Raw genomic sequence first — 144,179 nt, 5'->3', positions numbered from 1 at the left:
CATCCTGCCTTGTATCAACGGTTCAGGCTGGTGGTGGTGGTGTCATGGTGTGGGGAATTTTTTCTGGGCACTCTTTGGGCCCCTTGGTACCAATTGAGCATCGTTGCAACGCCACAGCCTACCTGAGTATTGTTGCTGACCATGTCCATCCCTTTATGACCACAATGTACCCAACATCTGATGGCTACTTTCAGCAGGATAATGCGCCATGTCATAAAGCTCGAATCATCTCAGATTGGTTTCTTGAACATGACAATGAGTTTACTGTACTCAAATGGCCTCCTCAGTCACCAGATCTCAATCCAATAGAGCATCTTTGGGATGTGGTGGAACGGGAGATTCGCATCAGGGATGTGCAGCCGACAAATCTGCGCCAACTGTGTGATGCCATCATGTCAATATGGTCCAAAATCTCTGAGGAATGCTTCCAGCACCTTGTTGAATCTCTGCCACGAAGAATTGAGGCAGTTCTGAAGGCAAAAGGGGGTCCAACCCCTTACTAGCATGGTGTACCTAATAAAGTGGCCAGTGAGTGTATATCTGTATTATCCAGATGAATGCTGTCCCATCCTGTGCCCTCCCTGTATCTGCACCTCTGGCTGTAATCTCTGGATATTACTCTGTATTTATCTGTATTATCCAGCTGACTGCTGTCCCATCCTGTGCCCTCCCTCTATCTGCACCTCTGGCTGTAATCTCTGGATATTACTCTGTATATATCTGTATTATCCAGCTGACTGCTGCTCCATCCTGTGCCCTCCCTGTATCTGCACCTCTGGTTGTAACCTCTGTATATTACTCTGTATATATCTGTATTATCCAGCTGACTGCTGCCCCATCCTGTGCCCTCCCTGTATCTGCCCCTCTGGCTGTAATCTCTGTATATTACTCTGTATATATCTGTATTATCCAGCTGACTGCTGCCCCATCCTGTGCCCTCCCTGTATCTGCACCTCTGGCTGTAATCTCTGGATATTTCTCTGTATATATCTTATATCTGTATTATCCAGCTGACTGCTGTCCCATCCTGTGCCCTCCCTGTATCTGCACCTCTGGCTGTAATCTCTATATATTACTCTGTATATATCTGTATTATCCAGCTGACTGCTGTCCCATCCTGTGCCCTCCCTGTATCTGCACCTCTGGCTGTAATCTCTGGATATTACTCTGTATATATCTGTATTATCCAGCTGACTGCTGTCCCATCCTGTGCCCTCCCTGTACCTGCACCTCTGGCTGTAATCTCTGGATATTACTCTGTATATATCTGTATTATCCAGCTGACTGCTGTCCCATCCTGTGCCCTCCCTGTATCTGCACCTCTGGCTGTAATCTCTGTATATTACTCTGTATATATCTGTATTATCCAGCTGACTGCAGTCCCATCCTGTGCCCTCCGTGTATCTGCCCCTCTGGCTGTAATCTCTGTATATTACTCTGTATATATCTGTATAATCCAGCTGACTGCTGCCCCATCCTGTGTCCTCCCTGTATCTGCACCTCTGGCTGTAATCTCTGTGTATTACTCTGTATATATCTGTATTATCCAGCTGACTGCTGTCCCATCCTGTGCCCTCCCTGTATCTGCACCTCTGGCTGTAATCTCTGGATATTACTCTGTATATATCTGTATTATCCAGCTGACTGCTGCTCCATCCTGTGCCCTCCCTGTATCTGCCCCTCTGGCTGTAATCTCTGGATATTACTCTGTATATATCTGTATTATCCAGCTGACTGCTGCCCCATCCTGTGCCCTCCCTGTATCTGCACCTCTGGCTGTAATCTCTGTATATTACTCTGTATATATCTGTATTATCCAGCTGACTGCTGTTCCATCCTGTGCCCTCCCTGTATCTGCACCTCTGGCTGTAATCTCTGTATATATCTGTATTATCCAGCTGACTGCTGTCCTATCCTGTGCCCTCCCTGTATCTGCACCTCTGGCTGTAATCTCTGTATATTACTCTGTATATATCTGTATTATCCAGCTGACTGCTGCCCCATCCTGTGCCCTCCCTGTATCTGCCCCTCTGGCTATAATCTCCGTATATTACTCTGTATATATCTCTATTATCCAGCTGACTGCTGCCCCATCCTGTGCCCTCCCTGTATCTGCACCTCTGGCTGTAATCTCTGTATATTACTCTGTATATATCTGTATTATCCAGCTGACTGCTGCCCCATCCTGTGCCCTCCCTGTATCTGCACCTCTGGCTGTAATCTCTGTATATTACTCTGTATATATCTGTATTATCCAGCTGACTGCTGTCCCATCCTGTGCCCTCCCTGTATCTGCACCTCTGGCTGTAATCTCTGTATATTACTCTGTATATATCTGTATTATCCAGCTGACTGCTGTCCCATCCTGTGCCCTCCCTGTATCTGTACCTCTGGTTGTAATCTTTGTATATTACTCTGTATATATCTGTATTATCCAGCTGACTGCTGTCCCATCCTGTGCCCTCCCAGTATCTGCACCTCTGGCTGTAATCTCTGTATATTACTCTGTATATATCTGTATTATCCAGCTGACTGCTGTCCCATCCTGTGCCCTCCCAGTATCTGCACTTCTGGCTGTAATCTCTGTATATTACTCTGTATATATCTGTATTATCCAGCTGACTGCTGTCCCATCCTGTGCCCTCCCTGTATCTGTACCTCTGGTTGTAATCTCTGTATATTACTCTGTATATATCTGTATTATCCAGCTGACTGCTGTCACATCCTGTACCCTCCCTGTATTTGCACCTCTGGTTGTAATCTCTGTATATTACTCTGTATATATCTGTATTATCCAGCTGACTGCTGTCCCATCCTGTGCCCTCCCTATATTTGCACCTCTGGCTGTAATCTCTGGATATTACTCTGTATATATCTGTATTATCCAGCTGACTGCTGTCCCATCCTGTGCCCTCCCTTTATTTGCACCTCTGGCTGTAATCTCTGTATATTACTCTGTATATATCTGTATTATCCAGCTGACTGCTGTCCCATCCTGTGCCCTCCCAGTATCTGCACCTCTGGCTGTAATCTCTGGATATTACTCTGTATATATCTGTATTATCCAGCTGACTGCTGTCTCATCCTGTGCCCTCCCTGTATCAGCACCTCTGGCTGTAATCTCTGTATATATCTGTATTATCCAGCTGACTGCTGTGCCATCCTGTGCCCTCCCTGTATCTGCACCTCTGGCTGTAATCTCTGGATATTACTCTGTATATATCTGTATTATCCAGCTGACTGCTGCTCCATCCTGTGCCCTCCCTGTATCTGCACCTCTGGCTGTAACCTCTGTATATTACTCTGTATATATCTGTATTATCCAGCTGACTGCTGCCCCATCCTGTGCCCTCCCTGTATCTGCCCCTCTGGCTGTAATCTCTGTATATTACTCTGTATATATCTGTATTATCCAGCTGACTGCTGCCCCATCCTGTGCCCTCCCTGTATCTGCACCTCTGGCTGTAATCTCTGGATATTTCTCTGTATATATCTGTATTATCCAGCTGACTGCTGTCCCATCCTGTGCCCTCCCTGTATCTGCACCTCTGGCTGTAATCTCTATATATAACTCTGTATATATCTGCATTATCCAGCTGACTGCTGCCCCATCCTGTGCCCTCCCTGTATCTGCACCTCTGGCTGTAACCTCTGTATATTACTCTGTATATATCTGTATTATCCAGCTGACTGCTGCTCCATCCTGTGCCCTCCCTGTATCTGCACCTCTGGCTGTAATCTCTGTATATTACTCTGTATATATCTGTATTATCCAGCGACTGCTGTCCCATCCTGTGCCCTCCCTGTATCTGCCCCTCTGGCTGTAATCTCTGTATATTACTCTGAATATATCTGTATTATCTAGCTGACTGCTGTCCCATCCTCTGCCCTTCTTGTATCTGCACCTCTGGCTGTAATCTCTGTATATATCTGTATTATCCAGCTGACTGCTGTCCCATCCTGTGCCCTCCCTTTATCTGCACCTCTGGCTGTAATCTCTGTATATTACTCTGTATATATCTGTATTATCCAGCTGACTGCTGTCCTATCCTGTTCCCTCCCTGTATCTGCACCTCTGGCTGTAATCTCTGTATATTACTCTGTATATATCTGTATTATCCAGCTGACTGCTGTCCCATCCTGTGCCCTCCCTGTATCTGTACCTCTGGCTGTAATCTCTGTATATTACTCTGTATATATCTGTATTATCCAGCTGACTGCTGCCACATCCTGTGCCCTCCCAGTATCTGCACCTCTGGCTGTAATCTCTGTATATTACTCTGTATATATCTGTATTATCCAGCTGACTGCTGTCCCATCCTGTGCCCTCCCAGTATCTGCCCCTCTGGCTGTAATCTCTGTATATTACTCTGTATATATCTGTATTATCCAGCTGACTGCTGTCCCATCCTGTGCCCTCCCTGTATTTGCACCTCTGGCTGTAATCTCTGTATATTACTCTGTATATATCTGTATTATCCAGCTGACTGCTGTCCCATCCTGTGCCCTCCCTATATTTGCACCTCTGGCTGTAATCTCTGGATATTACTCTGTATATATCTGTATTATCCAGCTGACTGCTGTCCCATCCTGTGCCCTCCCTTTATCTGCACCTCTGGCTGTAATCTCTGTATATTACTCTGTATATATCTGTATTATCCAGCTGACTGCTGTCCCATTCTGTGCCCTCCCAGTATCTGCACCTCTGGCTGTAATCTCTGGATATTACTCTGTATATATCTGTATTATCCAGCTGACTGCTGTCTCATCCTGTGCCCTCCCTGTATCTGCACCTCTGGCTGTAATCTCTGTATATATCTGTATTATCCACCTGACTGCTGTCCAATCCTGTGCCCTCCCTGTATCTGCACCTCTGGCTGTAATCTCTGTATATTACTCTGTATATATCTGTATTATCCAGCTGACTGCTGTCCCATCCTGTGCCCTCCCTGTATCTGCACCTCTGGCTGTAATCTCTATATATATCTGCATTATCCAGCTGACTGCTGCCCCATCCTGTGCCCTCCCTGTATCTGCACCTCTGGCTGTAATCTCTGTATATTACTCTGTATATATCTGTATTATCCAGCTGAATGCTGTCCCATCCTGTGCCCTCCCTGTATCTGCACCTCTGGCTGTAATCTCTGGACATTACTCTGTATATATCTGAATTATCCAGCTGACTGCTGTCCCATCCTGTGCCCTCCCTGTATCTGCACCTCTGGCTGTAATCTCTGGATATTACTCTGTATATATCTGTATTATCCAGCTGACTGCTGCTCCATCCTGTGCCCTCCCTGTATCTGCACCTCTGGCTGTAACCTCTGTATATTACTCTGTATATATCTGTATTATCCAGCTGACTGCTGCCCCATCCTGTGCCCTCCCTGTATCTGCCCCTCTGACTGTAATCTCTGTATATTACTCTGTATATATCTGTATTATCCAGCTGACTGCTGCCCCATCCTGTGCCCTCCCTGTATCTGCACCTCTGGCTGTAATCTCCGGATATTTCTCTGTATATATCTTATATCTGTATTATCCAGCTGACTGCTGTCCCATCCTGTGCCCTCCCTGTATCTGCACCTCTGGCTGTAATCTCTATATATTACTCTGTATATATCTGCATTATCCAGCTGACTGCTGCACCATCCTGTGCCCTCCCTGTATCTGCACCTCTGGCTGTAATCTCTATATATTACTCTGTATATATCTGCATTATCCAGCTGACTGCTGCCCCATCCTGTGCCCTCCCTGTATCTGCACCTCTGGCTGTAATCTTTGTATATTACTCTGTATATATCTGTATTATCCAACTGACTGCTGCCCCATCCTGTGCCCTCCCTGTATCTGCACCTCTGGCTGTAATCTCCGGATATTTCTCTGTATATATCTTATATCTGTATTATCCAGCTGACTGCTGTCCCATCCTGTGCCCTCCCTGTATCTGCACCTCTGGCTGTAATCTCTGGATATTACTCTGTATATATCTGTATTATCCAGCTGACTGCTGTCCCATCCTGTGCCCTCCCTGTACCTGCACCTCTGGCTGTAATCTCTGGATATTACTCTGTATATATCTGTATTATCCAGCTGACTGCTGTCCCATCCTGTGCCCTCCCTGTATCTGCACCTCTGGCTGTAATCTCTGTATATTACTCTGTATATATCTGTATTATCCAGCTGACTGCAGTCCCATCCTGTGCCCTCCGTGTATCTGCCCCTCTGGCTGTAATCTCTGTATATTACTCTGTATATATCTGTATAATCCAGCTGACTGCTGCCCCATCCTGTGTCCTCCCTGTATCTGCACCTCTGGCTGTAATCTCTGTGTATTACTCTGTATATATCTGTATTATCCAGCTGACTGCTGTCCCATCCTGTGCCCTCCCTGTATCTGCACCTCTGGCTGTAATCTCTGGATATTACTCTGTATATATCTGTATTATCCAGCTGACTGCTGCTCCATCCTGTGCCCTCCCTGTATCTGCCCCTCTGGCTGTAATCTCTGTATATTACTCTGTATATATCTGTATTATCCAGCTGACTGCTGTCCTATCCTGTGCCCTCCCTGTATCTGCACCTCTGGCTGTAATCTCTGTATATTACTCTGTATATATCTGTATTATCCAGCTGACTGCTGCCCCATCCTGTGCCCTCCCTGTATCTGCCCCTCTGGCTATAATCTCCGTATATTACTCTGTATATATCTCTATTATCCAGCTGACTGCTGCCCCATCCTGTGCCCTCCCTGTATCTGCACCTCTGGCTGTAATCTCTGTATATTACTCTGTATATATCTGTATTATCCAGCTGACTGCTGCCCCATCCTGTGCCCTCCCTGTATCTGCACCTCTGGCTGTAATCTCTGTATATTACTCTGTATATATCTGTATTATCCAGCTGACTGCTGTCCCATCCTGTGCCCTCCCTGTATCTGCACCTCTGGCTGTAATCTCTGTATATTACTCTGTATATATCTGTATTATCCAGCTGACTGCTGTCCCATCCTGTGCCCTCCCTGTATCTGTACCTCTGGTTGTAATCTCTGTATATTACTCTGTATATATCTGTATTATCCAGCTGACTGCTGTCCCATCCTGTGCCCTCCCAGTATCTGCACCTCTGGCTGTAATCTCTGTATATTACTCTGTATATATCTGTATTATCCAGCTGACTGCTGTCCCATCCTGTGCCCTCCCAGTATCTGCACTTCTGGCTGTAATCTCTGTATATTACTCTGTATATATCTGTATTATCCAGCTGACTGCTGTCCCATCCTGTGCCCTCCCTGTATCTGTACCTCTGGTTGTAATCTCTGTATATTACTCTGTATATATCTGTATTATCCAGCTGACTGCTGTCACATCCTGTACCCTCCCTGTATTTGCACCTCTGGTTGTAATCTCTGTATATTACTCTGTATATATCTGTATTATCCAGCTGACTGCTGTCCCATCCTGTGCCCTCCCTATATTTGCACCTCTGGCTGTAATCTCTGGATATTACTCTGTATATATCTGTATTATCCAGCTGACTGCTGTCCCATCCTGTGCCCTCCCTTTATTTGCACCTCTGCCTGTAATCTCTGTATATTACTCTGTATATATCTGTATTATCCAGCTGACTGCTGTCCCATCCTGTGCCCTCCCAGTATCTGCACCTCTGGCTGTAATCTCTGGATATTACTCTGTATATATCTGTATTATCCAGCTGACTGCTGTCTCATCCTGTGCCCTCCCTGTATCAGCACCTCTGGCTGTAATCTCTGTATATATCTGTATTATCCAGCTGACTGCTGTGCCATCCTGTGCCCTCCCTGTATCTGCACCTCTGGCTGTAATCTCTGGATATTACTCTGTATATATCTGTATTATCCAGCTGACTGCTGCTCCATCCTGTGCCCTCCCTGTATCTGCACCTCTGGCTGTAACCTCTGTATATTACTCTGTATATATCTGTATTATCCAGCTGACTGCTGCCCCATCCTGTGCCCTCCCTGTATCTGCCCCTCTGGCTGTAATCTCTGTATATTACTCTGTATATATCTGTATTATCCAGCTGACTGCTGCCCCATCCTGTGCCCTCCCTGTATCTGCACCTCTGGCTGTAATCTCTGGATATTTCTCTGTATATATCTGTATTATCCAGCTGACTGCTGTCCCATCCTGTGCCCTCCCTGTATCTGCACCTCTGGCTGTAATCTCTATATATAACTCTGTATATATCTGCATTATCCAGCTGACTGCTGCCCCATCCTGTGCCCTCCCTGTATCTGCACCTCTGGCTGTAACCTCTGTATATTACTCTGTATATATCTGTATTATCCAGCTGACTGCTGCTCCATCCTGTGCCCTCCCTGTATCTGCACCTCTGGCTGTAATCTCTGTATATTACTCTGTATATATCTGTATTATCCAGCGACTGCTGTCCCATCCTGTGCCCTCCCTGTATCTGCCCCTCTGGCTGTAATCTCTGTATATATCTGTATTATCCAGCTGACTGCTGTCCCATCCTGTGCCCTCCCTTTATCTGCACCTCTGGCTGTAATCTCTGTATATTACTCTGTATATATCTGTATTATCCAGCTGACTGCTGTCCTATCCTGTTCCCTCCCTGTATCTGCACCTCTGGCTGTAATCTCTGTATATTACTCTGTATATATCTGTATTATCCAGCTGACTGCTGTCCCATCCTGTGCCCTCCCTGTATCTGTACCTCTGGCTGTAATCTCTGTATATTACTCTGTATATATCTGTATTATCCAGCTGACTGCTGCCACATCCTGTGCCCTCCCAGTATCTGCACCTCTGGCTGTAATCTCTGTATATTACTCTGTATATATCTGTATTATCCAGCTGACTGCTGTCCCATCCTGTGCCCTCCCAGTATCTGCCCCTCTGGCTGTAATCTCTGTATATTACTCTGTATATATCTGTATTATCCAGCTGACTGCTGTCCCATCCTGTGCCCTCCCTGTATTTGCACCTCTGGCTGTAATCTCTGTATATTACTCTGTATATATCTGTATTATCCAGCTGACTGCTGTCCCATCCTGTGCCCTCCCTATATTTGCACCTCTGGCTGTAATCTCTGGATATTACTCTGTATATATCTGTATTATCCAGCTGACTGCTGTCCCATCCTGTGCCCTCCCTTTATCTGCACCTCTGGCTGTAATCTCTGTATATTACTCTGTATATATCTGTATTATCCAGCTGACTGCTGTCCCATTCTGTGCCCTCCCAGTATCTGCACCTCTGGCTGTAATCTCTGGATATTACTCTGTATATATCTGTATTATCCAGCTGACTGCTGTCTCATCCTGTGCCCTCCCTGTATCTGCACCTCTGGCTGTAATCTCTGTATATATCTGTATTATCCACCTGACTGCTGTCCAATCCTGTGCCCTCCCTGTATCTGCACCTCTGGCTGTAATCTCTGTATATTACTCTGTATATATCTGTATTATCCAGCTGACTGCTGTCCCATCCTGTGCCCTCCCTGTATCTGCACCTCTGGCTGTAATCTCTATATATATCTGCATTATCCAGCTGACTGCTGCCCCATCCTGTGCCCTCCCTGTATCTGCACCTCTGGCTGTAATCTCTGTATATTACTCTGTATATATCTGTATTATCCAGCTGAATGCTGTCCCATCCTGTGCCCTCCCTGTATCTGCACCTCTGGCTGTAATCTCTGGATATTACTCTGTATATATCTGAATTATCCAGCTGACTGCTGTCCCATCCTGTGCCCTCCCTGTATCTGCACCTCTGGCTGTAATCTCTGGATATTACTCTGTATATATCTGTATTATCCAGCTGACTGCTGCTCCATCCTGTGCCCTCCCTGTATCTGCACCTCTGGCTGTAACCTCTGTATATTACTCTGTATATATCTGTATTATCCAGCTGACTGCTGCCCCATCCTGTGCCCTCCCTGTATCTGCCCCTCTGACTGTAATCTCTGTATATTACTCTGTATATATCTGTATTATCCAGCTGACTGCTGCCCCATCCTGTGCCCTCCCTGTATCTGCACCTCTGGCTGTAATCTCCGGATATTTCTCTGTATATATCTTATATCTGTATTATCCAGCTGACTGCTGTCCCATCCTGTGCCCTCCCTGTATCTGCACCTCTGGCTGTAATCTCTATATATTACTCTGTATATATCTGCATTATCCAGCTGACTGCTGCCCCATCCTGTGCCCTCCCTGTATCTGCACCTCTGGCTGTAATCTTTGTATATTACTCTGTATATATCTGTATTATCCAACTGACTGCTGCCCCATCCTGTGCCCTTCCTGTATCTGCACCTCTGGCTGTAATCTCCGGATATTTCTCTGTATATATCTTATATCTGTATTATCCAGCTGACTGCTGTCCCATCCTGTGCCCTCCCTGTATCTGCACCTCTGGCTGTAATCTCTATATATTACTCTGTATATATCTGCATTATCCAGCTGACTGCTGCCCCATCCTGTGCCCTCCCTGTATCTGCACCTCTGGCTGTAATCTTTGTATATTACTCTGTATATATCTGTATTATCCAACTGACTGCTGTCCCATCCTGTGCCCTCCCTGTATCTGCACCTCTGGCTGTAATCTCTGGATATTACTCTGTATATATCTGTATTATCCAGCTGACTGCTGTCCCATCCTGTGCCCTCCCTGTATCTGCACCTCTGGCTGTAATCTCTCTATATTACTCTGTATATATCTGTATTATCAATCTGACTGCAGTCCCATCCTGTGCCCTCCCTGTATCTGCCCCTCTGGCTGTAATCTCTGTATATTACTCTGTATATATCTGTATTATCCAGCTGACTGCTGTCCCATCCTGTGCCCTCCCAGTATCTGCACCTCTGGCTGTAATCTCTGGATATTACTCTGTATATATCTGTATTATCCAGCTGACTGCTGCCCCATCCTGTGCCCTCCCTGTATCTGCCCCTCTGACTGTAATCTCTGTATATTACTCTGTATATATCTGTATTATCCAGCTGACTGCTGCCCCATCCTGTGCCCTCCCTGTATCTGCACCTCTGGCTGTAATCTCCGGATATTTCTCTGTATATATCTTATATCTGTATTATCCAGCTGACTGCTGTCCCATCCTGTGCCCTCCCTGTATCTGCACCTCTGGCTGTAATCTCTATATATTACTCTGTATATATCTGCATTATCCAGCTGACTGCTGCCCCATCCTGTGCCCTCCCTGTATCTGCACCTCTGGCTGTAATCTCTATATATTACTCTGTATATATCTGCATTATCCAGCTGACTGCTGCCCCATCCTGTGCCCTCCCTGTATCTGCACCTCTGGCTGTAATCTTTGTATATTACTCTGTATATATCTGTATTATCCAACTGACTGCTGCCCCATCCTGTGCCCTCCCTGTATCTGCACCTCTGGCTGTAATCTCCGGATATTTCTCTGTATATATCTTATATCTGTATTATCCAGCTGACTGCTGTCCCATCCTGTGCCCTCCCTGTATCTGCACCTCTGGCTGTAATCTCTATATATTACTCTGTATATATCTGCATTATCCAGCTGACTGCTGCCCCATCCTGTGCCCTCCCTGTATCTGCACCTCTGGCTGTAATCTTTGTATATTACTCTGTATATATCTGTATTATCCAACTGACTGCTGTCCCATCCTGTGCCCTCCCTGTATCTGCACCTCTGGCTGTAATCTCTGGATATTACTCTGTATATATCTGTATTATCCAGCTGACTGCTGTCCCATCCTGTGCCCTCCCTGTATCTGCACCTCTGGCTGTAATCTCTCTATATTACTCTGTATATATCTGTATTATCAATCTGACTGCAGTCCCATCCTGTGCCCTCCCTGTATCTGCCCCTCTGGCTGTAATCTCTGTATATTACTCTGTATATATCTGTATTATCCAGCTGACTGCTGTCCCATCCTGTGCCCTCCCAGTATCTGCACCTCTGGCTGTAATCTCTGGATATTACTCTGTATATATCTGTATTATCCAGCTGACTGCTGTCTCATCCTGTGCCCTCCCTGTATCTGCACCTCTGGCTGTAATCTCTGTATATATCTGTATTATCCACCTGACTGCTGTCCCATCCTGTGCCCTCCCTGTATCTGCACCTCTGGCTGTAATCTCTGTATATTACTCTGTATATATCTGTATTATCCAGCTGACTGCTGTCCCATCCTGTGCCCTCCTTGTATCTCTACCTCTGGCTGTAATCTCTGGATATTACTCTGTATATATCTGTATTATCCAGCTGACTGCTGTCCCATCCTGTGCCCTCCCTGTATCTGCACCTCTGGCTGTAATCTCTATATATTACTCTATATATATCTGCATTATCCAGCTGACTGCTGCCCCATCCTGTGCCCTCCCTGTATCTGCACCTCTGGCTGTAATCTCTGTATATTACTCTGTATATATCTGTATTATCCAGCTGAATGCTGTCCCATCCTGTGCCCTCCCAGTATCTGCACCTCTGGCTGTAATCTCTGGATATTACTCTGTATATATCTGTATTATCCAGCTGACTGCTGTCCCATCCTGTGCCCTCCCTGTATCTGCACCTCTGGCTGTAATCTCTGGATATTACTCTGTATATATCTGTATTATCCAGCTGACTGCTGCTCCATCCTGTGCCCTCCCTGTATCTGCACCTCTGGCTGTAACCTCTGTATATTACTCTGTATATATCTGTATTATCCAGCTGACTGCTGCCCCATCCTGTGCCCTCCCTGTATCTGCCCCTCTGGCTGTAATCTCTGTATATTACTCTGTATATATCTGTATTATCCAGCTGACTGCTGCCCCATCCTGTGCCCTCCCTGTATCTGCACCTCTGGCTGTAATCTCCGGATATTTCTCTGTATATATCTTATATCTGTATTATCCAGCTGACTGCTGTCCCATCCTGTGCCCTCCCTGTATCTGCACCTCTGGCTGTAATCTCTATATATTACTCTGTATATATCTGCATTATCCAGCTGACTGCTGCCCCATCCTGTGCCCTCCCTGTATCTGCACCTCTGGCTGTAATCTCTATATATTACTCTGTATATATCTGCATTATCCAGCTGACTGCTGCCCCATCCTGTGCCCTCCCTGTATCTGCACCTCTGGCTGTAATCTTTGTATATTACTCTGTATATATCTGTATTATCCAACTGACTGCTGTCCCATCCTGTGCCCTCCCTGTATCTGCACCTCTGGCTGTAATCTCTCTATATTACTCTGTATATATCTGTATTATCCAGCTGACTGCTGTCCCATCCTGTGCCCTCCCTGTATCTGCACCTCTGGCTGTAATCTCTGGATATTACTCTGTATATATCTGTATTATCCAGCTGACTGCTGTCCCATCCTGTGCCCTCCCTGTATCTGCACCTCTGGCTGTAATCTCTCTATATTACTCTGTATATATCTGTATTATCAATCTGACTGCAGTCCCATCCTGTGCCCTCCCTGTATCTGCCCCTCTGGCTGTAATCTCTGTATATTACTCTGTATATATCTGTATTATCCAGCTGACTGCTGCCCCATCCTGTGTCCTCCCTGTATCTGCACCTCTGGCTGTAATCTCTGGATATTACTCTATATATATCTGTATTATCCAACTGACTGCTGCTCCATCCTGTGCCCTCCCTGTATCTGCCCCTCTGGCTGTAATCTCTGGATATTACTCTGTATATATCTGTATTATCTAGCTGACTGCTGTCCCATCCTGTGCCCTCCCTGTATCTGCACCTCTGGCTGTAATCTCTGTATATATCTGTATTATCCAGCTGACTGCTGTCCCATCCTGTGCCCTCCCTTTATCTGCACCTCTGGCTGTAATCTCTGTATATTACTCTGTATATATCTGTATTATCCATCTGACTGCTGTCCTATCCTGTGCCCTCCCTGTATCTGCTGTATCTGCACCTCTGGCTGTAATCTCTGTATATTACTCTGTATATATCTGTATTATCCAGCTGACTGCTGCCTCATTCTGTGCCCTCCCTGTATCTGCCCCTCTGGCTGTAATCTCCGTATATTACTCTGTATATATCTCTATTATCCAGCTGACTGCTGCCCCATCCTGTGCCCTCCCTGTATCTGCACCTCTGGCTGTAATCTCTGTATATTACTCTGTATATATCTGTATTATCCAGCTGACTGCTGCCCCATCCTGTGCCCTCCCTGCATCAGCACCTCTGGCTGTAATCTCTGTATATTACTCTGTATATATCTGTATTATCCAGCTGACTGCTGTCCCATCCTGTGCCCTCCCTGTATCTGCACCTCTGGCTGTAATCTCTGTATATTACTCTGTATATATCTGTATTATCCAGCTGACTGCTGTCCCATCCTGTGCCCTCCCTGTATCTGTACCTCTGGCTGTAATCTCTGTATATTACTCTGTATATACAGTGGGGCAAAAAAGTATTTAGTCAGTCAGCAATAGTGCAAGTTCCACCACTTAAAAAGATGAGAGGCGTCTGTAATTTACATCATAGGTAGACCTCAACTATGGGAGACAAACTGAGAAAAAAAAATCCAGAAAATCACATTGTCTGTTTTTTTTTTCATTTTATTTGCATATTATGGTGGAAAATAAGTATTTGGTCAGAAACAAGCAATCAAGATTTCTGGCTCTCACAGACCTGTAACTTCTTCTTTAAGAGGCTCCTCTGTCTTCCACTCATTACCTGTAGTAATGGCACCTGTTTAAACTTGTTATCAGTATAAAAAGACACCTGTGCACACCCTCAAACAGTCTGACTCCAAACTCCACTATGGTGAAGACCAAAGAGCTGTCAAAGGACACCAGAAACAAAATTGTAGCCCTGCACCAAGCTGGGAAGACTGAATCTGCAATAGCCAACCAGCTTGGAGTGAAGAAATCAACTGTGGGAGCAATAATTAGAAAATGGAAGACATACAAGACCACTGATAATCTCCCTCAATCTGGTGCTCCACGCAAAATCCCACCCCGTGGGGTCAGAATGATCACAAGAACGGTGAGCAAAAATCCCAGAACCACGCGGGGGGACCTAGTGAATGAACTGCAGAGAGCTGGGACCAATGTAACAAGGCCTACCATAAGTAACACACTACGCCACCATGGACTCAGATCCTGCAGTGCCAGACGTGTCCCAGTGCTTAAGCCTGTACATGTCCGGGCCAGTCTGAAGTTTGCTAGAGAGCATTTGGATGATCCAGAGGAGTTTTGGGAGAATGTCCTATGGTCTGATGAAACCAAACTGGAACTGTTTGATAGAAACACAACTTGTCGTGTTTGGAGGAAAAAGAATACTGAGTTGCATCCATCAAACACCATACCTACTGTAAAGCATGGTGGTGGAAACATCATGCTTTGGGGCTGTTTCTCTGCAAAGGGGCCAGGACGACTGATCCGGGTACATGAAAGAATGAATGGGGCCATGTATCGTGAGATTTTGAGTGCAAACCTCCTTCCATCAGCAAGGGCATTGATGATGAAACGTGGCTGGGTCTTTCAACATGACAATGATCTAAAGCACACCGCCAGGGCAACGAAGGAGTGGCTTCGTAAGAAGCATTTCAAGGTCCTGGAGTGGCCTAGCCAATCTCCAGATCTCAACCCTATAGAAAACCTTTGGAGGGAGTTGAAAGTCCGTGTTGCCAAGCGAAAAGCCAAAAACATCACTGCTCTAGAGGAGATCTGCATGGAGGAATGGGCCAACATACCAACAACAGTGTGTGGCAACCTTGTGAAGACTTACAGAAAACGTTTGACCTCTGTCATTGCCAACAAAGGATATATCACAAAGTATTGAGATGAAATTTTGTTTCTGACCAAATACTTATTTTCCACCATAATATGCAAATAAAATGAAAAAAAAACAGACAATGTGATTTTCTGGATTTTTTTTTCTCAGTTTGTCTCCCATAGTTGAGGTCTACCTATGATGTAAATTACAGACGCCTCTCATCTTTTTAAGTGGTGGAACTTGCACTATTGCTGACTGACTAAATACTTTTTTGCTCCACTGTATCTGTATTATCCAGCTGACTGCTGTCCCATCCTGTGCCCTCCCTGTATCTGCACCTCTGGCTGTAATCTCTGTATATTACTCTGTATATATCTGTATTATCCAGCTGACTGCTGCCCCATCCTGTGCCCTCCCTGTATCTGCACCTCTGGCTGTAATCTCTGTATATTACTCTGTATATATCTGTATTATCCAGCAGACTGCTGCCCCATCCTGTGCCCTCCCTGTATCTGCACCTCTGGCTGTAATCTCTGTATATTACTCTGGATATATCTGTATTATCCAGCTGACTGCTGTCCCATCCTGTGCCCTCCCTGTATCTGCACCTCTGGCTGTAATCTCTGTATATTACTCTGGATATATCTGTATTATCCAGCAGACTGCTGTCCCATCCTGTGCCCTCCCTGTATCTGCACCTCTGGCTGTAATCTCTGTATATTACTCTGGATATATCTGTATTATCCAGCTGACTGCTGTCCCATCCTGTGCCCTCCCTGTATCTGCACCTCTGGCTGTAATATCTGTATATTACTCTGTATATATCTGTATTATCCAGCTGATTGCTGTCCCATCCTGTGCCCTCCCTGTATTTGCACCTCTGGCTGTAATCTCTGTATATTACTCTGTATATATCTGTATTATCCAGCTGACTGCTGTCCCATCCTGTGCCCTCCCTGTATCTGCACCTCTGGCTGTAATCTCTGTATATTACTCTGTATATATCTGTATTATCCAGCTGACTGCTGTCCCATCCTGTGCCCTCCCTGTATCTGCCCCTCTGGCTGTAATCTCTGTATATTACTCTGTATATATCTGTATTATCTAGCTGACTGCTGCCCCATCCTGTCCCCTCCCTGTATCTGCACCTCTGGCTGTAACCTCTGTATATTACTCTGTATATATCTGTATTATCCAGCTGACTGCTGCCCCATCCTGTGCCCTCCCTGTATCTGCACCTCTGGCTGTAACCTCTGTATATTACTCTGTATATATCTGTATTATCCAGCTGACTGCTGTCCCATCCTGTGCCCTCCCTGTATCTGCACCTCTGGCTGTAATCTCTGGATATTACTCTGTATATATCTGTATTATCCAGCTGACTGCTGTCCCATCCTGTGCCCTCCCAGTATCTGCACCTCTGGCTGTAATCTCTGTATATTACTCTGTATATATCTGTATTATCCAGCTGACTGCTGTCTCATCCTGTGCCCTCCCTGTATCTGCACCTCTGGCTGTAATCTCTGTATATATCTGTATTATCCAAGTGACTGCTGTCCCATCCTGTGCCCTCCCTGTATCTGCACCTCTGGCTGTAATCTCTGTATATTACTCTGTATATATCTGTATTATCCAGCTGAATGCTGTCCCATCCTGTGCCCTCCCTGTATCTGCACCTCTGGCTGTAATCTCTGGATATTACTCCGTATATATCTGTATTATCCAGCTGACTGCTGTCCCATCCTGTGCCTTCCCTGTATCTGCATCTCTGGCTGTAATCTCTGGATATTACTCTGTATATATCTGTATTATCCAGCTGACTGCTGTCTCATCCTGTGCCCTCCCTGTATCTGCACCTCTGGCTGTAATCTCTGTATATTACTCTGTATATATCTGTATTATCCAGCTGACTGCTGCCTCATTCTGTGCCCTCCCTGTATCTGCTGTATCTGCACCTCTGGCTGTAATCTCTGTATATTACTCTGTATATATCTGTATTATCCAGCTGACTGCTGCCTCATTCTGTGCCCTCCCTGTATCTGCCCCTTTGGCTGTAATCTCCGTATATTACTCTGTATATATCTGTATTATCCAGCTGACTGCTGCCCCATCCTGTGCCCTCCCTGTATCTGCACCTCTGGCTGTAATCTCTGTATATTACTCTGTATATATCTGTATTATCCAGCTGACTGCTGCCCCATCCTGTGCCCTCCCTGCATCTGCACCTCTGGCTGTAATCTCTGTATATTACTCTGTATATATCTGTATTATCCAGCTGACTGCTGTCTCATCCTGTGCCCTCCCTGTATCTGCACCTCTGGCTGTAATCTCTGTATATATCTGTATTATCCAAGTGACTGCTGTCCCATCCTGTGCCCTCCCTGTATCTGCACCTCTGGCTGTAATCTCTGTATATTACTCTGTATATATCTGTATTATACAGCTGAATGCTGTCCCATCCTGTGCCCTCCCTGTATCTGCACCTCTGGCTGTAATCTCTGGATATTACTCCGTATATATCTGTATTATCCAGCTGACTGCTGTCCCATCCTGTGCCTTCCCTGTATCTGCATCTCTGGCTGTAATCTCTGGATATTACTCTGTATATATCTGTATTATCCAGCTGACTGCTGTCTCATCCTGTGCCCTCCCTGTATCTGCACCTCTGGCTGTAATCTCTGTATATTACTGTGTATATATCTGTATTATCCAGCTGACTGCTGCCCCATCCTGTGCCCTCCCTGTATCTGCACCTCTGGCTGTAATCTCCGGATATTTCTCTGTATATATCTTATATCTGTATTTTCCAGCTGACTGCTGTCCCATCCTGTGCCCTCCCTGTATCTGCACCTCTGGCTGTAATCTCTATATATTACTCTGTATATATCTGCATTATCCAGCTGACTGCTGCCCCATCCTGTGCCCTCCCTGTATCTGCACCTCTGGCTGTAATCTCTATATATTACTCTGTATATATCTGCATTATCCAGCTGACTGCTGCCCCATCCTGTGCCCTCCCTGTATCTGCACCTCTGGCTGTAATCTTTGTATATTACTCTGTATATATCTGTATTATCCAACTGACTGCTGTCCCATCCTGTGCCCTCCCTGTATCTGCACCTCTGGCTGTAATCTCTGGATATTACTCTGTATATATCTGTATTATCCAGCTGACTGCTGTCCCATCCTGTGCCCTCCCTGTATCTGCACCTCTGGCTGTAATCTCTCTATATTACTCTGTATATATCTGTATTATCAATCTGACTGCAGTCCCATCCTGTGCCCTCCCTGTATCTGCCCCTCTGGCTGTAATCTCTGTATATTACTCTGTATATATCTGTATTATCCAGCTGACTGCTGTCCCATCCTGTGCCCTCCCAGTATCTGCACCTCTGGCTGTAATCTCTGGATATTACTCTGTATATATCTGTATTGTCCAGCTGACTGCTGTCTCATCCTGTGCCCTCCCTGTATCTGCACCTCTGGCTGTAATCTCTGTATATATCTGTATTATCCACCTGACTGCTGTCCCATCCTGTGCCCTCCCTGTATCTGCACCTCTGGCTGTAATCTCTGTATATTACTCTGTATATATCTGTATTATCCAGCTGACTGCTGTCCCATCCTGTGCCCTCCCTGTATCTGCACCTCTGGCTGTAATCTCTGGATATTACTCTGTATATATCTGTATTATCCAGCTGACTGCTGTCCCATCCTGTGCCCTCCCTGTATCTGCACCTCTGGCTGTAATCTCTATATATTACTCTATATATATCTGCATTATCCAGCTGACTGCTGCCCCATCCTGTGCCCTCCCTGTATCTGCACCTCTGGCTGTAATCTCTGTATATTACTCTGTATATATCTGTATTATCCAGCTGAATGCTGTCCCATCCTGTGCCCTCCCTGTATCTGCACCTCTGGCTGTAATCTCTGGATATTACTCTGTATATATCTGTATTATCCAGCTGACTGCTGTCCCATCCTGTGCCCTCCCTGTATCTGCACCTCTGGCTGTAATCTCTGGATATTACTCTGTATATATCTGTATTATCCAGCTGACTGCTGCTCCATCCTGTGCCCTCCCTGTATCTGCACCTCTGGCTGTAACCTCTGTATATTACTCTGTATATATCTGTATTATCCAGCTGACTGCTGCCCCATCCTGTGCCCTCCCTGTATCTGCCCCTCTGGCTGTAATCTCTGTATATTACTCTGTATATATCTGTATTATCCAGCTGACTGCTGCCCCATCCTGTGCCCTCCCTGTATCTGCACCTCTGGCTGTAATCTCTGGATATTTCTCTGTATATATCTTATATCTGTATTATCCAGCTGACTGCTGTCCCATCCTGTGCCCTCCCTGTATCTGCACCTCTGGCTGTAATCTCTATATATTACTCTGTATATATCTGTATTATCCAGCTGACTGCTGCCCCATCCTGTGCCCTCCCTGTATCTGCACCTCTGGCTGTAATCTCTATATATTACTCTGTATATATCTGTATTATCCAGCTGACTGCTGCCCCATCCTGTGCCCTCCCTGTATCTGCACCTCTGGCTGTAATCTTTGTATATTACTCTGTATATATCTGTATTATCCAACTGACTGCTGTCCCATCCTGTGCCCTCCCTGTATCTGCACCTCTGGCTGTAATCTCTGGATATTACTCTGTATATATCTGTATTATCCAGCTGACTGCTGTCCCATCCTGTGCCCTCCCTGTATCTGCACCTCTGGCTGTAATCTCTCTATATTACTCTGTATATATCTGTATTATCAATCTGACTGCAGTCCCATCCTGTGCCCTCCCTGTATCTGCCCCTCTGGCTGTAATCTCTGTATATTACTCTGTATATATATGTATTATCCAGCTGACTGCTGCCCCATCCTGTGTCCTCCCTGTATCTGCACCTCTGGCTGTAATCTCTGGATATTACTCTATATATATCTGTATTATCCAGCTGACTGCTGCTCCATCCTGTGCCCTCCCTGTATCTGCCCCTCTGGCTGTAATCTCTGGATATTACTCTGTATATATCTGTATTATCTAGCTGACTGCTGTCCCATCCTGTGCCCTCCCTGTATCTGCACCTCTGGCTGTAATCTCTGTATATTACTCTGTATATATCTGTATTATCCATCTGACTGCTGTCCTATCCTGTGCCCTCCCTGTATCTGCTGTATCTGCACCTCTGGCTGTAATCTCTGTATATTACTCTGTATATATCTGTATTATCCAGCTGACTGCTGCCTCATTCTGTGCCCTCCCTGTATCTGCCCCTCTGGCTGTAATCTCCGTATATTACTCTGTATATATCTCTATTATCCAGCTGACTGCTGCCCCATCCTGTGCCCTCCCTGTATCTGCACCTCTGGCTGTAATCTCTGTATATTACTCTGTATATATCTGTATTATCCAGCTGACTGCTGCCCCATCCTGTGCCCTCCCTGTATCTGCACCTCTGGCTGTAATCTCTGTATATTACTCTGTATATATCTGTATTATCCAGCTGACTGCTGTCCCATCCTGTGCCCTCCCTGTATCTGCACCTCTGGCTGTAATCTCTGTATATTACTCTGTATATATCTGTATTATCCAGCTGACTGCTGTCCCATCCTGTGCCCTCCCTGTATTTGCACCTCTGGCTGTAATCTCTGTATATTACTCTGTATATATCTGTATTATCCAGCTGACTGCTGTCCCATCCTGTGCCCTCCCAGTATCTGCACCTCTGGCTGTAATCTCTGGATATTACTCTGTATATATCTGTATTATCCAGCTGACTGCTGTCCCATCCTGTGCCCTCCCTGTATCTGCACCTCTGGCTGTAATCTCTGGATATTACTCTGTATATATCTGTATTATCCAGCTGACTGCTGTCCCATCCTGTGCCCTCCCTGTATCTGCACCTCTGGCTGTAATCTCTGTATATTACTCTGTATATATCTGTATTATCCAGCTGACTGCTGCCCCATCCTGTGCCCTCCCTGTATCTGCACCTCTGGCTGTAATCTCTGGATATTACTCTGTATATATCTGTATTATCCAGCTGACTGCTGTCCCATCCTGTGCCTTCCCTGTATCTGCATCTCTGGCTGTAATCTCTGGATATTACTCTGTATATATCTGTATTATCCAGCTGACTGCTGTCTCATCCTGTGCCCTCCCTGTATCTGCACCTCTGGCTGTAATCTCTGTATATTACTCTGTATATATCTGTATTATCCAGCTGACTGCTGTCCCATCCTGTGCCCTCCCTGTATCTGCACCTCTGGCTGTAATCTTTGTATATTACTCTGTATATATCTGTATTATCCAGCTGACTGCTGTCCCATCCTGTGCCTTCCCTGTATCTGCATCTCTGGCTGTAATCTCTGGATATTACTCTGTATATATCTGTATTATCCAGCTGACTGCTGTCTCATCCTGTGCCCTCCCTGTATCTGCACCTCTGGCTGTAATCTCTGTATATTACTCTGTATATATCTGTATTATCCAGCTGACTGCTGTCCCATCCTGTGCCCTCCCAGTATCTGCACCTCTGGCTGTAATCTCTGGATATTACTCTGTATATATCTGTATTATCCAGCTGACTGCTGTCTCATCCTGTGCCCTCCCTGTATCTGCACCTCTGGCTGTAATCTCTGTATATATCTGTATTATCCACCTGACTGCTGTCCCATCCTGTGCCCTCCCTGTATCTGCACCTCTGGCTGTAATCTCTGTATATATTTTTTTTTTAATCAGATAGTTTTTATTAAAAGTTTTGGAAATGACAGGCATGTACAACTTACAACATGTTATCAAACATTCCCTTCCCCCATAACACCCGTAATCTCTGTATATTACTCTGTATATATCTGTATTATCCAGCTGAATGCTGTCCCATCCTGTGCCCTCCCTGTATCTGCACCTCTGGCTGTAATCTCTGGATATTACTCTGTATATATCTGTATTATCCAGCTGACTGCTGTCCCATCCTGTGCCTTCCCTGTATCTGCATCTCTGGCTGTAATCTCTGGATATTACTCTGTATATATCTGTATTATCCAGCTGACTGCTGTCTCATCCTGTGCCCTCCCTGTATCTGCACCTCTGGCTGTAATCTCTGTATATTACTCTGTATATATCTGTATTATCCAGCTGACTGCTGTCCCATCCTGTGCCCTCCCTGTATCTGCACCTCTGGCTGTAATCTTTGTATATTACTCTGTATATATCTGTATTATCCAGCTGACTGCTGCCCCATCCTGCGCCCTCCCTGTATCTGCACCTCTGGCTGTAATCTCTGTATATTACTCTGTATATATCTGTATTATCCAGCTGACTGCTGCCCTATCCTGTGCCCTCCCAGTATCTGCACCTCTGGCTGTAATCTCTGTATATTACTCTGTATATATCTGTATTATCCAGCTGACTGCTGTCTCATCCTGTGCCCTCATTGTATCTGCACCTCTGGCTGTAATCTCGGTATATTAATCTGTATATATCTGTATTATCCAGCTGACTGCTGTCCCATCCTGTGCCCTCCCTGTATCTGCACCTCTGGCTGTAATCTCTCTATATTACTCTGTATATATCTATATTATCCAGCTGACTGCTGTTCCATCCTGTGCCCTCCCTGTATCTGCACCTCTGGCTGTAATCTCAGTATATTACTCTGTATATATCTGTATTATCCAGCTGACTGCTGCTCCATCCTGTGCCCTCCCTGTATCTGCACCTCTGGCTGTAATCTCTGGATATTTCTCTGTATATATCTGTATTATCCAGCTGACTGCTGTCCCATCCTGTGCCCTCCCAGTATCTGCACCTCTGGCTGTAATCTCTGGATATTACTCTGTATATATCTGTATTATCCAGCTGACTGCTGTCCCATCCTGTGCCCTCCCTGTATCTGCACCTCTGGCTGTAATCTCTGTATATTACTCTGTATATATCTGTATTATCCAGCTGACTGCTGTCCCATCCTGTGCCCCCGTATCTGCACCTCTGGCTGTAATCTCTGTATATTACTCTGTATATATCTGTATTATCCAGCTGACTGCTGTCCCATCCTATGCCCTCCCTGTATCTGCACCTCTGGCTGTAATCTCTGTATATTACTCTGTATATATCTGTATTATCCAGCTGACTGCTGCCCCATCCTGTGCCTTCCCTGTATCTGCACCTCTGGCTGTAATCTCTGTATATTACACTGTATATATCTGTATTATCCAGCTGACTGCTGTCCCATCCTGTGCCCTCCCTGTATCTGCACCTCTGGCTGTAATCTCTGTATATTACTCTGTATATATCTGTATTATCCAGCTGACTGCTGTCCCATCCTGTGCCCTCCCTGTATCTGCACCTCTGGCTGTAATCTTTGTATATTACTCTGTATATATCTGTATTATCCAGCTGACTGCTGCCCCATCCTGCGCCCTCCCTGTATCTGCACCTCTGGCTGTAATCTCTGTATATTACTCTGTATATATCTGTATTATCCAGCTGACTGCTGTCCCATCCTGTGCCCTCCCTGTATCTGCACCTCTGGCTGTAATCTCTGTATATTAATCTTTATATACAGTATCTATTACCTACTGTGCCTTTCACCAATTAAAATATCAATTAATTTTGTTCTCTTTTATCTTGAATCCCGATTTCCCACGTCCGTGTGTCTGGATAGTACTTATGCGCTACCTGGGGTTGGTTTCTGGCCTGATACAAGCTTGATAATGGATCGGGCTTATATCTAACGAGGAACTGGTGACAGCATACGGTCACGATATGTGACTGGCCCTGCGTGGCGTGACCCGACGATCGGTCACCAAACAACTGGACAAACAAGGGGACACCGGGGAAACAATTACAACGGTGGGCCCTGCTATAAGGGAACGGGGAAATGGACACCTCCTTCACTCTGCTGCGGCTGAGTCCTGGACTAACCTCATGTCCCTATATGGCTTCTTTCAAACCGTCGCCAAGTAGGATACCTTGTCCCTCACTTACCCTGCACCTATCCCTCACTAGGGAATTGGCAAGTACGGACACTGGTCCCACCGCTGCACTAATACAACACCAAGGGGAGAAACAACAGACAAGGGAAAACAAAATACACTTTCCGTATATACTCATGCATAAGCCGACCCCCCTAATTTTGCCACAAAAAAACTGGGAAAACTTATTAACTCGAGTATAAGCCTAGGGTGGAAAATGCAGCAGCTACTGGTAAATTTCAAAAATAAAAATAGATACCAATATAAGTAAAATTAATTGAGACATCAGTAGGTTAAATATTTTTGAATATCCATATTGAATCAGGAGCCCCATATAATGCTCCATACAACATACACCCCATATAATGCTGCACAAAGGTTAATAATGGCCCCATAAGATGCTCCATAGAATATGCCCAATATAATGCTCCATAAAGGTTAATGCCCCATAAGATGCTCCATAGAGTATGCCCCCATAAAATGCCCCATAGAACATGCCCCCATATGCTGCTCCATAGAATGTCCCCGTATGCTTCTCCATAGACTATGCCCCCATATGCTGCCCCATAGACTATGCCCCCATATGCTGCCCCATAGACTATGCCCCATATGCTGCCCCATGGAATATGCCCCCATATGCTGCCCCATGGAATATGCCCCATATATTATGCCCCCATATGCTGCTGCTGCAAAAAAAAAAGCCATACTAACCTCTCCTGCTCAGGACCTGGCACCTGTGATATTCACCTGTCCGGGGTCCATCGCTGCTCACCACTGTCTGCGCATCCTCTGTCAGTGACTGTTCAGCCAGCAGAGGGCGCGGCGCGCACTAACTACGTCACAGCGCCCCCTGCTGGCTAAATATCACGGACACAGGAAGCAGCAGACGGCGGCGAGCAGCGTGAATATCGCTATACTCACCCGTCCTGAAATGTCTCTGCAGCCTCGCTTCTCCACTGTCTCCCTTCCTGCCTTCAGCGGTCACCACTCATGAATATGAGCATATTCATGAGTTTAATGAGCGGTATCACGTGACCGCTGAAGGCAGGAAGGGAGACGGTGGAGAAGCGAGGGGGCTGCAGAGAGTGCCAGGACGGGTATGATCTGTGACACCCCCTCCCCCGCTGACCCCCAGGTATATGACTCGTGTATAAGCCGAGAGGGAGACTTCCAGCCCAAAAAAATGGGCTGAAAATCTCGGTTTATACACAAGTATATACGGTAGCTTTCTCTGCTGCCATGCACCACACAGCAGAGTAAGATATCCGAGCACTGCTTTCAGCAGTAACACCACTGCTCCCGATAAGCTGAACCACCACTGCACCAGGTAGCTCCAGTCTTCACCACGGTTGGTATCCAAAAAGGACCTGTCATAACCAGCAGTCAGCCGATGCACCAGGTGGCCTTATATAGGAAGGTGGGAGTGGTCACCACCAGCAGACTAAACATGTAGTAACACCAGCGGCCACCAGGGGGAAAAACTGACATTAAGCCCCGATGGCCAGAAAGGAAAAAAGTTTATATCTGAGAAGCCCAAATTGACACAGATCCAAAAATGGATTGTGACACATACCGTCCTGGTGTTACTGCCTGGCAGTGATGGACCTGAGGTTTATATATATTCCCGGCCTGGTGATATATATCCCGCCTCACTGCAGAGTGCCCCGATAACCAGTACATGACAGGGCAGCCACTCCGGCGACTACTTATCCTAGGTGGAGTTCCCTGAATTGACCTGAGGGTAAGGGGGGCACCAGAGTGCTGCGACTGTAAGCTCCGTCACAGAATGGTGATGGCAGGGAAATATCTGTATCCCCGGGCTCTTGTTTCCTGAGGGTATGTGCACACGTTGCGGATTACCCTGCAGATTTTTCCACGCGGATTTGTCTAAATCTGCAAATCAAATGACCTGCGTTTTACCTGTGGATTTAGTGCGGATTCCTATAACGGAGCAGGTGCCAAAACGCTGCGGATCCGCACAAAGAATTGACATGCTGCGGCTTTAAATCCGCAGCATATGCACAGCGTTTTTCAGACTTTAATGGTACTGTACAACGCAGCAGAATCCACAACGTGTGCACAGACCCTTACAACGACTATAAATAATGGAAGGGAGATCAGCTTAGAAAACCTGGAGAGAGCAAGGAGCGACGTTAATGGAAGGGAATGGCAGCAAGATGCAGCAGCTGAGATTAGAGCCATGTGGAATCCCAGCAGGATCAAAAAGGAGATCACTCTGCTCAAGTTAAACGCCCAGTGGACTCCAGAGGCCCTGCGATCTGCCAATCACAGCCACCTGATCCCAGATACCCAAAGATCTTTGCAGGATGCAGCACACTCGTTGCTGTAACGCCGATGTGTTTGTACTTCACTTCCCCGGCGTTACTCTGCATTAACCCTTTGCTCCTTTCCCCCTAATAAGCTGGAATGCGGTTGTCAGTGATCTGTGTGGAGCTGCTCAGTTCCCGGCTCCGCTGCGTAGCCGTACATGCGTGTATGGTTCCGCTGCGCTGCATGACCACCCGTTTGTGCGGTCCCTGGCTGACGCTGTGGAAAGCTATCCACGGGTTATAAGGTCCTCTGCACTCTGCATGACTTAGGCTACTTTCACACTTGCATTTTTTGCGCTGAGTACGCAGCGCAAACGCGCATAAAAACGCATCATGCGGTTTTTAATGCATTTTCTTGCACATGGTTTTTGCAAAACATGCGTTTTTTTGCGCTGACGTGTGCATGACCATGCGCACATCAGCGCTCCCATAGACTTTAATGGGTTTTGGGTGAATTGCGTGCACATGCGTTTTTTTGAGACAGGTCGGATGCACAAAAAATGCAACCGAATGCATTTTGTGCACCCGGGCGCACACTACAAAAAACGCATGCGCATACAAACGCATGACTATGCACACCCATGTTAAGAAAAAAAACATGCGCAAAAACGCAAGTGTGAAACCAGCCTTACCACGTGTTCAGGCTTGCAGCTCTCGCCAGGTGTCCTTTGCATTGCTGATTAGTGTCTGGCTGTGCTTAGGGGCGCGCGGCCAAACCTCCCCTGCTTTTATGAGGAATGGGTGTGCGCTAGAATTGCTGCTCCAGCCTATCACTGTGAGGCAGCTCCTATATAAAGTTTCCCTGCCCTGTGGGTCGTTGCCAGAGCTTCGCATTGAGTTCCTAAACCTAGCCATGTGAGTTTTTGTTCAGCTCCTGCTCTGATTCTGATCAGTTCTGGGGGAGCTGATGCTCTTTGTCCCTGTCTGAACTATGTCTTGTATCTCCGCCTGCTCTAGGGGCATAATACCCAGACTGCCTTTCCTGGAGGCTTCATATCCAGGCCCGTCCATGTTGTCTTGTTTCCTGAATCTTGGATCTGCTTCTGTACCTGACCCTGTCTGAACTGTGTCCTCTGTGTGATGTTCCTGAGGTCCTTCCATGTCTTGAACCCTGTACCCAGTGACTGTGACTCTTTGCTATCTGACTTGCTGTGATTTAGCCTGGGTTCATCTTGGAAGTAGGAGTCCTGGGTATCCGCTGAGTTTCTGCTACTCTGTGCTCAGCTGGTTATTCAGTGCAATTCCCTGCCGGTTCCAGTCCAACCCGGCAGGGTTTGCACCAGACTGCTTGGATTCCTTTCTAGATCGCTGCCAGATGTACGGAGCCTGATGACCGTGGCCTCTCGTCCGTAGCCTAATGTCCGGTGCCTGACGACCTCTTCCAGATGTGCTGTGACTGATGTCTTCCGCCAGATGTCCGGATCCTATGCTTTCCTGCCCGATGTCCGGAGCCTGCCGATCGTTGCCAGTGGTCCGGAGCCCGATGACTGCGGCCTGATGTCCGGAGCTGATGTCCGCAGCCTGATGTTCGGAGCCTGTCAATCATGGTCAGATGTCCTGAGTCCGATGCCAGTGTGCTGATGCTCCATCTGAGATCCGAGTCCTGATGTCCTGCCTGAGACCCGATGTCCAGTCCGTGTTCCTGATGTTCCGCCAGTTCCCTGAGGTCCACCCGGTGACGACGTCCTTCTGAGATCGGTGTCTGATGTTCTCCTGCTGAGCCTGTGCTACGCCTGAGAGAGAGGCTGTCCTAGTAAGCCCGTGCCAGATGACCCTGGACTGCATCAACCCCGTGATGACTCTTGCCATCATCTGACGTCAGTCCTGGGTGTGTCTGATGTTCTTTGTGCTGAGGCAGTGCTATGCCTGCGAGAGAAGCCGTCCTGATATGCCCGCGCCAGATGACCCTGGACTGCATCAACCAGTGATGACCCCTGTCATCGTCTGAAGTGTTTGAGGTCGGTGTCTGATGTTCTCCTGCTGAGCCTGTGCTACGCCTGAGAGAGGCCGCCTCAGTGTGCCCCTGCCAGACAACCCTGGACTGCATCAACCCGTGATGTCCTCCTGCCTTCGTCTGTTATCCTGAGACATGTACCCTTCCCTGATGTACGTGATCGGGAGCCTGGCATATTTATTTTGTTCTTGTACTGTGTCTTTAAGTAAACTTTATGCCTTCAAGAACTGAAGTAGTGCGGTGTCATGTAGTTGTGCCACCTCGTCCACAAGCACAGCTGCCACAGACCCCGGTCGCTACCCTTCCCTAGTCCGGGTAGGCCCGGGTCCCCCCTGTGGCCCAGTGGGTCCACATTCTGTCCCCATCTGGGACACTCGCCCCACGTCGTCGTGGTCGGTCAACATGGAGGCGCTGGCTCGGCCGAGTCCGCGGTCACAGCTGTGGCAGTCAGAGTTTTCATGGTGCTCCAAGTCAGTACGATGCCCATCAGATCAGCAGGGTCATCACATCATCTTGTATTCATGTCTCATCTCAGTCCCCAACATCGGCCTCATCATCACTTCCTGTACTGGAGGACTTTGGGATTTGGGAGTTCCCATATGTAAATTGGCTCCGCACATCCCTCAGCGTTTTGGTCACCACACGTTACATTATTCATGAAGGAGTTTATTTTTATATACAGTGAAAAATATAAAAATAGATTATAAATATATATGGCACCATGCACAGCCACCCAGGGGCATGGGACAAGCCCTCCGCTCTCTAAGGTCATCATACAGTCAGCGCACCATTCATTAGAGGCGGCTGTTTATAGTAGGAAGATTAAGGAAGGCTATTATTTCACAAACTAGCGTATAGTCCATTATAGAGCCAGTATATACCCGCTGGTCAGCTATAGTCAATTATAGAGCCAGTATATACCCGCTGGTCAGCTATAGTCCATTATAGAGCCAGTATATACAAACTGGTCAGCTATAGTCCATTATAGAGCCAGTATATACCCGCTGGTCATCTATAGTCCATTATAGAGCCAGTATATACAAACTGGTCAGCTATAGTCCATTATAGAGCCAGTATATACCCGCTGGTCAGCTATAGTCCATTATAGAGCCAGTATAGACCCGCTGGTCAGCTATAGTCCATTATAGAGCCAGTATAGACCCGCTGGTCAGCTATAGTCCATTATAGAGCCAGTATAGACCCGCTGGTCAGCTATAGTCCATTATGGATCTAGTACATACCCGCTGGTCAGCTATAGTCCATTATAGAGCCAGTACATACCCGCTGGTCAGCTATAGTCCATTATGGATATAGTATATACCCGCTGGTCAGCTATAGTCCATTATGGATCTAGTACATACCCGCTGATCAGCTATAGTCCATTATAGAGCCAGTATATACCCGCTGGTCAGCTATAGTCCATTATAGAGCCAGTATATACCCGCTGGTCAGCTATAGTCCATTATGGATATAGTATATACCCGCTGGTCAGCTATAGTCCATTATAGAGCCAGTATATACCCGCTGGTCAGCTATAGTCCATTATGGATATAGTATATACCCACTGGTCAGCTATAGTCCATTACAGAGCCAGTATATACCCGCTGGTCAGCTATAGTCCATTACAGAGCCAGTATATACCCGCTGGTCAGCTATAGTCCATTATAGAGCCAGTATATACCCGCTAGTTAGTTACAATCCAATATGGATCTAGTATATACCCACTGGTCAGCTAGTGTCCATTATGGATCTAGTATATACCAGCTGGTCAGCTAGTGTCCATTATAAAGCCAGTATATACCCGCTAGTTCGTTACAGTCCAATATGGATCTAGTATATACCCGCTGGTCAGCTAGTGTCCATTATGGATCTAGTATATACCCACTGGTCAGCTATAGTCCATTATAGAGCCAGTATATACCCGCTGGTCACCTATAGTCCATTATAGAGCCAGTATATACCCGCTGGTCAGCTAGTGTCCATTATGGATCTAGTATATACCAGCTAGTGTCCATTATAGAGCCAGTATATACCCGCTAGTTAGTTACAGTCCAATATGGATCTAGTATACACCCGCTGGTCACCTATAGCCCATTATAGAGCCAGTATATACCCGCTGGTCAGCTATAGCCCATTATAGAGCCAGTATATACCTGCTGGTCATCTATAGTCCATTATAGAGCCAGTATATACCCACTGGTGGGCTACAATCCATTATAGAGCCAGTATATACCCGCTGGTGGGCTACAGTCCATTACAGAGCCAGTATATACCCGCTGGTGGGCTACAGTCCATTATAGAGCCAGTATATACCCGCTGGTGGGCTACAGTCCATTATAGAGCCAGTATATACCCGCTGGTGGGCTACAGTCCGTTATAGAGCCAGTATATACCCGCTGGTGGGCTACAGTCCATTATAGAGCCAGTATATACCCGCTGGTGGGCTACAGTCCATTATAGATCCAGTATATACCCGCTGGTGGGCTACAGTCCATTACAGAGCCAGTATATACCCGCTGGTCAGCTATAGTCCATTATAGATCCAGTATATACCCGCTGGTGGGCTACAGTACATTATAGAGCCAGTATATACCCGCTGATGGGCTACAGTCCATTACAGAGCCAGTATATACCCGCTGGTGGGCTACAGTCCATTATAGAGCCAGTACATACCCGCTGGTGGGCTACAGTCCATTATAGAGCCAGTATATACCCGCTGGTCAGCTATAGTCCATTATAGAGCCAGTATATACCCGCTGGTGGGCTACAGTCCATTATAGAGCCAGTATATACCCGCTGGTCAGCTATAGTCCATTATAGAGCCAGTACATACCCTCTGGTGGGCTACAGTCCATTATAGAGCCAATACATACCCGCTGGTCACCTATAGTCCATCATAGAGCCAGTATATACCCGCTGGTGGGCTAGAGTCCATTATAGAGCCAGTATATACCCGCTGGTGGGCTACAGTCCATTATAGAGCCAGTACATACCCGCTGGTGGGCTACAGTCCATTATAGAGCCAGTATATACCCGCTGGTCACCTATAGTTCATCATAGAGCCAGTATATACCCGCTGGTGGGCTACAGTCCATTATAGAGCCAGTATATACCCGCTGGTGGGCTACAGTCCATTATAGAGCCAGTACATACCCGCTGGTGGGCTACAGTCCATCATAGAGCCAGTACATACCCGCTGGTGGGCTACAGTCCATTATAGAGCCAGTATATAATGTAGATACTATACCTTATATTCACTTGTTGGCAGTAGTGGAGTGTCGTATACCCGTCAGGGGTCTAGTCATTACCGGTTTGTGTATTTCTGTGTGTATAGTCCAATGTATAGCGGTCACAAGGTCGGTTCCAGCCGGCTGGATTTATAATAAGGTGGATATGAAGGGATCTTGGTGAATCACTGCAGTGAAGAGCCAGGTCCGGCTACTGATGGCGCTGCAGGTGTGCTGCGTACCGGCAGCTACGGACATCTGTGTAGACAGTGGTCATTTTGAGCCTGGGGTGCAGGACCGGGGATGGAAAGCTTGGAGGCAGCCCAAAACTCTGATTTACATCGTGCATCATAGGAAGGCAATGAATTGGGGGATGATAGGAGCACACTCCAACTGCAGGCCACCCCCTTATCACAGACACTAAAGAAGGTGCAGGTGGAGGACACTGCGGTGAAACACTGACAGCACAGCTGCTCTTCAGCCTCTATGAACACGTCTATGGATTGGACCTCAATCCTCAGACCCGGGACAGCCAATGCTACGGCACTTGGATCTGAAGATCATCCTCATCAGGATCACTTCCTGTCTCCCCGGGGTCATCACTGCCAAACCGAGAGGTGCGTAGCTTCCCAAACAACGGAGGGTTCTGCTGGCGCCGCAACCTGTGGATGAGAGGTATTAAGTAGCCCCAGGACCACTGCTGAAAAACAGGACAATGACCATACAGAATATGACCCCTCATCGAGGCATCACCCCAGTCAAGAGCTCAATGGCAGCATGTGATGATTGGATGGATGTAGTCTATATTTATGGGGATATAGGGTGGGTCTATATACAGTCTATGAGGATACAGGAGCGGTCTATATACAGTCTATCAGGATACAGGAGGGGGTCTACATACAGTCTATATGAGGATACAGGAGGGGTCTACATACAGTCTATATATGAGAATACAGGAGGGGTCTAAATATAGTTTATATATGAGGATATATCTTCCTACTCCTACTGATTTCAGGTGACATCTCCCCCAACCCTGGTCCACCATCCCCCAACCTCAACCCCTACCGTACCTCATATCGAAACCATAATAATCTTATTAACATTACTTGCACTCCCTCATCTCCATCTTTTAATTGTGCCCTCTGGAATCCACGGTCTGCTTGTAACAAGCTTCCTTTCCTACACAACTACTTTCTGAACAACTCTCTTAATCTGTTGGCCCTCACTGAAACCTGGATTCAGGATTCTGACACTATCTCTCCTGCTGCCATTTCCCATGGTGGCTTACAATTCTCCCATTCCCAAGACCCACAAACAGACTTGGTGGTGGAGTTGGCATACTCCTGTCCCCACAATGCATTTTCCAGGTCATCCCCCCAGTTCCATCACTCTTATTCCCTTCTTTTGAGCTCCACACCATCAGGCTCTTCCGTCCCCTCCCCCTCAGGGTAGCGGTCATATACCGGCCCCCAGGCTCACCCACCCACTTCCTTGACCACTTTTCAGCCTGGCTGCCGCAATTCATGTCCTCAGAACTACCAACTCTTATCCGGGGAGACTTTCAACATCCCCATTAACAGCCCTACTTCCACATCTGCATCCCAGCTTCTATCACTAACCACCTCTCTAGGCCTCTCGCAGCTTTCAACCTCTGAGACACACAAGGACGGTAACACCCTTGATCTGGTCTTTGTCCGGCTCTGTTCAATCTCCCACCTAAATAACTCACCGCTTCCACTCTCTGACCACAACATTCTCTCCTTCATGCTCACAAATCTTCGCCCACTCAAGCACACTCCTACCTTCCACACAGTCAGAAATCTTCAAGCCATTAACCCTCAGACACTTTCAGATTCCCTACACTCATCACTGTCCTCAGTCTCCTCTTTTTCCTGTCCTAATCTGGCTGTTCATCATTACAACGACACTCTTAGCAGCACCCTTGACCAAGTAGCGCCCCTCACCCTCAGAACCTCCAAGCACAGAGTAAAACAGCCCTGGCTCACATCGCAAACTCAACTTCTCCAGTGATGCTCTAGGAGTGCTGAACGCCGACGGAGAAAATCCAGCACACCAGAAGACTTCATCCACTTCAAATTTATGTTAAGAACCTATAACGCTGCCCTTCACCGTGCCAAACAGACCTACTTCACCACCCTCATCTCCTCACTAGCCAACAACCCCAAGAAACTTTTTGACACTTTTCACTCCCTCCTCAGGCCGAAAGCACAAGCCCCTATCACAGACATTTGTGCTGATGACCTGGCCTCCCACTTTACAGAAAAAATAGATAATATCCATCAGGAAATCTGCTCCCAACCACCAGGTGCTGTGACTCCCATCCCTTCCAGCATCTCCCCTAGCTCACTTGCCACATTTGATCCCATCACAGAAGTCTCCAGACTCCTCTCTTCCTCTTGTCCGACTACATGCACTACCAACCCCATTCCCTCACATCTCCTCCAGTCTCTCCAGTCGTCACAACTCACTTAACTGCAATCTTTAATCTCTCCCTCTCCTCGGGCATTTTCCCATCCTCTTTCAAACACGCCATCGTTACTCCATTACTAAAGAAACCCGCTCTCGACCCATCCTGCACAAACAACTACAGACCAGTCTCCAATCTCCCCTTCATCTCTAAACTTTTGGAGCGCCTAGTTTACTCCCGCCTTACTCGTTACCTCTCCACTCACTCCCTCCTAGACCCTTCACAGTCCGGCTTCCGCCCCCCCTACATTTGACTGAAACTGCACTCAAAGTGACCAATGACCTTCTGACAGCAAAATGTAACGTTGACCACCATCTCCTACTCTCTAGGCTCCAGTCACTAGGCATTAAGGACACTGCTCTCTCCTGGTTCTCTTCCTATCTCTCTGACCGCTCCTTCAGCGTTTTGTTCGCTGGCTCTACGTCATCTCCTCTTCCTCTCGCTGTCGGGGTACCTCAGGGCTCAGTCCTTGGCCCCCTTCTTTTCTCTCTCTACAGGGCCCCAATTGGACAGACCATCAGCAGATTTGGCTTTCAGTACCATCTTTATGCTGATGACACAACGATACACATCATCCCCTGACCTTACCCCCGCTGTACTACAGAACGCCAGTGACTGTCTGCCCGCAGTCTCCAACATCATAACCTCTATCTGAAACGCCACCTCTCCAAAACTGAACTTCTTCTGCTCCCACCGTCTACTAACCTCCCTAAATCTGACATTTCCCTCTCTGTGGGTGGCACCATAATAACACCCCGGCAACAGGGGCGCTGTCTGGGTGTTGTTTGACACCAATCTCATCCTTCACATCCCATATACAATCTCTTGCCCTCTCTTGCCGCTTACACCTAAAGAACATCTCTAGAATCCGCCCTTTTCTCACCATGGAAACAACAAAAACCCTCAGTCGCATTGATCCACTCCCGCCTGGACTACTGCAACGCTGTATTAATTGGCCTCCCCGTTACTTGACTATCCCCTCTCCAGTCCATACTTAACCCTGCTGTTATGTTCGGATCATAGTGACCCGTAAGAGAATTTGTGTGGCCCTGTAGATATTTTTCTATAAGTTTCTAAAACTTGAGGTTGGGTCTATTTATTGCATCTACTATTGTATAGCAATTTATTTATTTCCTAAATTATTTCAATGGGGTCGTACACGCGCTCTGCCGGGTGTATGCATTGAGATCTGTGCACCATAAAAATGGCTTTATATTCATTATTTTTGGTGCATGTGTATACATGTGTATAAAGAACGCGCTGTGTAAGAGGGCCTTATTTTGTAAAGCTGAGCTGAGCTCTAAAGGCCTCCAAATGATTTTTTTTTGCTAAGTAAAGCCCCCGTTACACACTGCGATATCGCTAGCAATATCGCTGTAAAGTCACCAATTTTATGACGTTGCAGCGATATTGCTAGCGATATCGCTGCATGTGATACTTACCTCCGACCCGCTCCCCCGCTGCTCATCGTTGGTCGCGCGAGAAGGTCCTGGATCATTTCTCGTCGGCCACTTCCTGCTGCGCTTCCTGCGGCACCGACGAGCGAGGCATGGACGCGGGCGGGAGGACGCCAGGATCGCCGCGTCTGACAGGTAAGTAGCGACCCCCGACCCCAGCGATGTCGCTGGTGAGATCTGCCTGTGTGGCAGCTCACTAGCGACCACTTAGCGATGCACCAGCGATCTATATCGTTGTCGGGACTGCTGGTGCATCGTTATGTGTAACGGTACCCTTAAGGGCCAGTCACACTAAGAGATATCGCTAGCAATATCGCTATAACTAGTGACGTTATAGCGATATTGCTAGCGATATCTCTGTGTGTGATACTTACCTACGACCCGCTCCCCCGCTGGTTATCGCTGATCGCGTGAGAACGTTCAGGACTGTTTCTCGTCGTCAGCTTCCTGCGGCGCTTCCTGCTTTGAAGACGAGAGACGCGTGGAGCCGGGCGGGAGATCTGCCTGTGTGGCAGCTCACTAGCGACCACTTAGCGATGTACCAGCGATCCTGACTGCGTCATATCGCTGGTCGGGATCGCTGGTACATCGCTAAAGGCCCCGTCTCCCTAAGCGATCTCGGTAGCGAGATCGCTGCTGAGTCACAACTTTTGTGACGTAACAGCGATCTCACCAGCGAGATCGCTGTGTGTGACAGCGATCGGCGAGCAGCCCCCCTGCCGGTATCGCTGATCACTGCAAGAAATCTCTGGACATTTCTTTTGTCGCTGGTCTCCCGCTGGCCAGCACGCATCGCTGCGTGTGACAGGCGGGAGACCAGCGATCAGGTGTAAAAAATAATAAAAAAAATAAAAAATATTATTATTCTCACCTTCCGACGTCGCGTTCAGCCATCCTGCCTCTCTCCACGCTCCGGTCCCAGTGATCCTTTGCACGAATGACCGCGAGATGTCACGGTCTCGCGGGATAACAAAGTCTCGTGGTCATTCATGCAAAGGATCACTGGGACCGGAGCGTGGAGAGAGGCCGGATGGCTGAACGGGGCGTCGGAAGGTGAGAATAACTATATTTTTTATTTTTATTCTATTTTTTACAGCGATGCCGAGCGCTCGGCATCGCTGTGCTGATCGCTGGTGAAGCTGTCTGTGTGACAGCTCACCAGCGATTACATAGTGACTTATCAGCGATCCTGACACCTTGATATCGGTGTCGGGATCGCTGGTAAGTCGCTTAATGTGACGGGGCCTTAAGTGTGACAGTACCTTAAGTCTGTCTACCTGGCTTATCTCCTTGTTTTCAGAAGGGTTCCTATCTTCTCTGATCTTATCAGTACACATATGCTAGCACACTTAGCCATTTGACCTTTCAGTGTCTTTGGACAGCAGCTCTGTACACATCTGTGTTCCAGGCTGTATCTTGGCTTTTTACAGGTATCTAGCTTGTTATGCTTTTCTTATTCAATTCTGTAAGTAGATTGTATATTGTAAAGGAATACTTTTATTTTATTTTTTTTTACATGTACTTAGTGTTATTACTGTGTGATTCTGTAAGCTATAGGTCACTGCATACTGTCTGCAAAGCTGACAAACTTTTTGCAGCTAAGAGCTGTTTTTTTTCCTTGGCTCCTCGCTTTTTTTTTTGAAGCAGGGGGTTATTTACATTTGAAAGACTCAATGTTTTTACAAGTTGTGTTATATTCTCACTGCTCTGACTGAAGGATTAGCATGTTAGATGGCTGGACATTGAGCACTGGTATGTTTTGATGTAGTATAGAAGCTCTTATTGTTTTTGAAGCTGTTTGTTTTGGTTTGTTTTTTTTACCACATATGTGTAGTTTGCTATTTTTCGTTTTGCTTATTACTAAGTTTTTTCTGAATAAAAGAAAAATAAAGATTTCAGTTTCATTTTTCTTTTTTTTAATTTTCAAACATGTTCCCATACAGTCTAGTAAGCTAAAGTTATAAAAATAATTGAGTTAGAGTATCTAAAATCAAGATTTAATAAACCGGGTCATAGTGACCCGGGAGCAATACAAGTGTATACATGGGAACAGAACAGCAGGGTTAATGCAGCAGCCAGGGTCATCCCTCTGGCTAATCGGTACTCGGACACATCCGCTCTTCGGCAGTCATTACACTGGCTGCCCATTCAGTATAGGATCCAATTCAAAGTACTTATTCTCACCCACAAAGCTCTCCACAGTGCGGCACCCCCCTACATCTCCTCCCTCATTTCTGTCTATCGGCCTAACCGACCGCTGAGCTCTGCAAACAACTTTCGACTAACCTCCGCACTAATCCGTACCTCCCACTCCCGACTCCAAGACTTCTCCAGCGCTGCGCCAATCCTCTGGAATGCTCTACCACAAGAAATTAGGACTAACCACAATTTGCATAGTTTCAGGCGCTCCCTCAAAACACATTTCTTCAGAGCGGCCTATCACGTTCACTAATCACAGTCATTCTATGTGTAAGGGCCTCGTCACACATAGCGATCTCACCAGCGAGATTGCTGTGTGTGACAGCGATCAGTGACCGGCCCCCCTGCCGGTATTGCTGATCGCTGCAAGAAACCTCTGGACACTTTTTTCGTCACTGGTCTCCCGCTGGCCAGCACGCATCGCTGCGTGTGACAGGCGGGAGACCAGCGATCAGCTGGTAACTAACGTACACATCGGGTATCCAAGGGAGGCGCATCCCTTGGATACCCGATGTGAACGTTAGTTACCAGCAAGTTACAGGTGCCGCCGCCGCCTCACGCTGGGGACCAGGAGCCCGCGGAGTGTGTACCTGCCGCCGCCGCACGCTGGGGACCAGGAGCCCGCGGAGTGTGTACCTGCCGCCACCTCACGCTGGGGACCAGGAGCCCGCGGAGTGTGTACCTGCCGCCGCCGCACGCTGGGGACCAGGAGCCCGCGGAGTGTGTACCTGCCGCCGCCACCTCACGCTGGGGACCAGGAGCCCGCGGAGTGTGTACCTGCCGCCGCCGCCTCACGCTGGGGACCAGGAGCCCGCGGAGTGTGTACCTGCCGCCACTGCACGCTGGGGACCAGGAGGCAGCAGGACGCCGCCAGGAGAGGCCGGGGATGCAGGCGCGCCCTCTGCTGGTGGAGGACTGGAACCAGCAGGCACACTTGTCCGCTGCTCCCGGGCTCGCTCCTCACCTCGGCGTGCTGATCGCTGGTGAAGCTGTCTGTGTGACTCACAGCGATCCTGACACGCTGATATCGTTGTCGGGATCGCTGGTAAGTCGCTATGTGTGACTCCAGCTTAAGTGTGCGTGTGTAGCCCATTCAGTATCTCCATCCATCCCTCACCCCCTCAGGATGGCCAGACCTTCATTGTAAATACACCATTGTATATATACACCCCTGTCCTCTGTATCTCCCCCACCTCACTGTAGAGTGTAATCTCTCACCAGCAGGGGCGGCTGATTGGGCTTTATTGTACTGCTAACGTTCTTACTTATGACTTGTGTCTGGAACTGTAAAGCGCTGTGGAATATGTTGGCGCTATATAAAGATTATTATTATTATAAAGGAGGGGTCTATATACAGTCTATATAGGAGGATACAGGAGGGGTCTATATACAGTCTATATAGGAGGAGGGTATAGATTCAAGATTCAAAGAAGCTTTATTGGCAGGACTAAATACACATTAGTTTTGCCAAAGCAAGTGTACAGAAAGGAAAAGGGATAGGGACTGTAGGGATGTTGGGAAGGGGCTGTAGGAAAGGTGGATGGGGCAGATCCAGGATGGGGCTATAGAAGTCCATGGCATAGGGAAGGTGGATGGGGGATGGGGCAGATCCAGGGTGGGGGCCATAGAAGTCCATGGCATAGGGAAGGTGGATGGGGGCAGATCCAGGATGGGGCTATAGAAGTCCATGGCATAGGGAAGGTGGATGGGGGCATGGGGAAGATCCAGGGTGGGGCTATAGAAGTCCATGGCATAGGGAAGGTGGATGGGGGCATGGGGCAGATTCAGGGTGGGGGCTAGAGAAGTCCATGGCATAGGGAAGGTGGATGGGGGGATGGGGCAGATCCAGGGTGGGGCTATAGAAGTCCATGGCATAGGGAAGGTGGATGGGGCAGATCCAGGATGGGGCTATAGAAGTCCATGGCATAGGGAGTGGATGGGGGGATGGGGGCAGATCCAGGATGGGGCTATAGAAGTCCATGGCATAGGGAAGGTGGATGGGGGCATGGGGCAGATCCAGGGTGGGGGCTAGAGAAGTCCATGGCATAGGGAAGGTGGATGGGGGGATGGGGCAGATCCAGGGTGGGGCTATAGAAGTCCATGGCATAGGGAAGGTGGATGGGGCAGATCCAGGATGGGGCTATAGAAGTCCATGGCATAGGGAGTGGATGGGGGGATGGGGGCAGATCCAGGATGGGGCTATAGAAGTCCATGGCATAGGGGAGTTGGATGGGGCAGATCCAGGATGGGGCTATAGAAGTCCATGGCATAGGGAGTGGATGGGGGCATGGGGCAGATCCAGGGTGGGGCTATAGATGTCCATGGCATAGGGAAGGTGGATGGGGCAGATCCAGGATGGGGCTATAGAAGTCCATGGCATAGGGAGTGGATGGGGGCAGATCCAGGATGGGGCTATAGAAGTCCATGGCATAGGGAAGGTGGATGGGGGCAGATCCAGGATGGGGCTATAGAAGTCCATGGCATAGGGAAGGTGGATGGGGGCATGGGGGCAGATCCAGGATGGGGCTATAGAAGTCCATGGCATAGGGAAGGTGGATGGGGGGATGGGGGCAGATCAAGGATGGGGCTATAGAAGTCCATGGCATAGGGAAGGTGGATGGAGGGGATGGGGCAGATCCAGGATGGGGCTATAGAAGTCCATGGCATAGGGAAGGTGGATGGGGGGATGGGGGCAGATCCAGGATGGGGCTATAGAAGTCCATGGCATAGGGAAGGTGGATGGGGGGGATGGGGCAGATCCAGGATGGGGCTATAGAAGTCTATGGCATAGGGAAGGTGGATGGGGGGGATGGGGCAGATCCAGGATGGGGCTATAGAGGTCCATGGCATAGGGAAGGTGGATGGGGGGATTGGGGCAGATCCAGGATGGGGCTATAGAAGTCCATGGCATAAGGAAGGTGGATGGGGGGATGGGGCAGATCCAGGGTGGGGGCTATAGAAGTCCATGGCATAGGGAAGGTGGATGGGGGGATGGGGCAGATCCAGGGTGGGGCTATAGAAGTCCATGGCATAGGGAAGGTGGATGGGGGGATGGGGCAGATCCAGGATGGAGCTATAGAAGTCCATGGTGTGATGTACAATGGCTGCAAGATATGTTTTCTGTTGCAATGTGCTAAAAAATCCTCCATTTTGTAAGAAGCTGCCTGCCAGTGTCTCAGTTACATTGCACCCTGCTGCAGCTTCCCTTCCCCCCAGGTGTTATAAATCAACTTCCTGCTGTTACAACCATTTGGCTCCTCTTCTCTCAGCTGAAAGAGAAAAAAGTGCGGGGGGGAAAAAACTCTTTGTTTGAAATCAGGAGTTTGAAGTAAACCTTTAAGAGCCTGCCCTGCGAAAGCCCTATAACATAGAGATATAATAACCATATCTCTGTGATCCGAGCGGTCCCAGCTCCGCTACAGTGTCACTTCCGAAGCTCTAACATGTCGAGAACCTGAGATATGATTTGCTCCCAAATGGACGGTCATATCGCATAGATGTTTGATGTTTTCTTGATGGGCTCATTACGCTGGGAAACAAGATACCACTGATGAGCCCATACCAGCTTCTCCCATAAAGTTATAGCTAATCTAAGTTTTGTAGCCAAATTATAACTGGGATGAAAGAGGTATGATTAACCCAGAATGCACCTCTCCGTGATGTCACATAGAAAAGTCTATAAGGCATTCCCTGGGCAAAACCAGCTCAGAAGAGCTCCAATCCTCGTGCTGACCAGAACTCCAGATGAGTAGAGATGTGTGGCTCTGCCTTCTTTCTCCGCCGCTAATTGCCGGTTCACAACAGGCAGCCCGTCCGGCGACTAATTATCCTAGGTGCAGTTCCCTGACTGACCTGAGGGTAAGGGGGCGCCGGAGAGCTGCGAGTTCCAATGTGGAACTGAGAAAGTGGGATATACATAAATCCCCGCAGTACTTGGAAGATTGATAGCAGTGGTGGGGCATCCAAATTAAACTCCCCCTGCGGCAAATTGTAGAGCAAGATTAGCTTGCTGGATATTCTTGTCACATGGTGCCAGTGGTGGGATAACTAAGATAAGCCCCCACTGCGCCTGTGATAGCCGTGTGCCGGCATTGTGTCTCGTCCCTCCGTCCGCTGATACACCCGTGTCAGTGGTGGGACTGTGACATAGTGGTGACACAGGGTCCGCTGTCCGTCATGTTTTGGTGGCAGCGGGACCCCCGTCGCTCGCCTCCGTATTTGGGAAGAACAGCGGTGGGCTGTTCGTCACATATTGGTGGCAGAGCGGTGGGATAATCCTAGAGCATTAGTGATTTGGTTTGAGCAGTCATTCCTCTCACTAAAAACCTGCACGGTTCCTGCGAGAATCCTGCATCATAGGTTTTGGAGAAGACTCAGTGGTTACTAGTCCTGAGACATTAGTGTGTACTTGCAAGTATCCCCCTCCCGTTTCTTCGTTTTTCTTTTTCTATCTTTTATTTGGCAACCATGGCAGCGATGTGAGTGGAGTGGTATCAGCAGCAGAAAAAGGACACCCTTGCTGGGTTATGCACGTACCGAGGCATAGACGCCGCAGGCGGAACCAAAGATCAAATGATCGCGGCTCTAGTGCAGCTGGACAACGACCAGAATCCAGCGGGCGCAGACGTTGGCCCAAGTAACAATGGGGCTGCAGCAGAGGCTCCACTCATGAGCGCTGGCCCCACATTCAATCAGAGCACGCTGGACCCCTACCTGCAAGCGGCCTTGGACGCACTCCCTGCCGAAGACCGTGACGGACGTCTGCAGCTGATCCAGCAAGCTCGAGAGAGAGCAGAGCAGCGAGCCGAGCGGGAGGCGGAGAGACGCGAGCGCCAAGCTGAGGCTGAGAGAGCAGAGCAGCGAGCCGAGCGGGAGGCGCAGAGGGCCCATGAACTGGAGGTACTCCAGCGGGGTGGGAATGCCCCCACATCCCGAAGCGGTGAGCCCAGCAGCGTCCAGACTCCTAAACCCCGGCTAGAGCATTTTCCCATGATGGAAAAGGACGGGGACTTGGACAAGTTTCTGCGAGCCTTTGAGAAAGCCTGCAGACAGTACCGTCTGCCCGAAGACCAATGGGCCAGGTACTTGACCCCAGGGCTAAAAGGCAAAGCTCTGGAGGCATTTGCTTCTCTTCCACAAGCGCATGATGATGACTATCGCGCCATAAAGGAGGCGCTGATCGCCAAATATCGGCTGACACCTGAGGTATACCGAAAGAAGTTCCGACACCTCCAACGTGGCCCATACGATAGCTACAGTGATGTGGTGCAAGGACTCAGGACCCACTTTGACCAGTGGATCCATGGACTGTCCGTTGAATCCTTTGAGCAGCTACGGGACCTGATGATCAAAGACCAGTTCCTGCATCTCTGCCCAGCTGAGGTCCGACAGTTCATCCTGGACCGCGACCCAACGAATGCGGACAAAGCGGCGCAGATCGCTGACAACTACGAGGCCAACCGGAAGCCCGAGACGCGGAGGCCAGTTGCCACCAGCTGGAAAGGGGGTAAGCCTGCAACCAACCCCAGTGCCCCAGCTAGCCGTCCCTCCGGAGGCCCTGTCCCTGTTGCCAACAACAGGCCGGCAACTGACAGTCGCCTGTGTCACCTCTGCAAGCGGCCTGGTCACTTCTCGTACACCTGTTCGGAAAAGCCGAAGAACCCCCCAGCCAAGGCCCCCGGGCCCAACGCCTCTGTTCTTTTGGTGGGAGGTGTGGTTGGGAGGGCTGACGACAACGTTCAACCTGTTCAGGTGGGGGCCCGTCTTGCTACAGGCCTCAAGGACACCGGGGCTGAACGAACCCTCATCCGCCCTGGACTGGCGGCCCCTGAAGAGTTTGTTGAGGGGAAAACCCTGACTGTTACCGGGATTGGAGGCACCCGTTGTCCCTTGCCAGTGGCCCGGGTATTTCTTGATTGGGGTGCTGGGAGCGGGTTGAGGGAGCTGGGAGTGTCTGAAAATTTGCCCACTGATGTTTTATTGGGGACTGACTTGGGGAGGATGGTTACATACTATGTCCCTGACACCCTTCCCCAAACTGATAATAAGGGTAACGTTAACCCTGATGATGATGATGATGAGAAACTGAATGTGTTACCTACTAACAACCATTCTTTCCCCAGGTATGATGCTGATGCTGATGTGAATGTACCAAAGCAAACTGATAACCATTCTTTTCCTAGGAAGGATGATGATGATGTTGATGTATCTGTGCCGACTGAACCCGTTAACCCTTTCTTTGAAACGGTAGATGTGTCCACAGGTACCGAAGTGCTCAGCTCCGTCACTCTGCAGAGTGAGACGGCTGAGGAACCCCTGGCAGGAGCAAGCAATGGTGCTCAAGGAAATGGGGAGGTGCATGGGGACCATGAGGAAGGTAATGCCATGCAGCTGACCAGTGCCACCGAGGAAGGTAATTGGCCCATAAGTAGCACTGCTCCTTAAGTGTTGGGGGTGGATGGGGAGGTAGAGCCCAGGGCAGCACCGGCTGGTGGGTCTGTACAAATCCCCAGGGAGACAGCATACATAGCAGCTGTCACACGCAGTCAGAGTGCCCAGATCGCAGGTAACGCACTGTCTTCTGGACCCTCTACTGCTACAGGAGAGACTGAACCAGAGGTGAACCCAGAGCCGGTTCCAGAGGGACCCAGTGAAGAGGGGACCCTGAAGTCACTTCTGGCAGCCTCCAGCATGGAGTTCCAGGCTGCTCTGCACTCAGATGCCAGCCTGGAGAAATTGAGAGGTCTCGCCAAGACGCCCACCTCCGAGTCTGATAAGGAGAAGGTGTTCTGGGAACGAAGAAGGTTGTACCGGGAGACAGTACCCGGAGATCCTAAAAAGGAGTGGTTGAGGGAAAGACAGCTGGTCGTCCCCTATCAGTTCAGAACTGAGTTGTTGCGGATTGCCCATGAGATTCCACTCGCTGGACACTTGGGGATCAGCAAAACAAAGGCACGGCTGTCTCAACACTTCTATTGGCCCAAGATGGGGACAGATGTAACACACTACTGCCGCTCCTGTGCCACCTGTCAAAAAGTGGGTAAGGCGGGGCCTGCTCTTAAGGCTCCCCTTATTCCTTTGCCGGTGATAGAGGAGCCTTTCCAGAGAATCGCGGTGGACATTGTAGGACCGCTGTCCGTCCCCAGCAGCTCCGGAAAGCGATACATTATCACCGTGGTAGACTACGCTACCCGGTACCCAGAGGCAGTAGCTCTGTCTTCAACCAGGGCAGATAAGGTGGCTGACGCACTGGTGACCATCTTTTCAAGAGTAGGATTTCCCAGGGAGATGCTTACCGATCAAGGGCCCCAATTCATGTCTCGCCTAATGGAGGCTCTCTGTGAGAAAATGCAGGTGACGCACCTGGTATCGAGTCCGTATCACCCACAGACTAATGGTTTGTGTGAACGCTTCAACAGTACCCTCAAACAAATGCTCAGCATGCTGGTTGAGACCCAAGGGCGCGACTGGGAGCGGTACCTCCCACACCTGCTGTTCGCTTACAGAGAAGTTCCGCAGGCCTCGACCGGGTTCTCCCCCTTCGAGCTCCTGTATGGCAGGCGAGTCCGGGGACCCCTTGGGTTGATAAGAGAATCCTGGGAAGATGAGCCAAACCCCACAGAAGTGTCCATCGTGGATTATGTCATGCGCTTCCGTGACAAGATGCAGACCTTGACGCAGTTGGTGCATGACAACATGACGCAGGCTCAGGCTGACCAGAAGCGCTGGTACGACCAGAACGCCCGGGAGCGGACCTACCAGGTGGGTCAAAAGGTGTGGGTGCTGGTCCCTGTACCAACGGATAAGCTTCAGGCAGCCTGGGAAGGCCCGTACGACGTCCACCAACAGCTCAACCCGGTCACCTACGTGGTCACGCTTGACCATGCTCGGGGTAGGCGCAAGGCCTTTCACGTCAACATGCTGAAGGCGCACTACGAACGTGAAGCTTGCGTCCTACCGGTCTGCAATCTGCCAGAGGATGGGGAGGAAGATCCCCTCCTGGACATGCTGGCCCAGGCCAAGGCCAATGGGTCCATTGAGGACATGGAGATAAGTGGTTCGCTCACCGTGTCCCAGCGGTTGCAGTTGATGGCCACCCTGGAACTCTTCCGGCCCGTGTTCACCAACCAACCGGGGAGGACGGAGTTAGCGGTTCATGAGGTGGACACCGGGAATCACGCCCCATTACGGCGAACACCTTATCGGATCTCTGAAACAGTGCAACAAGTCATGCGCCAAGAGATCGATGAGATGTTAAGGCTGGGGGTGATTCGACGGTCAAAAAGCGCGTGGGCTTCACCTGTAGTCCTCGTGCCTAAAAAGGATCGAACCACCCGGTTCTGCGTGGACTACAGGGGGCTCAACGCCATCACAACCTCTGATGCCCACCCGATGCCGCGCATCGAGGAGCTGCTCGAGCGGTTGGCAGACGCCAACTACATATCCATCATGGATTTGAGTCGGGGATACTGGCAGATTCCCCTGAGCTCTGAGGCGCAGGAGAAATCCGCCTTTATCACCCCCTTTGGACTGTACGAGTCCACGGACATGCCCTTCGGCATGAAGAATGCCCCTGCCACTTTCCAGCGGATGGTCAACCACCTGCTTCGGGGACTGGAGGAGTACACGGTGGCGTACTTAGACGATATTGCCGTCTTCAGTTCCACCTGGGAGGAACACCTTCAGCACCTCCAGGAGGTGCTCAAGCGTCTTCACCAGGCAGGCCTGACCATCAAGCCGGGGAAGTGCCAGATAGGCATGCACGAGGTCCACTACCTGGGGCACCGGGTAGGCGGGGGTTTCATGAGTCCGGAGCCAGAAAAAGTGGACGCAATCGTGTCCTGGCCCACCCCCAGGACCAAGAAACAGGTGAAGTCCTTCTTGGGCACTGCAGGGTACTATAGGCGGTTCGTACAGGACTATAGCGCCCTTGCGAAACCCTTGACTGACCTCACCAAGCAGAGGCTACCCCAAACAGTCAGTGAGGCGGCTTTCCAAGCTTTGAAAGCAGCCCTGTGCAACTCTCCAGTGTTGAGAGCAGTCGACAGCAGTCACCCGTTTCTGGTACAGACCGACGCCAGCGAGTTTGGCCTCGGTGCTGTGCTTAGCCAGGTCGACTCGGGAGACCAAGAGCACCCCGTGTTGTACCTGAGCCGGAAACTTTTGCCGAGGGAAGTGGCATACTCGACCATCGAGGAGTGTCTGGCCATGGTGTGGGCACTGCAACGTTTGCAGCCCTACCTGTACAGGCGCGCCTTCACGGTGGTAACCGACCACAACCCTCTGAGCTGGTTGCACACAGTGTCGGGAACCAATGGAAGATTGCTCCGCTGGAGCCTTGCCCTTCAGCAGTACGACTTTACTGTAAAACACAGGAAGGGCAGTGAAAACGGCAATGCCGATGGTTTGTAATGCCGGGGCGAACCCGCTGAGGTGCGCATGGCCGATTACCGAGAGGTAATGCCTCCTTAGCGCCCTCTTAAGGGGGGAGGTGTGATGTACAATGGCAGCAAGATATGTTTTCTGTTGCAATGTGCTAAAAAATCCTTCATTTTGTAAGAAGCTGCCTGCCAGTGTCTCAGTTACATTGCACCCTGCAGCAGCTTACCTTCCCCCCAGGTGTTATAAATCAACTTCCTGCTGTTACAACCATTTGGCTCCTGTTCTCTCAGCTGAAAGAGAAAAAAGTGCGGAAAAAAACTCTTTGTTTGAAATCAGGAGTTTGAAGTAAACCTTTAAGAGCCTGCCCTGCGAAAGCCCTATAACATAGAGATATAATAACCATATCTCTGTGATCCGAGCGGTCCCAGCTCCGCTACAGTGTCACTTCCGAAGCTCTAACATGTCGAGAACCTGAGATATGATTTGCTCCCAAATGGACAGTCATATCGCATAGATGTTTGATGTTTTCTTGATGGGCTCATTACGCTGGGAAACATGATACCACTGATGAGCCCATACCAGCTTCTCCCATAAAGTTATAGCTAATCTAAGTTTTGTAGCCAAATTATAACTGGGATGAAAGAGGTGGGATTAACCCAGAATGCACCTCTCCGTGATGTCACATAGAAAAGTCTATAAGGCATTCCCTGGGCAAAACCAGCTCAGAAGAGCTCCAATCCTCGTGCTGACCAGAACTCCAGATGAGTGGAGATGTGTGGCTCCGCCTTCTTTCTCCGCCGCATGGGTTTGCCTAAAGAGTCATGAACAACCGTGAGTGTACCTGTTTTTAATCCCTTTATTTTATATCTGTACTGTACATATTTTATGTCTCAATTTTATAGCAACTTTTATCTGTAATCACTGTCCTCTTTCGGAAAATAAATGATTTAATATTTAGCCTGTCTCCATGCTCTAAGAATCGAACTATACGCCTTTGATAGATAATCGCTACTAATTCAAGGGGTTTGCCACGGACCCTCTTAATTTAACACTGTGAATTAAGTAACCGTGACTGGTGGCAGCGCGTTGTGTACGGCTATTGCGGCTTGCTGGCAGTACAGAAGGGTCTTATATTGCTGAATGAGGGGCTGCAGCCACAGCATTGATAACTCCCTTACTGCAGAAGCCTAATTGCCGGTTCACAACAGGCAGCCCGTCCGGCGACTAATTATCCTAGGTGCAGTTCCCTGACTGACCTGAGGGTAAGGGGGGCGCCGGAGAGCTGCGAGTTCCAAAGTGGAACTGAGAAAGTGGGATATACATAAATCCCCGCAGTACTTGGAAGATTGATAGCAGTGGTGGGGCATCCAAATTAAACTCCCCCTGCGGCAAATTGTAGAGCGAGATTAGCTTGCTGGATATTTTTGGTCACATGGTGCCAGTGGTGGGATAACTAAGATAAGCCCCAACTGTGCCTGTGATAGCCGTGTGCCGGCAGTGTGTGTCGTCCCTCCGTCCGCTGATACACCCGTGTCAGTGGTGGGACTGTGACATAGTGGTGACACAGGGTCCGCTGTCCGTCGCGTTTTGGTGGCAGCGGGACCCCCGTCGGTCGCCTCCGTATTTGGGACGAACAGCGGTGGGCTGTTCGTCACACATGGCATAGGGAAGGTGGATGGGGGGGATGGGGACAGATCCAGGGTGGGGGCTATAGAAGTCCATGGCATAGGGAAGGTGGATGGGGGCAGATCCAGGGTGGGGCTATAGAATTCCATGGCATAGGGAAGGTGGATGGGGGGATGGGGGCAGATCCAGGATGGGGGCTATAGAAGTCCATGGCATAGGGAAGGTGGATGGGGGGATGGGGCAGATCCAGGATGGGGCTATAGAAGTCCATGGCATAGGGAAGGGGGATGGGGCAGATCCAGGATGGGGCTATAGAAGTCCATGGCATAGGGAAGGTGGATGGGGGGATGGGGGCAGATCCAGGATGGGGCTATAGAAGTCCATGGCATAGGGAAGGTGGATGGGGGCAGATCCAGGATGGGGCTATAGAAGTCCATGGCATAGGGAAGGTGGATGGGGGATAGGGGAAGATCCAGGGTGGGGGCTATAGAAGTCAATGGCATAGGGAAGGTGGATGGGGGCAGATCCAGGATGGGGCTATAGAAGTCCATGGCATAGGGAATGTGGATGGGGGCAGATCCAGGGTGGGGGCTATAGAAGTCCATGGCATAGGGAAGGTGGATGAGGGGTGGGGCAGATCCAGGATGGGGCTATAGAAGTCCATGGCATAGGGAAGGGGGATGGGGGCAGATCTAGGATGGGGCTATAGAAGTCCATGGCATAGGGAAGGTGGATGGGGGGATGGGGGCAGATCTAGGATGGGGCTATAGAAGTCCATGGCATAGGGAAGGTGGATGGGGGCAGATCCAGGATGGGGATATAAAAGTCCATGGCATAAGGAAGGTGGATGGGGGCAGATCCAGGATGGAGCTATAGAAGTCCATGGCATAGGGAGTGGAGGGGGGGATGGGGCAGATCCAGGGTGGGGGCTATAGAAGTCCATGGCATAGGGAAGGGGGATGGGGCAGATCCAGGATGGAGCTATAGAAGTCCATGGCATAGGGAATGTGGATGGGGGCAGATCCAGGATGGAGCTATAGAAGTCCATGGCATAGGGAAGGTGGATGGGGGGATTGGGGCAGATCCAGGGTGGGGCTATAGAAGTCCATGGCATAGGGAAGGTGGATGGGGGGTTGGGGCATATCCAGGGTGGGGCTATAGAAGTCCATGGCATAGGGAAGGTGGATGGGGGCAGATCCAGGATGGAGCTATAGAAGTCCATGGCATAGGGAAGGTGGATGGGGGGATGGGGCAGATCCAGGATGGGGCTATAGAAGTCCATGGCATAGGGAAGGTGGATGGGGGCAGATCCAGGATGGGGCTATAGAAGTCCATGGCATAGGGAAGGTGGATGGGGGCAGATCCAGGATGGGGCTATAGAAGTCCATGGCATAAGGAAGGTGGATGGGTGGGATGGGGGCAGATCCAGGATGGGGCTATAGAAGTCCATGGCATAGGGAAGGTGGATGGGGGCAGATCCAGGATGGGGCTATAGAAGTCCATGGCATAGGGAAGGTGGATGGGGGGATGGGGGCAGATCCAGGGTGGGGGCTATAGAAGTCCATGGCATAGGGAAGGTGGATGGGGGGGATGGGGGCAGATCCAGGGTGGGGGCTATAGAAGTCCATGGCATAGGGAAGGTGGATGGGGGGATGGGGGCAGATCTAGGATGGGGCTATAGAAGTCCATGGCATAGGGAAGGTGGATGGGGGCAGATCCAGGATGGGTCTATAGAAGTCCATGGCATAGGGAAGGTGGATGGGGGATTGGGGCATATCCAGGGTGGAGGCCATAGAAGTCCATGGCATATCATAGTTCTCTTTCTCGCAGTCTATGGCATTCGCTCACATATTGCGCTGCTATCTCCACTGCTCTCTCTTCTTCCCCCAGCAGGATATAGGTTTTCTCTTCCTCCTTCATGGTGGTGAAATCCGGGAAGAGATGTGAGAGTCTCCTGAAGTGAGTGTCCCTCACTGCTGAGTATTTGGAGCAGTGTAGCAGGAAGTGGGTCTCATCCTCCAGGGCCTCCTGGTCACAGTGTTGGCACAGTCATATATATATATATATATAATCTAATATATAAAGCTCAATGTGTGTGTGTGTGTGTGTGTGTATGTGTGTATGCCACTTCCCTCGGCAAAAGTTTCCGGCTCAGGTACAACACGGGGTGCTCTTGGTCCCCCGAGTCGACCTGGCTAAGCACAGCACCGAGGCCAAACTCGCTGGCGTCGGTCTGTACCAGAAACGGGCGACTGCTGTCGACTGCTCTCAACACTGGAGAGTTGCACAGGGCTGCTTTCAAAGCTTGGAAAGCCGCCTCACAGTCATCTGTCCAGTTGACTGTTTGGGGTAGCCTCTGCTTGGTGAGGTCAGTCAAGGGTTTGGCAAGGGCGCTATAGTCCTGTACGAACCGCCTATAGTACCCTGCAGTGCCCAAGAAGGACTTCACCTGTTTCGTGGTCCTGGGGGTGGGCCAGGACACGATTGCGTCCACTTTTTCTGGCTCCGGACTCATGGAACCCCAGCCTACCCGGTGCCCCAGGTAGTGGACCTTGCGCATGCCTATCTGGCACTTCCCCGGCTTGATGGTCAGGCCTGCCTGGTGAAGACGCTTGAGCACCTCCTGGAGGTGCTGAAGGTGTTCCTCCCAGGTGGAACTGAAGACGGCAATATCGTCTAAGTACGCCACTGCGTACTCCTCCAGTCCCCGAAGCAGGTGGTTGACCATCCGCTGGAAAGTGGCAGGGGCATTCTTCATGCCGAAGGGCATGACCGTGGACTCGTACAGTCCAAAGGGGGTGATAAAGGCGGATTTCTCCTGCGCCTCAGGGCTCAGGGGAATCTGCCAGTATCCCCGACTCAAATCCATGATGGATATGTAGTTGGCGTTTGTCAACCGCTCGAGCAGATCCTCGATGCGCGGCATTGGGTGGGCATCAGAGGTTGTGATGGCGTTGAGCCCTCTGTAGTCCACGCAGAACCGGGTGGTTCGATCCTTTTTAGGCACGAGGACTACAGGTGAAGCCCACGCACTTTTTGACCGTCGAATCACCCCCAGCCTTAACATCTCATCGGTCTCTTGGCGCATGACTTGTTGCACCGTTTCAGAGATCCGATAAGGTGTTCGCCGTAACGGGGCGTGATTCCCGGTGTCCACCTCATGAACCGCTAACTCCGTCCTCCCCGGTTGGTTGGTGAACACGGGCCGGAAGAGTTTCAGGGTGGCCATCAACTGCAACCGCTGGGACACGGTGAGCGAACCACTTATCTCCATGTCCTCAATGGACCCATTGGCCTTGGCCAGCATGTCCAGGAGGGAATCTTCCTCCCCATCCTCTGGCAGATTGCAGACCGGTAGGACGCAAGCTTCACGTTCGTAGTGCGCCTTCAGGATGTTGACGTGAAAGGCCTTGCGCCTACCCCGAGCATGGTCAAGCGTGACCACGTAGGTGACCGGGTTGAGCTGTTGGTGGACGACGTATGGACCTTCCCAGGCTGCCTGAAGCTTATCCGTCGGTACAGGGACCAGCGCCCACACCTTTTGACCCACCTGGTAGGTCCGCTCCCGGGCGTTCTGGTCGTACCAGCGCTTCTGGTCAGCCTGAGCCTGCGTCATGTTGTCATGCACCAACTGCGTCAAGGTCTGCATCTTGTCACGGAAGCACATGACATAATCCACGATGGACACTTCTGTGGGGTTTGGCTCATCTTCCCAGGATTCTCTTATCAACCCAAGGGGTCCCCGGACTCGCCTGCCATACAGGAGCTCGAAGGGGGAGAACCCGGTCGAGGCCTGCGGAACTCCTCTGTAAGCGAACAGCAGGTGTGGGAGGTACCGCTCCCAGTCGCGCCCTTGGGTCTCAACCAGTATGCGGAGCATCTGTTTGAGGGTACCGTTGAAACGTTCACACAAACCATTAGTCTGTGGGTGATACGGACTCGATACCAGCTGCGTCACCTGCATTTTCTCACAGAGAGCCTCCATTAGGCGAGACATGAATTGGGGCCCTTGATCGGTAAGCATCTCCCTGGGAAATCCTACTCTTGCAAAGATGGTCACCAGTGCGTCAGCCACCTTATCTGCCCTGGTTGAAGACAGAGCTACTGCCTCTGGGTACCGGGTAGCGTAGTCTACCACGGTGAGAATGTATCGCTTTCCGGAGCTGCTGGGGACGGACAGCGGTCCTACAATGTCCACCGCGATTCTCTGGAAAGGCTCCTCTATCACCGGCAAAGGAATAAGGGGAGCCTTAAGAGCAGGCCCCGCCTTACCCACTTTTTGACAGGTGGCGCAGGAGCGGCAGTAGTGTGTTACATCTGTCCCCATCTTGGGCCAATAGAAGTGTTGAGACAGCCGTGCCTTTGTTTTGCTGATCCCCAAGTGTCCAGCGAGTGGAATCTCATGGGCAATCCGCAACAACTCGGTTCTGAACTGATAGGGGACGACCAGCTGTCTTTCCCTCAACCACTCCTTTTTAGGATCTCCGGGTACTGTCTCCCGGTACAACCTTCCTCGTTCCCAGAACACCCTCTCCTTATCAGACTTGGAGGTGGGCGTCTCGGCGAGACCTCTCAATTTCTCCAGGCTGGCATCTGAGTGCAGAGCAGCCTGGAACTCTATGCTGGAGGCTGCCAGAAGTGACGTCAGGGTCCCCTCTTTACTGGGACCCTCTGGAACCGGCTCTGGGTTCACCTCTGGTTCAGTCTCTCCTGTAGCAGCAGAGGGTCCAGAAGACAGTGCGTTACCTGCGATCTGGGCACTCTGACTGCGTGTGACAGCTGCAATGTATGCTGTCTCCCTGGGGATTTCTACAGACCCACCAGCCAGTGCTGCCCTGGGCTCTACCTCCCCATCCACCCCCAACAATTCAGGAGCAGTGCTACTTATGGGCCAGTTACCTTCCTCGGTGGCACTGGTCAGCTGCATGGCATTACCTTCCTCATGGTCCCCATGCACCTCCCCATTTCCTTGAGCACCGTTGCTTACTCCTGCCAGGGGTTCCTCAGCCGTCTCACTCCGCAGAGTGACGGGGCTGAGCACTTCGGTACCTGTGGACACATCTACCGCTTCAAAGAAAGGGTTAACGGGTTCAGTCGGCACAGATACATCAACATCATCATCATCCTTCCTAGGAGAAGAATGGTTATCAGTTTGCTTTGGTACATTCACATCAGCATCATACCTGGGGAAGGAATGGTTGTTAGTTGCATCATTACTCATCAAGGCATTAGCAGGTAACACATTCAGTTTCCCCTCAACAAACTCTTCATCATCAGGGTTAACGTTACCCTTATTATCAGTTTGGGGAAGGGTGTCAGGGACGTAGTATGCAACCATCCGCCCCAAGTCAGTCCCCAATAAAACATCAGTGGGCAGGTTTTCAGACACTCCCACCTCCCTCAACCCGCTCCCGGCACCCCAGTCAAGAAAAACTCGTGCCACTGGCAAGGGACAACGGGTGCCTCCAATCCCGGTGACAGTCAGGGTTTTCCCCTCAACAAACTCTTCAGGGGCCGCCAGTCCAGGACGGATGAGGGTTCGTTCAGCCCCGGTGTCCTTGAGGCCTGTAGCAAGACGGGCCCCCACCTGAACAGGTTGAACGTTGTCGTCAGCCCTCCCAACCACACCTCCCACCAAAAGAACAGAGGCGTTGGGCCCGGGGGCCTTGGCTGGGGGGTTCTTCGGCCTATTCGGACAGGCGTAAAAGAAGTGACCAGGCCGCTGGCAGTGGTGACACAGGCGACTGTCAGTAGCCGGCCTGTGGTTGGCAACAGGGACAGGGCCTCCGGAGGGACGGCTAGCTGGGGCACTGGGGTTGGTTGCTGGCTTACCCCCCCTTTCCAGCTGGTGGCGACTGGCCTCCGCGTCTCGGGCTTCCGGTTGGCCTCGTAGTTGTCGGCAATCTGCGCCGCTTTGTCCGCGTTCGTTGGTTCGCGGTCCAGGATGAACTGTCGGACCTCAGCTGGGCAGAGATGCAGGAACTGGTCTTTGATCATCAGGTCCCGTAGCTGCTCAAAGGATTCAACGGACAGTCCATGGATCCACTGGTCAAAGTGGGTCCTGAGTCCTTGCACCACATCACTGTAGCTATCATGTGGGCCACGTTGGAGGTGTCGGAACTTCTTTCGGTATACCTCAGGTGTCAGCCGATATTTGGCGATCAGCGCCTCTTTTATGGCGCGATAGTCATCATCATGCGCTTGCGGAAGAGAAGCAAACGCCTCCAGAGCTTTGCCTTTTAGCCCTGGGGTCAAGTACCTGGCCCATTGGTCTTCGGGCAGTCGGTACTGTCTGCAGGCTTTCTCAAAGGCTCGCAGAAACGTGTCCAAGTCCCCATCCTTTTCCATCACGGGAAAGTGCTCTGGCCGGGGTTTAGGAGTCTGGACGCTGCTGGGCTCACTGCTTCGGGCTGTGGGGGCATTCCCACCCCGCTGGAGTACCTCCAGTTCATGGGCCCTCTGCGCCTCCCGCTCGGCTCGCTGCTCTGCTCTCTCAGCCTCAGCTTGGCGCTCGCGTCTCTCTGCCTCCCGCTCGGCTCGCTGCTCTGCTCTCTCTTGAGCTTGCTGGATCAGCTGCAGACGTCCGTCACGGTCTTCGGCAGGGAGTGCGTCCAAGGCCGCTTGCAGGTAGGGGTCCAGCGTGCTCTGGTTGAATGTGGGGCCCGCGCTCATGAGTGGAGCCTCTGCTGCAGCCCCATTGTCACTTGGGCCAACTTCTGCGCTCGCTGGATTCTGGTCGTTGTCCAGCTGCACTAGAGCTGCGATCATTTGAGCTCTGTTTTTGTTCGTGGCGTCAAGGCCTTGGTACGTGCATAACCCAGCAAGAACTTCCTTTGTCTGCCGGTTGTACCAAGGTTCTCCTTTTGCCGCCATGGTTGCCAAATAAAAGATAGAAAAAGAAAAACGAAGAAATGGGAGGGAATACTTGTACGTACACACAAATGTCTCAGAACTAGTAACCACTGAGTCTGTTCTCCAAAACCTATGATGCAGGATTCCCGCAGGAACCGTGCAGGTTTTTAGTGAGAGGAATGATTGCTCAAACCAAATCACTAATGCTCTAGGATTATCCCACCGCTCTGCCACCAATATGTGACGAACAGCCCACCGCCGTTCGTCCACTTACGGGCGACACTAGCGGGGGTCCCGCTGCCACCAAAACGCGACGGACAGCGGACCCTGTGTCACCACTATGTCACAATCCCACCACTGACACCGGTGTATCAGCGGACGGAGGGGCGTGACACAATGCCGGCACACGGCTATCACAGGCGCAGTGGGGCTTATCTTAGTTATCCCAACACTGGCACCATGTGACCAAAAATATCCAGCAAGCTAATCTCGCTCTACAATTTGCCGCAGGGGGAGTTTAATTTGGATGCCCCACCACTGCTATCAATCTTCCAAGTACTGCGGGGATTTATGTATATCCCACTTTCTCAGTTCCACTTTGGAACTTGCAGCTCTCCGGCTTACCCTTACCCTCAGGTCAGTCAGGGAGCTGCACCTAGGATAATTGGTCGCCGGACGGGCTGCCTGTTGTGAATCGGCAATTAGGCTTCTGCAGTAAGGGAATTATGAATGCTGGTGCCGCAGACCCTTATTCAGCTATATAAGACCCTTCTAGACTGCCAGCAAGCCGCGATAGCGGTGCACAACGTGCTGCCACCAGTCACGGTTACTTAATTCACAGTGTTAAATTAAGAGGGTCCGTGGCAAACCCCTTGAATTAGTAGCGATTATCTATCAAAGGCGTATAGTTCGATTCTTAGAGCATAGAGACAGATCTAAATAATTATTTCATTTATTTTCCGAAAGAGGACAGTGATTACAGATAAAAGTTGCTATAAAATTGAGACATAAAATATGTACAGTACAGGTATAAAATAAAAGTGGAGAAAACAAAGAGATTACACTCACAGTTCCATATTGTTCCTTAGGCAGACCATGCGGCTAAGGTGGGTGGAGGCGGAGCTGCACTTCTCCGCTCATCTGGGTCTTTCTAGCACGACGACTTGAGCTGTTCTGCTCTGGTTTTGTCCAGGAAATGCTTTATAGACTTGCTATGTGACATCACGGAGAGATGCATGCTGGGTTAATCCCACCTCTCTCTTTTGGATGTAGAATTACACTAGAAAACTTATACTAATCATAACTCCGTTGGGGCAGCCCGCACAGACACATATAGGGCATCATTGGTTGTGATTTGTTGAGTACAATAATTCAAGACCAAATATGCAGTAGTTCTGATACACCGTTTAGCTGGAACACATATCTCAGGTTCTGAAAGGATTAGGCTTCGCCAGAACCACGGCAGCGACGCTGTGACCGCCCAGATTACAAAAATGTGATTTTCATATCTCTAGGGTATTTGGTTCTTATGGTATAGTCTCTCATAGTTTTATTCGTTTCAAACAAAGAAGTTTTTCCCGCTCTGAAGAGGAGAGAAGGAAACAAATGGTTGTAACAGCAGGGGGGTCTCCTATTACTAGTGCGAACACAGGCTGTAGAGGAGGGGGGGTGGCACTGCTCTGTGTGTCTGTGAAGGGAGGAGGGATGAAGCTGCAGAGCTAGCAGCCTGGATTGTCATATCTGCCGGATCTTTCTGGAAAGTTACAACAGAAAACATCATATTTTGTGGACAAAACCCCATACCTCACAGACATTGTACATCACAACCACTATGTCACAGTCCCACCACTGACACGGGTGTATCAGCGGACGGAGGGATGAGACACACTGCCGGCACACGGCTATCACAGGCACCGTTGGGGCTTATCTTAGTTATCCCACCACTGGCACCATGTGACCAAAAATATCCAGCAAGCTAATCTCGCTCTACAATTTGCCGCAGGGGGAGTTTAATTTGGATGCCCCACCACTGCTATCAATCTTCCAAGTACTGCGGGGATTTATGTATATCCCACTTTCTCAGTTCCACTTTGGAACTCGCAGCTCTCCGGCGCCCCCCTTACCCTCAGGTCGATCAGGGAACTGCACCTAGGATAATTGGTCGCCGGACGGGCTGCCTGTTGTGAACCGGCAATTAGGCTTCTGCAGTAAGGGAATTATCAATGCTGTGGCCGCAGACCCTTATTCAGCAATATAAGACCCTTCTGGACTGCCAGCAAGCCGCAATAGCCGTGCACAACACGCTGCCACCAGTCACGGTTACTTAATTCACAGTGTTAAATTAAGAGGGTCCATGGCAAACCCCTTGAATTAGTAGCGATTATCTATCAAAGGCGTATAGTTCGATTCTTAGAGCATGGAGACAGATCTAAATAATTATTTCATTTATTTTCCGAAAGAGGACAGTGATTACAGATAAAAGTTGCTATAAAATTGAGACCTAAAATATGTACAGTACAGGTATAAAATAAAAGTGGAGAAAACAAAGAGAATACACTCACAGTTCCATATTGTTGTTAGGCATCCCATGTGGTTTTAAGGGGGGGTGGAGGCGGAGCTGCACGTCTCCACTCATCTGAGTTCTTGTCAGCACGGACTCTGCAGCTGTTCTGAGCTGGTTCTGCCAGGGAATGCCTTATAGACTTTCCTATGTGACATCACAGAGAGGTGCATTCTGGGTTGATCCCACCTCTCTTATCCAAGTTATGTTTTGGCTACAAAACTTAGATTAGCTATAACTTTATGGGAGAAGCTGGTATGGACTCATCAGTGGTATCATGTTTCCCAGCGTAATGAGCCCATCAAGAAAACATCAAACATCTATGCGATATGACCGTCCATTTGGGCGGAAATCCTATCTCATGTTCTGGACAGGGTAGAACTTCGAAAGATACGCGGTATCGAAGCTGGGACCGCTCAGGTTACAAAAATATGATTTCCATATCTCTACTTGGTACGGTTTTCGCAGGGCAGGCTCTTAAAGGGTTACCTCTAACCTTTATTTCAAACAAAGAGTTTTCCTTTCCCGCACTTTTTTTTTCCTCTTTCAGCTGAGGCTGAGAGAAGCCAAATGGGGTGACAGGAAATTGGTTTATGGCACTCGGGGGAAGGGAAGCTGCTGTAGTGTGCAATGTAACTGAGACACTGGCAGGCAGCTTCTCAAAGAAAATGGAGGGTTTGTTAGCACATTGCAACAGAAAACATATCTTGCAGACATTGTACATCACACCTCCCCCCTTAAGAGGGCGCTAAGGAGGCATTACCTCTCGGTAATCGGCCATGCGCACCTCAGCGGGTTCGCCCCGGCGGGACAACCCATCGGCATTGCAGTTTTCACTGCCCTTCCTGTGTTTTACAGTAAAATCGTACTGTTGAAGGGCAAGGCTCCAGCGGAGCAATCTTCCATTGGTTCCGGACAGTGTGTGCAACCAGCTCAGAGGGTTGTGGTCAGTTACCACCGTGAAGGCACGCCCGTACAGGTAGGGCTGCAAACGCTGCAGTGCCCACACCATGGCCAGACACTCCTTCTCGATGGTCGAGTATGCCACTTCCCTCGGCAAAATTTTCCGGCTCAGATACAACACGGGGTGCTCTTGGTCCCCCGAATCGACCTGGCTAAGCACAGCACCGAGGCCAAACTCGCTGGCGTCGGTCTGTACCAGAAACGGGCGACTGCTGTCGACTGCTCTCAACACTGGAGAGTTGCACAGGGCTGCTTTCAAAGCTTGGAAAGCCGCCTCACAGTCATCTGTCCAGTTGACTGTTTGGGGTAGCCTCTGCTTGGTGAGGTCAGTCAAGGGTTTGGCAAGGGCGCTATAGTCCTGTACGAACCGCCTATAGTACCCTGCAGTGCCCAAGAAAGACTTCACCTGCTTCTTGGTCCTGGGGGTGGGCCAGGACACGATTGCGTCCACTTTTTCTGGCTCCGGACTCATGGAACCCCCGCCTACCCGGTGCCCCAGGTAGTGGACCTTGTGCATGCCTATCTGGCACTTCCCCGGCTTGATGGTCAGGCCTGCCTGGTGAAGACGCTTGAGCACCTCCTGGAGGTGCTGAAGGTGTTCCTCCCAGGTGGAACTGAAGACGGCCATATCGTCTAAGTACGACACCGCGTACTCCTCCAGTCCCCGAAGCAGGTGGTTGACCATCCGCTGGAAAGTGGCAGGGGCAGTCTTCATGCCGAAGGGCATGACCGTGGACTCGTACAGTCCAAAGGGGGTGATAAAGGCGGATTTCTCCTGCGCCTCAGGGCTCAGGGGAATCCGCCAGTATCCCCGACTCAAATCCATGATGGATATGTAGTTGGCGTTTGTCAACCGCTCGAGCAGATCCTCGATGCGCGGCATTGGGTGGGCATCAGAGGTTGTGATGGCGTTGAGCCCCCTGTAGTCCACGCAGAACCGGGTGGTTCGATCCTTTTTAGGCACGAGGACTACAGGTGAAGCCCACGCGCTTTTTGACCATCGAATCACCCCCAGCCTTAACATCTCATCGATCTCTTGGCGCATGACTTGTTGCACCGTTTCAGAGATCCGATAAGGTGTTTGCCGTAATGGGGCGTGATTCCCGGTGTCCACGTCATGAACCGCTAACTCCGTCCTCCCAGGACGGTTGGTGAACACGGGCCGGAAGAGTTCCAGGGTGGCCATCAACAGCAACCGCTGGGATATGGTTAGCGAACCACTTATCTCCATGTCCTCAATGGACCCATCGGCCTTGGCCTGGGCCAGCATGTCCAGGAGGGGGATCTTCCTCCCCATCCTCTGGCAGATTGCAGACCGGTAGGACGCAAGCTTCACGTTCGTAGTGCGCCTTCAGCATGTTGACGTGAAAGGCCTTGCGCCTACCCCGAGCATGGTCAAGCGTGACTACGTAGGTGACCGGGTTGAGCTGTTGGTGGACGACGTACGGGCCTTCCCAGGCTGCCTGAAGCTTATCCGTTGGTACAGGGACCAGCGCCCACACCTTTTGACCCACCTGGTAGGTCCGCTCCCGGGCGTTCTGGTCGTACCAGCGCTTCTGGTCAGCCTGAGCCTGCGTCATGTTGTCATGCACCAACTGCGTCAAGGTCTGCATCTTGTCACGGAAGCGCATGACATAATCCACGATGGACACTTCTGTGGGGTTTGGCTCATCTTCCCAGGATTCTCTTATCAACCCAAGGGGTCCCCGGACTCGCCTGCCATACAGGAGCTCGAAGGGGGAGAACCCGGTCGAGGCCTGCGGAACTTCTCTGTAAGCGAACAGCAGGTGTGGGAGGTACCGCTCCCAGTCGCGCCCTTGGTTCTCAACCAGTATGCGGAGCATCTGTTTGAGGGTACCGTTGAAACGTTCACACAAACCATTAGTCTGTGGGTGATACGGACTCGATACCAGCTGCGTCACCTGCATTTTCTCACAGAGAGCCTCCATTAGGCGAGACATGAATTGGGGCCCTTGATCGGTAAGCATCTCCCTGGGAAATCCTACTCTTGAAAAGATGGTCACCAGTGCGTCAGCCACCTTATCTGCCCTGGTTGAAGACAGAGCTACTGCCTCTGGGTACCGGGTAGCGTAGTCTACCACGGTGAGAATGTATCGCTTTCCGGAGCTGCTGGGGACGGACAGCGGTCCTACAATGTCCACCGCGATTCTCTGGAAAGGCTCCTCTATCACCGGCAAAGGAATAAGGGGAGCCTTAAGAGCAGGCCCCGCCTTACCCACTTTTTGACAGGTGGCGCAGGAGCGGCAGTAGTGTGTTACATCTGCCCCCATCTTGGGCCAATAGAAGTGTTGAGACAGCCGTGCCTTTGTTTTGCTGATCCCCAAGTGTCCAGCGAGTGGAATCTCATGGGCAATGCGCAACAACTCGGTTCTGAACTGATAGGAGACGACCAGCTGTCTTTCCCTCAACCACTCCTTTTTAGGATCTCCGGGTACTGTCTCCCGGTACAACCTTCCTCGTTCCCAGAACACCCTCCCTTATCAGACTTGGAGGTGGGCGTCTCGGCGAGACCTCTCAATTTCTCCAGGCTGGCATCTGAGTGCAGAGCAGCCTGCAACTCCATGCTGGAGGCTGCCAGAAGTGACGTCAGGGTCCCCTCTTTACTGGGACCCTCTGGAACCGGCTCTGGGTTCACCTCTGGTTCAGTCTCTCCTGTAGCAGCAGAGGGTCCAGAAGACAGTGCGTTACCTGCGATCTGGGCACTCTGACTGCGTGTGACAGCTGCAATGTATGCTGTCTCCCTGGGGATTTCTACAGACCCACCAGCCGGTGCTGGCTTGGGCTCTACCTCCCCATCCACCCCCAACACTTCAGGAGCAGTGCTACTTATGGGCCAGTTACCTTCCTCGGTGGCACTGGTCAGCTGCATGGCATTACCTTCCTCATGGTCCCCATGCACCTCCCCATTTCCTTGAGCACCGTTGCTTACTCCTGCCAGGGGTTCCTCAGCCGTCTCACTCCGCAGAGTGACGGGGCTGAGCACTTCGGTACCTGTGGACAAATCTACCGCTTCAAAGAAAGGGTTAACGGGTTCAGTCGGCACAGATACATCAACATCATCATCATCCTTCCTAGGAGAAGAATGGTTATCAGTTTGCTTTGGTACATTCACATCAGCATCATACCTGGGGAAGGAATGGTTGTTAGTTGCATAATTACTCATCAAGGCATTAGCAGGTAACACATTCAGTTTCCCCTCAACAAACTCTTCATCATCAGGGTTAACGTTACCCTTATTATCAGTTTGGGGAAGGGTGTCAGGGACGTAGTATGCAACCATCCGCCCCAAGTCAGTCCCCAATAAAACATCAGTGGGCAGGTTTTCAGACACTCCCACCTCCCTCAACCCGCTCCCGGCACCCCAGTCAAGAAAAACTCGTGCCACTGGCAAGGTACAACGGGTGCCTCCAATCCCGGTGACAGTCAGGGTTTTCCCCTCAACAAACTCTTCAGGGGCCGCCAGTCCAGGACGGATGAGGGTTCGTTCAGCCCCGGTGTCCTTGAGGCCTGTAGCAAGACGGGCCCCCACCTGAACAGGTTGAACGTTGTCGTCAGCCCTCCCAACCACACCTCCCACCAAAAGAACAGAGGCGTTGGGCCCGGGGGCCTTGGCTGGGGGGTTCTTCGGCCTATTCGGACAGGCGTAAAAGAAGTGACCAGGCCGCTGGCAGTGGTGACACAGGCAACAGGGACAGGGCCTCCGGAGGGACGGCTAGCTGGGGCATTGGGGTTGGTTGCTGGCTTACCCCCTTTCCAGCTGGTGGCGACTGGCCTCCGCGTCTCGGGCTTCCGGTTGGCCTCGTAGTTGTCGGCGATCTGCGCCGCTTTGTCCGCGTTCGTTGGTTCGCGGTCCAGGATGAACTGTCGTACCTCAGCTGGGCAGAGATGCAGGAACTGGTCTTTGATCATCAGGTCCCGTAGCTGCTCAAAGGTTTCAACGGACAGTCCATGGATCCACTGGTCAAAGTGGGTCCTGAGTCCTTGCACCACATCACTGTAGCTATCGTGTGGGCCACGTTGGAGGTGCCGGAACTTCTTTCGGTATACCTCAGGTGTCAGCCGGTATTTGGCGATCAGCGCCTGCTTGATGGCGTCATAGTCGTCATCGGCTTCTGGCGGAAGAGAAGCAAATGCCTCCAGGGGTTTGCCTTTTAGCCCTGGGGTCAAGTACCTTGCCCATTGGTCTCTAGGCAGCTGGTACTGTCTGCAGGCTTTCTCAAAGGCTCGCAGAAACGTGTCCAAGTCCCCGTCTTTTTCCATCATGGGAAAATGCTCTAGCCGGGGTTTAGGAGTCTGGACGCTGCTGGGCTCACCGCTTCGGGCTGTGGGGGCATTCCCACCCCGCTGGAGTACCTCCAGCTCATGTGCCCTCTGAGCTTCTGCTTGGCGCTCAGCTCTCTCAGCCTGGGCTTGACGCTCACGTTCGGCTCTCTCAGCCTCCCGCTCGGCTCGCTGCTCTGCTCTCTCTCGAGCTTGCTGGATCAGCGCCAGACGTCCATCACGGTCTTCGGCAGGGAGTGCGTCCAAGGCCACTTGCAGGTAGGGGTCCAGCGTGCTGTGGTTGAATGTGGGGCCCGCGCTCATGAGTGGAGCCTCTGCTGCAGCCCCATTGCCACTTGGGCCAACTTCTGCGCTCGCTGGATTCTGGTCGTTGTCCAGCTGCACCAGAGCCGCGATCATTTGAGCTCTGTTTTTGTTTGTGGCGTCAAGGCCTTGGTACGTGCATAACCCTGCAAGAACTTCCTTTGTCTGCCGTTTGTACCAAGGTTCTCCTTTTGCCGCCATGGTTGCCAAATAAAAGATAGAAAAAGAAAAACGAAGAAACGGGAGGGAATACTTGTACGTACACACTAATGTCTCAGGACTAGTAACCACTGAGTCTGTTCTCCAAAACCTATGATGCAGGATTCCCGCAGGAACCGTGCAGGTTTTTAGTGAGAGGAATGATTGCTCAAACCAAATCACTAATGCTCTAGGATGATCCCACCGCTCTGCCACCAATATGTGACGAACAGCCCACGGCCGTTCGTCCACTTACGGAGGCGACTAACGGGGGTCCCGCTGCCACCAAAACGCGACAGACAGCGGACCCTGTGTAACCACTATGTCACAGTCCCACCACTGACACGGGTGTATCAGCGGACGGAGGGACGAGACAATGCCGACACACGGCTATCACAGGCACCGTTGGGGCTTCTCTTAGTTATCCCACCACTGGCACCATGTGACAAAAATATCCAGCAAGCTAATCTCGCTCTACAATTTGCCGCAGAGGGGGCACTCGGGGGAAGGGAAGCTGCTGTAGTCTGCAATGTAACTGAGACACTGGCAGGCAGCTTCTCAAAGAAAATGGAGGGTTTGTTAGCACATTGCAACAGAAAACATATCTTGCAGACATTGTACATCACATCTATATACGGTCTATATATCAGTACATACGAGGGGTCTATATACAGTCTATATATCAGTACATACGAGGGGTCTATATACGGTCTATATATCAGTACATACGAGGGGTCCATATACAGTCTATATATCAGTACATACGAGGGGTCTATATACAGTCTATATATCAGTACATACGAGGGGTCTATATACGGTCTATATATCAGTACATACGAGGGGTCTATATACGGTCTATATATCAGTACATACGAGGGGTCTATATACGGTCTATATATCAGTACATACGAGGGGTCTATATACAGTCTATATATCAGTACATACGAGGGGTCTACACTCACTGGCCACTTTATTAGGTACACCTGTCCAACTGTGTGTTAAGACTTAATTTCTAATCAGCCAATCACATGGCGGCAACTCAGTGCATTTAGGCATGTAGACATGGTCAAGACAATCTCCTGCAGTTCAAACCGAGCATCAGTATGGGGAAGAAAGGTGATATATCTGTATTATCCAGCTGACTGCTGTCCCATCCTGTGCCCTCCCTGTATCTGCACCTCTGGCTGTAATCTCTGTATATTACTCTGTATACACTCACTGGCCACTTTATTAGGTACACCTGTCCAACTGTGTGTTAAGACTTAATTTCTAATCAGCCAATCACATGGCGGCAACTCAGTGCATTTAGGCATGTAGACATGGTCAAGACAATCTCCTGCAGTTCAAACCGAGCATCAGTATGGGGAAGAAAGGTGATTTGAGTGCCTTTGAACGTGGCATGATTGTTGGTGCCAGAAGGGCTGGTCTGAGAATTTCAGAAACTGCTGATCTACTGGGATTTTCACGCACAACCATCTCTAGGGTTTACAGAGAATGGTCCGAAAAAGAAAAAAAATCCAGTGAGCGGCAGTTCTGTGGCCGGAAATGCCATGTTGATGCCAGAGGTCAGAGGAGAATGGGCAGACTGGTTCGAGCTGATAGAAAGGCAACAGTGACTCAAATTGCCACCCGTTACAACCAAGGTAGGCAGAAGAGCATCTCTGAACGCACAGTGCGTCGAACTTTGAGGCAGATGGGCTACAGCAGCAGAAGACCACACTGGGTACCACTCCTCTCAGCTAAGAACAGGAAACTGAGGCTACAATTTGCACAAGCTCATCGAAATTGGACAGTAGAAGATTGGAAAAACGTTGCCTGGTCTGATGAGTCTCGATTTCTGCTGCGACATTCGGATGGTAGGGTCAGAATTTGGCGTAAACAACATGAAAGCATGGATCCATCCTGCCTTGTATCAACGGTTCAGGCTGGTGGTGGTGGTGTCATGGTGTGGGGAATTTTTTCTGGGCACTCTTTGGGCCCCTTGGTACCAATTGAGCATCGTTGCAACGCCACAGCCTACCTGAGTATTGTTGCTGACCATGTCCATCCCTTTATGACCACAATGTACCCAACATCTGATGGCTACTTTCAGCAGGATAATGCGCCATGTCATAAAGCTCGAATCATCTCAGATTGGTTTCTTGAACATGACAATGAGTTTACTGTACTCAAATGGCCTCCTCAGTCACCAGATCTCAATCCAATAGAGCATCTTTGGGATGTGGTGGAACGGGAGATTCGCATCAGGGATGTGCAGCCGACAAATCTGCGCCAACTGTGTGATGCCATCATGTCAATATGGTCCAAAATCTCTGAGGAATGCTTCCAGCACCTTGTTGAATCTCTGCCACGAAGAATTGAGGCAGTTCTGAAGGCAAAGGGGGGTCCAACCCCTTACTAGCATGGTGTACCTAATAAAGTGGCCAGTGAGTGTATATACGGTCTATATATCAGTACATACGAGGGGTCTATATACAGTCTATATATCAGTACATACGAGGGGTCTATATACGGTCTATATATCAGTACATACGAGGGGTCTATATACGGTCTATATATCAGTACATACGAGGGGTCTATATACAGTCTATATATCAGTACATACGAGGGGTCTATATACAGTCTATATATCAGTACATACGAGGGGTCTATATACGGTCTATATATCAGTACATACGAGGGGTCTATATACAGTCTATATATCAGTACGTACGAGGGGTCTATATATCAGTACATACGAGGGGTCTATATACAGTCTATATATCAATAATACGAGGGGTCTATATACAGTCTATATATCAGTACATACGAGGGGACTATATACAGTCTATATATCAGTACATACGAGGGGACTATATACGGTCTATATATCAGTACATACGAGGGGTCTATATACAGTCTATATATCAGTACGTACGAGGGGTCTATATATCAGTACATACGAGGGGTCTATATACAGTCTATATATCAATAATACGAGGGGTCTATATACAGTCTATATATCAGTACATACGAGGGGTCTATATACAGTCTATATATCAGTACATACGAGGGGACTATATACGGTCTATATATCAGTACATATGAGGGGTCTATATATCAGTACATACGAGGGGTCTATATACAGTCTATATATCAGTACATACGAGGGGTCTATATACAGTCTATATATCAGTACATACGAGGGGTCTATATACAGTCTATATATCAGTACATACGAGGGGTCTATATACAGTCTATATATCAGTACATACGAGGGGTCTATATACAGTCTATATATCAGTACATACGAGGGGTCTATATACAGTCTATATATCAGTACATACGAGGGGGTCTATATACAGTCTATATATCAGTACATACGAGGGGTCTATATACGGTCTATATATCATTACATACGAGGGGTCTATATACGGTCTATATATCAGTACATACGAGGGGTCTATATACAGTCTATATATCAATAATACGAGGGGTCTATATACGGTCTATATATCAGTACATACGAGGGGACTATATACAGTCTATATATCAGTACATACGAGGGGTCTATATACAGTCTATATATCAGTACATACAAGGGGACTATATACGGTCTATATATCAGTACATACGAGGGGTCTATATACAGTCTATATATCAGTACATACGAGGGGTCTATATACAGTCTATATATCAGTACATACGAGGGGACTATATACAGTCTATATATCAATAATACGAGGGGTCTATATACAGTCTATATATCAGTACATACGAGGGGTCTATATACAGTCTATATATCAGTACATACGAGGGGACTATATACAGTCTATATATCAGTACATACGAGGGGTCTATATACAGTCTATATATCAGTACATACGAGGGGTCTATATATCAGTACATACGAGGGGTCTATATACAGTCTATATATCAGTACATACGAGGGGTCTATATACAGTCTATATATCAGTACATACGAGGGGTCTATATATCAGTACATACGAGGGGTCTATATACAGTCTATATATCAGTACATACGAGGGGTCTATATACGGTCTATATATCAGTACATACGAGGGGACTATATACGGTCTATATATCAGTACATACGAGGGGTCTATATACAGTCTATATATCAGTACATACGAGGGGACTATATACAGTCTATATATCAGTACATACGAGGGGTCTATATACAGTCTATATATCAGTACATACGAGGGGTCTATATATCAGTACATACGAGGGGTCTATATACAGTCTATATATCAGTACATACGAGGGGTCTATATACGGTCTATATATCAGTACATACGAGGGGACTATATACGGTCTATATATCAGTACATACGAGGGGTCTATATACGGTCTATATATCAGTACATACGAGGGGACTATATACGGTCTATATATCAGTACATACGAGGGGTCTATATACAGTCTATATATCAGTACATACGAGGGGACTATATACAGTCTATATATCAGTACATACGAGGGGTCTATATACAGTCTATGTATCAGTACATACGAGGGGTCTATATACAGTCTATATATCAGTACATACGAGGGGTCTATATACAGTCTATATATCAGTACATACGAGGGGTCTATATATCAGTACATACGAGGGGTCTATATATCAGTACATACGAGGGGTCTATATACAGTCTATATATCAGTACATACGAGGGGACTATATACGGTCTATATATCAGTACATACGAGGGGTCTATATACAGTCTATATATCAGTACATACGAGGGGTCTATATACAGTCTATATATCAGTACATACGAGGGGTCTATATACAGTCTATATATCAGTACATACGAGGGGTCTATATACAGTCTATATATCAGTACATACGAGGGGTCTATATACAGTCTATATATCAGTACATACGAGGGGTCTATATACAGTCTATATATCAGTACATACGAGGGGGTCTATATACAGTCTATATATCAGTACATACGAGGGGTCTATATACGGTCTATATATCAGTACATACGAGGGGTCTATATACAGTCTATATATCAGTACATACGAGGGGTCTATATACAGTCTATATATCAATAATACGAGGGGTCTATATACAGTCTATATATCAGTACATACGAGGGGTCTATATACAGTCTATATATCAGTACATACGAGGGGACTATATACGGTCTATATATCAGTACATACGAGGGGTCTATATACAGTCTATATATCAGTACATACGAGGGGTCTATATACAGTCTATATATCAGTACATACGAGGGGTCTATATACAGTCTATATATCAATAATACGAGGGGTCTATATACAGTCTATATATCAGTACATACGAGGGGTCTATATACAGTCTATATATCAGTACATACGAGGGGACTATATACAGTCTATATATCAGTACATACGAGGGGTCTATATACAGTCTATATATCAGTACATACGAGGGGACTATATACAGTCTATATATCAGTACATACGAGGGGTCTATATACAGTCTATATATCAGTACATACGAGGGGTCTATATATCAGTACATACGAGGGGTCTATATACAGTCTATATATCAGTACATACGAGGGGACTATATACGGTCTATATATCAGTACATACGAGGGGTCTATATACAGTCTATATATCAGTACATACGAGGGGACTATATACAGTCTATATATCAATAATACGAGGGGTCTATATACAGTCTATATATCAATAATACGAGGGGTCTATATACAGTCTATATATCAGTACATACGAGGGGTCTATATACAGTCTATATATCAGTACATACGAGGGGTCTATATACAGTCTATATATCAATAATACGAGGGGTCTATATACAGTCTATATATCAGTACATACGAGGGGTCTATATACAGTCTATATATCAGTACATACGAGGGGACTATATACAGTCTATATATCAGTACATACGAGGGGTCTATATACAGTCTATATATCAGTACATACGAGGGGTCTATATATCAGTACATACGAGGGGTCTATATACAGTCTATATATCAGTACATACGAGGGGACTATATACGGTCTATATATCAGTACATACGAGGGGTCTATATACAGTCTATATATCAGTACATACGAGGGGACTATATACAGTCTATATATCAATAATACGAGGGGTCTATATACAGTCTATATATCAATAATACGAGGGGACTATATACAGTCTATATATCAATAATACGAGGGGTCTATATACAGTCTATATATCAGTACATACGAGGGGTCTATATACAGTCTATATATCAGTACATACGAGGGGACTATATACAGTCTATATATCAGTACATACGAGGGGTCTATATACAGTCTATATATCAGTACATACGAGGGGTCTATATACAGTCTATATATCAGTACATACGAGGGGACTATATACAGTCTATATATCAGTACATACGAGGGGACTATATACAGTCTATATATCAGTACATACGAGGGGTCTATATACAGTCTATATATCAGTACATACGAGGGGTCTATATATCAGTACATACGAGGGGTCTATATACAGTCTATATATCAGTACATACGAGGGGACTATATACGGTCTATATATCAGTACATACGAGGGGTCTATATACGGTCTATATATCAGTACATACGAGGGGTCTATATACAGTCTATATATCAGTATATACGAGGGGACTATATACAGTCTATATATCAGTACATACGAGGGGACTATATACGGTCTATATATCAGTACATACGAGGGGTCTATATACAGTCTATATATCAGTACATACGAGGGGACTATATACAGTCTATATATCAGTACATACGAGGGGTCTATATACAGTCTATATATCAGTACATACGAGGGGTCTATATACAGTCTATATATCAATAATACGAGGGGTCTATATACAGTCTATATATCAGTACATACGAGGGGTCTATATACAGTCTATATATCAGTACATACGAGGGGTCTATATACAGTCTATATATCAGTACATACGAGGGGTCTATATACAGTCTATATATCAGTACATACGAGGGGTCTATATACGGTCTATATATCAGTACATACGAGGGGTCTATATACAGTCTATTTATCAGTACATACGAGGGGACTATATACAGTCTATATATCAGTACATACGAGGGGTCTATATACAGTCTATATATCAGTACATACGAGGGGTCTATATACAGTCTATATATCAGTACATACGAGGGGTCTATATACGGTCTATATATCAGTACATACGAGGGGACTATATACAGTCTATATATCAGTACATACGAGGGGTCTATATACAGTCTATATATCAGTACATACGAGGGGTCTATATATCAGTACATACGAGGGGTCTATATACAGTCTATATATCAGTACATACGAGGGGTCTATATACGGTCTATATATCAGTACATACGAGGGTGTGATGTACAATGTCTGTGAGGTATGGGGTTTTGTCTACAAAATATGATGTTTTCTGTTGTAACTTTCCAGAAAGATCCGGCACATATGACAATCCAGGCTGCTAGCTCTGCAGCTTCACCCCTCCTCCCTTCACACACACACAGAGCAGTGCCACCCCCCTCCTCTACAGCCTGTGTTCGCACTAGTAATAGGAGACCCCCTGCTGTTACAACCATTTGTTTCCTCTCCACAGCTGAGAGAAAAAAGTGCGGGATGGTTCTTTGTTTGAAACAAAGAGGTTTGAATAAAACTATAAGAGCCTGCCCTGCGAAAACCGTACCAAGCAGAGATATAAAAATCATATTTCTGCGATCCGAGCAGACCCAGCTTCGCTGTGGTGCCTGTTGCAAAACTCTCGGATGTCCAGAACCTGAGATATGATTTGCGCCCAAATGGACGGTCATATCGCATAGATGTTTGATGTTTTCTTGATGGGCTCATTACGCTGGGAAACATGATACCACTGATGAGTCCATACCAGCTTCTCCCATAAAGTTATAGCTAATCTAAGTTTTGTAGCCAAAACATAACTTGGATAAGAGAGGTGGGATCAACCCAGAATGCACCTCTCTGTGATGTCACATAGGAAAGTCTATAAGGCATTTCCTGGGCAAACCAGCTCAGAACAGCTGCAGAATCCGTGCTGACAAGAACTCCAGATGAGTGGAGACGTGTGGCTCCTCCCCCCTTAAAGCCGCATGGTCTGCCTAAGGAACAATATGGAACTGTGAGTGTAATCTCTTTGTTTTCTCCACTTTTATTTTATACCTGTACTGTACATATTTTATGTCTCAATTTTATAGCAACTTTTATCTGTAATCACTGTCCTCTTTCGGAAAATAAATGAAATAATTATTTAGATCTGTCTCCATGCTCTAAGAATCGAACTATACGCCTTTGATAGATAATCGCTACTAATTCAAGGGGTTTGCCACGGACCCTCTTAATTTAACACTGTGAATTAAGTAACCGTGACTGGTGGCAGCGCGTTGTGTACGGCTATTACGGCTTGCTGGCAGTACAGAAGGGTCTTATATTGCTGAATAAGGGTCTGCAGCCACAGCATTGATAATTCCCTTACTGCAGAAGCCTAATTGCCGGTTCACAACAGGCAGCCCGTCCGGCGACCAATTATCCTAGGTGCAGTTCCCTGACTGACCTGAGGGTAAGGGGGGCGCCGGAGAGCTGTGAGTTCCAAAGTGGAACTGGGAAAGTGGGATATACATAAATCCCCGCAGTACTTGGAAGATTGATAGCAGTGGTGGGGCATCCAAATTAAACTCCCCCTGCGGCAAATTGTAGAGCGAGATTAGCTTGCTGGATATTTTTGGTCACATGGTGCCAGTGTTGGGATAACTAAGATAAGCCCCACTGCGCCTGTGATAGCCGTGTGCCGGCATTGTGTCACGCCCCTCCGTCCGCTGATACACCCGTGTCAGTGGTGGGACTGTGACATAGTGGTGACACAGGGTCCGCTGTCCGTCGCGTTTTGGTGGCAGCGGGACTCCCGTTAGTGTCGCCCGTAAGTGGACGAACGGCGGTGGGCTGTTCGTCACATATTGGTGGCAGAGCGGTGGGATAATCCTAGAGCATTAGTGATTTGGTTTGAGCAATCATTCCTCTCACTAAAAACCTGCACGGTTCCTGCGGGAATCCTGCATCATAGGTTTTGGAGAACAGACTCAGTGGTTACTAGTTCTGAGACATTTGTGTGTACATACAAGTATTCCCTCCCATTTCTTCGTTTTTCTTTTTCTATCTTTTATTTGGCAACCATGGCGGCAAAAGGAGAACCTTGGTACAACCGGCAGACAAAGGAAGTTCTTGCTGGGTTATGCACGTACCAAGGCCTTGACGCCACGAACAAAAACAGAGCTCAAATGATCGCGGCTCTAGTGCAGCTGGACAACGACCAGAATCCAGCGAGCGCAGAAGTTGGCCCAAGTGGCAATGGGGCTGCAGCAGAGGCTCCACTCCTGAGCGCTGGCCCCACATTCAACCAGAACGGGGTGGACCCCTATCTGCAAATGGCCTTGGACGCACTCCCCGCCGAAGACAGTGATGGGCGGGTGAGGCTGATCCAGCAATATCGGCAGGAGGCCCAAGCCGAGCGTCAAGCCCAGGCTGAGAGAGCTGAGCGCCGAGCGGAGGCTGAGAGAGCAGAGCAGCGAGCCGAGAGGGAGGCGCAGAGGGCCCATGAACTGGAGGTACTCCAGCGGGGTGGGAATGCCCCCACAGCCCGAAGCAGTGAGCCCAGCAGCGTCCAGACTCCTAAACCCCGGCCAGAGCATTTTCCCGTGATGGAAAAGGATGGGGACTTGGACACATTTCTGCGAGCCTTTGAGAAAGCCTGCAGACAGTACCAGCTGCCTAGAGACCAATGGGCAAGGTACTTGACCCCAGGGCTAAAAGGCAAAGCCCTGGAGGCATTTGCTTCTCTTCCGCCAGAAGCCGATGACGACTATGACGCCATAAAGCAGGCGCTGATCGCCAAATACCGGCTGACACCTGAGGTATACCGAAAGAAGTTCCGACACCTCCAACGTGGCCCACACGATAGCTACAGTGATGTGGTGCAAGGACTCAGGACCCACTTTGACCAGTGGATCCATGGACTGTCCGTTGAAACCTTTGAGCAGCTACGGGACCTGATGATCAAAGACCAGTTCCTGCATCTCTGCCCAGCTGAGGTCCGACAGTTCATCCTGGACCGCGAACCAACGAACGCGGACAAAGCGGCGCAGATCGCCGACAACCACGAGGCCAACCGGAAGCCCGAGACGCGGAGGCCAGTCGCCACCAGCTGGAAAGGGGGTAAGCCAGCAACCAACCCCAATGCCCCAGCTAGCCGTCCCTCCGGAGGCCCTGTCCCTGTTGCCAACAACAGGCCGGCTACTGACAGTCGCCTGTGTCACCACTGCAAGCGGCCTGGTCACTTCTCTTACACCTGTCCGGATAGGCCGAAGAACCCCCCAGCCAAGGCCCCCGGGCCCAACGCCTCTGTTCTTTTGGTGGGAGGTGTGGTTGGGAGGGCTGACGACAACGTTCAACCTGTTCAGGTGGGGGCCCGTCTTGCTACAGGCCTCAAGGACACCGGGGCTGAACGAACCCTCATCCGTCCTGGACTGGCGGCCCCTGAAGAGTTTGTTGAGGGGAAAACCCTGACTGTCACCGGGATTGGAGGCACCCGTTGTCCCTTGCCAGTGGCACGAGTTTTTCTTGATTGGGGTGCCGGGAGCGGGTTGAGGGAGGTGGGAGTGTCTGAAAATTTGCCCACTGATGTTTTATTGGGGACTGACTTGGGGAGGATGGTTGCATACTATGTCCCTGACACCCTTCCCCAAACTGATAATAAGGGTAACGTTAACCCTGATGATGTTGATGATGGGAAACTGAATGTGTTACCTGCTAATGCCTTGATGAGTAATGATGCAACTAACAACCATTCTTTCCCCAGGTACGATGCTGATGCTGATGTGAATGTACCAAAGCAAACTGATAACCATTCTTCTCCTAGGAAGGATGATGATGATGTTGATGTATCTGTGCCGACTGAACCCGTTAACCCTTTCTTTGAAGCGGTAGATGTGTCCACAGGTACCGAAGTGCTCAGCCCCGTCACTCTGCGGAGTGAGACGGCTGAGGAACCCCTGGCAGGAGTAAGCAACGGTGCTCAAGGAAATGGGGAGGTGCATGGGGACCATGAGGAAGGTAATGCCATGCAGCTGACCAGTGCCACCGAGGAAGGTAACTGGCCCATAAGTAGCACTGCTCCTGAAGTGTTGGGGGTGGATGGGGAGGTAGAGCCCAGGGCAGCACCAGCTGGTGGGTCTGCAGAAATCCCCAGGGAGACAGCATACATAGCAGCTGTCACACGCAGTCAGAGTGCCCAGATCGCAGGTAACGCACTGTCTTCTGGACCCTCTGCTGCTACAGGAGAGACTGAACCAGAGGTGAACCCAGAGCCGGTTCCAGAGGGTCCCAGTGAAGAGGGGACCCTGACGTCACTTCTGGCAGCCTCCAGCATGGAGTTCCAGGCTGCTCTGCACTCAGATGCCAGCCTGGAGAAATTGAGAGGTCTCGCCGAGACGCCCACCTCCAAGTCTGATAAGGAGAGGGTGTTCTGGGAACGAGGAAGGTTGTACCGGGAGACAGTACCCGGAGATCCTAAAAAGGAGTGGTTGAGGGAAAGACAGCTGGTCGTCCCCTATCAGTTCAGAACTGAGTTGTTGCGGATTGCCCATGAGATTCCACTCGCTGGACACTTGGGGATCAGCAAAACAAAGGCACGGCTGTCTCAACACTTCTATTGGCCCAAGATGGGGACAGATGTAACACACTACTGCCGCTCCTGTGCCACCTGTCAAAAAGTGGGTAAGGCGGGGCCTGCTCTTAAGGCTCCCCTTATTCCTTTGCCGGTGATAGAGGAGCCTTTCCAGAGAATCGCGGTGGACATTGTAGGACCGCTGTCCGTCCCCAGCAGCTCCGGAAAGCGATACATTCTCACCGTGGTAGACTACGCTACCCGGTACCCAGAGGCAGTAGCTCTGTCTTCAACCAGGGCAGATAAGGTGGCTGACGCACTGGTGACCATCTTTTCAAGAGTAGGATTTCCCAGGGAGATGCTTACCGATCAAGGGCCCCAATTCATGTCTCGCCTAATGGAGGCTCTCTGTGAGAAAATGCAGGTGACGCAGCTGGTATCGAGTCCGTATCACCCACAGACTAATGGTTTGTGTGAACGTTTCAACGGTACCCTCAAACAGATGCTCCGCATACTGGTTGAGACCCAAGGGCGCGACTGGGAGCGGTACCTCCCACACCTGCTGTTCGCTTACAGAGAAGTTCCGCAGGCCTCGACCGGGTTCTCCCCCTTCGAGCTCCTGTATGGCAGGCGAGTCCGGGGACCCCTTGGGTTGATAAGAGAATCCTGGGAAGATGAGCCAAACCCCACAGAAGTGTCCATCGTGGATTATGTCATGCGCTTCCGTGACAAGATGCAGACCTTGACGCAGTTGGTGCATGACAACATGACGCAGGCTCAGGCTGACCAGAAGCGCTGGTACGACCAGAACGCCCGGGAGCGGACCTACCAGGTGGGTCAAAAGGTGTGGGCGCTGGTCCCTGTACCAACGGATAAGCTTCAGGCAGCCTGGGAAGGCCCGTACGTCGTCCACCAACAGCTCAACCCGGTCACCTACGTGGTCACGCTTGACCATGCTCGGGGTAGGCGCAAGGCCTTTCACGTCAACATGCTGAAGGCGCACTACGAACGTGAAGCTTGCATCCTACCGGTCTGCAATCTGCCAGAGGATGGGGAGGAAGATTCCCTCCTGGACATGCTGGCCCAGGCCAAGGCCAATGGGTCCATTGAGGACATGGAGATAAGTGGTTCGCTCACCGTGTCCCAGCGGTTGCAGTTGATGGCCACCCTGGAACTCTTCCGGCCCGTGTTCACCAACCGTCCTGGGAGGACGGAGTTAGCGGTTCATGAGGTGGACACCGGGAATCATGCCCCATTACGGCGAACACCTTATCGGATCTCTGAAACGGTGCAACAAGTCATGCGCCAAGAGGTCGATGAGATGTTAAGGCTGGGAGTGATTCGACGGTCAAAAGGTGCGTGGGCTTCACCTGTAGTCCTCGTGCCTAAAAAGGATCGAACCACCCGGTTCTGCGTGGACTACAGGGGGCTCAACGCCATCACAACCTCTGATGCCCACCCGATGCCGCGCATCGAGGATCTGCTCGAGCGGTTGACAAACGCCAACTACATATCCATCATGGATTTGAGTCGGGGATACTGGCAGATTCCCCTGAGCCCTGAGGCGCAGGAGAAATCCGCCTTTATCACCCCCTTTGGACTGTACGAGTCCACGGTCATGCCCTTCGGCATGAAGAATGCCCCTGCCACTTTCCAGCGGATGGTCAACCACCTGCTTCGGGGACTGGAGGAGTACGCCGTGGCGTACTTAGACGATATTGCCGTCTTCAGTTCCACCTGGGAGGAACACCTTCAGCACCTCCAGGAGGTGCTCAAGCGTCTTCACCAGGCAGGCCTGACCATCAAGCCGGGGAAGTGCCAGATAGGCATGCGCAAGGTCCACTACCTGGGGCACCGGGTAGGCGGGGGTTCCATGAGTCCGGAGCCAGGAAAAGTGGACGCAATCGTGTCCTGGCCCACCCCCAGGACCAAGAAACAGGTGAAGTCCTTCTTGGGCACTGCAGGGTACTATAGGCGGTTCGTACAGGACTATAGCGCCCTTGCCAAACCCTTGACTGACCTCACCAAGCAGAGGCTACCCCAAACAGTCAACTGGACAGATGACTGTGAGGCGGCTTTCCAAGCTTTGAAAGCAGCCCTGTGCAACTCTCCAGTGTTGAGAGCAGTCGACAGCAGTCGCCCGTTTCTGGTACAGACCGACGCCAGCGAGTTTGGCCTCGGTGCTGTGCTTAGCCAGGTCGACTCGGGGGACCAAGAGCACCCCGTGTTGTACCTGAGCCGGAAACTTTTGCCGAGGGAAGTGGCATACTCGACCATCGAGAAGGAGTGTCTGGCCATGGTGTGGGCACTGCAGCGTTTGCAGCCCTACCTGTATGGGCGCGCCTTCACGGTGGTAACCGACCACAACCCACTGAGCTGGTTGCACACCGTGTCGGGAACCAATGGAAGATTGCTCCGCTGGAGCCTTGCCCTTCAACAGTACGATTTTACTGTAAAACACAGGAAGGGCAGTGAAAACGGCAATGCCGATGGGTTGTCCCGCCGGGGCGAACCCGCTGAGGTGCGCATGGCCGATTACCGAGAGGTAATGCCTCCTTAGCGCCCTCTTAAGGGGGGAGGTGTGATGTACAATGTCTGTGAGGTATGGGGTTTTGTCTACAAAATATGATGTTTTCTGTTGTAACTTTCCAGAAAGATCCGGCACATATGACAATCCAGGCTGCTAGCTCTGCAGCTTCACCCCTCCTCCCTTCACACACACACAGAGCAGTGCCACCCCCCTCCTCTACAGCCTGTGTTCGCACTAGTAATAGGAGACCCCCTGCTGTTACAACCATTTGTTTCCTCTCCACAGCTGAGAGAAAAAAGTGCGGGATGGTTCTTTGTTTGAAACAAAGAGGTTTGAATAAAACTATAAGAGCCTGCCCTGCGAAAACCGTACCAAGCAGAGATATAAAAATCATATTTCTGCGATCCGAGCAGACCCAGCTTCGCTGTGGTGCCTGTTGCAAAACTCTCGGATGTCCAGAACCTGAGATATGATTTGCGCCCAAATGGACGGTCATATCGCATAGATGTTTGATGTTTTCTTGATGGGCTCATTACGCTGGGAAACATGATACCACTGATGAGTCCATACCAGCTTCTCCCATAAAGTTATAGCTAATCTAAGTTTTGTAGCCAAAACATAACTTGGATAAGAGAGGTGGGATCAACCCAGAATGCACCTCTCTGTGATGTCACATAGGAAAGTCTATAAGGCATTTCCTGGGCAAACCAGCTCAGAACAGCTGCAGAATCCGTGCTGACAAGAACTCCAGATGAGTGGAGACGTGTGGCTCCTCCCCCCTTAAAGCCGCATGGTCTGCCTAAGGAACAATATGGAACTGTGAGTGTAATCTCTTTGTTTTCTCCACTTTTATTTTATACCTGTACTGTACATATTTTATGTCTCAATTTTATAGCAACTTTTATCTGTAATCACTGTCCTCTTTCGGAAAATAAATGAAATAATTATTTAGATCTGTCTCCATGCTCTAAGAATCGAACTATACGCCTTTGATAGATAATCGCTACTAATTCAAGGGGTTTGCCACGGACCCTCTTAATTTAACACTGTGAATTAAGTAACCGTGACTGGTGGCAGCGCGTTGTGTACGGCTATTACGGCTTGCTGGCAGTACAGAAGGGTCTTATATTGCTGAATAAGGGTCTGCAGCCACAGCATTGATAATTCCCTTACTGCAGAAGCCTAATTGCCGGTTCACAACAGGCAGCCCGTCCGGCGACCAATTATCCTAGGTGCAGTTCCCTGACTGACCTGAGGGTAAGGGGGGCGCCGGAGAGCTGTGAGTTCCAAAGTGGAACTGGGAAAGTGGGATATACATAAATCCCCGCAGTACTTGGAAGATTGATAGCAGTGGTGGGGCATCCAAATTAAACTCCCCCTGCGGCAAATTGTAGAGCGAGATTAGCTTGCTGGATATTTTTGGTCACATGGTGCCAGTGTTGGGATAACTAAGATAAGCCCCACTGCGCCTGTGATAGCCGTGTGCCGGCATTGTGTCACGCCCCTCCGTCCGCTGATACACCCGTGTCAGTGGTGGGACTGTGACATAGTGGTGACACAGGGTCCGCTGTCCGTCGCGTTTTGGTGGCAGCGGGACTCCCGTTAGTGTCGCCCGTAAGTGGACGAACGGCGGTGGGCTGTTCGTCACAGAGGGGACTATATACAGTCTATATATCAGTACATACGAGGGGTCTATATACAGTCTATATATTTCAGTACATACGAGGGGTCTATATACAGTCTATATATCAATAATACGAGGGGTCTATATACAGTCTATATATCAGTACATATGAGGGGTCTATATACAGTCTATATATCAGTACATACGAGGGGTCTATATACAGTCTATATATCAGTACATACGAGGGGTCTATATACAGTCTATATATCAGAACATACGAGGGGTCTATATACAGTCTATATATCAATAATACGAGGGGTCTATATACAGTCTATATATCAGTACATACGAGGGGTCTATATACAGTCTATATATCAGTACATACGAGGGGTCTATATACAGTCTATATATCAGTACATACGAGGGGTCTATATACGGTCTATATATCAGTACATACGAGGGGTCTATATACAGTCTATATATCAGTACATACGAGGGGTCTATATACAGTCTATATATCAGTACATACGAGGGGACTATATACGGTCTATATATCAGTACATACGAGGGGTCTATATACGGTCTATATATCAGTACATATGAGGGGACTATATACAGTCTATATATCAGTACATACGAGGGGACTATATACAGTCTATATATCAGTACATACGAGGGGTCTATATACAGTCTATATATCAGTACATACGAGGGGTCTATATACGGTCTATATATCAGTACATACGAGGGGTCTATATACAGTCTATATATCAGTACATACGAGGGGACTATATACAGTCTATATATCAGTACATACGAGGGGTCTATATACAGTCTATATATCAATACATACGAGGGGTCTATATATCAGTACATACGAGGGGTCTATATACAGTCTATATATCAGTACATACGAGGGGTCTATATACAGTCTATGTATCAGTACATACGAGGGGTCTATATACAGTCTATATATCAGTACATACGAGGGGTCTATATACAGTCTATATATCAGTACATACGAGGGGTCTATATACGTTCTATATATCAGTACATACGAGGGGTCTATATACAGTCTATATATCAGTACATATGAGGTGTCTATATACAGTCTATATATCAGTACATACGAGGGGTCTATATACGGTCTATATATCAGTACATACGAGGGGTCTATATACAGTCTATATATCAGTACATACGAGGGGTCTATATACGGTCTATATATCAGTACATACGAGGGGTCTATATACAGTCTATATATCAGTACATACGAGGGGTCTATATACGGTCTATATATCAGTACATAGGAGGGGTCTATATACGGTCTATGTATCAGTACATACGAGGGGTCTATATACAGTCTATATATCAGTACATACAAGGGGTCTATATACGGTCTATATATCAGTACATACGAGGGGTCTATATACAGTCTATATATCAGTACATACGAGGGGTCTATATACGGTCTATATATCAGTACATACGAGGGGTCTATATACAGTCTATATATCAGTACATATGAGGGGTCTATATACAGTCTATATATCAGTACATACGAGGGGTCTATATACAGTCTATATATCAGTACATACGAGGGGTCTATATACAGTCTATATATCAGTACACACGAGGGGTCTATATACAGTCTATATATCAGTACATACGAGGGGTCTATATACAGTCTATATATCAGTACATACGAGGGGTCTATATACAGTCTATATATCAGTACATACGAGGGGTCTATATACAGTCTATATATCAGTACATACGAGGGGTCTATATACGGTCTATATATCAGTACATACGAGGGGTCTATATACAGTCTATATATCAGTACACACGAGGGGTCTATATACAGTCTATATATCAGTACATACGAGGGGTCTATATACAGTCTATATATCAGTACACACGAGGGGTCTATATACAGTCTATATATCAGTACATACGAGGGGTCTATATACGGTCTATATATCAGTACATACGAGGGGTCTATATACGGTCTATATATCAGTACATACGAGGGGTCTATATACGGTCTATATATCAGTACATACGAGGGGTCTATATACAGTCTATATATCAGTACATACGAGGGGTCTATATACAGTCTATATATCAATAATACGAGGGGTCTATATACAGTCTATATATCAGTATATACGAGGGGTCTATATACAGTCTATATATCAGTACATACGAGGGGACTATATACAGTCTATATACAGTACATACGAGGGGACTATATACAGTCTATATATCAGTACATACGAGGGGTCTATATACAGTCTATATATCAGTACATACGAGGGGTCTATATATCAGTACATACGAGGGGTCTATATATCAGTACATACGAGGGGTCTATATACGGTCTATATATCAGTACATACGAGGGGTCTATATACGGTCTATATATCAGTACATACGAGGGGTCTATATACAGTCTATATATCAGTACATACGAGGGGTCTATATACAGTCTATATATCAGTACATACGAGGGGTCTATATACAGTCTATATATCAGTACATACGAGGGGTCTATATACGGTCTATATATCAGTACATACGAGGGGACTATATACAGTCTATATATCAGTACATACGAGGGGTCTATATACAGTCTATATATCAGTACGTACGAGGGCTCTATATATCAGTACATACGAGGGGTCTATATACAGTCTATATATCAATAATACGAGGGGTCTATATACAGTCTATATATCAGTACATACGAGGGGTCTATATACAGTCTATATATCAGTACATACGAGGGGTCTATATACAGTCTATATATCAGTACATACGAGGGGTCTATATACAGTCTATATATCAATAATACGAGGGGTCTATATACAGTCTATATATCAGTACATACGAGGGGTCTATATACGGTCTATATATCAGTACATACGAGGGGACTATATACAGTCTATATATCAGTACATACGAGGGGTCTATATACAGTCTATATATCAGTACATACGAGGGGTCTATATACAGTCTATATATCAGTACATACGAGGGGTCTATATACAGTCTATATATCAGTACATACGAGGGGTCTATATACAGTCTATATATCAGTACACACGAGGGGTCTATATACGGTCTATATATCAGTACATACGAGGGGTCTATATACGGTCTATATATCAGTACATACGAGGGGTCTATATACGGTCTATATATCAGTACATACGAGGGGTCTATATACGGTCTATATATCAGTACATACGAGGGGTCTATATACAGTCTATATATCAGTACATACGAGGGGACTATATACAGTCTATATATCAGTACATACGAGGGGTCTATATACAGTCTATATATCAGTACATACGAGGGGTCTATATACGGTCTATATATCAGTACATACGAGGGGTCTATATACGGTCTATATATCAGTACATACGAGGGGACTATATACAGTCTATATATCAGTACATACGAGGGGACTATATACAGTCTATATATCAGTACATACGAGGGGTCTATATACAGTCTATATATCAGTACATACGAGGGGTCTATATACAGTCTATATATCAATAATACGAGGGGTCTATATACAGTCTATATATCAGTACATACGAGGGGTCTATATACAGTCTATATATCAGTACATACGAGGGGTCTATATACAGTCTATATATCAGTACATACGAGGGGTCTATATACAGTCTATATATCAATAATACGAGGGGTCTATATACAGTCTATATATCAGTACACACGAGGGGTCTATATACAGTCTATATATCAGTACATACGAGGGGTCTATATACAGTCTATATATCAGTACATACGAGGGGTCTATATACGGTCTATATATCAGTACATACGAGGGGTCTATATACAGTCTATATATCAGTACATACGAGGGGTCTATATACAGTCTATATATCAGTACATACGAGGGGTCTATATACAGTCTATATATCAGTACATACGAGGGGTCTATATACGGTCTATATATCAGTACATACGAGGGGACTATATACGGTCTATATATCAGTACATACGAGGGGTCTATATACGGTCTATATATCAGTACATATGAGGGGACTATATACAGTCTATATATCAATAATACGAGGGGTCTATATACAGTCTATATATCAGTACATACGAGGGGTCTATATACGGTCTATATATCAGTACATACGAGGGGTATATATACAGTCTATATATCAGTACATACGAGGGGACTATATACAGTCTATATATCAGTACATACGAGGGGTCTATATACAGTCTATATATCAGTACATACGAGGGGTCTATATATCAGTACATACGAGGGGTCTATATACAGTCTATATATCAGTACATACGAGGGGTCTATATTCAGTCTATGTATCAGTACATACGAGGGGTCTACATACAGTCTATATATCAGTACATACGAGGGGTCTATATACAGTCTATATATCAGTACATACGAGGGGTCTATATTCAGTCTATGTATCAGTACATACGAGGGGTCTATATACGGTCTATATATCAGTACATACGAGGGGTCTATATACGGTCTATATATCAGTACATACGAGGGGTCTATATACAGTCTATATATCAGTACATACGAGGGGTCTATATACGGTCTATATATCAGTACATACGAGGGGTCTATATACAGTCTATATATCAGTACATACGAGGGGACTATATACAGTCTATATATCAGTACATACGAGGGGTCTATATACGGTCTACATATCAGTATATACGAGGGGTCTATATACGGTCTATATATCAGTACATACGAGGGGTCTATATACCGTCTATATATCAGTACATACGAGGGGTCTATATACAGTCTATATATCAGTACATACGAGGGGACTATATACAGTCTATATATCAGTACATACGAGGGGTCTATATACAGTCTATATATCAGTACATACGAGGGGTCTATATACAGTCTATATATCAGTACATACGAGGGGTCTATATACGGTCTATATATCAGTACATACGAGGGGTCTATATACGGTCTATATATCAGTACATACGAGGGGTCTATATACCGTCTATATATCAGTACATACGAGGGGTCTATATACAGTCTATATATCAGTACATACGAAGGGTCTATATACAGTCTATATATCAGTACATACGAGGGGTCTATATACAGTCTATATATCAGTACATACGAGGGGTCTATATATCAGTACATACGAGGGGTCTATATACAGTCTATATATCAGTACATACGAGGGGTCTATATATCAGTACATACGAGGGGTCTATATACAGTCTATATATCAGTACATACGAGGGGTCTATATTCAGTCTATGTATCAGTACATACGAGGGGTCTATATACCGTCTATATATCAGTACATACGAGGGGTCTATATACAGTCTATATATCAGTACATACGAAGGGTCTATATACAGTCTATATATCAGTACATACGAGGGGTCTATATACAGTCTATATATCAGTACATACGAGGGGTCTATATACAGTCTATATATCAGTACATACGAGGGGTCTATATACGGTCTATATATCAGTACATACGAGGGGTCTATATACGGTCTATATATCAGTACATACGAGGGGTCTATATACGGTCTATATATCAGTACATACGAGGGGTCTATATACAGTCTATATATCAGTACATACGAGGGGTCTATATACAGTCTATGTATCAGTACATACGAGGGGTCTATATACAGTCTATGTATCAGTACATACGAGGGGTCTATATACAGTCTATATATCAGTACATACGAGGGGTCTATATATCAGTACACACGAGGGGTCTATATACAGTCTATATATCAGTACATATGAGGGGTCTATATACAGTCTATATATCAGTACATACGAGGGGTCTATATACAGTCTATATATCAGTACATACGAGGGGTCTATATACAGTCTATATATCAGTACACACGAGGGGTCTATATACAGTCTATATATCAGTACATACGAGGGGTCTATATACAGTCTATATATCAGTACATACGAGGGGTCTATATACAGTCTATATATCAGTACACACGAGGGGTCTATATACAGTCTATATATCAGTACATACGAGGGGACTATATACAGTCTATATATCAGTACATACGAGGGGTCTATATACAGTCTATATATCAGTACATACGAGGGGTCTATATACAGTCTATATATCAGTACACACGAGGGGTCTATATACAGTCTATATATCAGTACATACGAGGGGTCTATATACAGTCTATATATCAGTACATACGAGGGGTCTATATACAGTCTATATATCAGTACATACGAGGGGTCTATATACGGTCTATATATCAGTACATACGAGGGGTCTATATACAGTCTATATATCAGTACACACGAGGGGTCTATATACAGTCTATATATCAGTACATACGAGGGGTCTATATACAGTCTATATATCAGTACACACGAGGGGTCTATATACAGTCTATATATCAGTACATACGAGGGGTCTATATACGGTCTATATATCAGTACATACGAGGGGTCTATATACGGTCTATATATCAGTACATACGAGGGGTCTATATACGGTCTATATATCAGTACATACGAGGGGTCTATATACAGTCTATATATCAGTACATACGAGGGGTCTATATACAGTCTATATATCAATAATACGAGGGGTCTATATACAGTCTATATATCAGTATATACGAGGGGTCTATATACAGTCTATATATCAGTACATACGAGGGGACTATATACAGTCTATATACAGTACATACGAGGGGACTATATACAGTCTATATATCAGTACATACGAGGGGTCTATATGCAGTCTATATATCAGTACATACGAGGGGTCTATATATCAGTACATACGAGGGGTCTATATATCAGTACATACGAGGGGTCTATATACGGTCTATATATCAGTACATACGAGGGGTCTATATACGGTCTATATATCAGTACATACGAGGGGTCTATATACAGTCTATATATCAGTACATACGAGGGGTCTATATACAGTCTATATATCAATAATACGAGGGGACTATATACAGTCTATATATCAGTACATACGAGGGGTCTATATACGGTCTATATATCAGTACATACGAGGGGTCTATATACGGTCTATATATCAGTACATACGAGGGGTCTATATACGGTCTATATATCAGTACATACGAGGGGTCTATATACAGTCTATATATCAGTACATACGAGGGGACTATATACAGTCTATATATCAGTACATACGAGGGGTCTATATACAGTCTATATATCAGTACATACGAGGGGACTATATACAGTCTATATATCAGTACATACGAGGGGTCTATATACGGTCTATATATCAGTACATACGAGGGGTCTATATACGGTCTATATATCAGTACATACGAGGGGTCTATATTCAGTCTATGTATCAGTACATACGAGGGGTCTATATACGGTCTATATATCAGTACATACGAGGGGTCTATATACGGTCTATATATCAGTACATACGAGGGGTCTATATACAGTCTATATATCAGTACATACGAGGGGTCTATATACGGTCTATATATCAGTACATACGAGGGGTCTATATACAGTCTATATATCAGTACATACGAGGGGACTATATACAGTCTATATATCAGTACATACGAGGGGTCTATATACAGTCTATATATCAGTACATACGAGGGGTCTATATACAGTCTATATATCAGTACATACGAGGGGTCTATATACGGTCTATATATCAGTACATACGAGGGGTCTATATACGGTCTATATATCAGTACATACGAGGGGTCTATATACCGTCTATATATCAGTACATACGAGGGGTCTATATACAGTCTATATATCAGTACATACGAGGGGACTATATACAGTCTATATATCAGTACATACGAGGGGTCTATATACAGTCTATATATCAGTACATACGAGGGGTCTATATACAGTCTATATATCAGTACATACGAGGGGTCTATATACGGTCTATATATCAGTACATACGAGGGGTCTATATACGGTCTATATATCAGTACATACGAGGGGTCTATATGTGACGAACAGCCCACCGCCGTTCGTCTACTTACGGGCGACACTAACGGGGGTCCCGCTGCCACCAAAACGCGACGGACAGCGGACCCTGTGTCACCACTATGTCACAGTCCCACCACTGACATCAGCGGACGGAGGGACGTGACACAATGCCGGCACACGGCTATCACAGGCGCAGTGGGGCTTATCTTAGTTATCCCAACACTGGCACCATGTGACCAAAAATATCCAGCAAGCTAATCTCGCTCTACAATTTGCCGCAGGGGGAGTTTAATTTGGATGCCCCACCACTGCTATCAATCTTCCAAGTACTGCGGGGATTTATGTATATCCCACTTTCTCAGTTCCACTTTGGAACTCACAGCTCTCCGGCGCCCCCCTTACCCTCAGGTCAGTCAGGGAACTGCACCTAGGATAATTGGTCGCCGGACGGGCTGCCTGTTGTGAACCGGCAATTAGGCTTCTGCAGTAAGGGAATTATCAATGCTGTGGCTGCAGACCCTTATTCAGCAATATAAGACCCTTCTGTACTGCCAGCAAGCCGTAATAGCCGTACACAACGCGCTGCCACCAGTCACGGTTACTTAATTCACAGTGTTAAATTAAGAGGGTCCGTGGCAAACCCCTTGAATTAGTAGCGATTATCTATCAAAGGCGTATAGTTCGATTCTTAGAGCATGGAGACAGATCTAAATAATTATTTCATTTATTTTCCGAAAGAGGACAGTGATTACAGATAAAAGTTGCTATAAAATTGAGACATAAAATATGTACAGTACAGGTATAAAATAAAAGTGGAGAAAACAAAGAGATTACACTCACAGTTCCATATTGTTCCTTAGGCAGACCATGCGGCTTTAAGGGGGGAGGAGCCACACGTCTCCACTCATCTGGAGTTCTTGTCAGCACGGATTCTGCAGCTGTTCTGAGCTGGTTTGCCCAGGAAATGCCTTATAGACTTTCCTATGTGACATCACAGAGAGGTGCATTCTGGGTTGATCCCACCTCTCTTATCCAAGTTATGTTTTGGCTACAAAACTTAGATTAGCTATAACTTTATGGGAGAAGCTGGTATGGACTCATCAGTGGTATCATGTTTCCCAGCGTAATGAGCCCATCAAGAAAACATCAAACATCTATGCGATATGACCGTCCATTTGGGCGCAAATCATATCTCAGGTTCTGGACATCCGAGAGTTTTGCAACAGGCACCACAGCGAAGCTGGGTCTGCTCGGATCGCAGAAATATGATTTTTATATCTCTGCTTGGTACGGTTTTCGCAGGGCAGGCTCTTATAGTTTTATTCAAACCTCTTTGTTTCAAACAAAGAACCATCCCGCACTTTTTTCTCTCAGCTGTGGAGAGGAAACAAATGGTTGTAACAGCAGGGGGTCTCCTATTACTAGTGCGAACACAGGCTGTAGAGGAGGGGGGTGGCACTGCTCTGTGTGTGTGTGAAGGGAGGAGGGGTGAAGCTGCAGAGCTAGCAGCCTGGATTGTCATATGTGCCGGATCTTTCTGGAAAGTTACAACAGAAAACATCATATTTTGTAGACAAAACCCCATACCTCACAGACATTGTACATCACACCTCCCCCCTTAAGAGGGCGCTAAGGAGGCATTACCTCTCGGTAATCGGCCATGCGCACCTCAGCGGGTTCGCCCCGGCGGGACAACCCATCGGCATTGCCGTTTTCACTGCCCTTCCTGTGTTTTACAGTAAAATCGTACTGTTGAAGGGCAAGGCTCCAGCGGAGCAATCTTCCATTGGTTCCCGACACGGTGTGCAACCAGCTCAGTGGGTTGTGGTCGGTTACCACCGTGAAGGCGCGCCCATACAGGTAGGGCTGCAAACGCTGCAGTGCCCACACCATGGCCAGACACTCCTTCTCGATGGTCGAGTATGCCACTTCCCTCGGCAAAAGTTTCCGGCTCAGGTACAACACGGGGTGCTCTTGGTCCCCCGAGTCGACCTGGCTAAGCACAGCACCGAGGCCAAACTCGCTGGCGTCGGTCTGTACCAGAAACGGGCGACTGCTGTCGACTGCTCTCAACACTGGAGAGTTGCACAGGGCTGCTTTCAAAGCTTGGAAAGCCGCCTCACAGTCATCTGTCCAGTTGACTGTTTGGGGTAGCCTCTGCTTGGTGAGGTCAGTCAAGGGTTTGGCAAGGGCGCTATAGTCCTGTACGAACCGCCTATAGTACCCTGCAGTGCCCAAGAAGGACTTCACCTGTTTCTTGGTCCTGGGGGTGGGCCAGGACACGATTGCGTCCACTTTTCCTGGCTCCGGACTCATGGAACCCCCGCCTACCCGGTGCCCCAGGTAGTGGACCTCGCGCATGCCTATCTGGCACTTCCCCGGCTTGATGGTCAGGCCTGCCTGGTGAAGACGCTTGAGCACCTCCTGGAGGTGCTGAAGGTGTTCCTCCCAGGTGGAACTGAAGACGGCAATATCGTCTAAGTACGCCACTGCGTACTCCTCCAGTCCCCGAAGCAGGTGGTTGACCATCCGCTGGAAAGTGGCAGGGGCATTCTTCATGCCGAAGGGCATGACCGTGGACTCGTACAGTCCAAAGGGGGTGATAAAGGCGGATTTCTCCTGCGCCTCAGGGCTCAGGGGAATCTGCCAGTATCCCCGACTCAAATCCATGATGGATATGTAGTTGGCGTTTGTCAACCGCTCGAGCAGATCCTCGATGCGCGGCATTGGGTGGGCATCAGGGGTTGTGATGGCGTTGAGCCCCCTGTAGTCCACGCAGAACCTGGTGGTTCGATCCTTTTTAGGCACGAGGACTACAGGTGAAGCCCACGCGCTTTTTGACCGTCGAATCACTCCCAGCCTTAACATCTCATCGACCTCTTGGCGCATGACTTGTTGCACCGTTTCAGAGATCCGATAAGGTGTTCGCCGTAATGGGGCGTGATTCCCGGTGTCCACCTCATGAACCGCTAACTCCGTCCTCCCAGGACGGTTGGTGAACACGGGCCGGAAGAGTTCCAGGGTGGCCATCAACTGCAACCGCTGGGACACGGTGAGCGAACCACTTATCTCCATGTCCTCAATGGACCCATTGGCCTTGGCCTGGGCCAGTATGTCCAGGAGGGAATCTTCCTCCCCATTCTCTGGCAGATTGCAGACCGGTAGGACGCAAGCTTCACGTTCGTAGTGCGCCTTCAGCATGTTGACGTGAAAGGCCTTGCGCCTACCCCGAGCATGGTCAAGCGTGACCACGTAGGTGACCGGGTTGAGCTGTTGGTGGACGACGTACGGGCCTTCCCAGGCTGCCTGAAGCTTATCCGTTGGTACAGGGACCAGCGCCCACACCTTTTGACCCACCTGGTAGGTCCGCTCCCGGGCGTTCTGGTCGTACCAGTGCTTCTGGTCAGCCTGAGCCTGCGTCATGTGGTCATGCACCAACTGCGTCAAGGTCTGCATCTTGTCACGGAAGCGCATGACATAATCCACGATGGACACTTCTGTGGGGTTTGGCTCATCTTCCCAGGATTCTCTTATCAACCCAAGGGGTCCCCGGACTCGCCTGCCATACAGGAGCTCGAAGGGGGAGAACCCGGTCGAAGCCTGCGGAACTTCTCTGTAAGCGAACAGCAGGTGTGGGAGGTACCGCTCCCAGTCGCGCCCTTGGGTCTCAACCAGTATGCGGAGCATCTGTTTGAGGGTACCGTTGGAACGTTCACACAAACCATTAGTCTGTGGGTGATACGGACTCGATACCAGCTGCGTCACCTGCATTTTCTCACAGAGAGCCTCCATTAGGCGAGACATGAATTGGGGCCCTTGATCGGTAAGCATCTCCCTGGGAAATCCTACTCTTGAAAAGATGGTCACCAGTGCGTCAGCCACCTTATCTGCCCTGGTTGAAGACAGAGCTACTGCCTCTGGGTACCGGGTAGCGTAGTCTACCACGGTGAGAATGTATCGCTTTCCGGAGCTGCTGGGGACGGACAGCGGTCCTACAATGTCCACCGCGATTCTCTGGAAAGGCTCCTCTATCACCGGCAAAGGAATAAGGGGAGCCTTAAGAGCAGGCCCCGCCTTACCCACTTTTTGACAGGTGGCACAGGAGCGGCAGTAGTGTGTTACATCTGTCCCCATCTTGGGCCAATAGAAGTGTTGAGACAGCCGTGCCTTTGTTTTGCTGATCCCCAAGTGTCCAGCGAGTGGAATCTCATGGGCAATCCGCAACAACTCAGTTCTGAACTGATAGGGGACGACCAGCTGTCTTTCCCTCAACCACTCCTTTTTAGGATCTCCGGGTACTGTCTCCCGGTACAACCTTCCTCGTTCCCAGAACACCCTCTCCTTATCAGACTTGGAGGTGGGCGTCTCGGCGAGACCTCTCAATTTCTCCAGGCTGGCATCTGAGTGCAGAGCAGCCTGGAACTCCATGCTGGAGGCTGCCAGAAGTGACGTCAGGGTCCCCTCTTTACTGGGACCCTCTGGAACCGGCTCTGGGTTCACCTCTGGTTCAGTCTCTCCTGTAGCAGCAGAGGGTCCAGAAGACAGTGCGTTACCTGCGATCTGGGCACTCTGACTGCGTGTGACAGCTGCTATGTATGCTGTCTCCCTGGGGATTTCTGCAGACCCACCAGCTGGTGCTGCCCTGGGCTCTACCTCCCCATCCACCCCCAACACTTCAGGAGCAGTGCTACTTATGGGCCAGTTACCTTCCTCGGTGGCACTGGTCAGCTGCATGGCATTACCTTCCTCATGGTCCCCATGCACCTCCCCATTTCCTTGAGCACCGTTGCTTACTCCTGCCAGGGGTTCCTCAGCCGTCTCACTCCGCAGAGTGACGGGGCTGAGCACTTCGGTACCTGTGGACACATCTACCGCTTCAAAGAAAGGGTTAACGGGTTCAGTCGGCACAGATACATCAACATCATCATCATCCTTCCTAGGAGAAGAATGGTTATCAGTTTGCTTTGGTACATTCACATCAGCATCAGCATCGTACCTGGGGAAAGAATGGTTGTTAGTTGCATCATTACTCATCAAGGCATTAGCAGGTAACACATTCAGTTTCCCATCATCAACATCATCAGGGTTAACGTTACCCTTATTATCAGTTTGGGGAAGGGTGTCAGGGACATAGTATGCAACCATCCTCCCCAAGTCAGTCCCCAATAAAACATCAGTGGGCAAATTTTCAGACACTCCCACCTCCCTCAACCCGCTCCCGGCACCCCAATCAAGAAAAACTCGTGCCACTGGCAAGGGACAACGGGTGCCTCCAATCCCGGTGACAGTCAGGGTTTTCCCCTCAACAAACTCTTCAGGGGCCGCCAGTCCAGGACGGATGAGGGTTCGTTCAGCCCCGGTGTCCTTGAGGCCTGTAGCAAGACGGGCCCCCACCTGAACAGGTTGAACGTTGTCGTCAGCCCTCCCAACCACACCTCCCACCAAAAGAACAGAGGCGTTGGGCCCGGGGGCCTTGGCTGGGGGGTTCTTCGGCCTATCCGGACAGGTGTAAGAGAAGTGACCAGGCCGCTTGCAGTGGTGACACAGGCGACTGTCAGTAGCCGGCCTGTTGTTGGCAACAGGGACAGGGCCTCCGGAGGGACGGCTAGCTGGGGCATTGGGGTTGGTTGCTGGCTTACCCCCTTTCCAGCTGGTGGCGACTGGCCTCCGCGTCTCGGGCTTCCGGTTGGCCTCGTGGTTGTCGGCGATCTGCGCCGCTTTGTCCGCGTTCGTTGGTTCGCGGTCCAGGATGAACTGTCGGACCTCAGCTGGGCAGAGATGCAGGAACTGGTCTTTGATCATCAGGTCCCGTAGCTGCTCAAAGGTTTCAACGGACAGTCCATGGATCCACTGGTCAAAGTGGGTCCTGAGTCCTTGCACCACATCACTGTAGCTATCGTGTGGGCCACGTTGGAGGTGTCGGAACTTCTTTCGGTATACCTCAGGTGTCAGCCGGTATTTGGCGATCAGCGCCTGCTTTATGGCGTCATAGTCGTCATCGGCTTCTGGCGGAAGAGAAGCAAATGCCTCCAGGGCTTTGCCTTTTAGCCCTGGGGTCAAGTACCTTGCCCATTGGTCTCTAGGCAGCTGGTACTGTCTGCAGGCTTTCTCAAAGGCTCGCAGAAATGTGTCCAAGTCCCCATCCTTTTCCATCACGGGAAAATGCTCTGGCCGGGGTTTAGGAGTCTGGACGCTGCTGGGCTCACTGCTTCGGGCTGTGGGGGCATTCCCACCCCGCTGGAGTACCTCCAGTTCATGGGCCCTCTGCGCCTCCCTCTCGGCTCGCTGCTCTGCTCTCTCAGCCTCCGCTCGGCGCTCAGCTCTCTCAGCCTGGGCTTGACGCTCGGCTTGGGCCTCCTGCCGATATTGCTGGATCAGCCTCACCCGCCCATCACTGTCTTCGGCGGGGAGTGCGTCCAAGGCCATTTGCAGATAGGGGTCCACCCCGTCCTGGTTGAATGTGGGGCCAGCGCTCAGGAGTGGAGCCTCTGCTGCAGCCCCATTGCCACTTGGGCCAACTTCTGCGCTCGCTGGATTCTGGTCGTTGTCCAGCTGCACTAGAGCCGCGATCATTTGAGCTCTGTTTTTGTTCGTGGCGTCAAGGCCTTGGTACGTGCATAACCCAGCAAGAACTTCCTTTGTCTGCCGGTTGTACCAAGGTTCTCCTTTTGCCGCCATGGTTGCCAAATAAAAGATAGAAAAAGAAAAACGAAGAAATGGGAGGGAATACTTGTATGTACACACAAATGTCTCAGAACTAGTAACCACTGAGTCTGTTCTCCAAAACCTATGATGCAGGATTCCCGCAGGAACCGTGCAGGTTTTTAGTGAGAGGAATGATTGCTCAAACCAAATCACTAATGCTCTAGGATTATCCCACCGCTCTGCCACCAATATGTGACGAACAGCCCACCGCCGTTCGTCTACTTACGGGCGACACTAACGGGGGTCCCGCTGCCACCAAAACGCGACGGACAGCGGACCCTGTGTCACCACTATGTCACAGTCCCACCACTGACATCAGCGGACGGAGGGACGTGACACAATGCCGGCACACGGCTATCACAGGCGCAGTGGGGCTTATCTTAGTTATCCCAACACTGGCACCATGTGACCAAAAATATCCAGCAAGCTAATCTCGCTCTACAATTTGCCGCAGGGGGAGTTTAATTTGGATGCCCCACCACTGCTATCAATCTTCCAAGTACTGCGGGGATTTATGTATATCCCACTTTCTCAGTTCCACTTTGGAACTCACAGCTCTCCGGCGCCCCCCTTACCCTCAGGTCAGTCAGGGAACTGCACCTAGGATAATTGGTCGCCGGACGGGCTGCCTGTTGTGAACCGGCAATTAGGCTTCTGCAGTAAGGGAATTATCAATGCTGTGGCTGCAGACCCTTATTCAGCAATATAAGACCCTTCTGTACTGCCAGCAAGCCGTAATAGCCGTACACAACGCGCTGCCACCAGTCACGGTTACTTAATTCACAGTGTTAAATTAAGAGGGTCCGTGGCAAACCCCTTGAATTAGTAGCGATTATCTATCAAAGGCGTATAGTTCGATTCTTAGAGCATGGAGACAGATCTAAATAATTATTTCATTTATTTTCCGAAAGAGGACAGTGATTACAGATAAAAGTTGCTATAAAATTGAGACATAAAATATGTACAGTACAGGTATAAAATAAAAGTGGAGAAAACAAAGAGATTACACTCACAGTTCCATATTGTTCCTTAGGCAGACCATGCGGCTTTAAGGGGGGAGGAGCCACACGTCTCCACTCATCTGGAGTTCTTGTCAGCACGGATTCTGCAGCTGTTCTGAGCTGGTTTGCCCAGGAAATGCCTTATAGACTTTCCTATGTGACATCACAGAGAGGTGCATTCTGGGTTGATCCCACCTCTCTTATCCAAGTTATGTTTTGGCTACAAAACTTAGATTAGCTATAACTTTATGGGAGAAGCTGGTATGGACTCATCAGTGGTATCATGTTTCCCAGCGTAATGAGCCCATCAAGAAAACATCAAACATCTATGCGATATGACCGTCCATTTGGGCGCAAATCATATCTCAGGTTCTGGACATCCGAGAGTTTTGCAACAGGCACCACAGCGAAGCTGGGTCTGCTCGGATCGCAGAAATATGATTTTTATATCTCTGCTTGGTACGGTTTTCGCAGGGCAGGCTCTTATAGTTTTATTCAAACCTCTTTGTTTCAAACAAAGAACCATCCCGCACTTTTTTCTCTCAGCTGTGGAGAGGAAACAAATGGTTGTAACAGCAGGGGGTCTCCTATTACTAGTGCGAACACAGGCTGTAGAGGAGGGGGGTGGCACTGCTCTGTGTGTGTGTGAAGGGAGGAGGGGTGAAGCTGCAGAGCTAGCAGCCTGGATTGTCATATGTGCCGGATCTTTCTGGAAAGTTACAACAGAAAACATCATATTTTGTAGACAAAACCCCATACCTCACAGACATTGTACATCACACTATATACCGTCTATATATCAGTACATACGAGGGGTCTATATACAGTCTATATATCAGTACATACGAAGGGTCTATATACAGTCTATATATCAGTACATACGAGGGGTCTATATACAGTCTATATATCAGTACATACGAGGGGTCTATATATCAATACATACGAGGGGTCTATATACAGTCTATATATCAGTACATACGAGGGGTCTATATTCAGTCTATGTATCAGTACATACGAGGGGTCTATATACGGTCTATATATCAGTACATACGAGGGGTCTATATACGGTCTATATATCAGTACATACGAGGGGTCTATATACAGTCTATATATCAGTACATACGAGGGGACTATATACAGTCTATATATCAGTACATACGAGGGGTCTATATACAGTCTATATATCAGTACATACGAGGGGTCTATATACAGTCTATATATCAGTACATACGAGGGGTCTATATACGGTCTATATATCAGTACATACGAGGGGTCTATATACAGTCTATATATCAGTACATACGAGGGGTCTATATACGGTCTATATATCAGTACATACGAGGGGTCTATATACGGTCTATATATCAGTACATACGAGGGGTCTATATACCGTCTATATATCAGTACATACGAGGGGTCTATATACAGTCTATATATCAGTACATACGAAGGGTCTATATACAGTCTATATATCAGTACATACGAGGGGTCTATATACAGTCTATATATCAGTACATACGAGGGGTCTATATACAGTCTATATATCAGTACATACGAGGGGTCTATATACGGTCTATATATCAGTACATACGAGGGGTCTATATACGGTCTATATATCAGTACATACGAGGGGTCTATATACGGTCTATATATCAGTACATACGAGGGGTCTATATACGGTCTATATATCAGTACATACGAGGGGTCTATATACGGTCTATATATCAGTACATACGAGGGGTCTATATACAGTCTATATATCAGTACATACGAGGGGTCTATATACAGTCTATGTATCAGTACATACGAGGGGTCTATATACAGTCTATGTATCAGTACATACGAGGGGTCTATATACAGTCTATATATCAGTACATACGAGGGGTCTATATATCAGTACACACGAGGGGTCTATATACAGTCTATATATCAGTACATATGAGGGGTCTATATACAGTCTATATATCAGTACATACGAGGGGTCTATATACAGTCTATATATCAGTACATACGAGGGGTCTATATACAGTCTATATATCAGTACACACGAGGGGTCTATATACAGTCTATATATCAGTACATACGAGGGGTCTATATACAGTCTATATATCAGTACATACGAGGGGTCTATATACAGTCTATATATCAGTACACACGAGGGGTCTATATACAGTCTATATATCAGTACATACGAGGGGACTATATACAGTCTATATATCAGTACATACGAGGGGTCTATATACAGTCTATATATCAGTACATACGAGGGGTCTATATACAGTCTATATATCAGTACACACGAGGGGTCTATATACAGTCTATATATCAGTACATACGAGGGGTCTATATACAGTCTATATATCAGTACATACGAGGGGTCTATATACAGTCTATATATCAGTACATACGAGGGGTCTATATACGGTCTATATATCAGTACATACGAGGGGTCTATATACAGTCTATATATCAGTACACACGAGGGGTCTATATACAGTCTATATATCAGTACATACGAGGGGTCTATATACAGTCTATATATCAGTACACACGAGGGGTCTATATACAGTCTATATATCAGTACATACGAGGGGTCTATATACGGTCTATATATCAGTACATACGAGGGGTCTATATACGGTCTATATATCAGTACATACGAGGGGTCTATATACGGTCTATATATCAGTACATACGAGGGGTCTATATACAGTCTATATATCAGTACATACGAGGGGTCTATATACAGTCTATATATCAATAATACGAGGGGTCTATATACAGTCTATATATCAGTATATACGAGGGGTCTATATACAGTCTATATATCAGTACATACGAGGGGACTATATACAGTCTATATACAGTACATACGAGGGGACTATATACAGTCTATATATCAGTACATACGAGGGGTCTATATGCAGTCTATATATCAGTACATACGAGGGGTCTATATATCAGTACATACGAGGGGTCTATATATCAGTACATACGAGGGGTCTATATACGGTCTATATATCAGTACATACGAGGGGTCTATATACGGTCTATATATCAGTACATACGAGGGGTCTATATACAGTCTATATATCAGTACATACGAGGGGTCTATATACAGTCTATATATCAATAATACGAGGGGACTATATACAGTCTATATATCAGTACATACGAGGGGTCTATATACGGTCTATATATCAGTACATACGAGGGGTCTATATACGGTCTATATATCAGTACATACGAGGGGTCTATATACGGTCTATATATCAGTACATACGAGGGGTCTATATACAGTCTATATATCAGTACATACGAGGGGACTATATACAGTCTATATATCAGTACATACGAGGGGTCTATATACAGTCTATATATCAGTACATACGAGGGGACTATATACAGTCTATATATCAGTACATACGAGGGGTCTATATACGGTCTATATATCAGTACATACGAGGGGTCTATATACGGTCTATATATCAGTACATACGAGGGGTCTATATACGGTCTATATATCAGTACATACGAGGGGACTATATACAGTCTATATATCAGTACATACGAGGGGTCTATATACAGTCTATATATCAGTACATACGAGGGGTCTATATACAGTCTATATATCAGTGCATACGAGGGGTCTATATACAGTCTATGTATCAGTACATACGAGGGGTCTATATACAGTCTATGTATCAGTACATACGAGGGGTCTATATACAGTCTATATATCAGTGCATACGAGGGGTATATATACGGTCTATATATCAGTACATACGAGGGGTCTATATACAGTCTATATATCAGTACATACGAGGGGTCTATATACAGTCTATATATCAATAATACGAGGGGTCTATATACGGTCTATATATCAGTACATACGAGGGGTCTATATACGGTCTATATATCAGTACATACGAGGGGTCTATATACAGTCTATATATCAGTACATACGAGGGGTCTATATACGGTCTATATATCAGTACATACGAGGGGTCTATATACAGTCTATATATCAGTACATACGAGGGGTCTATATACAGTCTATATATCAGTACATACGAGGGGTCTATATACGGTCTATATATCAGTACATACGAGGGGTCTATATACAGTCTATATATCAGTACATACGAGGGGTCTATATACAGTCTATATATCAGTACATACGAGGGGTCTATATACAGTCTATATATCAGTACATACGAGGGGTCTATATACAGTCTATATATCAGTACATACGAGGGGTCTATATACAGTCTATATATCAGTACATACGAGGGGTCTATATACGGTCTATATATCAGTACATACGAGGGGTCTATATACAGTCTATATATCAGTACATACGAGGGGTCTATATACAGTCTATATATCAGTACATACGAGGGGACTATATACAGTCTATATATCAGTACATATGAGGGGTCTATATACAGTCTATATATCAGTACATACGAGGGGTCTATATACAGTCTATATATCAGTACATACGAGGGGTCTATATACAGTCTATATATCAGTACATACGAGGGGTCTATATACGGTCTATATATCAGTACATACGAGGGGTCTATATACAGTCTATATATCAGTACATACGAGGGGTCTATATACAGTCTATATATCAGTACATACGAGGGGTCTATATACAGTCTATATATCAGTACATACGAGGGGTCTATATACGGTCTATATATCAGTACATACGAGGGGTCTATATACAGTCTATATATCAGTACATACGAGGGGTCTATATACAGTCTATATATCAGTACATACGAGGGGTCTATATACAGTCTATATATCAGTACATACGAGGGGTCTATATACAGTCTATATATCAGTACATACGAGGGGTCTATATACAGTCTATATATCAGTACATACGAGGGGTCTATATACAGTCTATATATCAGTACATACGAGGGGTCTATATACAGTCTATATATCAGTACATACGAGGGGACTATATACAGTCTATATATCGGTACATACGAGGGGGTCACATTTCCCATCATGCACCTGGACTGTAGATGCTCCACTTGAACCTGCAGGTTTTCATTCATTTCCGTCTGTTCATCGAGTGATCGCTGCAGTTTTCTTATCTGATTCTGCGTCTCGTCCAACTGTAAGAAAAAAAAAAAAAAATCTTCAGAAAACTTCAGTCTACTGCCTACAGCAAGTGAGAGTGCATGGAGGGCCTGAGAACCAATCAGCAGCAAGAAGAGGTGGGCGACAACCCCCGAGGAGCCTGGCTATACACATGATGCCAAGGGAGGTGGTGATGTAGTATAAGGGGTGTGGTCACATGTCACTATATCAGTGATGTCATCACCGGGGGCGGGGCTGACAACCTCTTACACTATGTACAGGCTGGTGATGTAGTATAAGGGGTGTGGTCACATGTCACTATATCAGTGATGTCATCACCGGGGGCGGGGCTGACAACCTCTTACACTATGTACAGGCTGGTGATGTAGTATAAGGGGTGTGGTCACATGTCACTACATCAGTGATGTCATCACCGGGGGCGGGGCTGACAACCTCTTACACTATGTACAGGCTGGTGATGTAGTATAAGGGGCGTGGTCACATGTCACTATATCAGTGATGTCATCACCGGGGGCGGGGCTGACAACCTCTTACACTATGTACAGGCTGGTGATGTAGTATAAGGGGTGTGGTCACATGTCACTATATCAGTGATGTCATCACCGGGGGCAGGGCTGACAACCTCTTACACTATGTACAGGCTGGTGATGTAGTATAAGGGGTGTGGTCACATGTCACTATATCAGTGATGTCATCACCGGGGGCGGGGCTGACAACCTCTTACACTATGTACAGGCTGGTGATGTAGTATAAGGGGCGTGGTCACATGTCACTATATCAGTGATGTCATCACCGGGGGCGGGGCTGACAATCTCTTACACTATGTACAGGCTGGTGATGTAGTATAAGGGGTGTGGTCACATGTCACTATATCAGTGATATCATCACCGGGGGCGGGGCTGACAATCTCTTACACTATGTACAGGCTGGTGATGTAGTATAAGGGGTGTGGTCACATGTCACTATATCAGTGATGTCATCACCGGGGGCGGGGCTGACAACCTCTTACACTATGTACAGGCTGGTGATGTAGTATAAGGGGCGTGGTCACATGTCACTATATCAGTGATGTCATCACCGGGGGCGAGGCTGACAATCTCTTACACTATGTACAGGCTGGTGATGTAGTATAAGGGGTGTGGTCACATGTCACTATATCAGTGATATCATCACCGGGGGCGGGGCTGACAACCTCTTACACTATGTACAGGCTGGTGATGTAGTATAAGGGGTGTGGTCACATGTCACTATATCAGTGATGTCATCACCGGGGGCGGGGCTGACAACCTCTTACACTATGTACAGGCTGGTGATGTAGTATAAGGGGTGTGGTCACATGTCACTATATCAGTGATGTCATCACCGGGGGCGGGGCTGACAACCTCTTACACTATGTACAGGCTGGTGATGTAGTATAAGGGGTGTGGTCACATGTCACTATATCAGTGATGTCATCACCGGGGCGGGGCTGACAATCTCTTACACTATGTACAGGCTGGTGATGTAGTATAAGGGGTGTGGTCACATGTCACTATATCAGTGATGTCATCACCGGGGGCGGGGCTGACAACCTCTTACACTATGTACAGGCTGGTGATGTAGTATAAGGGGTGTGGTCACATGTCACTATATCAGTGATGTCATCACCGGGGCGGGGCTGACAATCTCTTACACTATGTACAGGCTGGTGATGTAGTATAAGGGGTGTGGTCACATGTCACTATATCAGTGATGTCATCACCGGGGGCGGGGCTGACAACCTCTTACACTATGTACAGGCTGGTGATGTAGTATAAGGGGCGTGGTCACATGTCACTATATCAGTGATGTCATCACCGGGGGCGGGGCTGACAACCTCTTACACTATGTACAGGCTGGTGATGTAGTATAAGGGGTGTGGTCACATGTCACTATATCAGTGATGTCATCACCGGGGCGGGGCTGATAACCTCTTACACTATGTACAGGCTGGTGATGTAGTATAAGGGGTGTGGTCACATGTCACTATATCAGTGATATCATCACCGGGGGCGAGGCTGACCACCTCTTACACTATGTACAGGCTGGTGATGTAGTATAAGGGGCGTGGTCACATGTCACTATATCAGTGATGTCATCACCGGGGGCGGGGCTGACAACCTCTTACACTATGTACAGGCTGGTGATGTAGTATAAGGGGTGTGGTCACATGTCACTATATCAGTGATGTCATCACCGGGGCGGGGCTGATAACCTCTTACACTATGTACAGGCTGGTGATGTAGTATAAGGGGTGTGGTCACATGTCACTATATCAGTGATGTCATCACCGGGGGCGGGGCTGACAACCTCTTACACTATGTACAGGCTGGTGATGTAGCATAAGGGGCGTGGTCACATGTCACTATATCAGTGATGTCATCACCGGGGGCGGGGCTGACAACCTCTTACACTATGTGCAGGCTGGTGATGCAGTATAAGGGGCGTGGTCACATGTCACTATATCAGTGATGTCATCACCGGGGGCGGGGCTGACAACCTCTTACACTATGTACAGGCTGGTGATGTAGTATAAGGGGTGTGGTCACATGTCACTACATCAGTGATGTCATCACCGGGGGCGGGGTTGACAACCTCTTACACTATGTACAGGCTGGTGATGCAGTATAAGGGGCGTGGTCACATGTCACTATATCAGTGATGTCATCACCGGGGGCGGGGCTGACAACCTCTTACACTATGTGCAGGCTGGTGATGCAGTATAAGGGGCGTGGTCACATGTCACTATATCAGTGATGTCATCACCGGGGGCGGGGCTGACCACCTCTTACACTATGTACAGGCTGGTGATGTAGTATAAGGGGTGTGGTCACATGTCACTATATCAGTGATGTCATCACCGGGGGCGGGGCTGACCGCCTCTTACACTATGTACAGGTTGGTGATGTAGTATAAGGGGTGTGGTCACATGTCACTATATCAGTGATGTCATCACCGGGGGCGGGGCTGACCACCTCTTACACTATGTACAGGCTGGTGATGTAGTATAAGGGGTGTGGTCACATGTCACTATATCAGTGATGTCATCACCGGGGGCGGGGCTGACCGCCTCTTACACTATGTACAGGCTGGTGATGTAGTATAAGGGGCGTGGTCACATGTCACTATATCAGTGATGTCATCACCGGGGGCGAGGCTGACAACCTCTTACACTATGTACAGGCTGGTGATGTAGTATAAGGGGTGTGGTCACATGTCACTATATCAGTGATATCATCACCGGGGGCGGGGCTGACAACCTCTTACACTATGTACAGGCTGGTGATGTAGTATAAGGGGCGTGGTCACATGTCACTATATCAGTGATGTCATCACCGGGGCGGGGCTGACAACCTCTTACACTATGTACAGGCTGGTGATGTAGTATAAGGGGTGTGGTCACATGTCACTATATCAGTGATATCATCACCGGGGGCGGGGCTGACAACCTCTTACACTATGTACAGGCTGGTGATGTAGTATAAGGGGCGTGGTCACATGTCACTATATCAGTGATGTCATCACCGGGGCGGGGCTGACAACCTCTTACACTATGTACAGGCTGGTGATGTAGTATAAGGGGTGTGGTCACATGTCACTATATCAGTGATATCATCACCGGGGCGGGGCTGACAACCTCTTACACTATGTACAGGCTGGTGATGTAGTATAAGGGGTGTGGTCACATGTCACTATATCAGTGATATCATCACCGGGGGCGGGGCTGACAACCTCTTACACTATGTACAGGCTGGTGATGTAGTATAAGGGGCGTGGTCACATGTCACTATATCAGTGATGTCATCACCGGGGGCGGGGCTGACAACCTCTTACACTATGTACAGGCTGGTGATGTAGTATAAGGGGTGTGGTCACATGTCACTATATCAGTGATATCATCACCGGGGGCGGGGCTGACAACCTCTTACACTATGTGCAGGCTGGTGATGTAGTATAAGGGGTGTGGTCACATGTCACTATATCAGTGATGTCATCACCGGGGGCGGGGCTGACAACCTCTTATACTATGTACAGGCTGGTGATGTAGTATAAGGGGTGTGGTCACATGTCACTATATCAGTGATGTCATCACCGGGGGCGGGGCTGACAACCTCTTATACTATGTACAGGCTGGTGATGTAGTATAAGGGGTGTGGTCACATGTCACTATATCAGTGATGTCATCACCGGGGGCGGGGCTGACAACCTCTTACACTATGTACAGGCTGGTGATGTAGTATAAGGGGTGTTGTCACATGTCACTATATCAGTGATATCATCACCGGGGGCGGGGCTGACAACCTCTTACACTATGTACAGGCTGGTGATGTAGTATAAGGGGTGTGGTCACATGTCACTATATCAGTGATATCATCACCGGGGGCGGGGCTGACAACCTCTTACACTATGTACAGGCTGGTGATGTAGTATAAGGGGTGTGGTCACATGTCACTATATCAGTGATGTCATCACCGGGGCGGGGCTGACAACCTCTTACACTATGTACAGGCTGGTGATGTAGTATAAGGGGTGTGGTCACATGTCACTATATCAGTGATGTCATCACCGGGGGCGGGGCTGACAACCTCTTACACTATGTACAGGCTGGTGATGTAGTATAAGGGGCGTGGTCACATGTCACTATATCAGTGATGTCATCACCGGGGCGGGGCTGACAACCTCTTACACTATGTACAGGCTGGTGATGTAGTATAAGGGGTGTGGTCACATGTCACTATATCAGTGATATCATCACCGGGGGCGGGGCTGACAACCTCTTACACTATGTACAGGCTGGTGATGTAGTATAAGGGGTGTGGTCACATGTCACTATATCAGTGATGTCATCACCGGGGGCGGGGCTGACCGCCTCTTACACTATGTACAGGCTGGTGATGTAGTATAAGGGGCGTGGTCACATGTCACTATATCAGTGATGTCATCACCGGGGGCGAGGCTGACAACCTCTTACACTATGTACAGGCTGGTGATGTAGTATAAGGGGTGTGGTCACATGTCACTATATCAGTGATATCATCACCGGGGGCGGGGCTGACAACCTCTTACACTATGTACAGGCTGGTGATGTAGTATAAGGGGCGTGGTCACATGTCACTATATCAGTGATGTCATCACCGGGGCGGGGCTGACAACCTCTTACACTATGTACAGGCTGGTGATGTAGTATAAGGGGTGTGGTCACATGTCACTATATCAGTGATATCATCACCGGGGGCGGGGCTGACAACCTCTTACACTATGTACAGGCTGGTGATGTAGTATAAGGGGCGTGGTCACATGTCACTATATCAGTGATGTCATCACCGGGGCGGGGCTGACAACCTCTTACACTATGTACAGGCTGGTGATGTAGTATAAGGGGTGTGGTCACATGTCACTATATCAGTGATATCATCACCGGGGCGGGGCTGACAACCTCTTACACTATGTACAGGCTGGTGATGTAGTATAAGGGGTGTGGTCACATGTCACTATATCAGTGATATCATCACCGGGGGCGGGGCTGACAACCTCTTACACTATGTACAGGCTGGTGATGTAGTATAAGGGGAGTGGTCACATGTCACTATATCAGTGATGTCATCACCGGGGGCGGGGCTGACAACCTCTTACACTATGTACAGGCTGGTGATGTAGTATAAGGGGTGTGGTCACATGTCACTATATCAGTGATATCATCACCGGGGGCGGGGCTGACAACCTCTTACACTATGTGCAGGCTGGTGATGTAGTATAAGGGGTGTGGTCACATGTCACTATATCAGTGATGTCATCACCGGGGGCGGGGCTGACAACCTCTTACACTATGTACAGGCTGGTGATGTAGTATAAGGGGTGTGGTCACATGTCACTATATCAGTGATGTCATCACCGGGGGCGGGGCTGACAACCTCTTACACTATGTACAGGCTGGTGATGTAGTATAAGGGGTGTGGTCACATGTCACTATATCAGTGATGTCATCACCGGGGCGGGGCTGACAACCTCTTACACTATGTACAGGCTGGTGATGTAGTATAAGGGGTGTGGTCACATGTCACTATATCAGTGATATCATCACCGGGGGCGGGGCTGACAACCTCTTACACTATGTACAGGCTGGTGATGTAGTATAAGGGGTGTGGTCACATGTCACTATATCAGTGATATCATCACCGGGGGCGGGGCTGACAACCTCTTACACTATGTACAGGCTGGTGATGTAGTATAAGGGGTGTGGTCACATGTCACTATATCAGTGATGTCATCACCGGGGCGAGGCTGACAACCTCTTACACTATGTACAGGCTGGTGATGTAGTATAAGGGGTGTGGTCACATGTCACTATATCAGTGATGTCATCACCGGGGGCGGGGCTGACAACCTCTTATACTATGTACAGGCTGGTGATGTAGTATAAGGGGTGTGGTCACATGTCACTATATCAGTGATGTCATCACCGGGGGCGGGGCTGACAACCTCTTACACTATGTACAGGCTGGTGATGTAGTATAAGGGGTGTGGTCACATGTCACTATATCAGTGATGTCATCACCGGGGCGGGGCTGACAACCTCTTACACTATGTACAGGCTGGTGATGTAGTATAAGGGGCGTGGTCACATGTCACAATATCAGTGATGTCATCACCGGGGCGGGGCTGACAACCTCTTACACTATGTACAGGCTGGTGATGTAGTATAAGGGGTGTGGTCACATGTCACTATATCAGTGATATCATCACCGGGGGCGGGGCTGACAACCTCTTACACTATGTACAGGCTGGTGATGTAGTATAAGGGGTGTGGTCACATGTCACTATATCAGTGATGTCATCACCGGGGGCGGGGCTGACAACCTCTTACACTATGTACAGGCTGGTGATGTAGTATAAGGGGTGTGGTCACATGTCACTATATCAGTGATATCATCACCGGGGGCGGGGCTGACAACCTCTTACACTATGTACAGGCTGGTGATGTAGTATAAGGGGTGTGGTCACATGTCACTATATCAGTGATATCATCACCGGGGGCGGGGCTGACAACCTCTTACACTATGTACAGGCTGGTGATGTAGTATAAGGGGTGTGGTCACATGTCACTATATCAGTGATGTCATCACCGGGGCGAGGCTGACAACCTCTTACACTATGTACAGGCTGGTGATGTAGTATAAGGGGTGTGGTCACATGTCACTATATCAGTGATGTCATCACCGGGGGCGGGGCTGACAACCTCTTATACTATGTACAGGCTGGTGATGTAGTATAAGGGGTGTGGTCACATGTCACTATATCAGTGATATCATCACCGGGGGCGGGGCTGACCTCTTACACTATGTACAGGCTGGTGATGTAGTATAAGGGGTGTGGTCACATGTCACTATATCAGTGATATCATCACCGGGGGCGGGGCTGACAACCTCTTACACTATGTACAGGCTGGTGATGTAGTATAAGGGGTGTGGTCACATGTCACTATATCAGTGATATCATCACCGGGGGCGGGGCTGACAACCTCTTACACTATGTACAGGCTGGTGTTGTAGTATAAGGGGTGTGGTCACATGTCACTATATCAGTGATATCATCACCGGGGGCGGGGCTGACAACCTCTTACACTATGTACAGGCTGGTGATGTAGTATAAGGGGTGTGGTCACATGTCACTATATCAGTGATGTCATCACCGGGGCGGGGCTGACAACCTCTTACACTATGTACAGGCTGGTGATGTAGTATAAGGGGTGTGGTCACATGTCACTATATCAGTGATGTCATCACCGGGGGCGGGGCTGACAACCTCTTACACTATGTACAGGCTGGTGATGTAGTATAAGGGGCGTGGTCACATGTCACTATATCAGTGATGTCATCACCGGGGCGGGGCTGACAACCTCTTACACTATGTACAGGCTGGTGATGTAGTATAAGGGGTGTGGTCACATGTCACTATATCAGTGATATCATCACCGGGGGCGGGGCTGACAACCTCTTACACTATGTACAGGCTGGTGATGTAGTATAAGGGGTGTGGTCACATGTCACTATATCAGTGATATCATCACCGGGGGCGGGGCTGACAACCTCTTACACTATGTACAGGCTGGTGATGTAGTATAAGGGGCGTGGTCACATGTCACTATATCAGTGATGTCATCACCGGGGGCGGGGCTGACAACCTCTTACACTATGTACAGGCTGGTGATGTAGTATAAGGGGTGTGGTCACATGTCACTATATCAGTGATATCATCACCGGGGGCGGGGCTGACAACCTCTTACACTATGTACAGGCTGGTGATGTAGTATAAGGGGTGTGGTCACATGTCACTATATCAGTGATATCATCACCGGGGGCGGGGCTGACAACCTCTTACACTATGTACAGGCTGGTGATGTAGTATAAGGGGTGTGGTCACATGTCACTATATCAGTGATGTCATCACCGGGGGCGGGGCTGACAACCTCTTACACTATGTACAGGCTGGTGATGTAGTATAAGAGGTGTGGTCACATGTCACTATATCAGTGATGTCATCACCGGGGCGGGGCTGATAACCTCTTACACTATGTACAGGCTGGTGATGTAGTATAAGGGGCGTGGTCACATGTCACAATATCAGTGATGTCATCACCGGGGCGGGGCTGACAACCTCTTACACTATGTACAGGCTGGTGATGTAGTATAAGGGGCATGGTCACATGTCACTATATCAGTGATGTCATCACCGGGGCGGGGCTGATAACCTCTTACACTATGTACAGGCTGGTGATGTAGTATAAGGGGCGTGGTCACATGTCACAATATCAGTGATGTCATCACCGGGGCGGGGCTGACAACCTCTTACACTATGTACAGGCTGGTGATGTAGTATAAGGGGCGTGGTCACATGTCACAATATCAGTGATGTCATCACCGGGGCGGGGCTGACAACCTCTTACACTATGTACAGGCTGGTGATGTAGTATAAGGGGCGTGGTCACATGTAACTATATCAGTGATGTCATCACCGGGGGCGGGGCTGCAGCTTTGTGAGTGTTTAGTAACTTTGACCCCCTATTTCGGGGTCTCACCTGGTCCTCTGCCTGACCGAGCTCCTTTTTCAGTTCCTCCACTCGGAGCCGCAGTTTCTTCACCTCCCCCTCCAGCTGTTCTCCGCGGCGGCAGGAATGAGCGAGTTCAGCCGATTTCTCGTGGTGCTGCTTCTTCAGCTTGGTGTGATTATGTCGCAGGTCGGACAGTTCCTGGGGTTGAGAATGAAAAATAAAAACAAGGCGGCAGTAGGAAGCCAGACGGTGAACCAAGCACTCCAGGCAGGGTGGTATGAGGGGCGTGTAGGGGCGGCGCGCTCCTGCGAGGAAGGGGCGGAGCGCTCCTGCGAGGAAGGGGCGGAGCGCTCCTGCGAGGAAGGGGCGGAGCGCTCCTGCGAGGAAGGGGCGTGTTGGGGCGGAGCGCTCCTGCGAGGAAGGGGCGTGTTGGGGCGGAGCAATCCTGTGAGGAAAAGGCATGTGGGTGGAGCTTCCCTGTGTGGGCAGAGCTTCTCCAGTGTGGGAGGGGTGTGTGGGCAGAGGTTCTCCTTCGTGGGCAAGATGTGTGGGCGGAGCTTCTCTAGTGTGGGAGGGGTGTGTAGGCGGAGCGCTCCCGCGTGGGCGGAGCTCCCCATGACGCCATACAGCACGTCCCCCTCACCTTGCTCTTCTCCAGGAGCTCAGCCTGTATAGCCTTCAGGTCGGTGTCCAGGGCGCTGGCCGTCTGTCTCCTCTTGCGGGTCAGGATCTCTTCCAGGTCCTGGATCTGCAGCCGCAGCTTCTTGTTGTCCCTCTCCAGGCCGATCTTCTCTGTCTCCAGCCTCTCCCGCCGGCCCCACTCCTCGGCGTTCTCTGCCTGCAGCCCCTCCATCTACACAGAGCACACAGAGAGCTGCACATGAAGCCGCAGGCTCTGCACACAGGGCTGACATTGAGGGTCCTCCTCCGCCCCTACCTCCGCCCGCAGCTCCGCCAGTTTCTTGTCCATGCTGCAGCGGACGCCGAGCTCATCCTGCAGATCTTCAGAAATCCGACCCAACTCGTCCTGGTGCCGCTCTCTGAGGAGGGTGAGCTGCAAACAGGGGTCATTTCTAGAGAGGGAAGAGCTGACTCGCGGCCCTCCGACCACCTTCCTGGCCAGTGACTGCTGGGCAGAAGGTCTGCAACATGGTCCCACCTCCCAGCAGTCTCAGCTCCTCTCTTATTAACCCGGCGGGAATGGACGTCATCACTGCGGGGCGACTCGCACACAATGTCGAGAAGAGCTGAGACTGCCGGGAGGAGGGACCAGGTCGCAGGCCTCCTGCCCGGTGGTCATGGGTCAGTGGCCAGAGTACTGCTACTCACTGTAGCAAACCTCCCCAGGTCAGTCTCCATGGTCCACATATAGCCGCCCCGCTCCCAGATTACTCCGCCAACATCACCACAATACAGCACCTCCCTCAAATGACTCCTCCCAAATAGTGATATAGCCCCTCCCACATCCCTTCATAGAATTCTAGAATGTTAGAGATGCGAGGGACCTCCGGGGCCAACGTGTCCAACCCTCTGGTCAATGCAGAACTCACTAAACCATCTTCCCCCCAGCATCCTGACTATATATTGGGAGCCCCACCCCAATTCAAAGACTCCACCCACATCAGAACCACAGTGATATAGCACCTCCCCAATCTGAAGACTCAGGCACAGGGCAGAATCTTACCTGAGTGATGGCCTCCTGCCTGGACTTGCTCAGCTCCTCGCATTTCTCCCTGCAATGGCTGGCCTCTGCCTCCATCCTCTCCATGGTCTTACGCAGCAACATCTTGTCTCTATATTTATGTCACAGGAGACATTGGGGTCGTTAGAGCAGACCACCCAAATCAGTCACCGACTTCTAGAGTGTTCTGAGCATGACCACCAGCGGAGGTCCCGGGCCTGACCACCACCATCCGCCCGGCGGAGGTCCCCGATCCTGACCACCACCATCCACCCAGAGGGGGTCCCAGGCCTGACCACCACCATTCGCACAGCGGGGGTCCCGGGCCTGACCACCACCATCCGCCCAGCGGGGGTCCCGGGCCTGACCACCACCATCCGCCCAGCAGGGGTCCCGGGCCTGACCACCACCATCCGCCCAGCGGGGGTCCCGGGCCTGACCACCACCATCCACCCAGCGGGGGTCCCGGGCCTGACCACCACCATCCACCCAGCGGGGGTCCCGGGCCTGACCACCACCATCCGCCCGACGGGGGTCCCGGGCCTGACCACCACCATCCGCCCGACGGGGGTCCCGGGCCTGACCACCACCATCCGTCCAGAGGGGGTCCCGGGCCTGACCACCACCATCCGCCCGACGGGGGTCCCGGGCCTGACCACCACCATCCGCCCGGCGGGGGTCCCGGGCCTGACCACCACCATCCGCCCGGCGGGGGTCCCGGGTCTGACCACCACCATCTGCCCGGAGGGGGTCCCGGGCCTGGCCACCACCATCCGCCCAGAGGGGGTCCCGGGCCTGGCCACCACCATCCGCCCAGAGGGGGTCCCGGGCCTGGCCACCACAATCCGCATACCCCTTGAACCTTTATGACCCCCAGAAGTCGGATCTCTTTCATAGATGTCTCCCGTCTCTGCATATGGACTGAGAGATACAGTGAAGAGCAGTCTGAGACGGGAAGGACCATGCAAACCAAGCCCAGAAAACATGATTACCACAGCCCTGGTCAGCTGTACTGCGCCACAAACACCAAGCCCAGGATTCTTTACATGAGAGGCATCCACGGGGTACACACATCACAGGTAGATCGGACCCACACACCTGTACAGGTGCATCCGCCGCTGCACACGGTCACTCACTCTCTCTCCTTCAGCAGAACCTTCTGACTCTCATCCAGTCTCAGCCTCAGAGCTGTGATCCGTGAAGCCTCGTCTTCGATGGGGTCTCTGCTCCCCCAGTGCCGGGGTCTGGGGCTGCGGGGGGCTCCGCCGTTGTGCTGCTCACAGTCCTCTTGCCGCAGGTCTACGTCCATCTCCTGAGGGTTACAGACGACAGGATGAGATGCCTCCATGTCGATCTCCTGTGGTTGCTGCCGTCCACGGATGCATGAGACGCAGCCACCATGAGGAGGCGACCACAAAAGAAGCGTTCACATTCCCCCCAGTCCATGCACCATCTTGGGAGGGGTCTCACCTTGATCTTTAGGGGTTTCTCGGTGTCCACATCCCGCACCGGTTCCTCCGGCTCCTGCTCCTTGGCGCGCAGTCTCTCCACCTCTCTGCGGAGCTGCTCCATCTCGCTGACGGCTTCCTGCCGCTCTCGTTTCATTGCACTGAGCTCTTTGCTGAGGACCTCCAGCCGGTTGCGGAGCTGCCCCCCGTCCTCCCTGGCCTTGTTCCTCTCCGCTCTGACTTTGCTCCACTTCTCCCTCCAGTTGGCGGTGCAGTCTGACCACCAGCGCATGGTCTTCTCCATCTGTGCTGCTCGTGCCCTGGCCTCCTCCAGCTCTCGCTGACGGAGCTCCTCACGACTCTCCCAGTCTCCGGCAGACGGGGGAATGACGCTCTGGGGGACGGGCGATGGAGAGAGGCTCTTTGGTGAAGAGGTCGAGGAGTCTGGATGTCGCATCCGTTCAGGCTGAGAACTTCCCAAACTGCAGAGGAGCTCGGAGCTTTGTAACAGCAGAGGCGAGTCCGCAGGCTTGGGGCTCAGACCACCGCTGTGGCTCATGGTGCCTGGGGGGAGACACGGGACTCCCTGAGACAGCGGAAAGGCCCTGAATACACGGTGCTAAAGATCCCAGCAGAGCCACATCCTCCGTGCACAGGCGGCAGAACCGGCATCAGCCGACAGTCATCCCGAGAGATAGAAGGCCCGGATACCCTGCAACCGGTCACAGAAAATAGCACTTACAGGAAGAAACCGTGCGGCGAGGGGGCGACCGAGCGGACCAGGGCGAGAAAGGGACGACCGAGCTGGCCGGGGCGGAGCGGGGAACACCGGGAGGAGACCGAGCGGACCGGGGCGGAGAGGGGGCGACCGAGCGGGCCGGAGAGGGGGCGACCGAGCGGACCGGAGAGGGGGGCGACCGAGCGGACCGGGGCGGAGAGGGGGCGACCGAGCGGACCGGGGCGGAGAGGGGGCGACCGAGCGGACCGGGGCGGAGAGGGGGCGACCGAGCGGACCGGGGCGGAGAGGGGGCGACCGAGCGGACCGGGGCGGAGAGGGGGCGACCGAGCGGACCGGGGCGGAGAGGGGGCGACCGAGCGGACCGGGGCGGAGAGGGGGCGACCGAGCGGACCGGGGCGGAGAGGGGGCGACCGAGCGGACCGGGGCGGAGAGGGGGCGACCGAGCGGACCGGGGCGGAGAGGGGGCGACCGAGCGGACCGGGGCGGAGAGGGGGCGACCGAGCGGACCGGGGCGGAGAGGGGGCGACCGAGCGGACCGGGGCGGAGAGGGGGCGACCGAGCGGACCGGGGCGAAGAGGGGGCGACCGAGCGGACCGGGGCGGAGAGGGGGCGACCGAGCGGACCAGGGCGAGAAAGGGACGACCGAGCAGGCCGGGGAGGAGCGGGGAACACCGGGAGGAGACCGAGCGGACCGGGGCGGAGAGGGGGCGACCGAGCGGACCGGGGCGGAGAGGGGGCGACCGAGCGGACCGGGGCGGAGAGGGGGCGACCGAGCGGACCGGGGCGGAGAGGGGGCGACCGAGCGGACCGGGGCGGAGAGGGGGCGACCGAGCGGACCGGGGCGGAGAGGGGGCGACCGAGCGGACCGGGGCGGAGAGGGGGCGACCGAGCGGACCGGGGCGGAGAGGGGGCGACCGAGCGGACCGGGGCGGAGAGGGGGCGACCGAGCGGACCGGGGCGGAGAGGGGGCGACCGAGCGGACCGGGGCGGAGAGGGGGCGACCGAGCGGACCGGGGCGGAGAGGGGGCGACCGAGCGGACCGGGGCGGAGAGGGGGCGACCGAGCGGACCGGGGCGAAGAGGGGGCGACCGAGCGGACCGGGGCGGAGAGGGGGCGACCGAGCGGACCGGGGCGGAGAGGGGGCGACCGAGCGGACCGGGGCGGAGGGGGCGACCGAGCGGACCGGGGCGGAGAGCGGGCGACCGAGCGGACCGGGGCGGAGAGCGGGCGACCGAGCGGACCGGGGCGGAGAAAGGGACGACCGAGCAGGCCGGGGAGGAGCGGGGAACACCGGGAGGAGACCGAGCGGACCGGGGCGGAGAGGGGGCGACCGAGCGGACCAGGGCGAGAAAGGGACGACCGAGCAGGCCGGGGAGGAGCGGGGAACACCGGGAGGAGACCGAGCGGACCGGGGCGGAGAGGGGGCGACCGAGCGGACCGGGGCGGAGAGGGGGCGACCGAGCGGACCGGGGCGGAGAGGGGGCGACCGAGCGGACCGGGGCGGAGAGGGGGCGACCGAGCGGACCGGGGCGGAGAGGGGGCGACCGAGCGGACCGGGGCGGAGAGGGGGCGACCGAGCGGACCGGGGCGGAGAGGGGGCGACCGAGCGGACCGGGGCGGAGAGGGGGCGACCGAGCGGACCGGGGCGAGAAAGGGACGACCGAGCAGGTCGGGGCAGCGGGGGGGGCGGCCGAGCGGAGCAGAGCAGCGGGGGGGCGACCGAGCGGACCAGGGCAGGGGGGGGCGACAGAGCGGACCAGGGCAGGGGGGGGCGACAGAGCGGACCAGGGCAGGGGGGGGGCGACCGAGCGGAGCAGGGCAGCGGGGGGGCGACCGAGCGGAGCAGGGCAGCGGGGGGGGCGACCGAGCGGAGCAGGGCAGCGGGGGGGGGCGACCGAGCGGACCAGGGCAGGGGGGGGGGCGACCGAGCAGACCAGGGCAGCGGGGGGGCGACCGAGCGGACCAGGGCAGCGGGGGGGCGACCGAGCGGACCAGGGCAGCGGGGGGGGGCGACCGAGCCGACCAGGGCAGCGGGGGGGGCGACCGAGCGGACCAGGGCAGCGGGGGGGGGGCGACCGAGCGGACCAGGGCAGCGGGGGGGGGGCGACCGAGCGGACCAGGGCACATTACCGGGTGCACGGCGCGGAGGGGGGCACATTACCGGGTGCACGGCGCGGGGGGAGCACATTACCGGGTGCACGGCGCGGGGGGAGCACATTACCGGGTGCACGGCGCGGGGGGAGCACATTACCGGGTGCACGGCGCGGGGGGGAGCACATTACCGGGTGCACGGCGCGGGGGGGAGCACATTACCGGGTGCACGGCGCGGGGGGGAGCACATTACCGGGTGCACGGCGCGGGGGGAGCACATTACCGGGTGCACGGCGCGGGGGGGAGCACATTACCGGGTGCACGGCGCGGGGGGGAGCACATTACCGGGTGCACGGCGCGGGGGGGAGCACATTACCGGGTGCACGGCGCGGGGGGAGCACATTACCGGGTGCACGGCGCGGGGGGGAGCACATTACCGGGTGCACGGCGCGGGGGGGAGCACATTACCGGGTGCACGGCGCGGGGGGAGCACATTACCGGGTGCACGGCGCGGGGGGAGCACATTACCGGGTGCACGGCGCGGGGGGGAGCACATTACCGGGTGCACGGCGCGGGGGGAGCACATTACCGGGTGCACGGCGCGGGGGGAGCACATTACCGGGTGCACGGCGCGGGGGGAGCACATTACCGGGTGCACGGCGCGGGGGGAGCACATTACCGGGTGCACGGCGCGGGGGGGAGCACATTACCGGGTGCACGGCGCGGGGGGGAGCACATTACCGGGTGCACGGCGCGGGGGGGAGCACATTACCGGGTGCACGGCGCGGGGGGGAGCACATTACCGGGTGCACGGCGCGGGGGGGAGCACATTACCGGGTGCACGGCGCGGGGGGGAGCACATTACCGGGTGCACGGCGCGGGGGGGAGCACATTACCGGGTGCACGGCGCGGGGGGGAGCACATTACCGGGTGCACGGCGCGGGGGGGAGCACATTACCGGGTGCACGGCGCGGGGGGGAGCACATTACCGGGTGCACGGCGCGGGGGGAGCACATTACCGGGTGCACGGCGCGGGGGGGAGCACATTACCGGGTGCACGGCGCGGGGGGGAGCACATTACCGGGTGCACGGCGCGGGGGGGAGCACATTACCGGGTGCACGGCGCGGGGGGGAGCACATTACCGGGTGCACGGCGCGGGGGGGAGCACATTACCGGGTGCACGGCGCGGGGGGAGCACATTACCGGGTGCACGGCGCGGGGGGAGCACATTACCGGGTGCACGGCGCGGGGGGAGCACATTACCGGGTGCACGGCGCGGGGGGGAGCACATTACCGGGTGCACGGCGCGGGGGGGAGCACATTACCGGGTGCACGGCGCGGGGGGGAGCACATTACCGGGTGCACGGCGCGGGGGGGAGCACATTACCGGGTGCACGGCGCGGGGGGGAGCACATTACCGGGTGCACGGCGCGGGGGGGAGCACATTACCGGGTGCACGCCGCGGGGGGAGCACATTACCGGGTGCACGGCGCGGGGGGGAGCACATTACCGGGTGCACGGCGCGGGGGGGAGCACATTACCGGGTGCACGGCGCGGGGGGAGCACATTACCGGGTGCACGGCGCGGGGGGGAGCACATTACCGGGTGCACGGCGCGGGGGGGAGCACATTACCGGGTGCACGGCGCGGGGGGGAGCACATTACCGGGTGCACGGCGCGGGGGGAGCACATTACCGGGTGCACGGCGCGGGGGGAGCACATTACCGGGTGCACGGCGCGGGGGGAGCACATTACCGGGTGCACGGCGCGGGGGGGAGCACATTACCGGGTGCACGCCGCGGGGGGAGCACATTACCGGGTGCACGGCGCGGGGGGAGCACATTACCGGGTGCACGGCGCGGGGGGAGCACATTACCGGGTGCACGGCGCGGGGGGGAGCACATTACCGGGTGCACGGCGCGGGGGGGAGCACATTACCGGGTGCACGGCGCGGGGGGGAGCACATTACCGGGTGCACGGCGCGGGGGGGAGCACATTACCGGGTGCACGGCGCGGGGGGGAGCACATTACCGGGTGCACGGCGCGGGGGGGAGCACATTACCGGGTGCACGCCGCGGGGGGAGCACATTACCGGGTGCACGGCGCGGGGGGAGCACATTACCGGGTGCACGGCGCGGGGGGGAGCACATTACCGGGTGCACGGCGCGGGGGGAGCACATTACCGGGTGCACGGCGCGGGGGGGAGCACATTACCGGGTGCACGGCGCGGGGGGGAGCACATTACCGGGTGCACGGCGCGGGGGGGAGCACATTACCGGGTGCACGGCGCGGGGGGAGCACATTACCGGGTGCACGGCGCGGGGGGAGCACATTACCGGGTGCACGGCGCGGGGGGAGCACATTACCGGGTGCACGGCGCGGGGGGGAGCACATTACCGGGTGCACGCCGCGGGGGGAGCACATTACCGGGTGCACGGCGCGGGGGGAGCACATTACCGGGTGCACGGCGCGGGGGGAGCACATTACCGGGTGCACGGCGCGGGGGGGAGCACATTACCGGGTGCACGGCGCGGGGGGAGCACATTACCGGGTGCACGGCGCGGGGGGAGCACATTACCGGGTGCACGGCGCGGGGGGGAGCACATTACCGGGTGCACGCCGCGGGGGGAGCACATTACCGGGTGCACGGCGCGGGGGGAGCACATTACCGGGTGCACGGCGCGGGGGGAGCACATTACCGGGTGCACGGCGCGGGGGGGAGCACATTACCGGGTGCACGGCGCGGTTGATTCCGGCTTTTCCTTGACACCGATAAAAATCCCGGAGAGCAGCAGAAAAGTTTCTAACTTCCCGTGAGTTTTAGGCCCCGCCCACCTGAGCGCCATCTGTTGCCCCGCCCCCTCAGTGATTGGCCCCGCCCCCTCAGTCTCCGCTCTCCTCAGGTTTCCCACCTCCCGGATGTTCCGGCTTCTCTCGGGCCTATTGGGGCTTTGTGTGATGTGAATAGTTTGGATCTTCCGGGTTCTCCCACGTACCGTGGCCGGTTCTGGCTCGGGGGGGCGCTCTGGCGGTTCTGGCTCCGGGGGGGGGGTGCTCTGGCGGTTCTGGCTCCGGGGGGGGGGTGCTCTGGTGGTTCTGGCTCCGGGGGGGGCGCTCTGGCGGTTCTGGCTCCTGGGGGCGCTCTGGCAGTTCTGGCTCGGGGGGGGGGGCGCTCTGGCAGTTCTGGCTCCAGGGGGGTGCTCTGGCGGTTCTGGCTCCGGGGGGGTGCTCTGGCGGTTCTGGCTCGGGGAGGGGGGCACTCTGGCAGTTCTGGCTCTGGGGGGGGTGCTCTGGCGGTTCTGGCTCCGGGGTGGGCGCTCTGGCGGTTCTGGCTCGGGGAGGGGGGCGCTCTGGCGGTTCTGGCTCCGGGGGGGGGGCACTCTGGCGGTTCTGGCTCGGGGGGGTGCTCTGGCGGTTCTGTCTCGGGGAGGGGGGCGCTCTGGCAGTTCTGGCTCCGGGGGGGGTGCTCTGGCGGTTCTGGCTCCGGGGGGGTGCTCTGGCGGTTCTGGCTCGGGGAGGGGGGCGCTCTGGCAGTTCTGGCTCTGGGGGGGGTGCTCTGGCGGTTCTGGCTCCGGGGTGGGCGCTCTGGCGGTTCTGGCTCGGGGAGGGGGGCGCTCTGGCAGTTCTGGCTCCGGGGGGGTGCTCTGGGGGTTCTGGCTCGGGGAGGGGGGCGCTCTGGCAGTTCTGGCTCTGGGGGGGGTGCTCTGGCGGTTCTGGCTCCGGGGTGGGCGCTCTGGCGGTTCTGGCTCGGGGAGGGGGGCGCTCTGGCAGTTCTGGCTCCGGGGGGGCGCTCTGGCGGTTCTGGCTCGGGGAGGGGGGCGCTCTGGCGGTTCTGGCTCCGGGGGGGCGCTCTGGCGGTTCTGGCTCCGGGGGGGGCGCTCTGGCGGTTCTGGCTCCTGGGGGGGCGCTCTGGCGGTTCTGGCTCCTGGGGGCGCTCTGGCAGTTCTGGCTCGGGGAGGGGGGCGCTCTGGCAGTTCTGGCTCCGGGGGGGTGCTCTGGCGGTTCTGGCTCCGGGGGGGCGCTCTGGCGGTTCTGGCTCGGGGAGGGCGGCACTCTGGCGGTTCTGGCTCCTGGGGGCGCTCTGGCGGTTTTGGCTCCTGGGGGCGCTCTGGCGGTTCTGGCTCCTGGGGGCGCTCTGGCGGTTCTGGCTCGGGGGGGGCACTCTGGCGGTTCTGGCTCCCAGGGGGGCGCTCTGGCGGTTCTGGCTCCGGGGTGGGGGGCGCTCTGGCGGTTCTGGCTCCGGGGGGGGCGTTCTGGCGGTTCTGGCTCCGGGGGGGGGGCACTCTGGCGGTTCTGGCTCGGGGGGGGCACTCTGGCGGTTCTGGCTCCTGGGGGGGCGCTCTGGCGGTTCTGGCTCCTGGGGGCGCTCTGGCAGTTCTGGCTCGGGGAGGGGGGCGCTCTGGCAGTTCTGGCTCCGGGGGGGGCGCTCTGGCGGTTCTGGCTCCTGGGGGGGCGCTCTGGCGGTTCTGGCTCCTGGGGGCGCTCTGGCAGTTCTGGCTCGGGGAGGGGGGCGCTCTGGCAGTTCTGGCTCCGGGGGGGTGCTCTGGCGGTTCTGGCTCCGGGGGGGCGCTCTGGCGGTTCTGGCTCGGGGAGGGCGGCACTCTGGCGGTTCTGGCTCCTGGGGGCGCTCTGGCGGTTCTGGCTCCTGGGGGCGCTCTGGCGGTTCTGGCTCGGGGGGGGGCACTCTGGCGGTTCTGGCTCCCAGGGGGGCGCTCTGGCGGTTCTGGCTCCGGGGTGGGGGGCGCTCTGGCGGTTCTGGCTCCGGGGGGGGCGTTCTGGCGGTTCTGGCTCCGGGGGGGGGGCACTCTGGCGGTTCTGGCTCGGGGGGGGCACTCTGGCGGTTCTGGCTCCCAGGGGGGGGCGCTCTGGCGGTTCTGGCTCCAGGGGGGGGCGCTCTGGCGGTTCTGGCTCCGGGGGGGGGGGGCGCTCTGGCGGTTCTGGCTCTTGCAGTTCGGGGGGGGGCCGCTGTCATGATTTGTAGTTTTGCCCTGTCCTGTATTTTGTATAATATGTCATGTAACTTTCCTCTGGTTGTATTTGCTGTAAATTAACCATGTCTCCTTCCCCCAATACTTTGCAATGTCTTGTGATGTACCTGGACCATAATCTAATTTAGGCTTGTGTCAACAGCTAGTGGAACTGTGGCTACTGTTTCCTAAGCAGAAGATAACCTACAATACACATCCTGTAGACTCAGTGGAGCCCTTACATTTCTAGAATCTTCTGATGGACCAAACCATTGAATAGTAGGTGTGACCCCTACCCCCCTTCAGATGGGCTGATCCCAGGAGCCCTGACAATACATTCTTGTTTTAAGATCAGTTGTGATTTTGAGTGCGGACTTGGAAGGAGTCACGAACTGAGTTGAGGCCAGCTCGTGACGTCCGTGGGATTGTGTGGAATCCTGTGGACTATTGCAAGGATTATTGTTATCGCATCTGGCACAAGGACTATTGTGAGGTGCCCGGATTTGTTTCCATTGTGTGGACTTATTGCGGACTTCTCATGGACTCCAAGGACATTATGGATACTTGATGTTGTATGCTCCCTGCCTTAATAAATCTCGTTGGATCGTCCCTCGGCCTGTTGTCCCTTCTTGCTCTGTCATATACCCCGTCACAAACTGGTTGGCAGCGCTGGTATCAGAGCAGAAGGAATGGAGGACAACGGCCCATCAACATCTGGAACCAGCACCGCAAAGTACAAGAACTGGACTGCGGTGAACCTACAAAGGCCCGTGAACTGGGAGTTTGGCTACAAGGGACTCTCCAAGGAGCAGCTGATTGAGGCTTTCGAAGGAGTTCGCCTGCAAGATGACGCTGAGGAAGGATCCCCACAGCAAACGGAGGAAAGACTGCAGCCGGAGGTAAATACCCAAAAAAGTCAGTGGGTTGTGTGGTACGAGGAGGAGTTGGCATTGCTGGGAGAAGAGGCTACCATAGAAGATAAGAGGGAGGTCATGCGTGGAGCTAAGGAGAGGGCATTGCTGGAGAGGCAGATGGCATTGCTGGGAGAAGATGCTACCATAGAAGATAAGAGGGAGGCCATTCGTAGTGCTCAAGAGAGGGCATTGCTGGAGAGGCAGCTCGCTGTGGAAGCAGCTAGAAGCTCCAGAGAGACTGTAACCCCAGCACCCACAAGGGAACTCCGCAGAGTGTCCCGCAAAGACTTCAAGACGTTTAATGAGGCTTCAGGTGACATTGAGGGCTTCTTCCAGGACTTTGAGCATCAGTGTGGATTAATGGAAGTCCCAGAAAGGGAGCGAGTCCGACATCTGGTGGGGCTCTTAGAGGGTGGAGCTGCCGCAGCCTATAGAGCTATGGACCCTCGATGGAACTGTGAGTATGCGGAGATTAAACAGACTATTCTAGAACAATTATGCTGTGACACTTACAGGACCCAGTTCCGTACTTTAGCCTGTGATGAGGAAGTGTCCTTCAAGATGTATGCCCACAGACTCAAACAAATATGTCATCGCTGGCTGGAGGGAGAGGAGGCCTTAACTTGGGAGACCTTCCTCCAAGTCATCCTAAAAGAGCAGTTTTACTTCAAGTGCCCCGCTGAGATCCGGGAATGGGTGCGTGAAAGGAGACCAGCCATTGTGGAGGAAGCTGCAGCTCTAGCTGATGAGGCTCTCACCATCAATCCTCCGTGGAAAAAACTACTAAGTGAGAAAAAAACTACCAGCCCCCCAACGCTGGCGGCCCCTGGTCCTTCGGCCTCCAATATTCACCATCCCACTAGACCATCAACTCGTGGTGACCTTCGTGTGACTGTGCCTCGCATTACTCCTGCTCAACCTTCGGGACTACGACGTGGAGGAAGAATCCCAGAGCGCAGATGTTATAGATGTGGGCAGCCTGGGCATCTGCAATTCCACTGTCCAGGTGTTCGGAGGCAGGACAGCTACAGACCGCCTTTGCCTGTTCATTATCTACAGACACCCTCACCAGGAAAAGAGCTGGATTCAGTCCCTGATGACTTGCCAAGTGACTCTGATATCCTGGCTCCCCTACCCGGAGTCTATGGGGTGCGAGCCCCAGCCACCTGTTCTGCTGATCTTCAGCACAAACATCTACAGGAGGTCGTGCTGGATGGCCAAAAAGTTGTTGGCTTCCATGACACTGGGGCTTTTCTCACCATAGCCGATCCCCGAGTAATTCAACCAGAAGCAATTCAAAAGGGACCAGGAATTGCCATTGAATTGGCTGGAGGTACCCAGAGATATATTCCAAGAGCGAATGTGACCCTGGATTATGGCTTTGGAGCAAAACAATGCGTGGTCGGTGTGATGAGCGGCCTCCCTGCAGACGTTCTTCTAGGAAATGATGTGGGAAATCTTCATTGCCACTTTGTCGGTGCGGTAACCAGAAGTCAAGCCAAGAGAGCAGCAAATGTGGACGTGTACAACCCATCCATGGAAATGAGGCCTGTTGTGATGAGTCACCGAAGGAGGAAAAAACAAAATACTAGCTAAGCCCAGAAAAACCAGAGAGGTTGGCAGCTATCGGATTGCAGACCCCCTGAACCTATCCACAACAACTAGCAGTAGCCGTGGGGGGTTCCTACGGTGCCCTAGACCCCTCGATCACAGCCGGAGAACTACAAAGCCTAAAGACAGAAAGGGGAAAAACTAAACTACCCCAAAGCAATAGGCAGCCCCCAACATATAATGACGGTGAAGCAAGATGAAAGCACTAACACCGATAGAAAGGTTGAGCAAATGATGGGGCCCAAGCTAGCTAAATAGGACAGGATAGAAAAGCTGCTGTCTGCAATCCGCAAAAACCCTATCCAAAATGTGCCAACCGACTGATAGGAAAAACAGGCCCTGAAGTCGCTAGGCTTCAAAAGACTATATCAGCACTCAGGTATATTCTGAAGACAGAGCAAAAGATCAACAGATCAGAGACAAAAATGGAATTCAGCTCACCCCCGGCCGGGGATGGCAGAACTCCCAAAAAACAAGGCAAAACAAAACTGAAGAGTACAAAGCAGAGCAGAAAAACTTAGCTTTGAGAAGCAGGAATCAGACTGGTCTCCAAGAATCCAGCAGGATCACCAGCCAGGAAGAAGGGCGTCGGCAGCCTTATATCCAGTCCTCACTTCCAGCCACCCAGTCATCATCTAGCTGCCCAGGTGTTTGGTAATCAGCCTCACTACCTTCCTTCATCAAAGGAGGGAGTTCATCAGACCTCAATGGTGAAGGGAAAAATAAACTCACAACAGGCTGCTTTCTCATCCCAACCAGGTCGAACCACCGTCACCCAACATCATGTAGACACTCAGGGTATCCGTCCCATACAACAGGCTCCTTACCGGGTACCTGAATCTGTTCGAAACACCATGCAGCATGAACTGGAGGAGATGTTACAGCTTGGGGTAATCCAGGCCTCCCATAGCCCTTGGGCCTCTCCTGTGGTGTTAGTACCCAAGAAGGATGGGAGTACTCGATTTTGTGTGGACTATCGACGACTAAACGACCATACCGGCAGCGATCCTTACCCAATGCCCCGTATTGACGAACTTCTAGACCGACTGGCTGGGTCCCGATATGTCACTACCTTGGATCTCAGTAAGGGATACTGGCAAATCCCTCTCACGGAGGAAGGGAGAGAACGGTCCGCTTTTATAACCCCCTTTGGTCTGTATGAATTTCTAAGCATGCCTTTTTGAATGACGAATGCCCCGGCAACCTTCCAGAGAATGGTGGACCAGATCCTCCGGGGATGTGGTGACTTTGCTTGTGCCTACTTGGATGATATCGCCATCTTCAGCCAGACGTGGGATTAACATCTGAATCAAGTAGCCATTATTCTTGACCTGATTCTTGCAGCCGGCCTAACCATTTGACCAGATAAATGCCAATTGGGGATGGGTGAAGTCCAGTACCTAGGGCATAGAGTAGGAGGAGGGAAGCTCCGTCCTGAACCTGCCAAAATCCAGGCTATTAGAAACTGGCCTGTACCCAAAACTAAGAAACAAGCTATGGCTTTTTTGGGCACTGCCAGTTATTACCGAAAATTTGTTTCTCATTTCAGCACTGTGGCCAAGCCTCTTACCGACCTGACCAAGAAAACGATGCCCCGGCTGGTGATCTGGACTCCAGCCTGTGATGAGGCTTTTAACCGGCTGAAGCACGCCCTGGTCTGCGACCCTGTTCTGGCTGCTCCAGATTACAAGAGGAGATTCATTGTGCAGACGGACGCCTCTGCTTATGGACTGGGAGCTGTCCTCAGCCAGGTGAATGCAGCTGGGGACGAACACCCCATCGCCTACCTTAGCAGGTGTAACTGGGTCTTCCAAGCTGGGGTACCTCTTTCAGTACCACCCCGTGTTTTCGGAGTTCCGCTCTTCGTTGGCTGGAGTCTGAATGAATGACGCTGGCTGGAATTCCTCTGAGTGCATGGGCGCATATAAAAGATCACTGCTTCTCCATGTATTTCCAGTCTGACAACACTTTACTCACAGGACACAGTATATATCACACAGACATGCATTACAAAAGCCGCAGGTGGCCGGAGCCTGCCGATGTTTACTGTGGAAATTACAAAGGTGGGGGGATGGCGGACACTGCTGATACATTAGGGACATGCATCTCACATAGAACCTAGTATATATACAGTACATATAACTGCACAACATATTCTGGGTGCTGAGTGGTTCTGTAACACGGCTCCCCTTTTCAGCGACGCGATCGGCATACACAGTCTGATCCTCAACAGATCGGTTTGGGGATGATCGAAGTTTATGGGGTTGGTACAAGTTCCGTTTGTCGACTTAGTCCATCGGCGTTACCGTTTTGTTTGCTGGGTCTGTGGTGAATGGTGAAGTCCAGAGGTTGTAGGGCTAAACTCCACCGCAGCAATCTGGCGTTGTCTCTGGAGACCCGATTAAGCCAGACTAGGGGATTATGGTCCGTTAGGAGGCAAAACTGTTGTCCATACAAATATGGTTGCAACTTCTTGTTTGCCCATACTACCGCCAGGCACTCCTTCTTGATGGCCGCATAGCTTACTTCACGGGGCAGTAGTTTCCGACTCAGGTATGCTACCGGGTGTTCTTGGCCATCCGGCCCGACTTGGCTCAGTACTGCCTCCAATCCAAACATAGAAGCGTCTGTATGAACAAGGAAACGTTTAGTTGGATCGGGTGCGGCCAATACAGGGGTATTGGTGAGGGCGTCCTTTAGTTGGCGGAAGGCTTCCTCACACTCTGAGGTCCAGGTTACCTGGCGGGGTTGGTTCTTACGGGTCAGATCAGTGAGGGGCTTGGCTACGCTGCTGTAATTGGGAACGAATTTTCTGTAATACCCCGCTGTCCCTAGAAACGCCATGACCTGGGTTTTAGTGCGTGGGATGGGCCATTTGGCTATGGCCTCAATCTTGGCTGGTTCTGGTCGCTGTTTCCCACTTCCCACCCAATGCCCTAAATACTGAACCTCTGCTTTGCCCACGTGACACTTGTTTGGGTTCAGGGTGATTCCGGCCTGGTGGATCCTGTCCAATACTGTCTCTAGGTGATTTAGATGCTCTTCCCATGTCGCACTGTAGATGGCGATGTTGTCCAGGTTAGGCACAAGCATAGGCCTGGAGACCATCCAGAAGCCGGTCAGCCAGCCTTTGGAAGGTCGCCAGGGCATTCTTCATCCCGAATGGCATAACTCGAAACTGGAATAAGCCGAACGGGGTGACAAATGCCGACTTGGGAATAGCGTTGTCACGTTGCCGTCAGACTCGGGGCCGGCTGTTCCGCCCTCAGCCACTAGGAGGCGACGGACTGTCACGCCGCCCTCGGGCTCGGGGCCTGCTGTCCAGGCCTCGGCCACCAGGAGACGCCGGACTGACGTCGTCGTCGATCTCGGGGCCTGCTGTTCCGCCCTCAACCACTAGGAGGCGCCTTGGCTTGCGCCCGAGTGAGGGCGGCAACAATGAAAGGGCTTCTGCGCAGGCGTCTACTGGACGCAGACTCCGCTCCTCTGTCAGTCATGAAGGGGCTGGTGCATCATCATCAGGTCTGGTCCTGGGGGCGGTCCTGATGACATCACCAGCCCGGGAGCCTGTGAGGGACGACCTGATCCCTCAAATACCTAGGGAATGGGCTTGCAAGCCGCCGGATATATTCTTGGTTCCCCTACGTGTTACTTGTGATTGCCTATCGTTAACTCCGACCTCAGCCTGAACTTCTGACTACTCTGTTGCCTGCCGTTTTTGTACCTTGCATTTCTCCCGATTACTGACGCTGACCTTGGCCTGGATTCCTGACCCCCTCTACTGCCTGACGATTTTGTACCTCCACTACTCTCCCGGTTTTTGACCTCTGCCTGGACTCTCGACTCTGCCTCTGCCTGCCGTTTCTGTACCTCCACTGCTCGCCTGGTTTCCGACTCCATTTTTGGCTCCCTTCCTGCTTTTCTATTGCGACCATTCTGCTCTGGCACTCTGCTCCTGTTCAGACAGCACTTCCTGGGCTCTGCAGTAAATCCAGATCCCTGTATAGGGGTAAAGGGTGTCGGTGCTACTCGGGGCGCTGCCTGTCTGCAGCCCAGACTTGCAGACAGACGCGACAAGCGTCAGGACTAAGGGGAATCTGCCAGTAGCCTTTGCATAGATCGATGGTGGTCAAATACTTTGCCCCCGCCAGCCGGTCTAACAACTCATCCACACGCGGCATGGGGTATGCATCCGTCACTGTTTTCTCATTGAGCTTACGATAGTCTACACAAAACCGTGTAGTCCCATCCTTCTTGGGCACTAACACTACGTGGGATGCCCAGGGACTATCTGACTCTTCAATGACCCCTAAACGCAACATCTCTTGTATTTCTTGTCGCATCCCCTCTCGTACAGACTCAGGGACGCGGAAGGGGTTTTGTCGCAGGGGGGTCTGATCCTGGTTCTCAACCTTGTGTTGTGCCAGGCGAGTGAACCCCGGTCTCTCTGAAAACATCATCTGTCGTAGCCTCAACAACGCCTCCGCCTGCTGTCTCTCCCGGGGGCCTAGGTCTTCACCCAAGTGTACCTGGTCCCATGTTTTAGACTGAGTCCTTTCCCCTAAGACATCCGTCAAGGGAAGTCCGTCTAAATCCTCTGCTTCAGGTGCACAGATGGCCACTACCTCTTCAGGGCGCTCCCGGTAGGGCTTCAGCATATTCACGTGGAACATGCAGATAACCCTGGGGTCGTCACAATCGGCGACATTATAGGTTGTGTCGGCTATTTTCCCCACTACCTGGTAGGGCCCCTGCCATGCAGCTTGGAACTTATTCTGCTTCGTGGGCTCTAACACCAGGACCTTCTGTCCTATTTCCAAAGTGCGCTCTCTGGCCCTCCGATCGTACCATATGCGCTGGCGCCGCTGGGTCGCCTGCATGTTCTCACGTACAGCCTGAGTTAGCTCCTGTAGGCGGTCCCGGAATTCAAGCACATAGGGTACAATAGGTACCCCTTCTATGAGGCCCTCCCCTTCGCAGTGTTCCAGCACTAAGTCTAGGTGTCCCCTTACCCGTCTCCCGTATACCAGCTCGAATGGGGAGAACCCCGTGGATTCTTGGGGCACCTCCCGATAGGCAAACAGGAGGTGTGGCAGGAATTTCTCCCAGTCCCTGTAGGTACTGGTAAAAGTCCCAATGAGCTGTTTTAATGTCCAGTTAAAGCTTTCACACAACCCATTGGTTTGCGGGTGGTACGGGGCTCTTCTAATGGACTTTACGCCGCACAGCTTCCACAGTTGGTTGGTCACCTCTGCTGTAAACTGGGTACCCTGGTCCGAGAGAATTTCCCGGCGAAATCCAACCCGTGAGAAAACCTGGAGCAGGGCAGCCGCCACCGTCTCTGCCAGTATGTTAGGTAACGCAACCCCCTCTGGATACCGTGTGGCATAATCTACCACTGTCAATATATACCTTTTCCCTGACGGACTGGGTTTGGCTAACGGCCCTATCAAATCGACCGCTACTCGGCTAAATGGTTCCTCCACTATGGGGAGGGGGAGTAATTTGGCCTTGCATCGATGATCCCCCCTTGCCAATGCACTGACAACTGTCACAGGTCTGGCAGTGCTGACAAACATCATAGGTTACCCCCGGCCAAAAGAAGTTTTGTGTCAGACGATGCTTGGTGCGACTGACGCCGAAGTGCCCGGCCAAGGGTATATCATGAGAGATTCGCAGTAGCTCCTGCGTAATTTACAGGCCCATTCAGCGTGGGTATCGGTTACGCGTTTTATAAGTCCGTGGAACTTTTGGCGGTAGGCCTCTGGTGTCAGCGCATACCGGGCCAAGATCACTTCTTTGATCCGCTCATAGTCCATACAGTCCTCATCAGGTACCGTGCGATAGGCGTCCGCTGCCCGGCCTGTCAGCTTGCTGGCCAGAATCTGAACCCGTTCCTCCGGCTTCACTTGATGAAGGGCACACTGCCGCTCAAAGTCCTGCAGAAAGCCGTCAATGTCTTCCTCTGCCTCCCCCAACTGTCGGAAGGCATTGTACTGGATCTTTTTGTGGCTTACTGTTGAAGGTACCTGGTTGAAGGCCAGAGCTCCCCCTGCTCGCTGACTCTCATCTCTCCGCTCTGCCATCTCCATCTTGGCCAGCTCCACTTTGGTCCGCTCTGCCATCTCCATCTTGGCTAGCTCTATCCTGGTCCGCTCGGCCATCTTTTCCTTCAGATCAGTACGCACATCAGCCATCACCTCTCGTATGATCTCTACTGCAGGGTTTGGGCCATAGAACGCCAGTCTGTTATTTACCTCCCTCTGGAATTCGGTCTCCTCCACGTTCACATTGGGGGGCGCTGCACTGTGGTGTTCCATGATGGCTGCTATCAAATCCGCTTTTGTTTTGTTGCTGGCGATCAACCCTCGGGCTTCCACCAGATCTTTTAATGTAGTCCTCTTTAACTTCTGGTAGTTATTTTCCATTAATTCCTTTCCTCCCGTAGAAGGGGTATCATATCCCACTGCTGCCACCAGTGTAACGGGGTCTTCCAAGCTGGGGTACCTCTTTCAGTACCACCCTGTGTTTTCGGAGGTCCGCTCTTCGTTGGCTGGAGTCTGAATGAAGGACGCTGGCTGGAATTCCTTGGTTACATGGGCGCATATAAAAGATCACTGCTTCTCCACGTATTTCCAGTCTGACAACACTTTACTCACAGGACACAGAATATATCACACAGATACAGAGGGACGGCCAATAGAAAAGCGGCAGGCCAAACATGCATTACAAAAGCCGCAGGTGGCCGGAGCCTGCCGATGTTTACTGTGGGAATTACAAAGGTGGGGGGAGGGCGGACACTGCTGATACATTAGGGACATGCATCTCACATGGAACCTATTATATATACATATAACTGCACAACATATTCTGGGGGCTGAGTGGTTCTGTAACACGTAACAGCAGGAAACTGCTGGACCGAGAAGTGGCCTATGCAACTGTTGAAAAAGAATGTCTGTCTGTAGTGTGGGCCCTTAGGAAACTAAGGCTGTATCTGTATGGATGAGAATTCACTGTCATTACTGATCACAATCCCCTCACCTGGCTGAACCGAGTCTCTGGGGACAATGGACGCTTACTACGATGGAGCCTGGCACTGCAGCCCTATAACTTTACCATACAGTATAGAAGAGGCAGCCAACACCAAAATGCAGATGGACTGTCCAGGCAGGAGGAGCCCTGAGTCTGGTCAGCCATGCCTCTGTGTACTTAACAAGCGACCTGTAGAGGTCCCTAGTACGTACACAAATTGGGAGGGGAAGGGATTGTCATGATTTGTAGTTTTGCCCTGTCCTGTATTTTGTATAATATGTCATGTAACTTTCCTCTGGTTGTATTTGCTGTAAATTAACCATGTCTCCTTCCCCCAATACTTTGCAATGTCTTGTGATGTACCTGGACCATAATCTAATTTAGGCTTGTGTCAACAGCTAGTGGAACTTTGGCTATTGTTTTCCTAAGCAGAAGATAACCTACAATACACATCTTGTAGACTCAGTGGAGCCCTTACTTTTCTAGAATCTTCTGATGGACCAAACCATTGAATAGTAGGTGTGACCCCTACCCCCCTTCAGATGGGCTGATCCCAGGAGCCCTGACAATACATTCTTCTTTTAAGATCAGTTGTGATTTGAGTGCGGACATGGAAGGAGTCACGAACTGAGTTGAGGCCAGCTCGTGACGTCCGTGGGATTGTGTGGAATCCTGTGGACTATTGCAAGGATTATTGTTATCGTATCTGGCACAAGGACTATTGTGAGGTGCCTGGATTTGTTTCCATTGTGTGGACTTATTGTGGACTTCTCATTGACTCCAAGGACATTATGGATATTTGATGTATGCTCCCTGCCTTAATAAATCTCGTTGGATCGTCCCTCGGCCTGTTGTCCCTTCTTGCTCTGTCGTATACCCTGTCACAGGCGCTCTGGTGGTTCTAGCTCGGGGGGGGGGGCGCTCTGGCGGCTGCTGTGCCACCCGCTGCCGGTCCCGAGGTCGGAGCGTCCATGTAATGATGTCTACATCAGGGCTCAGCAGAGGATTTGGGTGACTGCAGCCCCTCAATGTCTTGTGGCCAGTCCTTATGGTCCCAGCATTGTGCTCCTGAGAGAGCAGAGGGCGCTCTGACCCCATTATAATAATGGAACAATGATTTCTATTTGGTATAATAAACTTGTCAACCGTCAAAATATCACGACTAAGGATGATGGAACGTGCGGGCCGCTGGGCCGTCGCTCTGGGCGTGGGGGGCTCTGGGCCATCGCTCTGGGCGTGCGGGCCACTGGGCCGTCGCTCTGGGTGCGGGGGGACGCTGGGCCATCGCTCTGGGTGCGGGGGGACGCTGACCCGTCGCTCTGGGTGCGGGGGGGCGCTGGGCCATCGCTCTGGGTGCGGGGGGCGCTGACCCGTCGCTCTGGGTGCGGGGGGGCGCTGGGCCGTCGCTCTGGGTGCGGGGGGGCGCTGGGCCGTCGCTCTGGGTGCGGGGGGGCGCTGGGCCGTCGCTCTGGGTGCGGGGGGGCGCTGGGCCGTCGCTCTGGGTGCGGGGGGGGCGCTGGGCCGTCGCTCTGGGTGCGGGGGGAAGCTGACCCGTCGCTCTGGGTGCGGGGGGCGCTGGGCCGTCGCTCTGGGTGCGGGGGGCGCTCGTCCGTCGCTCTGGGTTGCGGGGGGGGCGCTGGGCCGTCGCTCTGGGTGCGGGGGGCGCTGACCCGTCGCTCTGGGTGCGGGGGGCGCTGGGCCGTCGCTCTGGGTGCGGGGGAGCGCTCGTCCGTCGCTCTGGGTTGCGGGGGGGCGCTGGGCCGTCGCTCTGGGTGCGGGGGGGCGCTGGGCCGTCGCTCTGGGTGCGGGGGGGGCGCTGACCCGTCGCAACACCCATCGGACCGGACCGCCCCCTCCGGTGAGTATAATATAACGTGTTTTTCTTTCAGTTTACATCGGGGGCTTATCTACAGCATTACAGAATGCATTACAGAATGCCGTAGATAAGCCCCCGATGTCTATGCCGGCAGCTGCAAGCCGAAAAAAAGGGTGACAGATTCCCTTTAAGTCCAGGTCCTCTGCTCCTCTTTGCCTGAGTAGTTTGTTGCTGTTGGCAGGAGCTCAGGAGCCAGTCTACTGATGGACTCCTTATAGTTATAGTTAGTTATTATGAAGGTTGAAGGGAGACGTTAAGTCCATCTAGTTCACCCCATATCCTATCCTAACTTGCCCTAACATGTTGATCCAGAGGAAGGCAAAAAAACCCATGTGGCAAACAGTAAGCTTCATATTGGGGAAAAAAATTCCTTCCCGACTCCACATACGGCAATCAGACTAGCTCCCTGGATCAACGCAATATTAAGGAGACTAGTGTATATACCCTGTAATATTATACTTTCCAAGAAAGGCGTCCAGTCCCTTCTTAAATTTTAGTAGGGAATCACTCATTACAACATCATATGGCAGAGAGTCCCATAGTCTCACTGCTCTTACAGTAAAGAATCCGCGTCTGTGAGTATGCTTAAACCTTCTTTCCTCCAGACGTAGAGGGTGCCCCCTTGTCCCCGTCACAGGTCTAAGAGTAAAAAGATCATTAGAAAGGTCTTTGTACTGTCCCCACATATATATTTATACATTGTAATAAGATCACCCCTAAGCCTTCGATTCTCCAAACTAAATAACCCCAGTGTAATAACCTGTCTTGGTATTGCAGACCCCCCCAGTTCCCTAATAACCTTGGTCGCTCTTCTCTGCACCCGCTCCAGTTCAGCTATGTCTTTCTTATACACTGGAGACCAGAACTGTACGCAGTATTCTAAGTGTGGTCGCACTAGTGACTTATATAGAGGTAAAATTATGTTCTCCTCATGAGCATCTATGCCTCTTTTAATGCATCCCATTATTTTATTTGCCTTTGCAGCAGCTGCCTGACACTGGCCACTAAATGTGAGTTTGTCATCCACCCATACACCCAGGTCTTTTTCAGTGACTGTTTTGCCCAGTGTTTTACAATTAAGCACATAATTATACATTTTGTTCGTTCTACCCAAGTGCATGACCTTACATTTATCCCCATTAAAGCTCATTTGCCATTTATCAGCCCAAGCTTCTAGTTTACATAAATCCACCTGTAATATAAAATTGTCCTCCTCTGTATTGATTACCCTGCAGAGTTTAGTGTCATCTGCAAATATTGAAATTCTACTCTCTATGCCCCCTACAAGGTCATTAATAAATATGTTAAAAAGAAGCGGGCCCAAAACTGACCCCTGTGGTACCCCACTGCTAACCGTGACCCAGTCCGAGTGTGCTCCATTAATAACCACCCTTTGTTTCCTATCCCTGAGCCACCTCTTAACCCACCTACACATATTTTCCCCTATCCTCATTGTTCTCATTTTATGTATCAGCCTTTTGTGTGGCACCGTATCAAAGTCCATGTACACCACGTCCACTGCATTCCCTTGGTCCAGTCCGGAACTTACCTCTTCATAAAAGCTTATCAGATTAGTCTGACAGGAACGGTCTCTTGTAAACCCATGTTGATATTGGGTCATGAGGTTCTTCTTCTCCAGATACTCCAGTATAGTATCTCTTAGAAAACCCTCCAGGATTTTACCCACAGTTGAGGTTAAACTTACTGGCCTATAATTTCCAAGTTCAGTTTTTGTCCCTTTATGAATATTGGCCCCACATTTGCTATATGCCAGTCCTGTGGTACAGACCCTGTTATTAAGGAATCTTTAAAGATTAGGAATAATGGTCTATCTATGACTGTGCTTAATTCCTGCAGTACTCGGGGGTGTATCCCATCCGGGCCCGGGGATTTGTCACCTTTAGTGATTTTTAGACGCCGCCGTACTTCCTGCTGGGTTAAGCAGGTGACATTTAATTGAGGATTGTTGTCATCACTGATCATGTTATCCGTCATGGGATTTTCCTGTGTAAATACTGTTGAAAAAAAGTCATTTAGCATATTGGCTTTTTCCTCCTCCTCATCCATCATTTCACCCAGACTATTATTAAGGGACCAACACTATCATTTTTTAGTTTCTTACTATTTCTGTAGTATAGAATATTTTGGGATTATTTTTACTTTCTCTGGCAATGAGTCTATCTGTCTCAATCTTTGCTGCCTTGATTTGCTTTTTACAGAATGTATGGAATCTTCTGTAGTTAGTGCCTCATCACTCCCTACTTGCTGTAATTCTCTGCTTTCTTTCTGTCCCTTATTGCGCCCCTTACAGCTCTATTTAGCCATAGTGGTCTCCTCCTATTTCTCGCAGGTTTATTCCCATACGGTATATATTGTGCACAGGTCCTATTCAGGAGGATAATAAACGTCTCCCATTGTCTTTGTGTATTTTTATGTCTCAGGATATCGTCCCAGTTATTGCACCAAGATCATCTCTCATCCGTTGGAAATTTGCTTTCCTGAAGTTTCGTGTCCTTGTAGCCCCTCTACCACACATCTTATTACAGGACACCTGAACACTTATTATCCTGTGACCACTATTCCCCCAGTGACCCCCAACCCTTATATCTGATCTGCGGTCCGGCCTGTTGGTTAATATTAGGTCTAGCAGTGCCCCCCCTCTTGTTGGGTCCTGAACCAGTGGTGAAAGGTAATTGTCTCTCATAGTTGTCAGACACCTATCACCTTTGCCTGAACTGCAGGTTTCGGTTCCCGAACGCTGCTGCTCGTTACATGGTGCTGCTGCTGCTCGTTACATGGTGCTGCTGCTGCTCGTTACATGGTGCTGCTGCTGCTCGTTACTTGGTGCTGCTGCTCGTTACTCGGTGCTGCTCGTTACTCGGTGCTGCTGCTCGTTACTCGGTGCTCTGCCTCTCCTCATCCTGCTGCCTACTGTCCTCTGGGCGTCTCCCTGATGCTGTCTGTGGTTGCCTACTGTCTGGACTGCTAGTTGGAGCTATTCGCCCCTGGATCTGCTGTGGCCTGTAAGGAATCCTGACATCAGGATCAGGACTGATGTCATTGGAATCACTGAAACTTGGTGGGACAATACACATGACTGGAATACAAGACTAGAAGGATACAACTTATTTGCAAGAAACAGACTTGATAAACGAGGAGGAGGTGTCGCATTGTATGTTAGAAACGCGTATATCTGCACAGAGATCCAAGCTTCAGAGACTGGGAGTTCTGTGGAAACTGTTTGGGTAAGAATACAAGGACAGAACAATGGAAAGGACACCATTGTAGGCATTTACTACAGGCCGCCTGTGCAAGCTGAAGATATGGATGAACTCTTTATGCATCAAATGGCCAAGTTCTCCAAAAAATATGACATAGTTGTCATGGGAGATTTCAACTATCCAGACATTTGTTGGGAATCTCTCTCAGGCAAAACTAACAGGTCAAGGAAATTCTTATCCTATCTTGCTGACAACTTTATCTTCCAAAAGGTAGGGGAGAAAACAAGGGGAACTGCTACCTTGGATCTAATCCTTATAAACAGGGAGGAAATGGTTGAGGAGGTAAAAGTGGCTGGGACCCTAGGAGGTAGCGACCATGCTATTTTAGAATTTTGGATAACTAGAGGCGGAAGACCTGTGAAGGCTCAGACGTCAAGGTTAGATTTCAGAAAGGCAGATTTTAAAGGATTCAGAAAGAGAATTGGAGGGATCCAATGGCTGGATATCCTTAAGGACAAAAATGTCCAGGAAGGATGGGAAATCTTGAAAAATGAAATTCTCAAAGCACAATTGTTAACAATTCCGAAAAGAGGGAAGAATAGGAAGCATTTAAGGAAGCCAGGATGGATGAACACAGAACTTAAGCACATGCTAAAAAGGAAGAAAAAAATGTTTATAAAATGGAAAGAGGGAGGCATATCTAAAGAAGAATATAATGCTGTCTGCAGAACCTGCAGGGCACAAATCAGATTAGCTAAAGCTGACAATGAATTGAGGCTTGCAAGAGATGTCAAAAGCAATAATAAAGGATTTTGGGGATATGTCTAAAGTAAAAGAAAAGTCAAAGATGCTATAGGATTTTTACAGGATGAAAATGATGAAATGGTAAGACAGGATGTTGAGAAGGCCGAACTTTTAAATTCCTATTTTGCATCTGTTTTCTCTCAGAAAGGAAATGTAACATCAACTGTTCTTCACTGTCCTATTAAGGGAATAGAAGAATCCAGGATATCTATAAACAGAAAGATAGTGAGGAAACACTTAGCTAACCTAAATGAATTCGAGTCTTCAGGTCCAGATGAATTACACCCCAGAGTACTGAAGGAGATAGCAGAAGAAATTTTTGAACCCCTCTCCATAATCTTTGAAAATTCTTGGAGAACAGGAGAAGTCCCAGAAGACTGGAGAAGAGCAAATGTTGTTCCTATCTTCAAAAATGGGAAGAAGCTGAACCCAGGCAACTATAGGCCGGTGAGTCTGACTTCTATACCAGGAAAGATCTTTGAACAAATTATTAAACAACATGTTTGTCAATACCTGGATAAGAATGAGGTGATTAAACAGAGTCAGCATGGGTTTGTAGCTAATAAGTCATGTCAGACTAACTTAATTTCCTTCTATGATGGTATCACTGATTGGGTGGCTCAAGGAAATGCTGTAGATATAGTATATCTTGACTTCAGCAAAGCATTTGACAAAGTCTCTCATACAATCCTTATTGAAAAAATGACCAAATATGGAATGGACAAGGCAACTGTTAGGTGGATTCATAACTGGCTTAGTGATCGGACCCAAAGAGTGGTCATAAATGGCTGCACATCCAGTTGGAAGAATGTCTCAAGTGGGGTACCACAGGGCTCTGTCCTGGGCCCTGTATTGTTCAACATCTTTATCAACGATTTAGATGAAGGAATTGAGGGTAAACTGATTAAATTTGCTGATGACACAAAGCTAGGAGGGATAGCTAATACTAGAGAAGAGAGAGAGAGAGGATTCAAAAAGATATAAATAAACTGGAGAAGTGGGCAGCAACTAACAGAATGGATTTTAACAGGGAAAAATGCAAAGTACTACATCTGGGCTGAAAAAAGCATATATAGAATGGGAGGAATAGGGCTAAGTGACAGCACATGTGAAAAAGACTTGGGTATACTAATAGATCACAGACTGAATATGAGTCAACAGTGTGATGCAGCAGCAAAAAAGGCAAATGCAATTCTAAGATGTATTAACAGAAGCATACAGTCTAGATCACGTGAAGTCATTATTTCCCTCTACTCCTCTTTGGTCAGACCTCATCTGGAATATTGTGTCCAGTTTTGGGCACCACATTTTAAAAAAGACATCAACAAACTGGAGCAAGTTCAGAAAAGAGCGACCAGAATGGTGACCGGTCTGCAAACCCTGTCTTATGAGGAAAGGTTGCAGGAATTGGGAATGTTTAGTTTGCAGAAGAGAAGACTGAGAGGAGACTTAATAGCTGTCTACAAATATCTAAAGGGCTGTCACATTGTAGAAGGATCAACTTTATTCTCATTTGCACAAGGAAAGACTAGAAGCAATGGGATGAAACTGAATGGGAGGAGACACAGATTAGATATTAGAAAATACTTTTTGACCGTTAGAGTGATCAATGAGTGGGACAAGCTGCCACGAGAAGTGGTGAGTTCTCCTTCAATGGAAGTCTTCAAACAGAGGCTGGACAGACATCTGACTGGGATGATTTAGCGAATCCTGCTTTGAGCAGGGGGTTGGACCAGATGGCCCAGGAGGTCCCTTCCAACTCTACGATTCTATGATCACCTCCTCTAGGCCTGTGTTTGTCTGGGCTGCGGTGCGGGACTTTCAGACCAATAGGTACACTTAGTGACCTTCTCTGGTTAATGCCACTTATATATAATGATGGGCTTCTACGTTTAAGTGCCGAGTGCATTCCCACCCTTAGGGTGTGTTTCCATGTAGCGGAAGCATTCAGGATTTGCTGCGGTTTGAACGCTGAGTACAGCCGCAGCGTCCAGATGTTCCAGCATAGTGGAGGGGTTTTTATGAAATCCCGTCTCCACTATGCGTCTGATTACGCGGGTGACACCAGCTAAACCGGACATGCGGCGCGTCTTTTTAGACTGCAGCATGTCTGTTTACCTTGTGGAGACGCTCAGTCCCTGCAATTTAAACCGCCTACTCTATGGCTACGCTGCGGCGATGTGTGCAATGAGCCCATCCGGAATCACCGCGTGTACAGAAGGGGGTGGGGCTGGTTTCCTGCTCCGTCCAAAGCGCCGAGTTTACGGTACATGGAAACGTACCCTTATGATTGCTGGGCTTCTACACTTTAGTGCTGTGTGCGTGCTCATTCATAATATCGCTGGAGTGCCTTATTAAATGCGGTGTGCTTACTCACATACATTCTGCTGGAGTTCTACATTTAGTGCCTTGTACACACCTGTTATAGTACTGTTGGACTGGTTATATTAGCGGTCGCGCCCTGCTCTTCAGTTACTCTGGACATTTCTATATTGAGCTGTGTTTTTGTTACAATTGCAGGAAGTGCTCTGTTAGTTTTGTTACACTTGTTAAATATACTTATTTGCATCAACTTGGGTCTCAGTGTCATATTATCCCACACAATCAGATTCCGTAGTACCTATATAATTGTTACAGGATACTCGGGCCATTTAAGGAATCTGCTGAGATAATATCGACTGAGACAAAGTTGGATCAGTTGTTCTCTATGATCCACTCTTTACAGGGGGATATAGAGGCTCTGCAAGATAAGGTTGCTAACTGGGAGGCCCATTTTGGACAGGCGCTTCAGGATTTAAGCAAACAGATAACAGCATGGGCGCCTCCACCCCCGGGGCAGCTACTGCCAGTTAGTCCTCCCAAGTTACCACCGTTTAGGTTCAGTGGAGACCCTACAAGTTTTGTGGGTTTGTGAATCAATACCTTTTGTATTTTGATGTGCATGCCGCCCACTTCCTTACTGATCGGTCCAAGATTTTACGTATAATCCTTTTACTTACTTCCCGAGCTCTCGTGTGGGCAAATCTGCTTATGGAGACTCATGACCCTCGCTTGAATAACTTTGACGATTTCTTTGCTGCAATGTCTATGATGTTAGATGACCCTAATCGTCGCACTCCAGCTGAGGCCGCCTTATTATCTTTACGTCAGGGTAAGCGTTCTGTCATTGAGTACACTACTGAGTTTAGACGGCTGGTGGTGGATATGATTTGGGACTGTTATGCCTAGTTACTAGTGTTGAGCATTCCGATACCGCAAGTATCGGGTATCGGCCGATATTCGCTGTATCGGAATTCCGATACTTAGTTCCGATATTTTTTTCATATCGAATACCGGAATCGGAAGTTCCCATAATGCTAGGAGCCCGCTCGATTTGATTCAGCCAATGGGGATCCTCAGAAGTGTGGGCACATCCCGTTAGGCATGTAGGCATGTTAACTACTGGCATGGCTGTGATTGGCTGCTGAAATGATGTCATGATGCACTATAAAAACCGCTGCAGCCGCCATTTCTGGTCATTCTGCTGTGAATTCAGTTAGGGACAGGCTGCTGTTGAAGACTGTGAGGGACAGTTAGAAATAGCGATCATCAAACATATCTATTGCTCTACCCAGGCTACATAATCCACCACTGTAGCATTTTTGTAGCCCAGCAGCGCTGTTTTAATAGCTGTCTGCAAGTGCTGGGTGAGTGCAGACCCACGCTGTGTAGTGTGTCCTGCAGGCACGTCTGCTTGTAGGCCGCCCAGCGTGTGTCTCTGCCTCATACACATTTTTCTTTTATTGCTGCTTTTTTTTTCTCCTGTATAGTGTGCTTCCATACGTATCCATATACGTTGGTTGCAAACACTAAAGGAGTGGACAGCAGAGCCTTTCAGCAGCCTTTCAGTGCTATAGCCCATTTCTCTGCACTGTTTTTGGCTGTCTGATAGGTCTCTCTGTGTGTGAGTACAGCTCACGTTGCAGTGTGTTCTACAGCCACCGCTGGTTGTAGTCCGCTCAGCGTGCATCACTGCCTCATACATAGTCCTTTTTTTGCAGCTAATTTATCCAGATTTTTGTTCCTATATTAGTGTGCTTCCATCCGCATCCATTGTCATTGGTTAGTTGCAAACACTATATAGGATTAGACAGAGGAGCCTTTTTGCTGGCTTGTGCCCTTCAGGGCCAGCCAGACTAGTATCACCCTATTTTTTGGAGCCTCATCAATTGCATTGTAGGTTAGCTTCCTGCATTGTAATCGCTCCAAAAAGTTTGTGATACTATAGCTTTCAAACTTTGGTCACATCCTTTTCTTTCCCCCCCCCCAAAAAAAAAGGAAATAAAGTTCACCAAACACTCCACTTTACAGTTGTGTAGGCCACATTAGATCATATTAAAGTGTAGTACACACACTCTTAGCCAAATTAGTGTTTCTTATACTGGTTAGCAGGTGTTCAGGAATAAGAACACTAAGCCACCCCTTTTTTACTTTTCTGCCTATCTTTATCAGTCTACCAAGATGAAGAAGGCAAGGGAGTAAGGCACGTGGTTGTGGCCGTGGAGTTTCAGCAGGGAGAGGACCGGGGGATTCAGCAGGGAGAGGACGTGGGGATTCGGTGTCTGCTGCGGCCACCAGTGACCCGGCATCCCCCACTTTTACTAGGCAACAGTCCTTCATGCGCAGCTTTGTAGGACCTCGCCGTACCCCACTGCTGCGTGACGAACAAATTGAAGCCGTTGTCGGATGGATGGCAGCTATCGCATCCACTTCAATGACTTCCGCATCCTCCTAAGGTCAGAGCACTGAAGAGCAACCATCTGTCTCTTCACCACCTGCCAAATTGCCCAGGCAGTCTGAGAGCCCTGGACAGGAGCCATCTCAATCTTTACTTCTGTTCTCAGAATCTGTTGGCTTGGAAAGAGGTGGCCAGCCAAGCAGCATTCTAGAGCGTGAAGAAGAGGGAGTATGCAGTGATGCGCAACTGCTTTGTCCCTCTGAATCTGAAGAGGCGGGTGGGCCAGTGCCTATTGTCAGCACACCTCAGTGCTCATCTGATGATGATGAGACTCAGTTGCCAATTTCTGGTGCGTACGGTGCTGGTGTAATGATGTATAGTAGGTTTCTATGAAGACAGTGGCTAGATGATAGAGTCACAGACACAGGTATATGTGAAAGTAGTTTGTATTAAACAAGCAGCACAGAACAGCACAGGTGCTGGCGGAGCCAGACAATGACAGCAGTGGTAACAGCAGCAGAACTCAGTCCAGTAGATAGCAAGTTGTACACCGGCACTGTGTAGATGTAAGCAGACACAGTCTTAAGAATGCAGGCAAGGACAGTCACTTAGCCCTCTCCCTTGCGGGAGGGGGATCTTCGGGCACAGTGCAGTGGCAGAGAAAGTCACTAGGTAATTGATACTGAGTGAGTAAAGGTAGCAGGGATAAGTCTCTCAGGTGAAACGCACACAGCAGTCAAGATCTACAGCGCATACCGTGAGTGCTGTAGGAGCGGTGAGCGGTGGAGGCAGGGCTGGAAGGAGCCTTCAGGCAGACACCGTCAGAAGGTCCAGGCGGCGGCGGTTAGGCAGCAGGTAATCCAGGTGGATTCAGAAGGAAGGAAGGAGGTAGCACAGCGTGCAACTCCCAGCTAGCAGATCAGGTACAGGACGAGATATACAAGCAAGGTAGTCACGTCCAGGAAAGCTATTTAAACCCGGCGGGCGGGACCAACAGGCGGTGATGTCACAGGAACCAGTATGGCCGAATGAAGCCAGGCTTAAGGGCAACAGTAAGGGCAAAGTCCGGAACACAGCATAATAGGAACGATGCTTACATTATTCCCCCCTTAAAGAATGTCCTCCGGACAATCTTCGACCAGGCTTGTCCGGGTACCTTAGATGAAACTGCTCCAGCAGCCGCGGAGCACAGATATTCTCCACCGGTTCCCAGGAATTCTCCTCGACAGAGTATCCTTGCCACTTGACCAGGTATTGCAGCTTCCTTCTGAAGATCCGTGAATCCAGAATCTTCTCCACGACATATTGTTCATGTCCATCAACGAGCACTGGAGCTGGAGGAGAGGAAGTACGCCCTGGGAAGGAATTTGGTACAACTGGCTTTAGTAGGGAAACATGGAACACCGGGTGAACCTTCCAGGCAGGGGGCAATTTCAGACGCACCGCTACCGAATTCACTAGAGCCACGATCTTGTATGGCCCTACAAACTTCTGTCCAAGCTTGACAGTCGGTGCCCTCACCCTCAGATTCTTGGTAGACAACCAGACCGTATCTCCCACCCTATACACCGGAGCCGGCCTCCTGGTACGATCTGCTGCTCTCTTATACCTCTCCTGCGCTGTCGTCAAGGTGGTCTTTAGAGCTTCCAAATTCTGCTGTAAGAAGGAAAGATGGTCAGACACAGCAGGCACTGCAGCCTCCTTGGGGAACTGCGGCAAGATGCTTGGGTGGTAACCCTGATTAGCAAAGAACGGTGACTGCTTAGTCGAGGAGTGCTGCGAGTTGTTATATGTGAACTCTGCCAGGGGAAGCAGATCTACCCAATCGTCCTGCAGATGACTTAAGTAGCAACGGAGGTACTGCTCCAGGGTCTGATTCGTACGTTCCGTCTGTCCATTGGTCTGTGGATGGTAAGCCGAAGACAGACTTACTCTAATATCCAGAGCCGCGCAGAAACACCTCCAGAACCTAGACGTGAACTGCACGCAACGATCCGAGATCACCTCATCCGGGACCCCGTGCAGACGGACCACCTCTTGAATCAACAAGTCTGCAGTCTGTTTTGCTGTGGGTAATCCAGCGCAAGGGATAAAGTGTGCTGCCTTAGTGAGGCGGTCCACGACCACTAGAATGGTGTTCTTACCCTTGGAGACCGGTAGTTCAACAATAAAGTCCATTGAGATGGATCTCCAGGGACGAGATGGTATAGGCAAGGGTTGTAACAACCCGGAAGGCGACGCACGAGGCGTCTTGAACCGAGCACATACCTCGCAGGATGACACGTATCCCTCCACGTCCTTCCGGTACGAAGGCCACCAGAAGTACCGAGCCAGGAACTCTTGGGTCTTCGTTATTCCACGATGTCCCCCAATCTTAGAATCATGGATCAGTCGGAGGACTTCAAGTCTTGTCACCTCTGGTACATACAGCCGATTCTCCTGTAACCACACTCCTCCACTGAAATTTAGGCTTACTTCGGGGGTAGGTTGCCTTAGCAACGGATCTGCTGCGTATGCTGCTTTGATCTCAGACAGAAGATCCTGATGATGGATTGCAGAGATGAAATGAGCGGGAGACACAACAGTACTAGGAGACGACTCAATCACTTCCTCAGGAGCAGCAATCCTAGATAGCGCATCTGCCTTACCATTCCGTGCCCCCGACCTGTAGGAGATGATGAAGTTGAATTGGTTTAGAAACAAGCTCCAACGTGCC

General features: G+C 50.2%; 1 protein-coding gene across 2 annotated transcripts; it reads right to left on the bottom strand.

Moving 5' to 3' along the window:
• Nucleotides 1-29,662: 29,662 nt before the first annotated feature.
• Nucleotides 29,663-119,172, bottom strand: CCDC102A (coiled-coil domain containing 102A). Of its 2 annotated transcripts, none has more exons than XM_073565088.1 (9): nt 119,052-119,172; nt 113,514-114,203; nt 113,180-113,355; nt 112,047-112,155; nt 111,300-111,416; nt 111,006-111,215; nt 110,390-110,560; nt 101,179-101,309; nt 29,663-32,901 (listed from the first exon to the last, which is right to left on the bottom strand). In XM_073565088.1, the coding sequence occupies exons 2-9, from the start codon at nt 114,048-114,050 to the stop codon at nt 32,778-32,780; spliced, it is 1,575 nt and encodes a 524-aa protein (XP_073421189.1). In that variant the 5' UTR covers nt 114,051-114,203; nt 119,052-119,172; the 3' UTR covers nt 29,663-32,777. The 2 variants fall into 2 exon arrangements, with proteins under 2 accessions (XP_073421189.1, XP_073421190.1); XM_073565089.1 differs by having other exon boundaries at nt 101,206-101,309.
• Between the last annotated feature and the right edge of the window lie 25,007 nt (nt 119,173-144,179).

Source organism: Dendrobates tinctorius, unplaced genomic scaffold, assembly GCF_039654945.1.
Source record: "Dendrobates tinctorius isolate UK_male_01 unplaced genomic scaffold, ASM3965494v1 ptg000538l, whole genome shotgun sequence".
Lineage (NCBI taxonomy): Eukaryota > Metazoa > Chordata > Amphibia > Anura > Dendrobatidae > Dendrobates > Dendrobates tinctorius.
The sequence above is the reverse complement of the archived record's forward strand: the minus strand, read 5'-3'. Positions and strand labels throughout refer to the sequence as shown.

Coding starts and splice junctions, on each gene's coding strand:
- CCDC102A (XM_073565088.1), bottom strand. CDS start 114,050: ATGAGCCACAGCGGTGGTCTGAGCCCCAAGCCTGCGGACTCGCCTCTG. Junction 111,417..112,046: donor GGCAGGAGGCCATCACTCAG/GTAAGATTCTGC, acceptor CCCTGTTTGCAG/CTCACCCTCCTCAGAGAGCG. Junction 101,310..110,389: donor TCGGTCAGGCAGAGGACCAG/GTGAGACCCCGA, acceptor TTTTTCTTACAG/TTGGACGAGACGCAGAATCA.